The sequence below is a fragment of the Malania oleifera genome, chromosome 9, assembly GCF_029873635.1.
Source record: "Malania oleifera isolate guangnan ecotype guangnan chromosome 9, ASM2987363v1, whole genome shotgun sequence".
NCBI classification, from domain to species: Eukaryota; Viridiplantae; Streptophyta; class Magnoliopsida; order Santalales; family Ximeniaceae; genus Malania; species Malania oleifera.
Genome location: NC_080425.1, coordinates 24,133,758 through 24,277,936, shown reverse-complemented (window position 1 = coordinate 24,277,936; position 144,179 = coordinate 24,133,758). Strand labels below are relative to the sequence as shown.

Sequence of the window (144,179 nt, the reverse complement as noted above, 5' to 3'; positions counted from 1 at the left end):
TACTTTTTGGATGACTTTTTATTAAGCTAAATGCAAATATCCATTTGTGCTAAATGAATATACTCTATGCTGGATGGATATTGCTTAAATTTGATCTGATGTGAGCTGAATGCCTATGTTCATTCTTATTTAAATGACTATATTTTCTTATGAATGAATAATTTGTTTTGAAATAAATGCATATATCCATCTTTTGATTTAAGCTCAATTATATTCGATGGATAACTTATTTGTATTGAATGCCACTATCCATCGCTTGCCTGATGATTATATCTTTGTATGGATAGTTTATATTTTATTTGATATATTGATTGAACTATTTGATTGCATGATTAGTCTAGAATTCCTCATGCATAGCTGATGCAGTTGATGAGAATTGCATGCTGGTAGTGGAAATAGGTCCTCGAATGCTTAAATTGGATTATTATGTGTTGATTTCGTGAATCTATCAGATTTTAGGTACATGGAAAAAATGGGAAAATATTCAATTTATAGACGAAATGTTGCCGAAATTTTGGTAGAATTTTTTCCAAAAATGAAACCATGTATTAGGATAGATAATTCAATGCATGCTAAAATATTTTTGAAAGTATGAGTGAATCAAAAGAATTTTATTTTTCATCCTTAGTTATAGGTGCATGTTGAACTGTCCATTGGTACATATGTTTCAAATGTTATATGCTAAACTGAAGAACATGCACAGTCTTAGTGTTTATTTCCTAGGATGCTAGAAAGCTAAATAGGTTAGTACATGTAAAATCCAAACCGCTATAATATTTTGAAGATATGTACACATGTAGTTTGCGTCTTAGGATGAACTTAGTTCATAGACACCATTTGGTCAAATTCTTTAGATTATGTACTTTCACTCCGGATCCAAATGGTAGAGCATCATTCCTTTTAAATTGAACACCTCATATTTTGATGATGGCCCATTGACTAAGGAATTTGCATGACTTAGGGGGAGTTTTTCATTTTGCGTGCACTCATTGTGTTTTGAGTTGTGTCATTCTTTTTGAACCCATATTGCATTGCCTCTGAGTATAGCCTTATTTGGCTATTGTGTATTAAAACGAAATGCAATATGTCATGCTAGTATGTGCTAAATGTCTATATTTGCTGCATGCTGAAAATCTTTTGAAATGATGATTTTTTTAGGCATGTTCTTAAATGACTATCATCCTGAACTTAATGTAAGTAAGTTTGCATGCAAATATACAGGGGGAGTTTAAGCCCCGCTTTTAAGAAAAATGAACTTAATGCCTATAATCTCCTGCATTCTAAATAATATTTAAAAGGATGTACATGTGTTGAGTGTGCTTAAATGAAATCCATCTTTGAACGTTAATGTACTTTTGTATATTTGAGACTATACTGGGGAGGTTAAGCCCCATCCTTCAAAAAGGATAAGAATCACCTAACCCATGAACTCACATTATTTCTATTGTTTCTACTTTTTGAGTCCGAAGGTTTTCTAGGCTCCTTGAGCATCATATCTTGTCTTTACTGAACATCTTTTATATGGACTATTCTAAGTACGCTTGAACACCATGTTTGACTTACTGTTTGACTTTTAGCGCATGTGTGTTTAGGGACATTTTACTGGTGAAATTTATTCGTCTAACACATATCCAATAAAATCTGAAATTAATACTTATACTGCTTGGACTTTTAATGAATTTTCACAAATTATATCAGTATAAGTAGTTAAATGAATCTAAGCAGATATTCAAATTGATAGGGGGAGCACCTAGAAATTATTTTTCTATCTTGTTGTGCTCACAACATTTCTAGCTTAGATTTGGTTTTTTGAATTCATTGTGACTTGTGCTTAATTGTAATGTTTTCGTTGAATATAATAAATGAAAATATTTTGTTTGCCACAGTGTTTTAGGTTTTGCTATATGATCCCCATTCTTATATTTCTTTAATATCTTTGGATTTATATGGTTGCATTTTTCTGGTACTTCGTGATTTGTGCTTAAATGATAAACCAAGAAAATAATGCTTGCTTGAGTTTTAAATTGAAGTTTTTCAGCAAGCATAAACCCCCAATATATATATATATATATCTATGTTTATTTATATATACATTTATGAAAGCAAGAATTGAACTTATATTGAAGATATTTTATGTCTTGCTTGTGTGTTGAAATGCTTTCATGACTTATGTTTTTCTGTGTTAAAATCTTGTATCATGAAATTTCTTCTTTTAAAAGGGTGCTACATAACTAGTTCATTGACTTACTTGAAATGCATATGAACTAGTTAGATTATATTTATACTTAAACCTTCTTTTTGGTATCATATGTCATGTGTCTTTAACTCAAATTTTCCACGAGTCTTATGATATGTTTCAATTGCAGTGGTTTGTGTATATTTCTGGTCTAGCCATGTTTTACATGTCATTTTAATCTTTATATGACCAGTTAAACTGTTGTGTGTGCCTCATTGCTATAATATTTTTTAAAAAATAATTATAAAATTTTTATGCCCAACTACTATATCACATAAGGGGAGAGTTTTTCAAAAAGGAAGAGTTCTCTTTGCTAAGTTTGTTTTAAATAGTCAATCCTTTCTACTTAGCTTAGCCCTTTCGCTGATGAAAAAAAAAGGAGAATATTTTTGAGCAAAATGTTTATGATCATAGGAGCAAATATCTTGAGGGGCAAAAACATAGGGGCAAAATTTCTAAGTTTGTCCTTTAACACAAGAATTAAATGCATGATCATATGTTATGTCTTTTTTTGTGAATATGCTTGTACCGTATTGTCTATACTTTTTCCTTGTGCATATTCTTAGGGGGTGGCCTTTTCAAGCTGTACTCATTTTGTTCTGGTGCGTTTATCATCATCAAAAAGTGGGTGATTGTAGAATTTTTGAGTTCGATCCCTATTTTGATGCTGAAAAAACACATGTTTCTTATATGTGTATTTAGCATTAACAGGTCCATTTATTTAACACACACATAAGGAAATGGTGATGGAAGCTTGCAGGATTTAAAGACTATATGATCAAGCGCATTAGATGAAGTCAAAAGAGCGAAAAGATGAAGCAGACATTTTAACCCTAAGGACCAACACATCTCACCAAAAACCTTTTTCTAAATATACTAAAATCATACAAAGTTTTTAGAATAACTTTAAGGTTAAAATCGAGGCTAAAACGAAGCTTACGAGGTCGACCGACACCGGATTTTTTTGGTGTCTTCAAAAAGACGTAGAAATGACCCTAGGACACTCACTCATACATACACATGTTTGATCATTTGAAATAAGGTGACTGGAGGCTTAAATAGGATCAAAATACACAAAATGTGCACATTCGGTCGACCGAACTCCCATGTACAAAATGCCTCAGCCAACTGAACCCGGACTAGGTCAACATTTTGACCATAGTAAGGTCGACTGAGCCCAACAAAGTATATATCTCCCTGTCGACCAAACTCCATCTAAGTCAACTATTTGACCTCCTAGTCAACCGAGCACATTTTGTACACCACCAACCTGGTCGACCGAATTCCTAAGTGTGGGAACCCAACGGTCTGGTCAACCGACTGGCCTAGTTCATTTTCAGCCGGGTCGACCGAACCTCGAACATACATGTCCGGTTGACCGAGACTTTAGTTCATTTTTAACCTGGTCAACCGAACCCCAAGAATTTGGGTCGACTGAACTTGCCTTTGTCGACCGGTGCTCTCGGGTTGGAATATATTTTAAGCGTTTAAAACGCCATTAAAATTTAATTAAACTTTTCCAAAATACCGAGTGTGTCCCTCAGCAATCAAATTTGTTGAAAATCTATAAATACCCCCTCCATAACTCAGATTAGCAACTTTGATTAGCCAAATTTCTCTCTATAATCTTTTGGGCTAATTTTTATCAAAGTACCCCCAAATTAATTTTTCATTGCAAAAATATTTTCTTGGGGTAAAATGTTTTTAATCTCTTAGACTCTCTTTCACTCTCTATGTTTGAAAAAAAAATTATGAAGGAGGGCACTTATCTTGTTTTAAACTCTCCAACTCTCTTTTCATCCATTCATTTCAAATCATTTTGTAAGAGAGTATATTCATTTTGGGCAAATTATTTTTTGTATTCACATGCTATACTCCCACATGCTATTTATTTTGAAAATCATTTTTAAGAATATAGCTATGGTTTTCTCTCGAATTATTTCCTTGATAAATATATTTTGGGAGAACTTATCTATTGTACAAATATTTTATTGAGTTTAACTCCTAAATTCTCCAAGTATTTCTAACTTGTATAAATCTTTGTTGGAGAACATAATACTCATTTTTTCATATACATTCTATTTGTGCAAAAATCATTAAAAGAGCAAAATCCTAGGTTCTCCTATATCTTTATTGAAATATCTTTTTGGAGAAAATTTTTATTAGGGTTTAAATATAGTTAAGTACCCTTACTCCCCAAAGCATTATTTCATATCATTGGAGTATGTATTTCTATTGGGCTTATTATGTACATCTCAGCTTGTATTTTTAGAAGCAATTTCATGTACAAAAATGATTTTAATGTAACGGTTGGGTTCATCCTGTTAATTGAACTGGGAAGTCTCAGCCCCGTAAATGAGACCGATTCGGTTCAGCCCGGAATTGAACTGGGGATTCTCAGCCCTGTAAATGAGACCAATTTGGTTTAGCCCAGAATTGAACTGGGGAGTCTCAACCCCATAAGTGAGACTAGTTCGGCTTAGCCTAGTAATTAAGTTGGGATTTTTCTTGCCATGTAAGGAGAGGATGTAAAAGGCTTTTGCTCCCCCCGGTTAAGTGAGCAAGTATAGTGGAATCCTTGGGGGGTATGCCCAAGGCGGGGATGTAGGCTGGTTTGGCCGAACCTCGATAACAAATCTAGTGTTGCTTTTTCTATCTTATTTAAATTCCTGAACTTTAATTTCAGCATGTGTATAAATGTTTATTAATGTCAAAATTACTCTCATGCACACATTTGATTTAAATAAGATACTGCACACGTGTATGTTTGCTTTCATCGTTAAACTCGCTTTACATACACATATATAAGTTAAATGGGATATGAACTGCGGTGAATTGGTGAAACGATTAAAACTAGCTGAAAATTTTTAAATGTCCAATTCACCCCCCCCCCTCCTCTTGGGATCACACCAATTCCAATAGTCTCCATGATCCCAAACGAATGCCAGACAAGGGTCGTGGAGGGGAGACAGAGATGCAGCGGGCTAGGGATCAGAAAGAAGTGTTCAAGGACGATAGGGCAATTCGTCACGCCCCCGCTGTCCTAGGTGTAATCAGCGACATTGGGGAGAATGCCAGAGTAGGAGTTTTGTATGCTATAGATGCGGCAAACAGGGTCATATAACTCGGGAATGTCGAAAACTGCCAAATAATGCATTAACTCTGAACCAGAATCAGAACCAAAGGAACAACCCGGTGCCTCACGGCGGCAGTACCCCGGCACATGTCTATATGTTGGGTACGCCTGAGGAGGGAACACTAAGGCCAAGGTATATGTTTATATGTATGTTAAATTTTCTTTAGCTATGCATGATTCGGTGTTGTACATGTTTAGATTGGTTGAAATTTGTGAATGTGTGTAGTTAACTATTTGATTATGAAAATAGTGATTAACGAATTTCGAGGACGAAATTCTTTTAAAGAGGGGAGAATGTAATGACCTAGAAAAATTTTAAACTATTTAAAATAACAAGAAGGATAGAAGGGAAGGAAAAAAAAATTTCTAAAAGGTGACAACAAGCAATCGTCGATGAACCAACTGGTCTCGTCGACGAGCGTTCTGTCTTAGCTCATTGATGTGGGCACATGTCTCGTCAACAAGGAATTATCGAAATGGGTTTTCACATGACTAAAATTCATCGACGAGTTTGCTATTTCGTCACCGAATTGTATACTAGGACTCGTTGATGAGTCCACGTGTCTCGTCGACAAACCCCAGCTTATAAATTGCAAATTCTTTCAATTCAGCGCGAAATCTATTGCATGTATCCTCTCTCTCTCTCTCACACACAAGAATTTCTGCCCTACTACCTTCTCTCTTCAATTTCGAGCCGGATTTAGTTTGGTTTGACAATCGAAAGCTACCATGAGACTCCTGGGAAGATTCTCTGCAATATAGGTGGAGCAGATCTTCGATTTGAGAAGTTTGGGAAACATCCCAAAATCAGGGTAAGTGAAATAATTTAAGGTATTATTATAATTTTGAGGTATTTGGAGCCTAGGAAGTATTATAAGGGTGTTTTACTAAGATTTAAGGAATTTGAAATTTTTGGTATACAGGGTCTCGTTTTGTTGATTTTAGGCCAAATCCCAAGGAGCAGATAAGGGGAAATATTTTATAATAGCTTTTTAATAATTTTAAACGACTATTTTCAGGTATAATTTCTACATATCCAGGAATAAATTTTTTGAAACATGATGGTATTGAAAATACTTATTTTATATATTTATTATATCGGGAAAAATTATGTGGTTGAAACCATTCATGTTAATTAAATGATTGTGAGCATTGTGGAATGGTGAATCATTGAAATTGCGAATATTGTTGGCTGTAATTCTTGCCTGGTTGAATATACTGGTTCTCTAACGACCTGCTACTTATTTAACATTTTTTTTTCTTTCATATACACAAATATTCTCTGTCTGTAATACTACTGTTAATTTTTCAAGCTTAAAGGAGCAGAAGAAACTCTATACACCATACATATATAAATAGCGGTATACAAAAACTGGGAACTACTATATACAATACCAGATAACTACCCTGTTCTGAAATATATTTACAATACAAAAATGCCCAATGACGTTACCATAATCTAAAATCTTTCCCAAAACACTGGTATATCAAAAAAACCTACCCTTCCCTATATGGGCAGTACAAGCTAATCTCTATCTGCGAGCCTGATCTGCTCACCTAACTGGATCTTCTGAAAAACAGTAAGTCACTGGAATGAGACAACGTTCAATAAGAGGAAATATGTTGTTACTAGTGTATGGTGGCTGAGTTACACATTTGAAATACTAAAATAATATTGATACTGTAATCAGAATAATCTGATAAACTATATAATATATGGAATATAATTTAAAACATACTTGTGTATCTAAGTTTGCTATTTGAAGGTACTACTAATATAATAGTACAAACTGCTGCTTTGTGATATATTTGTACATACGAACCTCTGCAATATTATGGGATCTGTATATCATGATATATCCCCTGATGATAGGGTTGTGCAGCTCGTAGGCTGGACTTACTCTGGTTGGCCTACCAGGCAAGTCAATCTCTATCATCTGTCAATCTGTATCAATCTAGCCTATTGCAATCACTCTAGGCCATCTCTAACCTCTATCATCGTCTAACCGGCTACCTCAACCCAGCATGCTGGGGGAGAGTACAATCTCTCCTCGCACGGTTAGATGAAATCCACATACTATCTAATTCATGTGGTTGCACATGTGTGAAATAGCAACGGTACTGTGCTCTGCTATATATAGAAATCATGTTATTCTGAGAAATACTGTAAGTCTCATTCATTGCTACTAATCTGTATAGCTAAATATCTGTAATACTGTAAAATCTACATACTATATTGTAATAAACTCATGCCACACATTTGGGTAATCGAAATCTCATACTCAATTTCTGTAATTCTGTTGTGAAAATAATATTCATGTTATTCTAGAAAAATAATCTGATATGCATGCTTATAAATACTCATTCATAATCTTTTGTTATATATATTAAAAATCTCTAGCATAGCATATTTTCCTTACCTAAACTCTGGAAAACCCCTACTGTACTCTGGCAATATACCCCGCAAGGTTCCCTACTCAACATCCTGAAAACAGCATCCCCTAGAACAAAATATCAATATTTCATTGCATGCTACATTTCCTATAACTGTGGGAAAGGTAAAGACTAAATAAAATACCTTACCCTGAGATTGGGATGAATTCCAAACCAACTTCTCCAATGATCAGCTCCGGTCAACTTGCAGAGAACATCACTAGGAGCATCATGGTGGCCTCACATCTTCAATCTGGTGAGAAACGGAGCCGGGATCGAAGAGAGAAGGGGAAGGAAACATAGAGAGAGAGAGAGAGAGAGAGAGAGAGAGAGAGAGAGAGAGAGAGAGAAGGTTTCTGCGCTAAAAATTTTGTTAAAAAATATGATTTTCATCTATTTATAGAGTTGGGTTCGTCAACGAGATACGTCACCTCATCGACGAGTCCTGTAGAAAGTTCATCGATGAACCTGCACTCTCGTCAACAAATTTTAGACTTCCAAAAACCCTCTCTTGATATCTTCTCGTCAACGAGACGAGTCTTCGTTGGCGAAATCCTGAAGAACCCTCGTCGACTAAACCCTTGTGTTCGTCAACAAGGCCTGGAAGAATTTCTTGGGTTATTACACTCTCCCCTCTTTATAAAATTTCGTCCTCAAAATTTTCTATCTGTATTACCTTCTACATCTCATAAAGGCAAATGGTCTACCTATTTTATTACTTGCTCTCACTTATGGCGGAGGAATACCATTGTTACATTCCAAATTCTGGAGAATTACACATATAAAACTAATAACTACTCTTATCTAATCAATACATGTACCTACAAAATAAACATTATCTAACTATTATACTTTACCTGATTACCTCTAACCCTCTTGGAACAACTTTAGGTATTTCTATCTCATTTGCTCCTCGAGCTCCCAAGAAGCTTTCTCTATAGAATGATTCTTTTACAAAACTTTTACTAACTGGATTTCTTTATTGTGTAGTGCTTGTACCTTTCTGTCTAAAATCTATACCAGTGCATCTTCATAAGCTAATGAATCCTTAAGCTCTATTTCTGCATATTTGATTATGTGGGACGGGTTTGGGATGTATTTCCTCAACATAGCCACATGAAACACATCGTGTATTCTAGATAACACTAGCGACAAAGTTAGCCTGTAGGCAACTGGCCCTACTCTTTCTAGTATCTGAAAAGTGCTAATATACCTAGGACTCAACTTGCCTTTCTTTCCAAATCTCATAAACCCTCTCAGAGAAGCTACCTTCAAAAATACTCGGTCTCCCACGTCAAACTCTAACTCCCGGCGGCGAGTGTCTGCGTAACTTTTCTGCCAACTCTATGCAGTATTGATTCTTTCTTCAATTAGTCAAACCTTATCATACGCCTACTGTACAATCTCTGGACCCAAAACTCACCTCTCGCCTACCTCATCCAAGAAAAGAGGAGAACGACACCTCCTACCATATAATGCATTGTATGGTGTCATGCCGATACTAGCCTAATAGCTGTTATTGTAAGAAAACTAGACTAGCGGCAAAAAATGAGGCCAACTACCCCCAAAATCTAGCACACATGCCTGAAGCATATCTTCTAACGTCTGAATTGTCCTCTCAGTATGACCATCTGTCTGGGGATGAAAAGCAGTGTTAAATGCTAACTACGTACCCATAGCCTCTTGAAAACTTTTCCAAAATCATGAAGTAAACTGAGGATCTCGGTCCGAGACTATGGATACCGGTACCCCATGGACGTGAACTATCTCCTGAATATATATTTCTGTCGGTCTGTCCATGGAATAGTCGACTTTAATAGGGATGAAATTGGCGGTCTTCGTCATACGATCTACAACCACCAAAATTGCATTCAATCCCTGCCACACCAATAGTAATCCCATAACAAAATCCATGGAAACGTGATCCCACTTCCACTATGGAAAGAAAAGTGGCTGCAACTGTCCTTCTGATCTCTAATGTTCAGCCTTAACCTGCTAGCACGTCAAGCACTGTTGTAAAAACTCTGCTATCTCCCTCTTCATTCCACTCCACCAAAAATACTTTTGCAGATCCCTGTACATTTTAGTATTGCCGGGATAAACTATGTATAGTGATCTGTGAGCCACCTCCAATATAGTTCTCCTGATCTCAGTATCTTCAGGAACACATAGCCTAGTACGGAACAGTAAGGCTCCGTCATCTGATATGCTGAACTCCTCTCCCTGACCATCCTGCACTCTAGCCATTACCTCTGCCAATTTTGCATCATCACCTTGAGCTACCTTAATTTTCTCATATAGGGTAGGTTGTACAATCAGGCTGGCAACAAATGCCTGAGGACTATCCTCTACTAACTTTATGCTAAGTCTCTCCAAATCCATCAGGATCGGATGCTAAACCTTCATGGCTGCCAGTTCTGGTCCCACTGATTTCTAGCTTAGAGCATCTGCTACCATATTTGCTTTCCCTGTGTGGTAACTAATGGTGTAGTCATAATTTTTAATAAGTTCTAGCCACCTTCTCTGCCTCATATTTAGTTCTTTCTGGGTAAAGAAGTATTTCAAGTTGTTGTGATCCGTGAAGATTTCGCACTTTCCACCATGCAAATAATGTCTCCAAATCTTGAGAGCGTACATCACTGCAGCTAAATCCAAATCATGCACACGATAATTTTTCTCATATTCTTTAAGCTATTTAAAAGCATATGCAATAATCTTGCCGTGCTGCATCAATACACACCCAAAACCCTTCAGGGACGCATCATTGTATATCACAAACCCGTCCTCCCCTGATGGGATAGCCAACACTGGGGCAGTAACCAATCTCTGTTTTAATTCGTGAAAGTTCTGCTCATAGTTATCAGTCCATTCAAAGCTTACATTTGTCATCGTAAGTCGCATCAACAGACCTGATAAATTGGAGAAACCATCCACAAAACGCCGATAATAGCCTGCTAAACCCAGAAAACTCCAAACCTCTTAAACATTACCAGGTCTTACCCAATTTACCACTGCCTCTATCTTACATGGGACAACAGATACACCTGTCTCACCTAGCTCAGCCAAAATTCACATTTCTTAAATCTCGCATACAGTTTCCTCTCTCTTAATGTCTGTAATATCAGTCCCAAATGATGCTTGTGCTCCTCAAAACTCCTCGAATAGACCAGTATATCATCAATAAATACAACTATAGACTGGTCCAAATACGGATGAAACACTCGATTCATTAAATCCATAAAGACTGCTGGTGCGTTAGTCAACCCAAATTGAATTACTAAGAACTCGTAATGCCCATATCTCGTTTGAAAAGTCATTTTGGAGATGTCCTCAGCCCTCACTCTCACCTGATGATAACCTAACCGCGGATCGATTTTAGAATAGACCTGGGTCCCCTGGAGCTGATAAAAAAATTCGTCGATCCTGTAAGGAGGATACTTATTCTTAATTGTCAGTTTATTTATCTCCTTGTAATCTATACACATCCTCATGGTTCCATCTTTCTTTTTCACAAATAAAACTGGTACTCCCAAAGGTGACATGCTGGGCCTTTATCCAACAATTCTTGCAATTGATCTTTCAGTTCTTTTAACTCAGCTGAGGCCATCCGATAAGGAGTTTTAGATATTGGCACTGACCCCTGTAGAAGATTCACAGTAAACTCAACTTCATAGTCTAGTGGCAAACTGGGTAATTCCTTTGGAAATACATTTGAAAATTCTCTGACCACAGGATATCAGTTTGTTTCAATTCTTCTTTTGGCAATTCTTTAATGTAGGCAAAAAATCCTTGACAGCCTTCTTGAATCAGTTTTCTCACCTAAATAGCTGATACAAGTTGTGGCAAAGAATGTACCCGCGAACCAAGAAATCTGAATTCTTGCTCACCTGGTGGTCTGAAAATTACTTCTTTCAAATGACAATCAATACTAACATGATTATCTGCCAACTAATCCATACGCAGAATTATATCAAATACCTGCATTTCTAATATCACCAAATCGGCTGGCAATATCTTTCCCTGAATAGCTACTAGAAAACCCCCTGAGTACCCTTCTACATCTCATCACTGACCCAGTCGATGTAGCTACAGGTAACCCAACATTCAACAACTGTGCTTCATACCCCGTTAATTTAGCATACACCAAAGATACAAAAGAGTGGGTGACACCTGTATCAAATAAAACAACAGTTGTATATAAGAAAACAGTAAGGGTACCTGTAACTATGTCTTCAGCTGCATCGGTATCACCCAACGTCAACGCATACACTCTCATTGTTGTCGTATTCCACTGCTATCCTCCACAGGGCACCTGATAACCACCCTAGAACGGTCTAGGAGCTGATGCCTGAGCTAGTAATCCCTGACATGACCAAGATCTATGCCTGGGTCTCCCACAATGGTAGCAGAAGTCCTCTCCCATTCTGCATTCACGTGGATGTCTATGGCCGCATCTAGGATAGGTAGGAACAACCCGTCCACCCTAAAAGCCACCACGGCCCATCATCCGTCCCTAACCACCCCCATATCGATCTCCTCTCCATGGCCCTTGGCTAGAGCTCACCTGTAAATCCTGAGGCGCGGACCTCTTCATCTGACCCTGAGCTACAACACTCCTTTGCATACCACTCTTAGTAATAGCAGCTCTATCCTCCACTTTTGCAAACGTCTGAGCTCGAAAGCCAATAATTTGCTCAAATAAACTCTGCTTCAAACCCTCTTCAAATTTCCTGGCCTTTTTCTCTTCGTCTAGTGATAAATCCAATCCTACAACCTAAACACATGACACGTCGATAGTTTACTATGGTTTTCCTAAAATTGTCATCTCGGGAAAAATACAGAAACCACCACGAAAATCCTGTATCTATACTACATAACAAATCCTCAAATTCTTTTCCTATATTCTGGTATTGTATCCGCTGCATTCTAGAGTCTACAGAACCTAACAACCTAGGCTCTGATACCAAACTGTAATGACCTGCTACTTATTTAACATTTTTTTTTTCTTTCATATACACAAATATTCTCTAGCTGTAATACTACTGATAATTTCTCAAGCTCAAAGGAGCACTAAAGAAACTCTATACACCATACATATCTAAACAGCGGTATACAAAAATTGGGAACTACTATATACAATACCAGATAACTATCCTATTGTAAAATATATTTACAATACAAAAATGCCCAGTGACGTCACCATAATTTGAAATCTTTCCCAAAAAACTGGTATCTAAAAAATACCTACCCTTCCCTGTATGGGCAGTACAAGTTAATCTCTATCCGCAAGCCTGATCTGCTCGCCTAGCTAGATCTCTTGAAAAATAGTAAGTCATTGGGATAAGATAACGTTCAGTAAGAGGAAATATGCTATTACTAGTGTGTGGCAGCTGAGTTACACATTTGAAATACTAAAATAATACTGAAATTGTAATCAAAATAAGCTGATAAACTATACAGAATATATGGAATATAATTTAAAACATACCTGTGTATCTAAGTTTTCTATCTGAAGGTACTGCTAATATAATAGTATAAACTGTTGCTATGTGATATATCTGTACATAGGAATTTTTGCTATACCCTGAGATCTGTATATCATGATATATCCCCTCATGATAGGGTTGGGCGGCCCAAAGGCTAGACTTACTCTGGTTGGCCTACCAGGCAAGTCAATCTCTATCATCCGCCAATTTGTATCAATCTAACCCACTGCAATCACTCCGGGCCATCTCTAACCTCTATCATCGTCTAACCGACTACCTCAACCCAGCATGCTAGAGGAGACTGCAATCTCTCCTTGCACGGTTAGACGGAATCCATATACTATCTAAGTTATGTGGTTGCAAGTGTTTGAAATAGCAACGATACCGTGCTCTGCTGTATATATATTTGTATGTAATTTCCACGGGGATCTGATATTTTGTAATACTATATACATATATAAATATATAATCATCTTGTTGCTTTTAACATGATTTCAAAAACAACCATAACACTATAAATCTGAGTTGTAATATCTGAAATATCTATCTGAATTATCTGTAATATCTATTTAAAATATCTGAAATATCTGTATGTAATAACTGTGATATCTATCTGTAATATATGTCTATAATTTCTGTAATATCTATCTGAAATATATGTATATATGTCTGCAATATCTATCTAAGTGTTATGGTTTAGAAATCATGTTATTCTAAGAAATACTGTAAGTCTCATTCATTGCTAATAATCTGTATAATTGAATATCTGTAATACTGTAAAGTTTACATACTATATTGTAATAAACTCATGCCACACATTTGGGTAATCAAAATCTCATACTCAATTTCTGTAATTCTGCTGTAAAAAAAAATATTCATGCTATTCTGGAAAAATAATCTGATCTGCATGCTTATAAATACTCATTCATAATCTTCTGTTATACATATTAAAAATCTCTAGCATAGCATATTTCTCTTACCTAAACTCTGGAAAACTCCTACTGTACTATGGCACTATACCCGCAGGGTTCCTGACTCAACATCCTGAAAACAACATCCCTCATAACAAAATATCAATATTTCATTACATATTACATTTCCTATAACTGTGAGAAAGGTAAAAACTAGATAAAATACTTTATCCTAAGATTGGGATGAATTCCAAACCAACTTCTCCAACGATCAGCTCCAGCAGACTTGTAGAGAACTTCATCAGGAGCGTCGTGGTGGCCTCAAATCTTCAATCCTGTGAGAAATGGAGCCGAGATCAAAGAGATAAGGGGAGGTAAACGTAGAGAGGGAAAGAGAGAGAGAGAGAGAGAGAGAGAGAGAGAGAGAGAGAGAAGGTTTCTGTGCTACAAATTTTGTTAAAAAATCTAAGTTTCAGCTATTTATAGAGTCAAATTCGTCGACGAGACACGTCACCTCGTCGAAGAGTCCTGTAGAAAGTTCATCGACAAACCTGCACCCTCGTTGACGAATTTCAAACTTCCAAAAACCCTCTCTTGGTATCTTTTCATCGACGAGATAGGTCTTCGTCGACGAGATCCTAAAGAACCCTGGTTGACGAAACCCCTATGTTCATCAATGAGACTTGGAAGAATTTCTTGGGTTATTACAGGTTAGGTTGTGAACTTTGTTTGGTTGAAAATACTGGATGATTGTGTACACTATTGTAATTGTGTGGATGTGATTGATTGGTCAGGTTGGTTATTGATTTGTGTTGTGGTTCATGTAAATTACGATATAACGTTGGCAGTGATATGAGGAGGTCGTTATATCGTACCTGGTATAACTATCATATAACGTTGGCAGTGGTGTGAGGAGGTCGTTATATGGATGCTTATATTGGAAGGTAAACATTGGTAGTGGTATGAGGAGGTGATAGTGAAGAACAAGTACCCGTGACCTCGTATAGACGATCTGTTTGACGATCTAAAGGGCACTCAGGGTTTCTCTAAGATCAATTTGCGATACGGGTATCATCAGTTGAAGGTGAAATCAGAGTATGTATCGAAGATAGCTTTCCGAACCCGATATGGCCATTATGAATTTTTGGTTATGCCATTCAGTTTGATGAATGTGCCAATAGAATTTATGGACCTGATAAACAGGGTGTTCCACGAGTACTTAGATCAGTTCGTGGTGGTGTTTATCGATGACATCATGGTTTATTCGAAGAGTCTTGCAAAGCATGAAGCTCATATGAGGCTGGTACTTTAGTTACTCAAAGAGAAGAGGTTATTTGCTAAATTCAAGAAATGTGAGTTCTGGCTGGAACAAGTTGCATTTATGGGACATGTAGTGTTCAAGGAGGGGGTTTCTATAACGCCCTGAACCCGAAACTAGGGTCCGGATTGTTATTTGAAATATATCTTTACTACCTTCTCATGACGCCCCGAACCTGCCTAGTGGGGCCCGAGTGCCACGTGTTCCATTTACTTGAACCTAACTCTAAATTAATTACGCAACGGAAATAATAACAATTCTTCCATAATATACCAGAGTTTCTACATCTATATACATCTCAAAAACATAACCCAATATCAAGTATTAACAAACATCCATAACATCTCTAAAAACATAAATGAACCCAAATATATACACATCCAAAAGTTTATACCCTCTCTTTCTTTATCAAAAACGCTATAACAGCCCTGAGCTCTCTATGCTCAATCCCGCGAAAATCCTAAAAAGATGAAATTCAACTATCGGGTGAGACACATATTAGTAAAGATGGAATACATTAAATCAGCGTGTGACAATCATGAAGTTAAAGTACAACATATATGTATATTCATTATTTTCAAATAAAACCATAGTTAAGAAATCGTTCTCTGTTCCTACTCATACACAAACAAGGTATTTTACCAATAAGAGTTCCTAAGGATAGGGGTGATTACCCACCCATACAAGTAGCACTCCTCTGCTCTGATACCCTAAGCAACTTACGGTCACAACTGGAGCATATCAGGCCACTTACCTTACTCAGTAAGCTCTCAGGTGATTAGTTTATCTCGTACTCACACATTCACGCAAAGGTTTACTGGCACAAGTTCTCGAAAATATGGAAGATTATCCGCCCATACAAGTAGCTTCCCTCTGCCCTAACACGTTATGCAACCCATAGCTACATCTGATACCTATCAGGGCACTCGCCTTTCTTAACAAGCCCTAGGGCGAAGAGTATACCCTGTCCCAAATATAAGTAATACTGCTATATTTAATACTGATAATACCTTACTACATTACTCTTTATGTTGTTATCAATGTACCATTCATTACATTCACTTTCATATTCTATATTCATGTGTCATATATTCATCATCTCTTTCTATATTCATGTCTATTTTCACAGATTCTATTTTCATGCCATTTCCGTTTGTTGTTCTTATATCCATTGTTTCCATAACTTCTATTTCCATATCCATTGTTCTCATATTATCCATGGTTAAATTTACAATTATGCGTTTAGAACCCTTTATACCGGCGATAAATCCTAATTATGCTTCTGCCCCATGACGGGTTGTGCGGCCTGAAGGCTGTACTTAACCCTAGTTGGCCCTCCAGAGTAAATCAACCACATTCTACAGTATGTAGGTACAATTGGCTTTTCCTACACTAGTCTAGACTCCAAGGGGACACTACCCTTTCCTAGCACAATCGACCATCCTCATCTCCACACTCTAAGACGTGTGAGTGCACTAGTGCTACCATACATATCTACAACAGTACTGTAATAACCCGAAGAATAATGGTATTTAAATAATAATTAAGAGAGTGGGGAATGGAAATAGAAAAGAAAAGGGGGCACTGCAGGTTTCTTAGATGAGGGTGCATCTCGTCGACGAGAAAATACCAAAAGGATATTTGGGCAACTCTGAATTTCGTCGACGAAGGGGAGAGTTCATCGACAAATTTCCTCTTGACCTCGTCAACGAGGTGACGTGGTTCGTCCGCGAACCCCGTAGTATAAATAGCCTAAAACTTAGTTTAAACGCAGAAAAAAAATCAGAAAATCACTCACTCTCTCTCTCTCTCTCTCTCTCTCTCTCTCTCTCTCTCTCTCTTCTCTCTCTCTCTCTCTCTTCGATTTCGGCTCCTTCGTTCGCCGGATCGACTATCTGAGGCCACCACGACGCTGCTAGAGAAGTTCTCTCCAAATCTTTCGGAGCGGATCGTTGGTGGAAGCAAGTTGAAATTCATTCCTAGGTTGAGGTACGGGTTTTTATACAAAATTTGGTCTTGTAGTTATAGGAAATGATATTCACGTGAAAATACTAAAGTTTAGTTCTGAGAGTTGTTGTTTTCAGGGTGTTTAACGGGGAACTCTACTGGTGCAAGACGAGCGTTTTTAGGGGGTTTTTCTCAGTGTCAGGTAAGGGAATAAACTAAAGCAGATATTTTCCTTGCAAATTATTATTATTTATCAGCAAATTAAATTTCAGGAAAGCATGTATTATATTTGAATATTGTTGAGAAAATGCATATTTGGGAAAAATACTGCTGTTATACAAGAAATATGATTTTAGAATAAAATATATGATTTTACTCAGCACTGTGTGGCATAAATATGGTTTTACATGATAAGTATTATGTTATGGCAAATTTTACAAGTAAAGTATGTTTTCAGAAATTATGAAATAATACAGTACATTATGATTTTGAAATATATGATAATTGATTTATTTATTCAAAATGATATGTATGAGATATTTGGCACAAGGCCTTGATTGATAGTCGGCACAAGGCTGCGTTTTACGTATGATTTCGGCACAAGGTCGTATTTATGAAATGTTCGACGTAAGGCCATATTTATGAAATGTTCGGCGCAATGCCATATTTATAAAATTATAGAAAATGCTATCAATCTATTTATATTAAATGCTATACTATCATGTATTATATGTTATCGGAACTCGAAAATTTGTTTAATTTAGTTTCAGGAGCACGATACCTTAGTTATATAGATCAGATTCTATGTTCAGACTTATGCTAACCACCCCACAAAGGGGTGGGAGATGGATAGTCAATGTGGCTTTCAGTATAGAGTTGTAGATGTCCACCTGATAGTCCGAACTAGGGTGTGGTGGGCCCATCGTACTTATAGACATTTTTTGACTTGGCAGTGGTCGGCTAGCTACTGTCGGGTCCTGCCTTCGGGCTGCACAACCCATCATGGGGGGGGTAATACATGACATCAGCTAGCTATTCATCCTGGGTAGATTTTCAGTATTATCAGTTATAACAGACATCTCATTATCAATATGAACTATTAGAAATTATGAAAGTTATGTTTATTCAGATATGTTATAATGAATGTTTTCAGGTATATGAAATGTACTATATATATATAATTGCTTTAAATATTCATGTTGTCACACAGTTATATTTAGTTTATTTTCCCTTACTGAGAAGTGTCTCACCCCTGAACTTAAATAACTTTTCAGGAAACCCAGAAAGACCGGCGGATCGAGGCCGCTATTGAGCCTATTGAGTTACCCCACTAGGAGGGTAAGTTTGGACTAGGATCAAAAGTTTTTGGATGTAAGGTCCTAGAGATATTTTGTATAATTTTCGGGAGATGTATATAAACACAGTCTTTCGGTTTATAGTTAACTCTGGTATTATATATATTTCGTGGTTATCTGAATGATGATTTATATTTATTGCTGCCTAAGTTTCGCTGTGTATGACATGTGTCCCCGTTACCCATAGGTTCGGGTTGATTGTATTTTTTAAATATATTTTATTTTATGATAAGTTAAGTAGGTCGTTACAAGTACTGTGCTCTTTTCCTGGTCCACTGGAGTTCTCAAACCTTACATTGTAATTTAACATTACCAAACACATGCAAAATAATTCACATCACCTTTTAATTCTCAATACATTTCTAGTATTCCAAGCATCTCTCTCTCTCTCTCTCTCTCTCTCTCTCTCTCTCTCTCTCTCACACACACACACACACACACACACACACATATATATATATATATATATATCATAGTTTAACAAAGAAACTTCATTTACTCATGTCACACAATTTAACAACATATATTCATAAGTTCACTAAAAATAAGGCAACCCATATTCATCATTCATATACTAAAAATATACATTTAATCTCTTACACAATTAACCATAAAATCTGCCATTTAACTTTCCATTTTCACAAATAATATCTAATACAACAACCCTAGGCTCAAAAATTTACAATTTAAACGATTGGCATTTCAGAACCCACATGAAAATCATATAGATATATACATAAGATTTCCATTTTTCACCAGTTATTTCCTCAAAAAAATCCTGATTTAATATATTCCTTTTACCTAATTTCTTGAACTACGCCAACAAGAACCCCAAAATATTGCCTGTGGCGCTCACCAGAACCTTGAATCAAAAACCCTAGTTTAATCAAATAAACTCCAAATAACATACTATTTCAACACTTTCTTGACCCATAAACCTCGAATAAACGTTTAAAAACTCAAAAACTAAGAATCTGAACCCTTACCTCAACTTTGGAGCATTTCCTGAAAAGCCAAGTTTAGAAATCTACTCCATTAGATGTGTAGAGAATCTTCCTTAGAACACCGTAGCGATTTCCATTTGTTGATTCAGGCTGAATCTGGTCCAGAATCTTAAAGAGAAGGCAAAGGAAACGTTTTACAGAGAGAAATATGATTTCTTCGCAGAGAAGCTTACTCCAATCTTTTTATACACGATGTTGTCACATGGCTTCGTCGACCAGAAGATAGGATTCATCGACGAACCACAAAAGAAATCAAATGAAACCTTCATTATTTCAAACATAAACTTATACCTACCACCTTGGCTTTATCTACCTCGTCTAGGACCATCGTATAGACACGTGCTGAACCGCCTCCACCTTGAGGTACTTGTTGATTTCTCCGATTCTAGTTTGGCGCAGGTACAACAGGAAGAAGTTCTTGACAGTATCTCCTAATATGTCCCGGTTTGCCACACCTGTAACAATTAGGACCCCTAGCTCGGCATTCACCCCTATGTCTCTTATTACATTTCTGACATTTAAGGTAAGATGGATTATCTTGATAACTAGAATAACCCCGATCTGTTGTCTCCTGCCTCGATCCCACAGTATCCTTCTCTCTCATCCACAATCCCTGACTACCTTTGGTTTGAAAACTGGAAGGTGCAAGCCTCTTCCTCTATTCTATCGGCTTTGTACTGCCTTGAATGCTCTTATCCAGCATCGAAACCTTGTCTACCAAGTCTAAAAAATTCTAGACCTAGAACCCTACTACAAGCTCGTAAAGCCTTTGTCTTAGGTCTTTTTCAAATTTTTTGGCTTTCCTCGCCTAATTCAGGATCATGAATGGAGCAAAACGCGACAATTCAATGAACTTAGCCACATATTCCCCCACAGTCATATTTCCCTATGTCAGATTAGTGAATTCCTCAATCTTTTCCTCTCTAATAGATAAAGGTAAATACCTATTGAAGAATAGCTCCTTAAATCGGTCACACGTCAGAGCTATCTTTACCAACCTCTATTCCTCTAACAGTTTCACAGAAAGCCACCAGCGTTTCGCGTTCCCTACCATCTTAAATGCGACATAGCGGACCTTCTGCTCGTCCTAGTAGTTAAGTACTTCCAGTATTTCATCAATTTGCTGAACCCAATTTTCTGCAGTCACTAGATAAGGTCCTCCCTCAAAAGTAGGAGGGTTCAATCTCATAAATTCCTTGATGCTATAGCCCTTATCTACAACTAGATAGTTCTGCCCTCTAATATCCTTCCTCATTTCTGCCCTGACCTGTCAGGCTATACCCCTCAGCATCATGGAGGTATCAATTTCCTCTTCACTGAAAGTCTTCGAATCATCTCTTCCTTCAGCCTACATATCCTCACCCCTAGGATCCATTCTAAAAATAGAACAAAAAAGGGATAAGAATTCCATTATCATAACCCTATCAGCATAATCATTCATCTAAATTCTAATATACACCCAACTTCTCAATTATGACCAGTCTCACAGCTCAGAAACAAAATCATCTAAGGTTTACCATGGCTTCTTTGAGGACGTCGAGTGCTTCAGAAAAAAATTACAAGAAATTGTCGACGTATTTCCGCCTCTAGGCTACAAAACAAAATCCTATACTTTTCAACACCTAACCTACCAATTTCCTATCCTCACTATCACCTATTCTTATACTCTGGTATTAATCATCCTTGAGTCTGCGATATCCCAAAACCTATTGCTCTAATACCAAAATGTAATGCCCTGAACCCGAAACTAGGGTCCGGAGTGTTATTTGAAATATATCTTTACTACCTTTTCGTGACTCCATAAGTGAGGGTATCTAATAAACTTAGGACAGGACCGCTATGTGAGTAGCTACCAACTCTTCCGTAAGGAGGGATCACGAGTTAGGATGTGTTCAGTACCAATTAGCAAATTTCAAGGACGAAATTCTTATAAGGAGGGGAGATTGTAGAAACCCAAACCCGAAAATAAAAGAAAATAAATATAAAAGAGATAAACAAAGGAAAATAAAAGAAAAAAAGAAAGAAGTTAGTTGGTAGGGCCAAAACTATCGACGATTTCAGAGAGCATAAGAAAAATCGTCGCCGATTTTGGGTCAACTAGGCAAGTCAGCCACAAAATCGTCGACGGTTTTGTAGGTACAGGGAAAATCGTTGACGATTTTCTCGTAGGTTGCCCACCTATAAATAGAAGTGAGTTCATTTTTTTTAGAAATTTTCAAAAGCCTTTTTTTGAGCTCTACTAGGGTTTCTAGATTTCTTCACTGTAAGACTCCTATGGGTTCCCTCTTAGTCCCAGCTCACTCTCTCTTCTCTTGGCTCATAGGATCTTGTGTTTCTACAGGTTCGAAAAGCTAGGGTTTTGGGTTTTTGGTCCGTTTCGATTTCTTTCTCAAAATTAGGTAAAAGGATTAAGTTAAGTCAACTTTTAATGAATTTGAACCATTTAAAATGTTTTTAGTGTAAGTATATTTATGTTTTCAGTTGATGCTTCGAAAACAGACCGTTCAAAATAAACCTTTTTCAAACCTATGATATATGTTATGCTATTTTGAATAAAATGAACGGTGGGAAGTTTGGTTGACCTTATAAACTAAATATATTGTGTTCTTGGTTCCCTACGTGCTATGTTTAAAGAAATGAAAATTTGTATGGTAGGTGAAAGATATGTAGGTACTATTTTATAACCGAATTTGTAAATATTTGTGAAATACTAGAACTGTTTGTGGAAACACAGGGATTTGATATGACAGCCGCAAGGGGCGGGATTTGATATAGCGGTTGTGAGTCGAGTTTTATATGACGATTATAAGGGCCAGGATTATGTTTAGCGGCTGTGAGCTGAGATGTATATGATGGTCGGGGTCCGAATTTTATAATATGACAGATTTTATATGAAATGAGTTGAAATACAGTTTTTATTACTTAAATTGCATGATATGCTTTAGGAACCTTGAGGACTAGTTATGTTATAAGCACGGTACCACTGCTAGAGATTCAGTATTTGGTCATATGCGCCCACACTATTCTAGATGAAAGTGTAGGGTGATTTTAGCCGATTAACCTTGGTAGAGGGTGTACCTTCAATGGAAGTCCAGACTTTCAAGATATGGTAAGGCAATTGGAAACTCGCAAGTAAGTTATGGATGCCTGCGTAATCGAAGTTAGATGCAGACGTATGTTTTGACTTAGTCTGGTTTGATCATCCCAGGCTTAGTCTAACCTTCGGGTCGCACAACCCGTGCATAGGGAAGTAAATGGCGTTAGTCATAGGGAACGTCTTTTATGCATATCTGTAGATTTATGTAAATGATGTTACTTACTTACTGAACTGTTTATACTATGGAAACGAGACAAGTATTTTCAACTATATAAAGTGAGTACAATGTAAAGTAATTGTAACGCCCCAACCCTCTAAGTGGGCCCGGAGTGCTACTAATCCATTTTCCTATACCTGTTATTTCACTAATATTTACGCAGCGGAAACATAACTACAATCCTCAATCAATAGTACCAGAGTTTTCTACATCTATCTACAATCTAACATAATTCATACAACCACCTGTAATCATATATATACATAACTCCAAAAACATAATCCATAACTTCCAGTATTTACAACCATTCATTTCTCAGAAGACTTAAAACATAAAATATATACATCCCAAAATATCATCAAAATTATACCTTTTTTTCTCAAAAATGCTATAATAGCTCGAGCTCTCTAAACTCGATCTCGTGGAGGTCATAAAAAAGATAAGTTCATATTCGGGTGAGACACATCTTAGTAAGGGAAGAAATAATATATTAAAACAGTGTGTGGCCAACATGAGGTTTATATATAGCATATTATTCATCATTTGCAAATCATTAACAAAATTTCTGAAATCATTTTCTGATCCTATTCAAACACATGCAAGGTATTTTAACCACGAGATTACCTAAGGATAGGGGTGATTACCCGTCCATACAAGTAGCACCCCTCTGCTCTGATACATTAGGCAACCCAAGGTCATAGCTGAAGCATACTAGAGCACTCACCTTACTCAGTAAGTCCTCAAGTGATAGATTAATCTCGTACTCATACAATTCATACAAAAGTTTACCAGCGAAGGCTCCCAAGAATAGAGAAATCTACTCGCTCATACAAGTAATTTCCCTTTATCCTAGCACGTTATGTAGCATACTACTATGCCTGATATAACTAGGGTACTCGCCTTTCTTAGCAAGCCCTCGAACGAAGGTTTGTCTCGCCCAAACGTAACATGTTCTACTAGCATAAATATTGATACTACCATAATACATTATTCAATCAGTCATTATTCTGTAATTCACATCTGTTCATGTTCTCAGCTTTATCATTTCGTAGCGTTTCACTTTACGTGGCTCTTTCCCATTTTACATTGTTCAAATTTCACATTTTATTTCTATTTCATTTATTTCCATTTTCATTTCATTTCATAACATACCCAACATCTTTCAGTTGTTTTATCCAGTATCTTTCAGCTGTTTTACCCTATATCTTTCATCTGTTTTACCCAACATCTTTCAACTATTTTGCTTAACATCTTTTAGCTATTTTACATGGCTGCATTAACACTCATATGCAGCATATTTCATATAACATTTTCATACTCAATTCATTTCCTGTATATCCTACATCTCATACAAATAACATATTTCCATACAGAATTCCTATTTACTCATGTCACACTATTTAGCAGTAAAATTCATATATATATTTATATATATATATTTCCTATAAAATAATCCAACCTACATTTAACATTTATATGCTAAAAATATACCTTTCATTTCTTACATAATTATCTTGAAAATATCTTTCACTTTTATCAGTTCAATTTCACATATACATATCTAATAAAACAACCCTAGGCTTAGAAAGTATAATTTAAACGGTTGGCTTTTTAAACCCATACAAAAACATATACACATATAGTCATAACATATTTCATTTCCCAATTAATTCATAAAAATCTAGTTTAATATATATATATATATATATATATATATATATATATATTCTCCCTTACCTGGTTTCTTGAATTATGTCAACAAAGACCCCGAAAAGATACATGCGACGCTCACCCGAGCCCCAAATAAAAAATCATAATTCCATTAAATCAACCCTAAATAAAATACTATTTTAATATTTCCTAGACTCATAAATTCCTAATAAATAATTATACCCTCAAATATAAATAATTTACTTAATTCCCCAAATCTCACTCTCGCCTTTGAGTGGGGCCTAGGAAACCCAAATTGGAAATTTACTCCGGTCAAAATGACGACGATCGCAACTAAAACCTCGTAGTGGTACCTGATTGTCAATTTAGTGGCAGATTTAAGGAGAAATTGAGAAAATAGGAAAAAGTTACCTTACCCCAGGAATAGTGCGTACGCCGCTCCCACGACAAATCCACTTCGTAGAAATGTCAGTGATGGAGCTAGGAAACCAATAGTACCTTCCATTTCCCAATCAGCTGAATATCTGTTGAGAAATAAGGAGAGAGAGAGAGAGAGAGAGAGAGAGAGAGAGAGAGAGAGAGAGAGAGAGAGAAGGACGGAGACAGAGAGACGGGAGCGCAGTGGGGGGGGGCGGCCTCTGCATCTCAATCTTGAGATTTCAATCTCAGTATTGAATTGATTACCTTATATATATCTTATAAATCATTATAATATTATATTATTTAATTAATAATAATTTAATTAATTTAAATTTTTATTTTTTTTAATCACTACATGCAGTAACTATTTTCAGTTAAATGAAGAATGAATATTTTCTGTAAACACCAAATGCATGCTGACCACACAATGATATTAACTTAATCTTTCTTCCTGAAAGGTGTCTCATCCCAATATACAAATTATCTTTTCAGGACCATCTCGAGGTCAAGTTTAGCAAACTCCAGCACAAGTTGATAGCCAGTTAGATTTTTGTGAGTGTCAGTAAGAACTCTGATATATATGCATTGGGTTTGAAGCCCTAACTATGTGATATGGTTGTATAGACTGAGATAGGTTTTGTTTTGTATTCTGGATTATAGTACGGATGTTTGGAAACCTTTATGTATAAAGGAAATTTAGAACTCAGGTAATGTATGTTTGGAGAATATTTCATTATTTCTACTGCATTTATTATGATGATTATGGTATCAGGTACTCAGACGTCACTAAAGTAGCACCTCGGGCCCACGTGGCGAGTTGGGGCTTTTACAGTTTGGGCATAACACAAGCACCCAAATACTCGCAAGTGTGTATACGATGCTGGTTTCTGAAAAATAAGTTCATAAAGGGACTTATGATTGAGGTTGGATGAAGGAGTGCGATTAATTAAATAAATGACTGTGAGAATGCATTCAGCCCAAAAAGAGATGGGAAGATTAACTTGAAAACATAAACAACGAGCCACATTAAAAAGATGGCAATGTTTACGTTCAGCAACACCATTCTGTTGAGGTGTATCCACATATATGTGCTCGTGAAAAATGTCTTGTTCATGAAAAAAAGTTTGAAGTGGAGTGGAAAGAAATTCTCTACCATTATCAATGCGCACGTGCTTAATAGTGCAATTCATGGCGCAAAAATTTTTAAGGCAAGTGAAAGTATCAATGTGCATAAAATAAACCCATGTAGCACGTAAGTAGTCATCCACAATTGTTAAAAAATAATGTGCACCAAAAAGTGAAGTTGTAGGATAACCACCCCATATATCACAGTAAATCCGATTAAAAAAAAAATGTGTTCTTATTTGTATTCAAAGAAAATGGTAAATGAGTATGCTTTACGCTAGCACAAACATCACAAGGCAAATAAGAACAATAAATATTTAAAGTTTTCGAAATACATGAAATAGAAGGGTGACCAAGATGTTGATATCAAAGAGTAGTGTCAAAAACATGTTGAGAGTGGAAAACTGAGGCGAAGGGAGGTTTATAGTGCTAAAGTCCATCTCGTACTTCACCCGTTCCAATTACCCTCCTCGTTGATAGGTCCTGAAAAACACAAAAGGCACGAAAAAATATAACACAATTGAGATCGGTGGTAAGTTTGCTGATGGACAATAAATTAAATTTAAATGAAGATACATAAAGAACATTAGAAAGGGAGAAATTAGGATAAAAACGCGTAGTGCGGGTATGAGTTATAAGAACAATGTCACCATTTGGAAAATGTTAGTATACTTCCTAAGTTACCCTTGTATATTTTCTAAGTTACCCTTGTACCCTTGTATAAAACCTTGTACAGTGTTAATAAGAAAGATGGTGAGTTTCTCTTTTAACTTGGTATCAAAGCCTAGGGTTCTTTAATTTTTTTCCACTACCGCCGTCCGCTCCAGCCAGCACCAGCAGCCTCCCATGAAGTCCACAACCGCCAGACTTCTGCCACAGCACAGCCAGACCACGAGCCCTATAGCTGTTGTGAACAGCCACTGTCTCCAGCCACCCGAGCTCCTCGGCCAGCCGTGACAGCCAGCATCCGAACCACCATCTCTCCTGCAGCAATAGAACGTTGTGGTCTGTTCCTGGCTCCCTCTCGGTGTTCTCCGACGTCGTCTCAGTTCTCCACCGTCTCGAGTCTCCTTCTCCGACGTCGTCTTTGCACTCGTCGTGGTCGTGTTCTATTCATGGAATCTTGGTTCGTCGTCTCCTGCTCCGGCGTCACCTCTGTTTCTCCGGCGTCGTCTCTGCACTAGTGGTGGTCATGATCTCGTGGACTCTACTGCTGCCACTCTCCATTCTCATCCGTCTTGGTCTCGTGTCCTTCTTGATTCTCCGAAGTTCTTGATTCTCCAAAGACCTTGCTTATCGACGTCGTCTCATCAGTTTTGTCCCTCCGGCAGCAACAGCATCGGTTCCACTATTGCGCCTTCTGGTGGTCCCTCTGCACGGCCGTATGTGCTCCACTGCAAGACACCAGAGAAGCGCCCCTTCTCTCTTTACTGTGATTCCAATTTCCAATCAATTTTTTTTTTCTTTTTTAATTCCTACTCTCCAATATAAGCCCACTACTAAACACAAACATAACAAAATAAACCTGCTAAGTTCTTACTCTCTTTACTGTGCTTCAAATTTTCCACATTTGTCCTTGCATTATTTTTTTTTAATGGCGTCTTTCACCAATGTTGCTTGCCCTATCGAGATTATTTTGAATGGCTCCAACTACAATGCGTGGGCTCAACAAATGTCAGTTTTTTTGATTGGTCAGCGATTATGGCGTTTTGTCACTGGAACAAAACCGAAACCTACCAAAACTGTCACGCAATCCACAAAAGAGTTTGATGAGGCTTTTGATGAATGGGGAAGTACTCAATGTAAGATTCTTTCCTGATTTATTAATACCTTCGTTCCTACTATTCAGAGTCTTCTTCCTAAGTTTCGTAATGCCAAACTTGCTTGGGATTTTTTGGCCAAACGATACAACTGTGGCAGTGATGCTACTCTCGAGTTTCAATTAGAAATAGGCTTTATCAGATGCATTAGGCACCTGGACAGTCTATTGCCGAGTTTCATGCTCATGCTGACCCCACTTTTTCTGATGAACAGTCAATTAGGCTTTTTGTGGCATATTGGGATTGTCGTCAGTTCCTATACTTTATGATGCATATCCGGGATGAATTTGAGACTAATCAAGCTTCTTTGTTACATCAATCTCCTCTTCCTACACTTAAGGTTGCTCTTGTGGAGCTCATTTCTGAGGAGACACAACAACAGACTCGTTGGGTTCATTCTACCGATATGATCTTGACTACTACTCCATCTAACTCCTCTACTCCTGTTGTGGCTGTTGCTTCTTCTAGACCGTGACGTTTCAATGGCCAGTGCCACTATTGTAAGGAGGAAGGTCACCATATTTATGATTGTCCTAAAAAGAAGGCCAAGGATGCTAGGGATGCTCTCAAGGCTAAGGCATCTTCCTCTTCCAGGCTTGTTGCTGCTGTCTCCACCAGCTCCTCAGTTTCTGCTCCATCTTCTGCACCTCCTTTTTCGTCTCTTTCTGCAGCTGACCTTGAGGCAATTATCACCCAGGTTCTCTCCTGCACTTCTACTACCTTATCAGTCTCCATAGGTACCTCTACACCTTGGTTTATTGATTTTTCCTGTTGCAATCATATGACCTCTAATTCCTCTTTAGTGACGCACAAGCAATCTCTCACTCCTGTTCCCTTGATTTATATTGTTGATGGTTCGCATATGTCTGTTAGTCATCTTGGTTATGTTTCTACTCCTGCTTTTTTTGTCCCTAACACATATGTTGTGCCTAACTTGTCTCTCAATCTCTTTTCTATTGGTCAACTTATTGAAAGTGGTTTGATTCTAACCTTTTCTCACAAAAGTTGTGATGTGCAGGATCCGAAGACGGGCCAACTTGTTGGGACCGGGCGTAAAGTTGGTCGCCTTTTCGAGCTCACGTCTCTGCATTTGCCTCGTTCGTGTTCTCCCCCATCTCTTTCTGTTGCAGTGTCTTCCCGTGTTTGGCATTCTCATCTCGGTCATACCTCATTATCTCGTGTTCAGTCTTTAGCTTCTGGTGGTTGCTTAGGAAATGTTAAGTTTGAACCTTTTGATTGTATGTCTTGTCAACTTGGGAAACAAAAAGCTTTACCTTTTAATGAAAGTAATTCTCTGTCTTCTTCACCTTTTGATTTGGTTCATTCTGATATTTGGGAACCTGCTCTTGTCCCTACTAAGGGTGGGTCTCGTTACTTTGTTATTTTTATCGATGATTACTCTCGGTTTACATGGATTTATCTTTTACATGATCGCACTGGGTTACTTACTATTTTTCGTGACTTTAAGCAAATGATTAAAACTCAATTTAATCGCACCATTAAAGTCTTTCGGTCCAACAATGCCCTAGAATATACTTCTACTCCTTTCATTGCAGAACTTCACAAGGCCGACACCTTATCCCATCGATTCTGTCCATTCACCTCCCAACAGAATGCTCATGTTGAACGTAAGCATCGCCACATCCTTGACACTATTCGCTCTCAACTCTTCTTTGCATCCCTCCCAGAATCCTTTTCGGGAGAAGCTACTCTTATCGCTGTTTACACTATTAATCGGGTTCCAACCCCTACTCTTTCTAATAAATCCCCATATGAGGCTCTCTATGGAAAGGTACCTGATTATTCTCTTCTCAAAATATTTGGTTGTGCTTGCTTTGTTTTGCTCCCACCTCATGAACGTACAAAACTTGAACCTCGTTCTCGTCTCTATTGCTTTCTTGGTTATGGCATTGAACACAAGGATTATCGGTGCTACGACCCCATAACCAAGCGTCTTCGAGTCTCTCAACATGTTCAATTTTGGGAACACAAAATGTTCACTAGTATCTCTCCATTCTCTTCTGATTGTCCCTCATACTCTCCCATTTTCACTGACCCTGCCATCATTCTCTCTCCTGGTTTTTCCTCTAGTGTAGATCATGACAGCTCATCAGGTGATCACTCTGTGTTTGCCTCTCCCGAACCTGGCTTGTCTGATGATCATGCCATCACATCCACTTTGCCTGAGTCCTCTGATTTGGATGTCCGTCATTCTAGTCGGGTAAGGGCACCTCCTACCTATCTTAGTGATTATCACTATTTTTCTACTCTTCACACCCTTCACGAGCCTCACGATTATCGTGAAGCTTGTTCTGTTCTTGTTTGACAGCAAGCTACGTCTAAAGAACTTGACGCCCTTCACAAAACTCATACTTGGGACCTGGTTAACCTGCCTCCTAAAAAGATTGTAGTTGGGAACAAATGGGTGTATAAACGGAAAACAAACTCTGACGGTTCTGAAGTAAGATAGAAAGCTCGTTTAGTGGCAAAGGACTTTACTCAGGAGTATGGCATTGATTATGAGGAGACATTTGCTTCTGTTGCTCGTATTACCTCCGTTCGCTCACTGTTGGCTATTGCCTCTACTCGCCGATGGCCTTTATTTCAGATGGATGTTAAGAATGCCTTCTTACATGGTAATTTGGTTGAGGAGGTATATATGCAGCCCCCTCCGGATATCCTCATCCTTCTGGTAAGGTATGTTGTCTCCGTCGTGCTTTATATGGGCTTAAGCAAGCTCCCCGTGCTTGGTTTGCCAAGTTCAGCTCCACTATTACACAACTTAGGTTTGCCTCTAGCCCTTATGATTCAGCCCTTTTTACCCTTCACACAGCTACTGGCATCACTATTTTACTACTTTATGTTGATGATATGATCATTACTGGTGATGATACTTCTGGTATTCATGAGTTTAAGCAATTTCTGTGTCAGCGGCTTGAGATGAAAGACCTCGATTCTCTTCACTACTTCCTCGGCTTAGAAGTGTGTCCTACCTCTGATGGCTACTCTTTGACTCAAGCTAAATATGCTTCTAATCTTCTGACACGTGCCAGTATCACAGATTGTAAGATCACTGATAGCCCGCTGGAGCCCAACATCAAACTCCATCCTACTGATGGGGAGCTTCTTCCTTATGCCACTCGTTACCGACAACTTGTTGGGAGCTTGATTTATCTCACTATCACTAGACCAGACATTCCCTATGCAGTGCACCTTGTTAGCTAGTTTATGTCGGCTCCTCGTTCCATTCACTATACAGCTATTCTTCACATCTTACGATATGTGAAAGGAACCCTATTTAATGGGGTATGACTGATTAAGAAGTTGAATATTATCAAGAGAAGACAAATTGGAAGCCATATGATCGGAGACACCTGAATCAACAATTCATTCAGTATTAGAAAAGAAAGCAAAATGACAAGAATGAAGGTTACTAGTAAAATTGGCAGAGGTGGTGTTCGAGGACAATAAAAGATCCAAGAGTTGACGGTATTATTCGTTGGTGAGACTAGGGACAGCAATCTTAGAAAAAGTTGAAGAACTTGTGACAATATTTGTAGCCATTGAAAAACCAGACGTGATGTTGGACATAATGTCAGATCAGTACAGATGAATACCGCCGAATCGGGTCAAATCCGATCTCTGCGACTGCCAAAAAAAATATAAACCTTCGATTTGATAATCTCGCTGTAAGAACTAAAAGGCAAATTCAACAATTGTTTAATCTGAGAATGTCGGAGAACAGATATGACGCCAGAGAATGAAAACGACTGAGATCCGAGGTTCGAGACCTGCCGAAAAAGACAAAGACGACGAACACTGTGAAAATGACAATCAGAAGGAGAGAGAGACGACGCCGGAAAAATGCCGCCAAAAAATCAAGAACCTACTGAGATGACGCCAGAGATTAACCGAAACTGAGGTGAAGGTTGTTTTTTCAAGTTATATCAATTGTTTTTTACATACTTTTTAATTAAATACACTCAATTTCAACAAACCAACTTGTAGAAGCAAAACATTTTTTTTCTTTGTAGAAATTTAAAAATAAATAAATAAAAATGGGTAGACTCTGATACTTGACCTAGAGTATTTTTGAGAGTCAATTCTCAAATCTCAGCCACAATTCACTAAAACCAAATCACCTTCACATATAAGTAGTTCCATGTATATAAGAACCTCATCCTTAACCCAAACCCACCCCCTCGCATCACTATGGCCACCCTTGAGCTAGAAACACCATGCCTCACGCCGGAAGAAGCCAGCCCCGTCATCTCCTCCACCGCCTCCGGCGACGACGACGACATATCCCCCATCGAACAAGTCCGGCTAACCGTAACCAACACCGACGACCCGACCCTACCCGTGTGGACCTTCCGGATGTGGTTCCTGGGAATCCTGTCCTGCGCCCTCCTCTCCTTCCTCAACCAATTCTTCTCCTACCGCACGGAGCCTCTCATCATAACCCAGATCACCGTCCAGGTGGCCGCCCTCCCCATCGGCCACTTCTTGGCCGCCGTTCTACCCGCTTCCCAGTTTCGGATCCCGGGGCTCGGAGGCCGGAGCTTCTCCGTCAACCCGGGCCCGTTTAACATGAAGGAGCACGTCCTCATTACCATATTCGCCAACGCGGGAAGCGCTTTCGGGTCCGGGTCGGCCTACGCCGTCGGCATCGTAACCATAATCAAAGCATTTTACCGCCGGAATATTTCATTCCTGGCAGCCTGGATTCTTATTATCACTACTCAGGTACACAGGTGTTAATTAATGTGTTCATTTTTTTGGAAGCAAGAGACTGTTTTGGTTTGGAAATTGGAAGTGTTTTTGTTGCTTTTTGGAAGCAAAAATTTGAAAGCAGGAATGGGTTGCGGAGTGCAGGTGTTGGGATATGGTTGGGCCGGGCTGCTGAGGAAGTACGTGGTGGAGCCGGCCCATATGTGGTGGCCCAGCACTCTGGTTCAGGTCTCCCTTTTCCGGTACGTAGCGTCCGCCGGAAAACTCCTCTCACAGGCATTTATTAGTTGTAATTTACTTACTCATCAAGTTAATTACAAATAACTGCAAAATAATTATATAGTCCATAGTATATTTTATATTATCATAAATATATAACATTTATATTGAAATATTTAAATAATAGGGAAATTCGCTCCCCTTTTTTTATATGTAAATTATCTGGAGAAATAATCTAATTCACAATCCTTTCAAAAATAAAATATTTTATTTTATTTTTTGTATTTTTTTTTATTTATTTCATAAAAATACATAAAATTAAAAAATAGCTAATTTTTTGTAATTTTTTTTCAAAAAAAAATAGTCACAAATAAACTATTCATGTAAGCTTTTTGGTGTGAACGTCATTACTTATTTTATGAAAGAGGTTGTGGGCATTTTTAAAATATAAATAATTAAGCCTTTTGTGAGTATCGACTACCTTTTTTTTTAAATCCTTTAGAAGCATCCCCCCCACTTGATCAAGAAAGTCCACAAAAAAAAAAAAAATCCAGAATGTGGTTCAGGTGATAGTGCGGGTTGCAGAAGTACTTTTCACAAGGTCAGGTGTTCAAACCTTTTTGACTCGTTTCCGCCTCTGGACTCCTGAATTTACCCTCCCTTTGAAGTTATGGGATTAACTTCAATGGGCGCAAAATTAGTCACGTGGATCGTAAAACAGACGCGTGGATACCTGATGCGTTTTTCAAAAAAAAAAAAAAAGTTCACAAAAAAATTCAGCACGATTATAACCTATTTATTTATGAGTAGGGTTGCGTTGGAATAAAATAATAAAATAAAATCTATTAATTGAAAAGGGATGGGGACAATTTTAAATCAGTGTATTTTTTGTGATGATCATAAGAATATAATAGAATGAAGGAATTTTCAAGGCTTGGGGCTTATAATTGAAAGTTGGAGGGTAATACTTTTGGGAAGAAGGTTAGTTATTTGATATTGATTGGGGACAAATGGGCAGCCGAACTAAAGGTCAAATATAGGCGGCCATGCTTCATCTCCTGTTCCTTTGCTTTTATCTCGGGTGTAATCGATTTATTATGATTGGATTGTGGGTCAAATCGAAAATCAAATCTTGTAATTTTTAGTACTTTTAAATAGAAATCGAAACTGAACCTAATTTATTATCCCCGAGAAGCCAAACATTCAACCATTTGGTTATGATTTTTTTAATTTTTAATCGATTTTATCAATATTCAACAATTACTTTTCACAAGAATTGTTAAAAATCTATTTGGCATTTTGATTTCTAAATATTAAATAGATCAATCATGTATTAACATACTAATTAAGTAATTATATTAATTTTTATATATAATTTAAATTTAAATCAATTTTTTCGATTTTCGATTCGGTTATATTTTGAAAACCGAATACCAAAAAAATCGCACCGCTTGTGATTTCGGTCCGATTTTTAATTTTTTCGGTTATTTTTGTACGCCTAGGAGTTTATGGTTCCATATTAATTATGCCACATTTACTTTATCAAGGCTCCATTTAAATCAAGCATATATTCGGGGGAAATTTTACAATTTTTATTTTTATCTATATCATGCTATTAAAACTAAAATTTTATTTAAGTGTAATTAATAATTAAAAATCTAAAGTTAATGGAGAATAAAATTGAATTTGTTTATTAATTTTTTATGTTTTTATTTTTAAAAAAAAAATTCTTGATAACTAAATATGGAAAAGCAGATTCCTTCATATTTTCTTATTTTTTTCTTAATATTTTTCAACTTTTAAAAGAATTGTAAATGATACAAGGTAGGAATGAAATAAAATGAATATTTAATTTAAAAATATGAATCTATTAACTGATAAATTTGTTTTCAGTCTATTTTTATGTATCAAGCGTGTAATTAGAATAATTACATATTTATAAAATAAAATAAAATAAATACCCTAGTAAATTTTCATAATAATAATAATAATAATAATAGAATCTTACAGATCAACTGGTATCTATTGATTTAATTCATACTACATATAAAAGTACAAATAGTGTAAATCATTTTGTAGATAAGAAGATGCTTCCCTTTTGAGTGAGATTGAAAACTCTTAATTATATAGACTCAACATTTATGGAAAAATAAATAAATAAATTTCTATATTATATATAAAAGTATGGATGGTGTAAATCATTTTATTAAGAAAAATATCCTTATTTTTTTAAACAATTCTTTTAAAACTTTTATTTTTAATTAAAATGTACTATTTATCATATTTCCCCAACAATTATGATAATTCATAGTGATTTAGAGATTAAGCATTGTAGATTTAAAAAGTTTGCTAATTAAATTATAAAAATAGATAAAATATAGATTAATAATTAATTAAAAATACTACTTTGGTAAAGGCTAGAATATCATCCAACACGACATGAGAGATCATAAATTGTCATCTTCTTATATATGTCCTAGTTATTTTTTAAATACACTTAATTCAATATATTTTTATTTTGAATGCTCGAGTATTATAAAAATAATTGCTTAGAAGAATTTAAAGTATCCTCACGATGGGTCTCATGAATCTTACACAAAAGGAATGTTCTCATTAGTATTTTTTCCTAAAACAAAACTTTCTAAGAAAAATCTAAAATGACAGCAGGAAACAAAGAGGGGATGTAAATGTATGAAGCAAATGCGTAGTTCATTTTGGAAGGATGAATATTACAACTCACCATAGGAGTGAAATCAGTAATGTTTGAAAGCATAAATTTTGAATTGTAATTTTGAATATGTGAATCTTAATATATATATATATATATATATATATATATATATATATATAAATAAAGTTGGAGAATGGTGAGCCCCAACCCAACCCATAAATATAAAGTCAAGTGTAGATGGCCCAGCTTCGTCTGCTGTCCCTCCATTACTAGCGGGAAACCGATCGGAGGTAAAAGCAAAACAGGCTCACACCATTCAATATAGGATTAATTATTGCATTCAATATAGGATTGATGTGTATACAAAGGTAGCTAACTAGCTAGCGACCTTTGGGTGGGGAATTAGTCATATATATATATATATATATATATATATATATATATATATATTATGGAAGTGGTGAAAAGTCAACGACACATGCATGATGTAGTCATATATATATATTATGGAAGTGGTGAAAAGTCAAGGACACATGCATGATGTAGTCATATAGAATGAGAACTCATATGGTGGATAAGGTAATCATTCTATTCCTGCCCTTTAGCTAGTATTTTTTCTCTCTTTCTTTTTTTGGGATTATTTTCCTAAACATATATATATATGATCACCCAAAATTTGTATATGAGGAAATCCTTAGGATTCGCTCAGACAATACCAAACCAAGAGAGGAAGACATAACAACTAGCTCATTGACATACTCCTGATAATTCATCGAGCAAATTACAAGTGGGGAATCGAACTTGAAATCTTGGGATTGCTAAAACCCAATTTTGTCCTTACCATTTGAGCAAACTCGAGTGGACTGTTTTAGAACATATATTATTGATGATTTTTTTTTGAAAAGGTAACTTTATTAAAGGGGAAGAAACAAGCAAGCGGCTTGAATCTTTCGAAAAGAAATACAAGAAAGAGAAAGGAGGAGCGCAGACAAGAATCACCCTCTCAACTAAGAGAAAATACAAGACTTCCCAATCTAAATTATTTTTTTTAGAATTTAGAAATTTATGAATATTTTAACTTTGATTTTATATTTTAAATTTAGATGGCCTTTTGTTTTAATTTTTGTTAAAATTATTTATAAAATAAATAATTTAATCCACCAAAGTTAAGGATCCATTTAGTTAGGGACAATATTTTTTATTTTCTAATTTTTAGTGTTGCAAAGAATTATAAAAATTTTAATTTCTTATTAATTTTCTAAGATTCATATTAAAAAATAAAAATAAAGAATTTCGCTAAATGTTCAAAGCAAATTTTCACTTTTCTTTTCTAGATTTAAAAAAAAAATCACTAAAAAGACAACTTGTTTTTCAAAATTTATATAAAATAATATTTAGAATCAAGAATTTTGGAACTTGAATTTAAATTTGTATAAATTTAAAAGAAATTTTATACATAATCCATATAAAATAAAGTTTACAATTTGAATTCTACGCTCACATATGTAAAGTAAGGGTTATTAAAAAAAAATTTAAGATATTTTCTAACTTCTCTAAATGAAAAAATAAGCTGACATTTTTGTAATTATTTAAAAATTGAAAATAAAAAATATAAATATTTTCACAAAAAAAATAATGTCAAAACTATTTATCGTTATTCATTTATTTCATACAAAAGTTCTAAAAATGAAAAATTAGCTAAGATTTTTGTAATTTTTGAGAAATAAAAAGGAAGATAAAAAACGTTTTCCACAAACTTTAAGGGACCTAAAGTAATTTGGGAACAGTTACTAAAACAGACAAAAATCATAAAGTTTAATTTTTAGTTTTAAGGAATAAAAACAATTAGTAAGAAAAAAAAGGGAGAGAGGAGGCAAGCAAGAGTGTGAGTCTTAAAAGAGAAAAAACTTTAGTCCTATGAGAGAATTAGTGTGGTCCTCTTATATAACTCACTCAAAATTAAGTCTCCAAAAAGTAAAAGTTGTCTAGACGAGAATATTTAAATGGATGAGTGGTATAATATTGAAAGATAAATTAAAGAATGAATATATTCGCGATAAGTTAGGTATAACTCCTATAGAAAATAAGATAAGAGAGGGACAACCCAAATGATCTGGACACTTGCAATGTAGGCCACATAGTGCGTCAGTGAGGAAGAGTTAGTTAATGAGGAGAAGTTGGAGTAGGGGCACATCTAAAATAACTTGAAATAAGATAGTGAATAAAGATTTAATAGCCCTAAATCTATCCAAAAAAAAACTTTAATCCTCCTATTAAAATTTTGTTAAAAAATAATAATAATTTAAAAATTAAAAAATCCACCAAATATTTTACTTTACAGTTCAACTTATCCACTTCCTTCCGTCTTTCGGAAGGTGAGAATATATATATATATATATATATATATATATATATATATATATATATGTGTGTGTGTGTGTGTGTGTGTGTGAAGTAGATAACAATAAATATAGAAGGGCAGAGGAAAAAAAAACAAACAATAAAGTTTCTGAATTTTCACACATTGTATATATATATATATACTTGCAGCCCATGCTAATTCACATATAAGCTAATAAGAACTATTTCCCGAGCTTTAATCCTTTGTAATTCTTCTCCACAAGTCTTCAAACTTGCATACATTAATCTTCAGCAGGCAGGTAATATTTCGATACTTGTTCTTTGTAATAATACCAGAGCCAAAGAAAAAAATGATTTCTACTTTCCTCTGAACATTGACAAAGGCGACAGATCAAAGAATGAGAACACCCCATTTGTCAACCTTGTCAAGAGCACTTAGTAATCTATTCCAAAGAGCCAGCCAAGAGAAGAGATGGCCTCTCCTGGAATACATTCTAGAAAAAAATGATTTCTACTTTCCTCTGAACATTGACAAAGGCGACAGATCAAAGAATGAGAACACCCCATTTGTCAACCTTGTCAAGAGCACTTAGTAATCTATTCCAAAGAGCCAGCCAAGAGAAGAGATGGCCTCTCCTGGAATACATTCCTTGAATCAGACTACTTTATGCCAAGTGAACAGGATTTCTCTTCCTCAACAAATCCTAGGCTGATCAATAGTAAAGGCTTCAAGAGATGAAGCAGCCCAAACAACACTGCCTTCTTTCTGAGGATCAGGACAGAAAGCAATACTCCTTTTTTATTTCAGCACCTGCCCTTGAAATTCTTCAGTAACAGACAATTGTTTAGCATTTTGTGTTGAATGAAAATCTCCATGAATAGCATCTCCATATTTTATTTTATTTTTTTTCCCATAGAGAACTCTGAGGCAGTGTGCCAGTCATCAAAGAAATGTATGTGTTTTCTCCATTACCAACAATATTCTTTAAGTAACGATATGCCTAGATTCTAATCTTCAAAATCTTTTCCCACCTGCTATTTGATGGGGGAATAATTGACCAAACACTTCTGCTCTTCAACTCAAAGATATGAATCCATTTAGCGCAAATGAAACAGTCAGAAATGCAAACAATCCAAAGTAGTTTTGCTGCAAAAGCCAAACTCGAACCCCCCAGGCTTTGCAAGTCCAAATCACCTTCAGAATAAGGCCTGCAAAGTTCCTCGTCTAACTTTGCAGCCTCTCGAGTGTAGGTCATCCCCTTTCCAAAGAAATGCTTTTAATTTTTTATCTCCCCCCCCCCCCCCAAACAGTAATTCTGAATTTTCAGCAGAACAAACTTCAACAATTGTAGCCTCCCACTCTCCCAGCATGAGACACAAATTTATTGGTCCAACTGTTGATTTTGCTAGAGACTTTTTCAACCAAACCAAAACAATCAATCTTGCTTATCGTTTTGGTCCGTAAAGGTAAACCCAAGTATTTTATAAGGAGAGACCCTTCAACAACCCCTAGAACCTGAATAACATCATTCTTACTTTGAATAATAGTTAAAATGGAGGATTTAAAGGATTTGCTCTGAGACCCATCAATAAGTAAAAGTGTGTACTCTTTGCAAAAGCAAAATAAAGGTTTCTTATATTCAACTTCTTAGAGTTCTATGAAAACTTAGTTCACCAATTTTCGCAGCATTTCCCAAAATCTGTCAAGGTTTCCATAACCATTACAAAAAGATAAGGGGGAAGTGGTTTCCCTTGTCCCACCCTTTTCTTCCCCTCAAAGAATCCTTCAATTGACCCATTCATAAATGAGAAAAGCAAAGAGTGGTTATACACTCTTTGACCCAATTTATGAACACTGTAGGAGTGCAAATAGCTACAAAAATCTAAAGTGAAAAATCCCAGCTTATTGAGACAATCTTTTGTCAGATCAACTTTTATAGCAAACCTTTAAGGGCCATTATTTGCATGGTAGTTGTGAAGTTAACCTTGAGCATGAAAGATCATCATGAATAGTTCTTCCTTTCACAAAAGTAGTTTGGTTGGAACTAACGAAATCTCCCAAACAACCCTAGCCTATTAACTATGATTTTCTGTAATTGTTTTGTACATAATCAATGTGCAACTGCACTAAAATCAGCGGGAGAAGAAGGAACTCTTTTTCAATTTGACATAAAAAAATAATTAAGCATCCAAATATGTCGAGTTTGCATATTTTTTAGTAACTAAATCAATTGTATTGTCTTAATTATTAATAGTCCTCTTATATGATTTTTTTTTTTAGATTATAGCCTTCAAATGACATTACAATTATTTTTTGAACTCATTCCAATATCCAACTAAAATATTTTTTGTTTTCTTTTGCAAGCATAACTTATAGTAAAAAATCATATTGATTGCTATAATATTGTACTTCAAAAAATTTATCAAATAAAAACTCATAGATTTTTCTTATATTTTTGCGCAATAAACTTTGGCAGAATTTTGATTAATTTTGACTGTGCGTGTACATGCATGTGTTACGTTAATTCTATAACTAAATACACTTTAAAAAGTACTTCCATCAAATGAAAACTTAGATTTTAAGTAAATATGAATTTTCATACTCTTTTGGCAGCATTTTTTGAGGAAAATTTCTTGAAATATAAGTTAATATTATTTATATTTAAGAGGAATACTTTTATAAATTCAAAATATCTCATTTCTCCTATTTGAAAATTAATCAATATTTTCAAAATTAATTATTTAAACTCATCATAAATATTATAGTGATTATTGATAAATTAAAATGACAAGAAAATTGACCCGTGGTAAAATAAGTTTACATGGTATGTTAATTTTTTTTTTTTTTTTTTTTTTCGTATTGAATTGAAGCCTCTGGTTTCAATTGTTTTAAAAAAAAAAAAAGATTTGGTTGATTTTTATGATTTAACTCATAATATTTGATGGAATGATTGAGTCAGTTAAATAGTTAATGAATCTTTTTTATTGAGTTGACCAATTTGTGTAATGCCTCAACCTGGGTCTGTCAGGGAGCACTGCGTCTCTCCTCCTCCACCTGGACCAGATAACAGAGGGGCGAGCCTTATCGAACTAATAACTAGTATCACAGACCAACACATGTTCTTTTCAGTATATTTTGTCCTCACTCGCACACTTCCTGAGAAAACTTCCTAGAAGGTCACTCATCCCAAGATTACTTCAAGTCAAGTACGCTTAACTGTAGAGTTCTTATGGAAAGGTTCCTGAAAAGAAAGGTGTACCTTATTGATATGGGTAGTAACATCAAATCCTTTTCAAGTCTTTCTTCCATGGAGTATTACATTCTCCCCCACTTACATAACGCAACGTCCTCGTTGCGAACCCACATTTCCAAACTCAGGCAATGTGAATCTCATCACAATTCCGACTGGGTAATTGCTCCAATACCATTTGTAACGCCCCAACCTGAATTTGCCAGGGAGCACTACATCTCTCCTCCTCCACCTGGACCAGACAACAGAGGAGGCGGGCCTTATCGAACTAATAACTGGTCCTACAGACTAACACATGTCCTCTTCAGTATATTTTGTCCTCACTCACACACTCCCTGAGAAAACTTCTTAGAAGGTCACCCATCCCAAGATTACTCCAAGCCAAACACACTTAACCGTAGAGTTCCTATGGGAAGGTTCCTGAAAAGAAATATGCATCTTGTTGATATGGATAGTAACATCAAATCCTTTTCAAGTCTTTCTTCCACGGGGTATCACATTCTCCCTCACTTACATAACGCAACGTCCTCGCTGCGAACCCACATTTTCAAACTCAGGCGATGTGAATCTCATCACACTTCCGACTGGGTAATTACTCTAATACCATTTGTAACGCCCCAACCTAGGTCTACCAGGGAGCACTGCGTCTCTCCTCCTCCACCTGGACCAGACAATAAGGGGCGGGCTTTATCAAACTAATGACTGGCCCCATAGACCAACACATGTCATTTTCAGTGTGTTTTGTCCTCACTCGCACACTTCCTGAGAAAACTTCCCAAAAGGTCACCCATCTCAAGATTACTCCAAGCCAAACACGCTTAACCATGAAGTTCTTATGAAAAAACTCCCGAAAAGAAAAGTACACCTTATTGATATAGGTGGTAACATCAAATCATTTTCAAGCCTTTTTTCCACGAGATATCACAATTTGTAACTAACAAAAAGTTGATAGATTTAAAAAATTTTGACACTTACACAAAAAATAATAATAATAAATAAATAAATCATGCCCAACTACCACTAAGAGATTGTTTCCTTGAACTCGAACATGTGACCAACTAGTCGCAAAGAGAAACCTTAATGTTTATCCAAGGTTTGCCCTCACATTATTATTATTATTATTATTATTATTATTATTATTATTATTATTTCACACAGGTAAGAAGAATATTATTAGCACCAACAAATAGATTGGAAGATACAAGAAACTTTAAAAGCCACAAGGCAAAAAGCAAAAAAAAATCTAAATAAAGCAAACAGCAGCCCACATAAGCTAGAACAACTTCAATTTGAGTTTCGAAGCAATTTTGCCCACAATCTCTTCAGTCGTAGGATGTACTTGAGCATAAAGAGGGGAGTTTGTGGCTCTCCAAACATGGTATATAGCAAAAGACCAAATTAACCTGCTTATATCACCTTCCTCTCCTTTTGGTAAAGATGAAACTCACCCAATCTCTTCCTTCCAAGAATTGAAGCTTCTGAGTCTATTTTGTTGCTAATAATATTCTTCTTACCTTATGCATAGTAATAATAATAATAATAAATTATTTGTGACATGGGAGTTTATGCACAGCTAGATCATCAAGCCTCTGGTATGGGAACATGCACACAATCTTACCTCCATGCTCAGGAAACTGTTTAGCAAATTGAGCCTCCACCTTCAACACCCTTACCCTGAGACCCAGCCTCATCAGCAGCAACTGCCAAAACTTTTTCCCACAATAGAATCAAAATAAACTCTAAGCACCCTAATTACTTCTATTTAATTTCTTCTCCACATACACACACTTTAAAGCTACAAACCTCGCACTTTAAAGCTATAGCATATACATGTACAAAAGTTTTGGGAGGGGAGTCTGGTGAACACCAATACCACTGAGATTAATAGAAGTGGGATCTAAACGCTACATCAAATTGAGATGGTTCAATCTCCAAAGCATTTGACCGGACACCTACCATCAGGAAAAATAGATCTCAACCACCTAATTTAATTCATTATTTGAACCATGAATTATTTCTTTTTCTTTTAGTGTCAAGCCTTAAAATGATGAATGACCTCATTTTAAGCAAGCATTAGTAATCAATATTTTCGTACTTTTTCCCTAGCATGTTCATCCATTTGTGCTGTCCAAACACACCCAATGCACTTTTATTTAAATACTAAAACAGAAATTCTAACACACATTTGTAAGCTTCCCTTATAGACTTCAAAGGCAATAAAGTGATACTGTAGTTAAGACCTCTATCTTACAAACCTAATATTTAGAGCTACACAAGTGTTGCAAACATAATATTTATCATATGTAATCATATATATCTATTTATTGCCATGTAGCAGTGACATTGTTCTTCCTATCCTTAGCTGATTTTATGCCAAAAAAAAAAAACAGCATTTTCCTTTGAAGCTATAATATTTATATTACTCTTTCTTATCAGCTAAAAAATTAATTAAAATTCTTTAAAAAGGGAGCTGTACATCCAGGTGGCAGAATTACTCCATCACAAAACTAACCCTACCCAAAAGAAAGCTGGTACAGATGGCGCCCGAAGAAAACATAGAAACAATCACACAAAAACAGACAGACCAGAGAAGGGCCAATTGTTAAATGCACCAAGAGTAAGCCACTTGTTAAATGCACCAAGATTAAGGATAAACCATAAGAGATGACTTGAAACTGCTCTGCTTGACATTGCTTCCCACTAACAACAAACATGGCACACTGCAGAACAAACATTAGGCTTTCAGTAAAAGTCCCCTACCCAAAAGTTGCAAGAAACTAAAGGGTTTGAAACTGTTCAAAATAATTGAGAGTTGAGACTGCCTCCAGTTATGATGAACTGATTCAATGCAACAAGAGAGTCCTGCCAATTTGATGCAATAAGGAAATAGTACTGGATTATGAAAAGAACTTCCAAAATCTTTGCATTGCAGAAAAACTTCTGATTCTCTGCACCCCTGGAACTCTTAAAGCACTCAAAAATTGAACTAACTGTGTCTTTCACAATCTGATGCATAAAGACTAACCAAGCTGGATTATGTAGAGAACTCCCAAAAGCCTTCACATTTCATTCTGTTGGTTAAAGTTCAGTAGCCATAAAGCCATAAGAACTTTTCAAAGAGAAACTCACTGCTAGCACAAAACAACAACAACAAGCCTTAAGTCCCTCTAAATGGGGTTGGCTACATGAATCTTTTTTTCCAAAGTCACCCAATCGAGAGCATTTTTCTGTACTAAACTAAGAGCTATTAAATCCTTTCTCACTACCTCATTCCAAGTTATTTTAAGCCTACTAACCCAGTCCTCTTCATAGGTGTATTACTTAGCCGGCATTTAAAATGCCCAAACCATCTAATTCACCCCTCCTTTATCTTATCTTCAACTAGTGCTATGCCTAGATTATTGCATATATGCTCCTTCCTTAATCTATAATTCAATGTTATTCCACTCATCTACCTTAACGTTTGCATTTTGGCAACTTTAACTTTTTGTACATATTGTTTCTTAATCGCCCAATATTTTGGACCATATAGTATAGTTGGTCTTATAGCCGCCTTATAGACCTTTTCCTCTTAATTTTAAGGGTAATCTACAATCACACAACATGCCTGACATACTCCTCCATTTTACCTAACCTACTTTAATTTTATGTACTACATCCTTTACAATTTCTCCTTCCTCTTGTATAATAGATCCAAGTTAGCAAAATCAATAAGTGTTATTAATTTCTTGATTATCAAGTTTAATCGTCCCTCCACTACTCCTTGCATTACTGAAATTACATTTTATATATTTTGTCTTATTCCTACTTATCCTAAAACATTTAGACCTTAAAGTGATTCTCCAAAGTTCTAACTCAGATTCCACTCTACTTCTACTTTCATCAATTAAGACAATATCATCTACAAACAACATATACCAAGGGATCTCGTTTGGATATTCTTAGTAAGTTCGTCAACCACTAAAGTAAAAAGATAAGGACTCAAAGTAGAACCTTGATGTAAACCAATTATGATTGGAAAATCCCTAGATTCCCCTCCGACAGTCCTAACACTAGTTATTACTCCATCATACGTATCCTTAATGATTTCAGTATATCTACTACATACCCCTTTCTTTTCGGTATATCTATTACCTTTCTTTCTAGTATATCATATGCTTTTTCAAGGTCAATAAAAACCATATGCAAACCCTCTTCTTTTCTCTGAACTTTTCCATTAATCTTCTTAAAAGATAAATAACTTCTGTTATTGATCTCGTATGAATCAAATCATATTGATTCATTGAAACTCTCATTCCTAGTCTTATTCTTTGTTGAATTACCCTTTCCCAAAGTTTCATTGTATGACTCATAATTTTAATTTCACGATAGTTATTACAATTTTGAATATCGTCTTTGCTTTTGTATAAAGGTATTAATGTACTTTTCCTCCACTCCTCCAACGTTTTCTTGGTTCTTAGAATAATGTTGAATAGGTTAGTTAACCATATACTTGCTTTATCCCCTAAATATTTCCAAACTTCGGTTGGTATTTTACCTAGTTCTACTGATTTCCCATTTTTCATCTTTTTCAAAGCTATCTTAACTTCAACAACTCTAATTTGCGAATAAATCTCCTATTTCTAAATTTTTCCTCATTTATCACTTCCAAGTTCAATCTTTCGTTTTGGTTTTCATTAAATAATTATCAAAATATCTTTGTCACCTCTCTTTTACGTCTTCTTCTCTAGTTAAGAAATTATCATTCTCGTCCTTTATACATTTTAGATTATTTAAATCTTTACATTTATTTTTCTCTAGCTCTAGCAAGTTTATAAATGTCTCTTTCTCCTTCTTTCTAGTTTATTATATAAAGTATCATAAGCTCTATGTTTAGCTTTACTAATGGTTTTATTTGCATTTTTTCTTGCCTTTTTATACTTTTCAAGGTTCTCTATATTTCTACAACTTTGCAATATTTTATACCAGTTTCTTTTTGTCTTAAAGACTTTTTAGACTTCTTGATCTCACCACCAACTTTCTTTACTACTTAAGTATCTTCCTTGGACTCACCTAAAATCTCTTTTGTTATTTTTATGATAAAATTAGCCATCTTATTCTTAACAGTACTCACATCTACCTTACCTACTATTGTCCAATCACACTCTTTGATGTTATCTTTGAATTTTACTATATTTTCTCCCTTCAACCTCCGCTACCTAGTCCTCTTTTGTTGATTTACTATACTTTTTCCCTTCCATTTTTTTAGTATATATATCTAATACTAAGACTCTATGTTGTGTAGCCAAATTTTCACCGTGACTAACTTTACAATCTTTACAAGATAGACGATCCCCCTCCCTATTTTAAGAAGAAACCTATTTGGCTTTTATTTTGCCCACTCTTAAAATTTATTAAGTGTTCTCTTTTTATAAAGCAAACATTCAATATAACTTAATAGTAAGAAATTGCAACATCTAAAATTTTATCACTAGCCTCATTTTTATCTCCATATCCATGTCTTCCATGTATCTTCTCATAACCTATATTATCCTTTCCAATGCTTCCATTCAAATCAACTCCTATGAATGTCTTTTCAGATGTTGGTATCTCTTGTAAAATACTATCCATATCCTCCCAAAATTGTCTTCCAAGATTTTCTGCTAAGCCTTTTTGTAGAGGATACGCTCTAATAACATTTACCATCTCTAGGCCTAAAGCTATCTTGATTTTAATGATCCTATCCTTTGTTCTTTTAACATTCTATTACATTATCCTTCAAGTCTTTGCCTACAATAATTCCCACTCCGTTTTTATGTTTCTTTTTTCCTGTGTACCAAAGTTTAAATCTTAATTTTTCAATTTCTCCACCTTTTTCCCCTATCCATTTCATTTCTTGAAAGCAACAACAATAACAAAACCAAGCCTTAAGTCCAACTAGGTGAGGTCGACTATATGATTTTTTTTCCCGCCAATTTATGCGATCATGGACCATTTCTTTTTGACAATTCAGGGCTATTAAATCCTTACTCACTATCTCCTTCCATGTTATTTTAGGTCTACCTCTATCCCTTCTACTACCCCCCACAATAACTTACTCACTCTTTCTCACTACGCACTATTTGGCCTACGTTGCAATTGTCCATACCATCTAATTAGTCCCTCCCTTATCTTATCTTGTATAGGAGCTACACCTAACTTACCACAAATATACTCATTCCTTAATTTATCTTTCAATATTATACCACTCATCCATCTAAACATTCTTATCTCGACAACTTTTACTTTTTGGATATTTTGTTTCTTCCTCGCCCAACATTCAAATTCATATGGCATAACTAGTCTTATAGCCATTCTATAAAACTTCCCTTTTAATTTTAAGGGTATTCTACGATTACAAAGCACACTTGAAGCACTTCTCCATTTTACCCAACTCGCTTTAATTCTATGCATTACATCATGTTCAATTTCTCCTTCAGTTTGCATAATAGATCCAAGGTATCGAAATCTACAAGTGTTATTTCTTTCTTCATCATCAAGTTTAACTTTGTCTCCAATATTCCTCCTACCATTACTGATATTACATTTCATATATTCTGTCTTATTTCTACTTATCCTAAATCCTCTAGATTCCAAAGCTTCTCTCTATAATTCTAACTCAGTCTCTACTCCGCCCCTAGTTTCATCAATTAATACAATATCATCTGCAAACAACATACACCATAGAACCTCATTTTGAACACTCTTAGTCAGTTGGTCCATCACTAAAGCAAAAAGATAGGGTCTCAAAGCAAATCCTTGATGTGCACCTATGGTGATTGGAAATTCTCTAGTTTCTCCATCTATAGTCCTTACACTAGTCATTCCTCTTTCGTACATATCCTTAATGACATCAGTATGCCTACTACATACACCTTTATTTTTTCTAAAACCCACCATAAAACTTCCCAAAGTATCCTATCATATGCTTTCTCTAGGTCAATAAAGACCATATGCAAGTCCTTCTTTTCCCTAAACTTTTCCATTAATATTCTTAAAAGATATAGAGCTTCTATGGTAGATCTGCCAAGCATAAAACCAAATTGATTTTTCGAGACCTTTATTTCTAACCTTAATCTTTGTTCAACTACCCTTTCTCGTAAGACTCATAAGTTTAATTCCACAATAGTTATTACAATTTTGAATATCTCCTTTATTTTTGTATATAGGTATTAATGTGTTTTTCCTCCATTCATCTAACATTTTCTTATTTTTTATAATTGTATCAAATAAATTAGTTAACCATATAATTCCGTTATCACCCAAGCATTTCCAAACTTTAATTGGGATGTTATCTAGTCCTAGCTTTCCCATTTTTCATCTTTTTCAATACAAACTTAACTTTGTTAACTCTAATTTTGCAAATAAATCTCATGTTTTTTGTTTTTTCCTCATTTGTCGAATCTAAGTTTAAGTCTTCCATTTGGTTTTCATTAAACAACTTACTAATTAACTTCATCATCTTTCTTTAATGTCTTCGTCCATAACCAAGACAACATCATCCTCACTTTTTATACATTTTACATTTCCCAAGTCCTTACTCTTCGTTTCTCTAACTTTAACAAGTTTAAATATATCTCTTTCCCCTTCTTTTGTATCTAATCTATCATAAAAACTATTAAATGATCCGTATTTAGCTTCACTAACGGCCTTTTTTGCATCTTTTTTCACATCCCTATACTTTTCAAAGTTATCCATGTTTCTACATTTTTGATATGTTTTATACCAAATTTTTTGTCTTTATGGCTTTTTGGACATTTTTATCCCTGCTATTCGAGAATCTTCCCCTTGATTCACCTAAAACCTCTTTTGTTATCTTTTTAATAGAGCTAACTAATCTACTCCAAATAGTATTTGTATCTATCTCATCCTCTATAGTCCAATCCCCAATCTTTGATCATTTTATCTTTAAATTTTATTATATTTTCTCCCTTTCGGTTTCACCACCTAGTTCTCTTATACTAGTTTATTTTATCCTTTTTCTTCCATTTTTTAATACATATACCTAACGCTAAGACTCTATGTTGTGTGCTTAAGCATTCACCTGGAACAACTTTACAATCCTTGCATGATAAACGATCTACCCTCCTAGTTAAAAAAAATCTATTTGACTTCTATTTTGTCCACTTTTATTAAGTGTTCTTCCCTCTTCTTAAAGCAACTATTCATTATACTAAAAGCATATGACATATCGAAGTCTAAGATCATATCCTCAGGTTCATTTTTGTCTCCATATCCATATCTTTTATGTATCCTCTCATAACTTTTATTATCCCTTTCAACGTATCCATTCAAATCTCCTCTTATAATTATTTTCTCAGTCCCTAATATGTTTTATATAATTCTATCTATATCTTTCCAAAATTGTCTCTTAAGATTTTCTGCTAAGCCGACTTAAGGAGCATAAGCACTAATGATATTTAGTATCTCTTGGCCTAATACCATCTTGATTTTTATAATTTTACTCCTATTCTATTTACATCAACAATGCTATCTTTTAAATTTTTGTCTACAATAATTTCTACTTCATGCTTATGTTTTTCTTTTCCAGTGTACCAAAGTTGAAATCCTAATTTATCAATTTTTTTTAGCTTTCTCCCCCACCCACTTAGTTTCTTAAAGGCAAATTATATTAATTCTTCTTCTAATCATTGTGTCCACAATTTTCATGTTTTTACCCGTAAGTGTCCCTATATTCCAAGTTGCTAATCTAATCCTAGTTTCCTAAACTAACTTCTTTACCTACCTGCGTCCAAAATAATGCAAGAACCCTCGCATATTTGACACCGTACCTGGGCGCCAACACGGTGTGTCACTTCAAGGTGATGACCTAGCCCACCCTCCCTACTTTTTGCTACACCCGAGTGGTACAAGTGCAACGCGTCGCTCGTAGGAGACGCTCCAGCAAATATTCGGTATGGATTTATATCATAGTAATCTGACAATTTTACACAAGCTGTCAACTACCTAACGGAACCCTCCTCCTTTACTCGGGCTTGGGACCAACTGTATGTGAAAAAATTAGGATATTAAGTGCATCACAGGCAGAGTTCATCTCTTGAAGGCAAATTAAGTTAATTTTCTTTCTAAATATTGTTTCCACTATTTCCATGTTTTTGCCCGTAAGTGTTCCTATATTCCAAGTTGCTAATCTAATCTTAGTTTCTAATGCTAACTTCTTAACCTTTCCCTTATATATGGGCCTAGTATATCCCCTTGACCCATGTGGATTTGGTAAAGATTCATGATATATAGATTTGACAATTTTTACACTAGCTATAAGCTACCTAACGTAACCCTACTCTTTTATCTGAGTTTGGGACCAACTTTGTGTACAAAGATAATTTGTGTTACACAAGTGAAGTGCAAGTTCGAGGGTTTTTTTTTTTTTTTTTTAAATTGACACAAACTTATTTCACATAGGCAATACAGCAAGAACTAAAAACCCACACCACCTACCCTGAGCAATCTAAACATAAATAAAATTAATCTACACTAAAGAAGTACTTTTGGTTCTCTGACTCCAAATGGTTGGTCTTTATAAGCAATAAACCAAGCCCAGACGAACGTGTCTACAAGTGCAAATTCAATGAAGACAACATTGTGAACATGATAGAGACTACTAGTACAAAGAAGAGTGAAAAAAATATATATAGCTTGGAGAAACCAAGATAACACCACCAGCGGCAATAAGCGCCTCAAGTAAGTAAAACATAAGAGCTCAAACAAGAGCAAATGGCTGAACTGAGAGAAAACGCAAAGAGAACAAGTATAATGAGAAAAGGCAACGAAGTCTAAAGGAACTAAAAGGGATGAAAAGGACAGAAGAGTGGGTACAAGGATCACTGAAAAACATCTAGTTTAACAGAATGGGAAAGGGCAGAAAGCAACAAAACAAACACAAACAAGAACTGCCACAAAAGGGGAAGAGAAAAAATGGAGAAGTGAGAAGAATATTAATTATTTTAAAGGGTACTAACTCACCCAATTAGAGAGACACCAAAAAACTCCCCTTCACAACTACTGAAACACACCTCCAAAACACTCACTCATCATCCACATAAATTTACCTCATTATTCTTTCAGTACAAAAAAGACTAACCTCCCTTGAAGTTTGACAAAAAGATAAGACTTCTCGTCCCTTGAAGTTGACAAAAAGACATAGACCTCCCTTGCAGTTTCAAAAATTCCGTAGACCTTCCTTGACATTTGATTTTTGAGACACTTATAACCCTCGGGATTGTATTTTTGCTAAATATCAAAGGAGGCTGCATCATTTTGGCAAACAGGATGTCCACGAAACTTTTGAAACCTCAAGGGCTAGAAAGCACCGATACTTACATGAAACATGGATACGACATGATATTGACATAATGATACGCAATTTTGAAAAAAATAAGTATTACACTATATGGATAAATGTATTAATTAATATAAACACGCACACACATATATATGTATATATATTAGGCATGTTTTTCCTTTGGATGACAAAGATTGTGATAATATTGATTTAAAATGAAATACGAGCACCATTATGCAAAATTATAAAATACACATTTTACAAATTACACTCATGAAATCATCTACAATATTGGTCCAACAACAAAAGGAAAAAAACCAAGGGCATGGCTCGTCAAAGTTGGGAGGGTGGGGGGGAGTGGCAAGCTGGTGATGGCTTTAAAGGGAGATTTTAGGGGATGGGAGGTCCGATAGTGCGAAGGATAGGGCAGTAGTGCTAGGGCTTCAAAGTTCAACCACTCGCGTCATGTTTATGGAATGGTATGGGATAGGAAAGAAATTCTATGAAATTTTGAATGGAGAGCATACTAAATCAAGTGGTAAATTCAATTCCATTCCCTTCGATTCCATTCCATTCCTATGTACCATACGTGCCATCAACGTGAAGACCACCTTGACTCTTAGTCTCTATACTTGTCCCTTTTTCTAGGAGGATTTTGTTAAGGGGACAACAAAACGAAGATTTTAGTGCAAGAAGTGTCTTAGAAGTATCCTCGCTGTTGTGAGAAAGTGTCAAGAAGGTTCTCAGCTATGTCCAAAAATAAAAATAAATTAATCAATTTCCAACATGTGTTGGATACATGTCAGGAAGTATCGGGCAGGTGTCAATATCCAATATGTCTCGAATACTACAAAGTTCCAAAAGTGTTTGTGTTTCCTAGCTCAAAGAAGGTCTACGTCTTTTTACCAATTCTCAAGGGAGGATCCTAAGATTTTTGAAACCTCATGGTAGGTTCGCATATTTTCACCAAACCTTACTCTTCTTTTTAATTACACTTTCTACACATTGTTTATGATTTTTCCCCCAAAGATTGTGATGTTGGACAGGTGGCAACTATTTGGACTGTTTCAAGCCTATTTAGGATTTGAAGAAGCAAAACTGAGCTAAGCGCATAGGATTTTAATCAGTGTTTTAAATATAATCAGTATATTAATGAGTAAGTTATTAAATCTAAAAGGATTTCTCCATAAAGGTTTAGGCTTAAAAGCAGAAAGAGAAAATGATACAAAAAAGAAGAACAAGAAATCCTCTAACAAAAGAAAATAGACAAAACACTGTCATCTTAATAGAGCAATCCAAATTTTCGTGATATAGGCATAATTTTCATATACTACGTTTTCCATAAATTTTCATGACTTGCTAAACAAAAAACCAAGCCTTAAGTCCCACTCGATTGGGTCGACTAAATGAATGCTTCTCGGCTGATTTACGTGATCATAGGCAATTTCCTACGAAAAATTTAAAGCTATTAAATCCTTACTTGCTATCTCACTCCATAAATTCTCATGAATTACTCTGGTTGGGTAGATTAGAAGATTAATTTAATTTGTGAGTTGTGTTTTCATTTTTATTTTTATTTTTTTACCAAATCCCCTCTCTTCTCTTCCCCTTTTGCTTCTTTCGTATTGGCCAAACCACATGAAGCTGTTTATTAGTTCCCATTTACTCTCTTGTTAGAATTTGAGAAAATATTTTTCTTTTTTTTCTTTTTTTGTTGACCTAAGAGTTACTGTAATCAATGGTAAGTCTTATTGGAGTGTTGGCTGCTATAAATGAAAAATCTCACCCTATAGACTGAGTTTAAACACGATCAATTTTTGCTATTGCACTCCATCTTACAAACAACATTTTTAGTCTAGTCAAAGGCCAATACCTCTCCTTTTCCATATGCTTCCCATTCCTAGCTCCTTAAGCTAGAATCTTGAGGTCCTTGAAAATGACCAAACCCACCTCAATGAACTTCATATCATTATATCACCAACTTATAACTTCATAAAGCACATTTATTTCCAATTATCATCATCTTAACTCTACCATCAACATATACATTCCCATATTAAAGATGCTGGACTACCACAAGCTACTATTTCTTTTCAAGGGTCATTGTTCAGCACTGCAAAGTATAATGTGCAACAAATAATAAGTTTTATGATTTTTTTTTTTCTAATTTTAGCTAATGCAGAGATACTCCTGGATCTTAATTTTGCAGGGCATTGCATGAGAAAGATAAGCAACGCATGTCAAGGGCAAAGTTCTTTGTAATTGTTCTAATCTGTAGCTTTTCCTGGTATTTGTTCCCTGGGTACCTGTTCCCAACACTTACAAACATATCATGGGTCTGCTGGGCATTCTCCAAGTCAGTCACTGCCCAGCAAATTGGTTCAGGTATGAAGGGCCTTGGAGTTGGAGCCTTAACGCTCGACTGGTCTGCTGTGGCATCTTTCTTGTTCAGTCCCCTCATCTGCCCTTTCTTTTCCATTGTCAATGTCTTTGTGGGCTATGCTTTGATAATCTATGTTGCAATCCCCACAGCCTACTGGGGGCTAGACCTGTATGGTGCACAAAAATTTCCCATATTCTCATCACACTTATTCACAGCCCAAGGTCAAAACTATAACATATCAGCTATTGTGAATGACAAGTTTGAGATGGACTTGATGAAGTATAATGAGCAAGGGCGGATTCATCTAAGCACATTTTTTGCTTTAACCTATGGGTTCGGTTTTGCCACTATTGCATCCACCCTCACTCACGTAGCTTTCTTCTATGGAAGGTGATGTAATCATTCTTAAATGCTTATGACATTTTTGTCCCAATTAAAATTATATTCAGGCAGAGAGAGAACTATTTTGCCTAAAAATATGTTAATAAAACAAGTTTTCTCATAGACACAATGATGAATAATTCTAGTATTAAGTTTTCCTAATCAAAAGTTTTTTCCCCTTTAAATTCAGTTAAAAAGTAACGTAATTTTTCATTCATTGAGGATAATTCTTAAAAAAAATTATTAAGAACATTGTCTTCCCAATTAGTAACAGCATTGTCGTACAAAAATAAATACCTCTCCAAAATTTTATTATTTTCTCCTACTAGAACTTCTAGATGTCAAGATAATTTTCAATGCTTTCAGTCAACTGCATTTTGCTTGGTTACCCCTTAGCATTATGACATGCTTTTATATGGAAATATAAATTTTCAACACTGAATAAAAGTTTAGATAAACAATATATTAAGGGAAAAAAATCCATCATCAAAACCCCACTTCTTTCATTCTTTAAATTTCTTTCCAAAGTGCACTCACATTATGTTGAAATTTAAACAGAGAAATCTACGAGAGATTTCGTGCTTCTTACAAAGGCAAGGAAGATATTCATACCAGATTGATGAGGAAATACAAGGATATACCTTCTTGGTGGTTTTATATCTTGCTTGGGGTGACACTTGCAGTCTCTCTTGTGCTCTGCATTTTTATGAAAGATCAGGTTCAGATGCCATGGTGGGGGCTCCTCTTTGCTTGTGCCATGGCCTTTATTTTCACACTTCCAATCAGCATCATTACTGCCACAACAAACCAGGTAATGAGTCAAGACTTTCACCCAAATCCCTTCTCTTAATCTGCTGGACGAGAATTAGATCTTGGGGCCTAGTTCTAGTTTCATGCTTGACAAGACCAATTATGTTCCACCAAATTTGAATACTAAATAAATTCAGGAAAGAACACAAAACTACTGACCAGTGTTTATGAAATTACATCTAATGAAGCAACAAAATAAGAATTAAAAATTAAAACAGCTGTTGTAAATGGAGTTATGGCTTAATAAGATGACATTTCTTAACTTTGCAATTGTTGCAAGGTAGTATTATGGTGTCCCTAATCAAGCATATCAAGTCTAAAGGCAGCAATTCCTGTATTGTTATTTATGTAAATATGCAATTCTGTCATTGATGCTTTAATGCTATATGCAGACACCAGGGCTCAACATAATCACAGAATACGTCATGGGAGTTATATTACCAGGAAAACCAATAGCAAATGTATGCTTCAAAACCTATGGATATATGAGCATGGCTCAGGCGGTTTCCTTCCTTAATGATTTTAAGCTGGGGCACTACATGAAGATCCCCCCAAGGTCAATGTTCTTAGTGCAGGTACATTTTGTTTTGTTCTCTCAATCAAGATGACATCTACTAAAAATTAAAATCATGTTTGGTATTATCTTTTCTCTTCAAAAGAAGATATATTGAGAGAGAGAGAGAGAGAGAGAGAGAGAGAGAGAGAGATGCCAGCATGCAAGATGTTTGGTATTATCTTTTCTCTTCAAAAGAAGATATATTGAGAGAGAGAGAGAGAGAGAGAGAGAGAGAGAGAGAGAGAGAGAGAGAGAGAGAGAGAGCAAGTACAAACAGAATAGGGCAAAAAATCCTTAAAAAAGAAAGCTAATAACAAAGAATAAAAGACAACCCAAAACAGAATTGCCTACCGCATCCAAAAAACCTAACTAGCACAACCGAAGAAAACCCCATTTCAGTCCCTTTCCATCTTAGTCAATAGAGCGCTGCAAATTTGCCAATTCCCTTTGTCCCTTCTTAGAGTTACCTTAACCACCATCCAAAGAGACTTCCTTTCCCACCAAATTACCTAATCGCAAACCCATATTTATCCAGCAAATGTTGAAAGCAAGCACCAGGAACAAGCTCAGTCTGCTCAATCTTCTCTCTTTCCTCACCTATTCAAGCATTCTCCAGACCAGAGTCTCTAAGACCTCCAACAGAGATGGAAGCTTAAAGCAAAAATCGCTCAAAATATCAGAAGAATGTGGTTCAAACCTGAGTTGTTAATGACCTCCATCTATACGTAGCTCTCCGTCATAATCCAAAATTGCTACCCACCTCACCCTCCTCGTTCGAAACAACACCCCATTTCTTCTTCTCATTGCTCAATAGAACTTTCCTCACTAACCCTTCTGTGCTAAATCTATTTTCGACCCAATTTAAGGCTCCATGATATAAAAACCGCCATCACTAGGTCATTTCAACAACTCTACTTTCCTTGTGTATGCACTGAAATGTCTCTCGATTGAGGGGCGTCCTTTTTTTTTCCATGCTCTTCTTAAAAGAACCCTTAAGACCCCAACGAATTGAAATTGGACCAAATCTCCACTAAAAGCCTCTCGCTTAACTGGGCCCATATGTGGTATCAAGAATTCCTTGCCCAACAAATTTGAAGCCCACTACTGTCTGGTGCACTCGCAACCATCCCTTTCTTGTATCACTGCCGCCACCACTCCAACACATGGAGTTTTTCTCAGTTTATTCTTTTTTTAAAAAATTATATTAAATAATACCCTATTCGGGGAGTATTTTTCAGGATGACTCTAACGTAGATTAATCTCATTATTCCAAGTAGTGAGATTTGACACATGACACGCTCAAGATAAACATAGACAAATCTTGTTACTGGAGTAGCGATATTTGCTTGCCACATGTCTAAACCAGATTGGGGACGCCATTTAAATCTCACGACTTCATGTAGCGAGATTTGTTTAAATCTCGCCACTTCAAGTAGCGAGATTTATAGTGCATAAGAAATTTTTGGTTTTACCTTTTTTTTTTTTATTTATTATAATAATGATTAATTAAATTATTGGAAGGTTATTAATTTAAATTTTCACATAGAATAAATTATATTTTTGTAATTTAATTAAAAATATTATTTTAATCATAAATTAATATAACAATCATATATTATAAATATAGACTAATTATATTTAATTAAATAGGGAAATTTTCTATTATTTTATTGAGTATGAAATATTTAAATATTAATTTAAATAATTATTTTTGAAATTGTTAATCAATTAGAGAGACTAATTAATTGATAACAGCAACTTGAGTTTAGACCCTATTTAGAAAATGAAAAATGGGGGGGAAAAGTAAAATAAATATAAGAGAATTTAATTTTTCATATTTCATATCAAGAAAATTGAGGAAAAAAAGGTATAGCAAAACAATGCATAAAAATATAATTTTAGAAATGATCAACATTTGGGTTTTCTAAATTATTAATCATATAAAATAAGTTATCATTTTCTAATCATATATGATGTAAAGAAAAAAAAAACAAATGAACATACTATTTCTTAAAAAAAAAAATTTCTGTGATTTCCTTTTCTTTTTTAATAAAAAATATTTCATTGAAATGAATCTTAAAACATACCCTTGTAGACACTAGAGAGCCTTTTGAAATGCTCCTTCAGCAATCTCCTAGGATGGAATCTTCTTACAAGTCATTTCACCACCTTTTTCCACCAAAAAAATAAACCCACCAAGAAATGAACCCCAATACACACTGTTTCGCATTACGGAACAGGTCTACTGAGTTCCCCAAAATAATAAAAACAAAAATAGCAGAGCCAATGCAGACACCGAGCATAACAGAAATCAGAACCACAAAACCCTTCCAACACAACGAAAAAGCAAAGATTGAAGCTCGAGAGAAATCGGCAAATGAAGAAATGAAATTACCGACAAAAGAGAGAGAGTGGAAAGTGATGCAGGGGCCTTCAGGGAGAGATTGGGAAGTGAGATTGAATTCAAGAATAGAGAAGATGGGCTTGTTTGTTGCCCTATTCATAGGTGGGCTTTGTTAGTGTTATGGGGAGGGTACCTATCCCAAACGTCTTTGGTAGAGTTCGATCTATGACCATGGTTGCGGCCTCGTGTTCTTTGTTCTTCAAAAAATGCCCAAAAGGTTTCGGCATTCTATCTGAATTCAAGTTCTATTGAATCACTTTATTCTCGTACGCCATGGAAATGGCTTCTAGTCCACAAACTGTAGAAGAGATCTTCAAGGATTACAGCGGTAGACAAGCTGGTCTTGTTCATGCCTTAACCTATGATGTTGATGTTTGTTATGGCCTCTGTGATCTAGATAAGGAGAACCTGTGTCTGTATGTATAGCCAAATGAAACTTGGGAAGTTACTCTTCCGGTAGAGGAAGTTTCACTTCTTAAACCTATGTCTGTTTAGGGATGGGGTTAGCAAGTCTCAGTTCAACCAGGTTTTGAACATTGAGTTGGATCAAATTATAGAGGTGTTTGTGCTTATCCAAGTCCTTTTTTTACACTTGTTACCCACACTATTTCCTTGGATTAATTTGAAATAGATATGTGATCAAAAAAAATTTTAACAATGTTTCATATGTCTAGCCATGTTGGGTAATAAAGATAGTCTTCTGGTTTGAAATTTGACTTCGTTTGGTACATGCTTGAGCATGCATGTTGAATTTAGTTGGGGGGGGGGCGATATAGGGTTCAAATTTTAGGAACAAAGTTCAGCCCTCTAATTCTTGTCAACTTTCATGTATGCAATTGCACTGGTATGCTATGCTCATTTGGCAGCAACTTTCATTCACAATTCATGAAGTTTGACATCATCTTTTTTTTTCTTTTGTGATAAGTATGCAGTTCTTGACCAGGCATGAATTGTTTTCACATAAACCATGGTATATGTCGAATGAGTTAGTGTATATTTATAACGTATGACTGTTATATTGAGTTCTTTAGTTGTTGTTGACTCAATATTCTATAATATAAATAATAGTAATCTGAGTATTGGAACTCAAATTTTGATAAACAGTTAGCATAGTGTGGGCGTCCAGTATGTTCACAACGTTACATTCACCAGTTTCATACACATCCAACATATCAAATTACTATAAAAATTTCGGTAGAGTTCCCTTTAAAAATTGACCATATCCATCCATGCACATGTTCAAAAAAAAATATTTATCCAACACAATTGATACCAATATGTTCACAACGTTACATTCACCATTTTCATACACATCCAACATATCAAATTACTATAAAAAATTCAACAGAGTCCCCTTTAAAAATTGAGCATATCCATCCATGCACCTATTCAAAGAAAACATTTATCCAACACAATTGATACTAGTATGTTCACAACATTACATTCACCACTTTCATACACATCCAACGTATCAAATTATAAAAAATTTGGCAGAGTCCCCTTTAAAAATTTAGCATATCCATCCATGCAAATATTCAAAGAAAATATTTATCCAACACAATTGATACCAGTATGTTCACAATGTTACATTCACCACTTTTATACACATCCAACGTATCAAATTACTATAAAAAATTCGGCAGAGTCCCCTTTAAAAATTGAGCAAATCCATCCATGCACATGTTCAAAGAAAACATTTATCCAACACAATTGATATCAGTATGTTCACAACGTTACATTCACCAGTTTCATACACATCCAAAATATCAAATTACTATAAAAAATTCGGGAGAGTCCCCTTTAAAAATTGAGCATATCCATCCATGCACATGTTCAAAGAAAATATTTATCCAACACAATTGATACCAGTATGTTCAAAATCTCGTCGATGTGCTCCATGTCCATCATCTTCGCCAATCGGTACTACATCATCTACATCCATGTGAAGCTGATGGGGAGCTAACTCGTATGAAGTCTCTTGACGAGTCTGAGGTGGCAAGAGGGTGCATCTACCTCCTCCGCATTAAGAGGGTCATCTAGTAGTTATAATATCGACGGGGTCGTGGCAGAGTCAGACAGGGCGTCCGCCTATCTACTAGATGAGCCTGCAATATCGGCGACTATCGCTAGGGCATACAATGTGATCGAATTCAAATGCCAACGGTCACCTGCTCCATCAACGGCAACTTGCTAGCCTCTGTCGTCCTCCTCCTACCAGAAGCCTACACTCTGCAACGTCTGTTCACGAGTGAAGAGAAGGAGAAAGATCTGCTTGAATAGTCAAGGCAAATCTCACTAGACGAAATAGCGATATTTTTCACGTGTAAAACAGCGAACAACTGTTTTATTTCCCAGCCATCTGACTACTTCGTCTAGCAAGATTTGCCTTGACATGCGTCAACACTCGAGTGCCTAGCCCTTTTAAATCTCGCTACTCCAAGTAGCAAAATTACGTCAAAATCATTATGGGAAATACTTCCCAAAATAGGATATTTTTTAATACATTTTTTATATAAAAAAAAGGATAAACCGAGAAAAAACTCCTAGCAAATGCCATTTGGGAACCCCCAAAATTCCCGCATTGCCCATCCACCCTTCACTACCTCTGAACAACCGACCTCCTTTTGGTGATCATGAGTCCCTGAAGGTTGAGCCACGACTTTACTCATCTTCTCCAGACCCATAATAGTTTGCAACTTTTGTAGAAACCTCTGCCAATCCTCCCCTTTCTAACGTCCACGGATGAAGATTGAATAACTCTTGCCATTCAATTATAGACCTAACTCCATAAAATTGCCCTTTGCAACCTACTTGTCTTATGTTTTTAAGCTTGCTAGCATGCTTTTCCCATCTACCATTCCTAAAAATTCATTTCCTGATATGCCCGTTGCTTTGGTCACAATTACTAAGAATGCATTCTATCTTTATTGGGTCCCTTGGACTTTCAATCCTTTCTACTTTCTCTACTAAGCTTTCAATAGGACCATGCCTTGGATTTCAATCCACCCAAAATTTGACCTCGCCGAACTTCGTCTAACAAGTGACCTTCTCCAAGTTTGGACAAGCATAATGTCACAAGCTAAGCTTGTTCAGGGCATTATGCTTGCCTGTGACCGCTTGCCTCATGTGTTTGGGATGGGTTTCCATCATGTAAATACTAGTATAGTGTTATTTTCCAGTATTTGTTTCATTGTATGCCAAATAAGACAGTATGACTCCTCGGTCACTTTGATGTTTTCTAGTGCCAAAGTGAGAATAGCCTAGAAAGCTCTTTAAGGGAGGGTGAGTGTTCATCAGTCATTGTAAAACTCACTAGCTTTTTTCAACGTGTTTAGCCTACTTGCCTCCCTCGCTAAGCACACAATGTCAACGGAGGTGTTGTTAATGAATTATGTTTGCTTCAATGTTTTACTGCTTGCTTGCCACGGCTTTCATGAATTGATTATTGTTTCCACTGCTATTTGAATGAATGCTAATAAAAGTGTTTTGTGGATGAATTTTGGTAAATGATAGGTTGACTAGTTAAGCAAGAGTGCTTTATCTAGCCCTTCACAAGGGTGTGAAAATAGTTGGACCATGACACTTGGTATTAGAGCCAAGACTCAGTTGCTACGAGAATTCAGTTACCTTCGTTGTGGGACTTGGAAAGCTTTGGTGAATGACCATGGCACAAAACAATGCTGAGAGGATCAGCACGCTAGAAGCGCAGGTTGAAGAAACAACCAACAATATGACCAACGAAATGGCCCAACTGAGGGGACTTGTTGATGAAGTGATGGGATCACACCAGCATCAAGCAAGATTGATAAGTGAAATGTTAGAGGACTTTCACCACACTGTGGAAACTTTGTAGGTCGGATGGCTGATCTAGATGCAAAGGTGAATTTGATGATTCTTACTATGGGGAACTCCAACACTCTGGGAGTTAGCAAGACCAAGGTACCAGAACCCAGGACATATGGGGGTCCCCGTGATGCCAAGGAGTTAGAGAACTTCTTGTTTGATATGGAATAGTATTTTCGTGCTGTGAGGATGGCCTCAAAACAGGTGAAAGTGGATACTGCAACCATGTACTTGGTTGGTGATGCCAAACTGTGGTGGCGTGCTAAGTACGATGACATTGAAAATGGAAGTTATGTAATTGATAGTTGGGTAGACTTAAAGAAAGAGCTCAAGGTCCAATTCTTTCCTGAGAATGTTAAGTATAATGCAAGGAAAAAGCTGAGAGACCTCAAGCATACTAGGTCACTCAGGGAATACGTGAAACAATTTTTTGCTTTAATGTTGGATATCAGGGATATGTCGGAGAAGGACAAGTTATTCTTTTTCTATAGGGGATGAAACCATGGGCAATAATTGAACTTCATAGACAAAGAGTTCAATACTTGTCTACTGCTCAAGCTGCTGCAGAACGCTTGACTGACTATGTTGGGGAGAATATCGCTTCGTCCAAAGGGTATGGCAGAGAAGGAAACAATGGAAGTCTTTCAAGAAAGGCAAACCTAGAGTGGGGGAGCTGATTATAAAGCATCAACCTCAAAGGAAGCTTCGTCGTCTCGAGGGTTCAACACACCCAAAGGAAAGGGTAAACTTGAGAGTTACTTGTGTCGAGGTTCAAAGATTTTTTGAGTGCCCTCACAAAGTAACACTTAATGTTTTATAGGCTTCTATTGCATAATAGGCAGTGGAAGATGATGTGGAAGAGGATGATATCCCAAGGATGGGTGCAATGCGGCAGGTGAGCGCATTGGAAAATCTGCCTAAAGCCCCAAATGTTACACGAGCCAGAGGGCTAATGTTTGTAGACTTGAGAATCAATGGGAACAGTACCCGTGCTACAGTGGATACCAGGGCTACCCATAACTTTGTTTCGCAACTGGAAGCTTGGAGACTCAACTTATCCTTAGAGAAGGATACATGATGCATGAAAGCAGTTAATTCTGTTGCCCAACCTATTCTAGGAGTAGTCAAGCAAGTTACTATGAAGATTGGGCAGTGGGAAGTTCATGTGAATTTCATAGCGGTGTCATTAGATGACTTTCCAGTCATTTTGGGAATGGAGTTCCTAAGGGGGATGAAGGCAATGTTGATGCCTTTTGCTGGTTCCCTATGTCTGATGGGAGATCACTCGTGTAACGACCCAAAATTACATCATTTTTTTAATATAATTTACTCTGATACCCCTGTAATACCTATTATAACATCTCAAGTCCCAGATGGGCACTGAGGTATCCCTATATAAAAATTGACATACCTATGCAGCGAAAAACATATAGTCATACACCCATATTTACAATACCAGAATTCAATGTTTCCAAACTATACATACATATTTACACATCACCCTAGTATCATTTACTCAAAAATACAATCTCATGTATATACTTACCCTATAAACAGGGCAATACACAACATCTCTCTATCTGTGAGCCCGATCTATTCGCCTAGTTGGATCACCTGAAAAAAAATGTTAAATTACTAGGATAAGACAATGTTCAGTAAGAGGAAATATGCTATTACTAGTGTGTGGCAACTGAGTTTTGTAAATACTATACTGACAATATCTAAAATTGTAAAGGTTGGTAAATCAATATACAGTATATATTTGCATCTATCATAGTTTAAAGTAAAACTGTAATATCTGAGTTTTTTACTTTTTCATACTTCTAGTATCATATTATATCTGCTGATATTCTATAAATTTGTATACATATACATAACTGAGGTGTTTGACTCACTCAAAAAATGAGTAGCTCGAAAGCTATCCCAAGTATAGGAGTTACGTCGTGTAATATTCAGCCCAAGGGCTAGATCGTCTCCTCAAGGAATGCATTTTAATCTCAAGTTTTACGTTCTCCCAATCGAAAAATAAAAGTTACTGAACTCAGTTCAGATTTAGGATTTTCAAGATTGGTTGAGATTTCCTTCTACAAATTAAATGAACATGCAAATTAAAACCCTAATCCTAGCATGCACTGAACTAAAGACGATAACTTTAAACACGTAATTAAAACACGCAATAATGAAGCTCACACAAACATAAACGCAGACGATAAAAAAATCAAACCTTTAATAAGAATCAAGAACTTGAACTAAAATTAAACCATTAACGACTTAAATGATAACAGAACACAATAAAAACATGAGCTTTAATAAAAACGGCCCTAACTAAATCGAGTTTCAACAAAAAAAATTAAATCTTGCAAAAAAAAAAAAAAACAATCGGACTTAATTTAAATGATTAACTTGAATCTACCGCTAATTAAGAGCAAATAAATAAATAAATAATTTTAATGAAACTTAAATACCGTGCAATGTTCAATAATTAAAATTACAAATAAACTAAAAAAAAAAAACTAGACTTAATCATTATCTAGCTAGCTAACAAACAAATAAAAAAAAAACCAATTTGAAAACTACTTTTTTCAATGTTCACTAACAAACTAATAAAAGAAAGAAAAGATGAGAGAGAGAGAGAGAGAGAGAGAGAGAGAGAGAGACGGTCCCTGGTTTGTTGTGGTTGCAGGCGGCTTCCGAGGGTCTTCGGTGGCTGTGTGTGGCTGCAACAGTTGGGGTGAAGCTATGGAGTGGTGTTGATGCTCACGAGTCTATTACAGTAGAGGATCTTCGGGGCTAGGTGGCTGGAGGTCTGAAGCTGGTCTGTGTTGTGCATGGCTGCATTAGTTGGAGGTCTGTTGGTGAATTCTCGATTGTTTGCTATGTTGGTCGAGGGGAACAAAGGGAGAGAGCTAAGACCGAGGGAGAGGGAATTGAGCAAGAGAGAGGCCCGAGAGATAGGGAAGGAGGGAGAGAGCAGGGGAACTGAGAAACAGAGAAGAAGAGAGATTGAAAAAAAAAAAAAAGAGGGAGAGAGTTCAGAGAGAATAAGAGAGTAGAAGAAGAGAGGGAGTATGGAAAAGGGTGGTGCGCGGGGGCACACCCGAATAAGGAGAAGAAGGAAGAATAAATAGAGATAGGGGAGGGGGGGGGGGGAGAAAACCTAGACCCGGCGCCGAGGAGATCCAATCAGCTAACCTGACCCGGCCTACATGGTCGGGTCACATCAAAAGTATTATATATTTTTTTCATTTTTTCTCTCTGCGAACACGACCCATTTTGACTCTCTTGGAGCCCGTTGCTCTCAAAGTTCAAAACATAGAAGTTGTAGATAATCTTCTTGTATTTCTCCAAAAACTTGAATCGTCTTGATCGGAGCTCGTATGGGAACGTTATGCATGAATTACGAACTGATGCCGGTTTTGGCTCCTGAGAATTTTCTTGCAATAAAAAAATGCCAAAAATTCATATATTGCTCAATAAAACTCAAAAATTATAAATGGGGCATTTTTTTAAAATATTGAGAGTAATTAGCCATTTAATTAAAAATATAAGCCCTAATGACCAGATTAAAATGCCTAATTATGCCATTTAAGCGCGTAATCAGTGTTTACCCTAGAAAACTGTACGTCATGATTTAACCCCTCATGACAGGGTTGTGCGGCCCGTAGGGGACTTAATCCTGGTTGGCCCACTAGGTAAGTCAACTGTACTCTGCCAATCCTCAGTTCGACCAAACTACAACCTCTCCTAGGCTCGGAACTGGTTACTACCTCGTCAAATCGGCCACCTCAACCCAGCCTTCTAGGGAGTCTGCAATCCCTCCAGGCACGGTTAACGGAAACCATCCACACACTATCTAAGATGTGTGGTTGCACTCTGATCTTTACTAGCAATGGTATCGTGCTCTGCTAACTAAACATAACTTGATTCATCAGGGTTTGATACTGTATATATTATTTCTATAAATATTCTACTTTTTTTATCGTGATTCCAAAATAACCATAACACTATAAATATGATTTGAAAATACTATAATATCTAACTAGAATAACTGTAATATCTGACTGAAATATCTGTAATATCTAATAGAATAATCTGTAAAGTCTGAGTGTTTTGGTTTTGGAAATCATGGCAATCTGTAAATACTGTAAAATATTTGTCTGTATAATATTTGTAAAATGTATGTCTGTATATACACTATAATTCATAATTCTATATAATCTAGTGAAAAATGTTTCTATGCAAAAACACTGTAAATCATGATATTCTGAAAAACTATATAAATTCTGTACTAAACAAATATCTACTCAGGTCACACAATTAATTAAACTCATGTTTTGGTATTTGTAAAACTGCATAATTTATACTTTATATCTTAATAAACAAATACAATAATTTACTGGTAAAGTCTATGAAATTCCTAACATAACATATTTCTCTTACCTAACTGGCTGGGAGGCTCGCCTCCAATTCTATTTTCATGCTCACGGCGTACTATCCCCAAAATCCTGCAATAATACATTTATACAAATTCCTTAGTAAATCACTAAATTTTCCCAGAAAATTATTTCACTCATATTCCTGAACCTGCCTATTCACAATTTCTTAAATTATAATATGCCTGAACTCCTGTAAAATATCCGCCAAGGTCCTCAACCCATGTCTGTAGAGTCCCAAAACACCCTAACCCTGAAAATTTAATACCCTAATTTTATTCCACAAAACTCTAGTAGATTATTGTATAATACATAATTTGGACTCAAATAAGTCTGCTAATAGAGAAAACACCTAAATAATCTTCTTATCCTGATTTTGGGATGGTGCCCAAGTTGGCCTAACCAACAATCTATTCTAGCTGACTTATAGAGAATCTCCCCAGGATCAACATGGCGGTTTTTGATCGTCGAAACGGGGAGAAACAGGGCGAGAATCGTAGAGAGAAGTAGAGAGAACTGAGTTAGAGAGAGAAGGAAAAGAGAAAAAATAAATTTCTCTCGCTGAAACTCGATTTTCTTCTATTTATAGACCTTTGGACACATGGCCTTGTCAATGAGCCACGTCATCTCGTCGACAAAGGCAAGAAGGGAGTTCTTCGACGAGCACCTAACCCTCGTCGATGAGTTTCAGGTCCCGAAATCAGCCGCTTGGTAAACTCTTGTTAACAAGACACACGTCCACGTCGACGTTGTCGACGAGCCCAAGAAGACTGTTCATCAACGAACGTGCCCTGCTACATCCCCCTTAAATTTTTTTTCCTCTCTTTTCTTTATTATTTAATTCCCCATAATTATTCGGGTTACTACATTCTCCCCTCCTTATAAAATTTCGTCCCCAAAATTTATTATCTATACTATACACCATCCACTGAAGAACAATTGGCTACTTATTTTATTACTTATCCTCACTTATGGCGGAGAAATACCATGGTCACAAAAGGTCCTGAGAGATTACAACCATTGAAACAAAATTCTTCCCAAAACCATTAAAATCTAAACACTACTTAACCCACACTATACAAATTAAATTACATACTTTAACTCTAATTTTTGCCGAACAGGTGCGAATATCTCTGGCGTATCTGCTCCTCTAACTCCCAAGAAGCATCCTCCACTACATGTTTGTGCCACAGAACTTTTACCAATGGTATACTTTTTGTACACAGCTCCTGTTCTTTCCAATCAAAAATCTGCACTGACGCTTCTTCATAAGACAAAGTATTACTAAGCTCCAGTGCCTCATATCTGATCACATGGGAGGGGTTCAACATGTATTTTCTCAACATCAAAACATGAAATACATCATGAATTCTAGACAAAGTAGGTGGTAAGGCCAATCTGTAAGCGACTCACTCTAAAAATGAGTAGTTCGAAAGCTATCCCAAGTATATGAGTTATGTCATGTAATATTTAGCCCAAAGGCCAAATCGTCTCCTCAGGGAATGCGGTTAAATTCCAAATTTTACATATTTCTAATTGAAAATAAAAAGTTATTGAACACAGTTCAGATTCGGGTTTTTCAAGATGGTTGAGATTTCTTTTGATTATTAAACGAACATGCAATTTAAATCCTAATTCCTAACATGCACTGAATTAAATAACGTGAAACAAAAATCCTATAATTAACTAGAGAAAAATTGAAATATGCATTGAACTTCAGAACAAAAATTAAAGACGCTCTACGTAAATTAAAACAAGCAATTCTAAAAATCTCAATCGAATGCAAACTCAAGAACCAAAGATTTTATGCAATTAAGAACTAACCAAAAATTAAAACTTTAACAATAACACTAAACGAAAACACGATAAAAATCTAGACTTAAATTAAATGAACTTAATTCAAATCAAACCCAACAAAATTTTAACTTCTAAAGAAAGACAACCAATTTAAATGAATAGGAAGGTATTTTTTTTCTTTGGTATTTATTCTTTTTTTTTTACTTTCAAGAAATTAAACCAAACTTTAATAAAATAAAAGTTAACTCAAGCAAAAACTGAATCTAATACTAGTAATTAAGAGAAGGAAAAAAAAAATAAACTTAATCAACAGTAACTCAACAAGATTCAAAAGTTTAAAACTTTAACTCAAATTCAACTAAAAAAATAACAATATTCATCATGCTATTTAATTGTAAGAATAAAAGGATAAAGAAAGAAAGATAGAGAAAGGAGGATGGCTGGCCAGTAGAGAGATAGCTAGAGATGCAACCGTGTGTGGAAGCTCTTGGGTTGGTGAAGATCTAATCATTGCAACTGGTTGTCGTGTTCGTGGGCTGGTAGTGGTGACACACAACAGCTCAGCAAGAATAAAAGGCACCTCGGGTTCTTGTGTTGGTGGCACACAGCAACGAGTGCGGTAGCTGGCTTGGTTCTTAGTGGCTTCAGCAACTACAACAGTAGTAATTGGCTTGCCCTCTCCAGCATAATAGCAGCAGTGGCCAAGAGCAGCAACACTGGGGAGCCGACAGAGCAGAGGAGCTGGCAATAGAACGAGTAGCAACTAGGAGAGTCTTTGTGTCCCTGGAGTAGTAGTAGGCAAGGGAAGAGATGGAGGGAGGAGGAGTAGTAGAAGAAGAAGGAAGAAGAAGAAGAAGAAGAAGAAGAAGAAAATGGTAGCAGGTTTGGCTAGTTCAGCAACAGCCGAGAGAGAGAGAGAGCTAGAGGAAATGGGAGAAGAGAAGGAGATAGGGAAAGAGAAAGAGAGCTGAGGTTGTGCAGTTATGGAAGAGAGGAGAGAGAGCGTTTGAGAGTGGGAGAGAAGAGAGAAGAAAGGAAGAAGAAGGAGAAGGAGAAGAGGAAGGGAAGGAGGAAGAAGGAGAAGGAGGCCTGAGGGCGCTAGCTACCAAGAAGAAGAGAAGAAATAAATAGGGGAGGGGGAGAGAGACCCTACACCCACAGATGGGGGATCCGGACCTAGCTGCATGGCTGGGTCATATCAAGGTAAAATTTTTATATATATATTTCTTTCCTTATTTTTGTTTCCCGGCAAAAAAGGGTGATTTTGACCCTCCTAGAGCTCGTTTCTCTCAAAGCTCAAAACACGGAAGTTGTAGATAATCTTCTCTTCTTTCTCCAAAATTTTGAATCATCTTTATTGGAGCTTGGATAGGAAAATTATGTCAAATTACGAACTAATACCAGTTTTAGCTCCTAATAATTTTTCCTCTATAAAAAATGCCAAAAATTCATAAATGACTCAATAAAATCCAAATATTATAAATAGGATATCGTGTTAAAATATTGAGAGTAATTAGGTATTTAATTAAAAATATAAGCCCCAATGCATGAATTAAATCACCTAATTACGTAGTTTAAGCGCGTAATCAATAAGCAACCGGATCCACTCTCTCTAGAAACTCAAATGGCCCAATATATCTAGGGCTCAGTTTACCATTCCTCCCAAATCTCATAACACCTTTCAGTGCTACCACTTTGAAGAACACATGATCCCCTGTGCCAAATTCTTACTCTCGACGGCGAGAATCAGCATAACTCTTCTGTCAGCTCTGCGTTGCACTGATTCTATCTCTGATGAGTCTAACCTTTTCCTGAGTCTGTTGTATCAGTTCTGGTCCCAATATCTGTCTCTCACCAATATCATCCCAATATAACAGGGATCGACACCTCATGTCATATAATGCCTCAAATTGTGCCATCCCTATACTAGTATGATAACTGTTATTATATATGCAAACTCGACCAATGGCATAAACTGTATCCAACTGCCTCCAAAGTCCAGCACGCACGCACGTAGCATATCCTCCAATATATGTATCATTCTCTCCGTCTTTCCATCTGTCTGAGGATGAAATGCAGTGCTAAATGACAACTGAGAACCCATGGCCTCTTGCAAACTTCTCCAGAAATGAGATATGAATCGTGGGTCTTGGTCTGAAACTATGGACATAGGCATGCCATGCATTCTCACTATCTTTTGTATATATATATATATATATATATATATATATATATATATATATATATCTCTGCCAATCTATTTAAGGAGTAGTTAACTCTGATAGGCAGGAATTGGGCAGTCTTCGTAAGTCGATCCACCACTATAAGGCATCCTGTCCATGAAGCGCCGGCGATAACCCAGTGACAAAATCCATCACTATATGCTCCCACTTCCACTCAGGAATATACTACGGCTACAATGACCTCGCCGGTCTCTGATGCCCAGTTTTCACCTACTGGCATGTCAAACATTGTGCTACAAACTCGGCAATTTCTCTTTTCATCCCACTCCACCAAAACAAATCTTGAAGATCCCTGTACATTTTAGTGCTACCAAGATGTACCATATACAAGGATCGGTGTGCTTCTTCCAAAATCACTTTCTTAATCTCAGGATTGGTAGGTACACATAACCTGGAATGGAACCTCAAGGCCCCATCATCTAAGATACTAAAATCTTCCTCCAAACCATCATGTACTTTCTCTATCAGCTCTACCAATTTTGTATCACTCCTCTATGCTGCTTTGATTCTTTCCTATAGTGTCAGTTGCAACACTAGATTGGCAATAAATACCCAATGGTCACCCTCCACGAGTTCTATCCTCAGTCTCTCCACATCCATCTAAATAGGGTGCTGAATCTTCATTGCTGACACCATTCCTCCTACCGTTTTCTTGCTTAATGCATCAACCACCACGTTTGCTTTCCCTGGATGGTAGCTAATAGTACAATCATAGTCCTTCATGAGCTCCAACCATCTTCTATGCCGCATATTCAAATATTTCTGGGTGAAGAAATACTTTAAACATTTATGATCAATGAAAATCTCACATTTCCCACCATAAAGATAATGCCTCCAGATCTTTAGTGCATACACCACTACTGCTAATTCTATATCGTGCACCAGATAGTTCTTTTCATATTCTTTAAGCTGTCTAGATGTGTAGGCGATGACTCTTCCATGCTGTATTAACACACATCTGAGTCCCTTTAAAGATGCATCACTGTATACTACAAATCCATCCTCCCCTGATGGAATAGCCAGTATCGGTGCTAAGACCAACCGCCACTTTAACTCCTGGAAGCTTCGCTCACAATCATCGGTCCAATCAAACTTCACATTTTTTTCTCGTGAGTTGTGTTAGTGGACCTGACAATCTGGAGAAACCATCTACAAAGCGTCAGTAGTAGCCTGCTAAACCTAGAAAACTCCTGACCTTCTATACATTTCCTGGTCTCACCCAACTCACCACTACCTCTATCTTACTCGGGTCAACTGATATACCATCGTTGGAGATCACATGCCCAAGGAAAGTAACATGTTTTAACCAGAATTTACATTTCTTGAATTTTGCGTACAACTTTCTCTCTCTTAATATCTGCAACTCAGTCTCAGATGATGCTCGTGCTCCTTAAACTCCTCGAGTAGACCAATATATCATCAATGAAAACCACAACAAATTGGTCTAGGTACAAATGGAACACCCGATTCATTAAATCCATAAATATTGTTGGTGCATTAGTCAACCCAAACGGCATCACCAAAAATTCGTAATGCCCATATCTAGTTCGGAATGCTATTTTTGAAATGTCTGTAGCTCTAACTTTTACCTAATGGTAACTCAGCCGCAGGTCAATTTTGGAGTATACCTGGGTCCCCTAGAGCTGATCAAATAAGTCGTCAATCCTGGGAAGAGGATATTTATTCTTGACCGTCAATTTGTTTATCTCCCTATAATCTATGCACATCCTCATGGTCCCATCTTTCTTTTTCATGAACAAGACTGGGGGCCCCACGGCGACACACTGGGTCTGATAAATCCTTTATCCAGCAACTGATATTTCAATTCCTTCAATTCGGCTGGAGTCATATGGTATGGTGCTTTAGATACTGGTGCCGACCTTGGTATAGATCCATGGTAAATTCACTCTCTCGGTCTAGTGGTGAGCCAGTCAATTTCTTCTGAAAAAACATCTGGAAATTCTCTAACTATTGAAATACCAGCTTGTTTTAGTTCTTCTTTTGGCAATTCCTTTATGTAAGCAACATACTCCTGGCAACCGCCTATAATAGTCTCCTTACCTGAATAGCTGACACTAGCTGTGGCAAGGCATGCACACGTGAACCCATAAATCTGTATTCTTGCTCACCCGAGGGTCTGAAAATCACTTCTTTTTTCTTCCAATCTATGCTGGCGCGATTAGCTGCCAGCCAATCCATACCTAATATTACATCAAACCCCTACATATCTAGTACCTCGAGATCAGCTGGTAGTACTTTCTCCTGAATGCTTACTAGAAAATTATGAAGTACCTTCCTACACCTTACCATAGATCCCGTCAGCGTGACTACAGATAACTCAACATCTAATAAATGTGTCTCTACCCTAGTTACTTTAACATACCCCGCCGATACAAAGGAATGGGTGGCACCTGTGTCAAATAAAACAACAACTTTATATGGTAAAACAGTAAGTATACCTGTAAAAACATCTCCAGCAGCCTTGGCATCTCTTGATGTCAAAGCATACACCGTCGCCGGTGCTGTGTTCCTCTGCTGACCTCCACGGGGCGCCTGGTAACCACCTCGAAATGGTCTGGGAGCTGGTGCATAGCTTAATGGTCCCCGACAAGATCGAGCCATATGGCCAGGTCTCCCACATCGATAACAAACATTCTCACCCAATTGGCACTCGCCCGGATGTCTCTAACCACACCTGGGGCAGGTGGGATAAGTTTGCCCACCCCGATACCCACTGTGTCCTATCGTTTGCCTTTGACCCTCACCAGCTCTGCCTCCTCTCCATAGACCTCGACTAGGCCTGGTCTGAAAACTTGGAGGCGTGGGCCTCTTCCTCTGGCTCAATACTCCCACATCTGCCTGCTCACTCTCCTTTGCTACCAGACCCTATCTACTAACTCTAAGAAGTCCTGTATCTTAAAAATTGTCACCTGTTTATAAAAATCCCACCTCAAATTCCTCTCAAACATCCTGGCCTTCTTAGCTTCATCCGAGATAATATAACGGCAGAAGCGTGACAACTCGATGAATTTCGCCGCGTACTGCTGGACTGTAATCGATCCCTAGGACAAGCTTAGAAATTCTTGTACTTTAGCTTCTCTAACCTAGGTAGGATAGTATTTGTCAAAGAATATGTCCCTAAATCGGGCCTAGGTCATCGGTACTGGAATGGATCTCTGCTCCTCCAATAATCTAGTGGTCGTCCACCCTCTCTCGGCCTCCCCTGTCAGCTTATACATGGCATTGAGGACCCTCTACTCATCGGTGCAGTGAAGCACCGTCAAAATCTTCTCTATCTCCTGCATCTAGTTCTCCGCAATTGCAGGATCAGCCGCTCCTAAAAATGTCGGTGGGTTCATCTTTGTAAATTTTTCTATCGTGCATCTCTAAGCTGTAGATGGACCTCTCTATACCCTAGAGCTCCGAGCAATCTCAATCATGACTTGCTCAGCCACACTGCGTAACACAACATCTGAATCCCGCCTGCACCAGAAGGCCCTGCTCCATTGTCACCACTAGCATGAGTGCTACTACCTTCTAGGAAATAGAATTCGATGATAGTTTACTATGGTTTTCCTAAAATCGTTACCCCAGGAAAATCACAGAAACCACCCCGAAATTCTACCTCCAGACCATAGAACAGAACCTAAATTCTAATTCCCCAACATTAATTCACTAATACTTTGTTCTATCTTTCTCCAAACTCTATTTCTATATTCTGGTATTATTTTTTGCTACACTCTAGAGTTTATAGAACCTAGCAACCTAGGCTCTGATAGCAAAATGTAATGACCCAAAATTACATCATTTTTTTTATATAGTTTACTCTGATACCCCTGTAATACCTGCTATAACATCTCAGGTCCCAGATGGGCGTTGAGGTATCCCTATATATAAATTGATACACCTATGCAGCGGAAAACATATAGTCATACACCCATATTTACAATACCAGAATTCTATGTTTCCAAACCATACACACATATATACACATATCCCAGTATCATTTACTCAAAAATACAATCCTTTGTATACACTTACCCTATAAACAGGGCAGTGCACAACATCTCTCTATCTGTGAGCCTTATCTGCTCACCTAGCTAGATCACTTGAAAAAAAATTGTTAAATTACTAGGATGAGACAATGCTCAGTAAGAAGAAATATGCTATTACTAGTATGTGACAACTGAGTTTCGTAAATATTATACTAGCAATATTTGAAACTATAAAGGCTGGTAAATCAATATACAGTATAATTTGCATCTATCATAGTTTAAAGTATAACTGTTATATCTGAGTTTTCTACTTTTTCATACTTCTAGTATCATACTATATCTGCTGATATTTTGTAAAACTGTATACATATACATAACTAAGGTGTTTACCCTAAAAAACTCTATGTCCTGATTTAACCCTTCATGACAAGGTTGTGCAGCTCGTAGGCGAGACTTAATCCTGGTTGGCCCACCAGGTAAGTCAACTGTACTCTGCCAATCCTCAGTCCGGCCAAACTACAACCTCTCTTAGGCTTGGAACTCGTTACTACCTCATCAAACCGACCACCTCAACCCAGTCTTCTGGGGAGTCTAGAATCCCTCCAGGCACGGTTGACGAAAACCATCCACACACTATCTAAGATGTGTGGTTGCACTCTTATCTATACTAGCAACGGTACCATGCTTTACTAACTGAACATAATTTAATTCATCAGGGTCTGATACTGTATATATTATTTTTATAGATATCCTATTATTTTCATTATGATTTAAAAATAACCATAACACTATAAATATGATCTAAAAATACTATAATATTTGACTAGAATAACTATAATATTTGACTAAAATATCTGTAATATCTGATAAAATAATTTGTAAAGTCTGAGTGTTATGGTTTTGGAAATCATGACAATCTGTAAATATTGTAAAATATTTGTCTGTATAATATTTGTAAAATATCTGTCTGTATATACACTGTAATTCATAATTCTGTATAATCTAGTGAAACATGTTTCTATGCAAAAACACTGTAAATCATGATATTCTAAAAAATTATATAAATTTTGTACTAAACAAATATCTATTAAGGACACGCAATTAATTAAACTCATGTTTTGGAATCTATAAAACTACATAATTTATACCATGTATCTTAATAAACAAATACTATAATTTATTGGTAAAATTTATGAAATTCCTAGCATAGCATATTTCCCTTACCTAACTGGCTAGGAGGATCGCTTCCAATTCTATTCTCACGCTCACGGCGTACTATCCCCAAAATCCTGCAATAATACATTTATAAAAATTCCTTAGTAAATCACTGAATTTTCCAAAAAAATCATTTCACTCATATTCCTGATCCTGCCTATCACAATTTCCTAAATTATAATATACACGAGCTCTTCATCCCATGTCTGCAGGGTCCCAAAACACCCTAACCCTGAAAATATAATACCCTAATTTTATTCCATAAAATTTTAGTAGATTCTCTTGTAATACACAATCTGGACTCAAATAAGTCTGCTAATACTGAAAACACCTAAATAATCTACTTACCCTGATTTTGGGATGGTGCCCAAGTTAGCTTGACCAACAATCTGTTCTGGCAGACTTGTAGAGAATCTCCCTAGGATCAACGTGGCTGCTTCTGATCATCGAAACAGGGAGAAACGGGGCGAGAATCATAGAGAGAAGTAGAGAGAATTGAGTTAGAGAGAGAAGGAAAAGAGAAAAAATAAATTTCTCTCGCTGAAACCCGATTTTCTTCTATTTATAGACCTTTGGACACGTGGCCTCGTCTACGAGCCACATCATCTCGTCGACGAAGGCAAGAAGAGAGTTCGTCGACGAGTTTCAGGCCTCGAAATTAGTCCCTCAGTAAACTCTCATCGACAAGACACGCCTCCACATCGACGAGCCCAAGAAGACTGTTCGTCGACAAACCCCTTAAATTTTTTTTTTTCCTCTCTTTTCTTTATTATGTAATTCCCCATATTTATCTGGGTTACTACAACCCGTGCATGGTGCAAACTATTGCAACGAAAGGAGACGATGGGAAGTTCCTTTCAGCCATGCAACTCAAGAAGGGTTTGAGAAAGGGAGAGCAGACATATCTAGCCACGGTGGTGGTAGATGAAGAAGTAGGCCAAGAGCTAGTGTCTACGACAATCCAAGCGGTGTTGGATGAGTACAAGGAGGTGATGCCAGATTAGTTGCCTCATAAATTACCTCCACTACGGGGTGTGGAGCACAAGATCGAGCTGTTTCCAGGAGTGAAACCACTTGCAAAAGGGCATTATCGGATGACGCCTCCAGAGCTAGTAGAATTGAGGAAGAAACTTGATGAGTTATTGGAAGCGAGATATGTTCACCCTTCCAAAGCACCATTCGGAGCACCAGTGTTGTTTAAAAAAAACATGATGGGAGCCTACGAATGTGTGTAGACTACCGCGCGCTCAATAAGGTGACAGTGCGCAACAAGTATCATATTCCATTGATTGTTGATTTATTGGATCACTTGAGTCATGCCAAGTACTTCACTGACTTGAGGTCAGGCTACTATCAGGTGAGGATTGCTGATGGGGATGAGCCGAAGACTACTTATGTGACACGGTATGGGGCATATGAATTCTTGGTGATGCCATTCGGGTTGACAAATGCACCTGCAACATTCTATACCTTGATGAACCAGGTTTTTCGTGAGTACCTTGACAAGTTTGTCGTGGTGTACTTGGACGATATTGTTGTCTACACTTCCACTTTGGAGGAACATAAAGAGCATCTATAGAAGGTGTTCGACAGGCTAAAAGGGAATAGTTTGTATGTGAAGAAAGAGAAGTGCTCTTTCACTCAGCAGAGCATCAAATTCCTTGGTTATGTGATTGAACAAGGTCATATCAGGATGGATATGGAGAAGGTAAGGGCAACTCAAGAATGGAAGATCCTAACAACAGTGAAGGAGTTGCGTTCCTTTCTTGGCCTTGCCAACTACTACAAGAAGTTCGTAGAGGGGTATTCACGGAGAACTACTCCTATTATAGAACTATTGAAGAAGAGTCATGGGTGGAATTAGACAAAGAAGTGCCAAGGAACCTTTGATGACTTGAAGGATGCCATGATGAGAGATCGGGTTCTTGCTCTTCTGGATGTCATGAAACCCTTTGAGGTACAAACAGATGCATCAGACTTCACTTTTGGAGGAATCTTGTTACAGGAGGTACATCTTGTTGCGTACGAAAGCCGTAAGCTTAATGAAGTAGAATGGAAGTACACAACTCACGAGAAGGAGATGCTAGTGGTGATACATTGTCTCCGTGTGTGGAGGCATTTCTTACTTGGGTCAAGGTTTGTGGTGAAAACAGATAACTCGGGTGTTAGCCATTTCTTCACACTTCCAAAGTTGTGCAGAATTTGATTTTTCCTTTGAGCACAAGGCGAGGCAATTGAACCAAGTCGCGGATGCACTGAGTAGGAAGGCCAAGCTGGTGGCCTTAAAAATGGTAGTACATTTGACTTTGAGTATTGTTACCACCATGATGCGAGAGCGCATCAAGGAGAACTTAGCTAAAGATCTAGTTGCGTAGAACTTAATGAAGCTTACCGAAGAAGGGAAGGCATAACAGTTCTGGATGGAAGATGGATTGCGGATGACCCATTGTAACCGACTCTTTATGCCATGAGATGGTGATCTAAGGAAGACATCATTGGAGGAATGTCATGATACCATGTGAGCCGATCATCCAGGATGGCAGCGCACTTTGGCCTTACTGGAGCAGGGGTACTATTGGCCACACATGCGTGATGATGTAGTTGATTATACCTGAACTTGTCTCACTTGCCAATAAGACAACGTAGAGTGGAGGAAAATTGCAGGGTTGTTGGAGCCCCTACCAGTACCGTCCAAACAGTAGGAAAGGGTCTCATTGGAATTCATCACCAACCTTCCCAAAGTGGGAGATGCAGAGTGTAAACTTGTTATTATAGATAGGTTTTCAAAGTATGGTACATTTATAGCCACACTAAAGTAATGTTCGGCAGAGGAGACAGCACAGTTGTTTTTCAAGAATATTATGAAATATTGGGGTGTTCCCTAAGACATTGTTAGTTGTCAGGATCAAGTGCTACCGGTTCTTCTAAAACCAATTGGTGGTAGAAGGGGTGCAACCTTTTCCTTTAAACGGCAGCGCAGAGCCCCGCACTAAGCTTCGGGTGGACATGAGGGGCTGCACCAATTCTAAGCAGGGGTGTAGACGGTTTGGCACGCCAAGCACTGTCGAGCTGGGGCCCACTGCTACGATCCCTCACAACAGGGTTGACTGCTGACTTCCCATAAAGCCAACAATCACCCCCACCAGCAGCTACCCTGGGAGCGCTCGAACCCGTGACCTCGCTCTGATACCACTTGTCAGGATCAAGCGCTACCGGTTCTTCTAAAACCAATTGGTGGTAGAAGGGGCGCAACCTTTTCCTTTAAACGGCAACACAGAGCCCCGCACTAAGCGTCGGGTGGACATGAGGGGCTGCACCAATTCTAAGCAGGGGTGTCGACGGGCTGGCACGCCAAGCACTGTCGAGCTGGGGCCCACTGCTACGATCTCTCGCAACAGGGTTGATTGCTGACTTCCCATAAAGCCAACATTAGTGACCGAGCCTCAAGATTCACCGGCAACTTCTAGACATAACTTTTCAAAATCCTCAGTTCACAACTTGAAATCTCTTTGAGTTATCACCCATAGACAGATGGACAGACGAAGAGATTCAATGGGCTATTGGAAGAGTACTTGCACACTTTCGTTAACGCCAACCTGAAGAATTGGGTGCAACTACTTTATGTGGCTCAGTTATGTTTCAATGCCCAAAAGAGCTCAACAACCAACAAGAGCCCTTTTTAGCTTGTTACAGGCCAATAGTCATTGTTACCTCACATAGTGGATGAGTCGTACAGAGGAAAGAGTCCCAGGATGTACATCTTCACTAGAGAATGGAGACAGAATGCTGAGATTGCCTGAGCCTACTTGGAGAAAGCTACTAAGCGGATAAAGAAGTGGGTAGATCAGGGGAGAAGATCGTAGCACTTCAACGTAGGTGACTTGGTGCTTGTTAAGCTCAATCCTGAATAGGTCAGGTCACTATAAGGACAAGATAGGAGACTACTTCATAAATATGAAGGACCAGTCCCCATCTTGGCCAAATTTGAGAATGTCTCCAACAAAATTGACCCTCCGACTTGGACGAAAGTGCATCCTGTATTTCACGTCAGCTACCTCAAGCCGTACAATGCCAACACCGACAATCTGAGTAGAAATCAGTCAACTAGAGCAAAAGTGAGTACAGTTCAACCTAACAAACGTGAAGTTGAAGTTATCCTTGCAGACAAAGAGTTCATATCCTCAAGGAAGAAGTAGTAGGAGTTCTTAGTGAAGTGGAAAAGCCTTGGTGATGAAGAAATTAACTGGGTTTCTGTGAAGATATGCAACCGTTCATGGACAAAGTTGAAGTGTACCAGGCATCAAAGTCTACGAGGATGTTGACTGCGTAAGTGAGGGGGACAATGTCACAAGCTAAGCTTGTTCAGGGCATTATGCTTGCCTGTGGCTGCTTGCGTCGTGTGTTTGGGATGGGTTTCCATCATGTAAATACTAGTGTAGGGTTATTTTCCAGTATTTATTTCATTGTATGCCAAATGAGGCAGTATGACTCCTCGATCACTTTGATGTTTCCTAGTGCTAGGGTGAGAATAGCCTAGAAAGCTCTTTAGGGGAGGGTGAGTGTTCATCAGTCATTGTAAAACTTACTAGCTTTTGTCAATGTGTTTAGCCTACTTGCCTCCCTCGCTAAGCACACAATGTCAACGGAGGTGTTGTTAATGAATTACGTTTGCTTCAATGTTTACTGCTTGCTTGCCATGATTTTAATGAATTGATTATTGTTTCCACTACTATTTGAATGAATGCTAATGAAAGTGTTTCATGGATGAATGTTGGTAAACAATAGGCTGGCTAGTTAAGCAAGAGTGCTTTAACTAGTGCCGCATGGCCCTTCACAAGGGTGTGAAAATAGTCGGACCGTGACACATAGGCAAACACTTGAATACATATCTAGAAACATAATCCACCAATTGCGATTTTGAGTTTTTTCTTCCAAATGAAAAATGCCCTCTACCTCAACCTTTTGTAGCTACAAATCAAAGGTTTCAGGAATCACACTTTGCAAGAACTTCATGTCTACAATAGGGATAGACATAATATAGGGTCTTAATGATTTATGAATACCTAGGGTCTTTATGATATATGGTTTAATGACTCAAATATTTGAAAACTATTTTTTTATCTAATTTTTAAGGATTTGATATTATGTTTCAACTAGGCCTTGATATTAGATTCAAGACAACTTAAATATTGACAATTTTTGCCATTGCTGGTGCTCACGATAAGTAAGCAAAATAATTGAGTGCATATGTCTTCAAGTGCCTGCAATTGATTAGGTGTAATTAGGCATGTGTCACAATGAAAGCTACTTTTTTTTTTTCCCTTTTTTTTTTTTTTTTTCTATTTTCTAATTTGGCAATAGAGAAATGTAAAGAGGAAAAATAGGTAAATTTATCCTACGATTACCAATTAAATTGAGTACAAATCACAATTTTCAAAGTTGGAACTCGTATCTTTCTCAAGAATCAAGTCTACCAATTGAATGTCTATCCCGTTGCATATGAATAGGCTAACGGCCACAACAGTTCAATGTGTTAGCTTGAAATGGGCAATGAGTTTGTACTATCTTTTTTTTCTATTCTCTTTTAGTTTCATGTTTATTTTCCTATTGTTTGCTCCACCTCTCATATCTATTGGTCCTACATCCATATGATATTAGAGTCTCATCTCCAACCCCATCACAACTTCACCACAGCCACCTGTTAGAAATAACTTTAATCCATAAAACCTAATAACCCAAGATCATCAGGTTATTCAATTAAAAAAACTAAATGCAGAGTAAATACCTGGATCCATAGATTTGTCTCATTTGATTGTCCAACAACCTTTAGCGGAGAGTTTTGATCTTCCACAGTAAAATTCTTAAGTGTCTCACTTGTGATCTTCTCTTTAGAGAGGGAAAAGAAAGAACGTGAAAATGTTTCTGATTTGACTTGGGGACCATAGCCCTATTAGGTTTTTCTTATATACTATGTTATTTTAGAAGCTCATTAGTCCTAAATTAACTTAGTATTGGGTTTCTACACATTGCAAAGCTCATACTCAATAGATGTTAAAATAACCCAATAACATAATTGCTTTTAAATATGTGAGCCCACAATAGGAATTTATAATTTCCTAACATAATTGCTTTTAAATATGTGAGCCCACAATAGGAAATTAAAATTTCCATAAAATCTCCCACTTGGGCAACATAAATATCGGAAACAATTATATTACCCAAACCTTAAGTGTACACAATATGGCTATTATCCTTATAACATCTCCTTAATTCAATATTGTTCATCTCATATACTAGCATGGCATCAAAGCGGAATTCGTTACACTCATATTCGTAACTAAACCCATCAATGGTCACCACATTAATACACTCAATGGCATAGATTGAGTATGGATGTGTAGCATTGTTATATGCATGCTCCTTAACCTTAACATGCATATCCCAACTGGTCCTACCCCATTCCTTATAAGATCAACCTTAGTCCTTAATTCTTAACTCTTCCAAAAGGAAGATAACATTTAGAGTCACAAATACATAAAAATGCATTCCTTTATTACTTTATTTTTGCAAAAAATAAAACCAAATACAAACTCCCACTAAACCGCAACATCGTCAAACAAGACGACACCCATACAAGTAGTGTGCTTATAAAACACCTTGGGCAGTAAACCCTTGGTGAGTGGATTTGCAACCATGGAGTTTATCCCAATATGTTCTATTGACACTTGACGACTCTGAACCCTTTCCTTAACCACCATAAATTTGATGTCAATATTCTTTAACTTGGTGGAACTTATGTTGTTGTTTGAATACAACGCCACAGACTTATTGTCACAATATATCTTGAGTGGTTTTTCAACCCTGTCTAAGATATGCAGCCCCATGACAAAATTTCGTAACCAAATTCCTTGATTAGATGCCTCGTAGCATGCTATAAATTCTGCTACCATGGTCGAAGGAGCTATGAGAGTCTACTTAACACTCTTATAGGAAATAACACCTCTAGCCAGCAGATAGATATAGCTCGAAGTGGATCTCTTGTTGTTTTGGCATCCAGCGAAATCACTATCAGAATACCCAATGATCTCAAGTTTATCTAATTTCCTATAGGTGAGTATGTAGTCTTTTGTTCTCTGAAGATACCTCATAACCCTCTTGGCTTCCTTCCAATGATCTAATCTTGGGTTACTCAAATATTTGCCTAAAATTATAACTATGTATGCCAAATTCAGACGCGTACATACCTGAGCATAGTAAAGACTCCCTACAGCTGATGCATAAGGAATCTTCTGCATTTCCTTCTTTTCAACCTCAATCTTGGGGCATTGACTGAGACTGAACCTTTCTCCCTTGGCTATGGGCGTATCTCCTGGGTGACAGTCTTTTATGCCAAATCTAGCAAGTACCCTTTCGATATAGCTCTTTTGGGATAACCCAAGTATACCTTGAGAGCAATCTTGACGTATCTGAATTCCTAATACAAAAGAGGCGTCCCCAAGATATTTCATCTCAAAATTTTTGGTCAGAAATCTCTTAGTTTCGTGCAATAAGCCTATATCACTACTCGTCAGCAATATATCATCAACATACAAAATCAGGACTATAACCTTACTCCCACTGACCTTATGGTGTACATAATCATCAATCGAATTTATCTTAAAATCATACAATATGACTACTTGATGAAACTTGTGATACCATTAATGGGAAGTCTGCTTGAGTCCATAGATGGATTTCTTTAATTTGCAGACTATATTTTATGGATTTCCAAAAATAAAATTTTCAGGTTGTACCATATAAATCATTTCATCAATGTCACCATTGAGAAACTCTATCTTTACATCCATCTAATGAAGCTCTAAGTCCAAATGAGCAACCAGTGCCATTATAATCCTAAAAGAGTCTTTCGATGAAACTGGAGAGAAAGTCACTTTATAATCAATGCCTTCCTTCTGAGTGAATCCCTTAGCAACTAGACGTGTCCTATATCTCTCAATATTACCCCTTGAATCCCTCTTGATCTTAAATATCCATTCGCAACCAATGGGCTTCACGCCTTCGGGTAATTTAATGAGATCCTAAACGTCATTTGCTTTAATGGAATTCATATCATCATTCATGGCATCAATCCACTTTTGAGAATTAGAATTTTGTTTGACTTAATGGAAGTTGATTAGATCATCTTCCACCACACCTATGTCAAACTCATGTTCTTGGAGAAAGACAATATAATCATCCGAAATCGCACTTGTCCTTTCTCTAGTAGATCTCCTTCATGGCATCAATTCTTGAGGTTGTTGAGTTAGCTGTTCTAGAGCAATATCCTCATTTTATGTAGGGAGTACAATGATATTGTCTTGTATTGTTTCTTGAACAAGTTTAACAGAAATACTAGGAAGAGAAATAAATTCCTCCTCAAAGACAATATCCCTAACCTTATCTCCCCCCACAAACTCAACTTCCTCAAGAAACCTAGCGTTTCCCATCTTAAAGAAGGTCCTTGTTGAGAAATCATAAAATTTATAACCCTTTGACCTTTCAAAGTACCCAACATAGTAGCAGCTAATTTTCCTTAGGTCCAGTGTCTTTTCATTAGACCTATAAGGCCTAGCCTCAACCGGATAACCCCAAATGTGTAAATGTATAATACTTGGCTTTTTGTTAGTCCAAAGTTCATAAAAAGTTTTAGCTACTTCCTTGCTTGGCACCCTATTCAGTATATATACTACAGTATTTAGTGATTCTCCCCAGAGAGATTCTGGTAAAGAAGAATGACTAATCATACTTCTTACCATGTCCTTAAGCGTCATGTTTCATCTCTCAACAACACCATTCATGCTAGGTTTCCCTAGCATGGTGTACTATGGGACAATACCGCATTCCTCTAGGAATTTAGTGAAGTGTCCTGGGCGTTGTTCTCCTAATCATTCATATCTACCATAGTATTCACCACCACAGTCAGATTTGACAGCCTTAATTTTCTTGCCTAGTTGGTTCTCAACTTTGGCTTTGAAAGCCTTCAACACGTCCAGAAATTGTGACTTCTCATGTATCAAATAAAGGTACCCATAGCGCGAGTAATCGTTTATGAACATGATAAAATACTGTTGTCCATTCCAAAAAACCATAGGGAATGGACCACATATATCAGTATGTATCAGTTCTAAGATACCCGAGGCTCTATTGGCACCTAAATTTCTTTTGTTTGTCAGCTTCCCCTTGATACATTCCACACAAACTATAAAGTCTGTTAAGTTAAGGGGTCCTAGGATTCCGTCTGACACAAGCCTTTCCATTCTCTATTTAGAGATATGTCCTAACCGCTTGTGCCATAAGGTGGTGGAATCGTACTCAGTTAATTTGCATTTAGTACCTCGTGAACTAATATGCAAGGACTCATTATTAGAGGCAATAGTATTTAACATATATAAATTGTCAACCAAAGATCCTGTTGCAACCATGTTTGAATATTGAAAAATACAAAATTTATTATTTTCGAAAGAACAAGAATAACCAAATTTGTCCAATATAGAAATTGGAATTAAATTCCATCTAAAAGACGGTACCATATATGTCTCTTCCAAATCCAAAATACAACCGAATTTAAATAACAATATAAATGTCTCAATTGCCTCAAACTCAACTTTATTATTGTCGCCTACGTAGATGAATCTTTCAACATCAACCGGCTTTCGGCTTCTTAGGCAGCCCTGCATTGACACACTAATGTGAGTAGTAGGACCCAAATCTACCCACCGAGTATGTAAAGGTACTATTGTAGAGACCTGGGAAATTTTAAATAATAAGAAAAATAAGAAAAATAAGAAAAGGAGGAAATTCGGTTTGAGAAGCCAAACCGTCGATGGTTTTGTGAGAGCCACAGAAAATCGTCGATGGTTTTCTTTTTACCGCGGGCTGGTAATAGGTAAAATAGTGAAAAAGGGTGGGTTAAAGCCCAAATCGTCAACGGTTTTGTGAATAGTGTAGAAAACCATTGACGATTTTCTCTGCTGTGGGCATGATAAGAAGATCTCGCGAGCCTAATTTTTCATTAACAGAAATTACACACACACACACACACACTCTCTCTCTCTCTCTCTCTCTCTCCCAAACCCACGACTCTCTCTCCCTTCTCCCTACGATTCTGCTTCGATTGTAGTCCAAATCAACGATCCAAACCACCACGAGGTTCCTGAGAAGATTCTCTGCAACTTAGGCGGAGTAGATTTTCAGTTTGTGGTTCTGGGGCACCACTCCAAATCGGAGGTAAGGGTATTAAATGTTAGTTTTGATTGTTAAATTGGAGTGTTTGGGGCCTAGGGAATATTAAATGTTAATGTTCTAGGAGTTAAGCTAAATAATTTAGGGAAAAATGAATTTCAGGCTTTCTAGCTTTGAACGCTAAGGAGTGTATGATTTAGGGTGATAATGGTCCTCTCAGTAAGCCAGGTAAGGGGAATAAATTATAATAGTATTTGTTGAGAATTATTGACTGAGAAATTATGTGAAAACGAAATATGATATTTTGCCTGAAATTATTATGATATGACTATCAGATAAAAATTGTGTCGCATGTAAGTTATACTAAAAACATGTTTGAATTGGGTTGTGTGATCTGCTTGAAGAAAATAAGAATTTGATATAAATATATATATGTACTAAAAGGTTTTGTGCAGAGATGATTTAAAAGAAACCCAGTGCTATGTATAAACTGAGCTGAAACAAAATGAGAATTGTTTTATTAAGAAACAATGAAAATAATATATGTATATGTATATTGAAGAGTTTTTTGAGAAATGACGAAAAGAGACACATGGATATGTATATTGGAAATATAATGAAATGCTTTATTGAGAAATGTTGAAATGTGTGAAACGATATATATATATATATATATATATATATATATATAATATGAAATGTGAAAATTAAAAATGGGAATATTACAATGTAAATTCTACAACATGAATATTAAAATGTGGAAATTGTAACGTGATTTCTGAAATGATAATACTGAAATGAGAATGATGATTGTAAATTCTAGGAAATGTGAACATTGCAAAGTGCGAAAGCTGCAATGGGTCATTGAAATGTAAATGATGAAATGTCAATGCCGCATAATGATTGCGAGTATGTGGTAATGATAACCTTGATGGATGTTTATGGAAACCCTAATGATGAGTTATGATATTAAGCACAATACCATTGCTAGTGGTGATAGTGTAACCACACGAACTCTTGGAGCATGTGGCATGGCAGTCGACTGAGTCATTTAGTAAAGTTGTTGTACCCCCTGAGTCCAGATCGAGGCTATAGGCTGGTCAGTCGTATTACAAACGCGAGATATGTGGTATGATATTTTGATCTAACCGGGTTGGCCAACAGCGGTTAGATCCAACCTTCGGGCCGCATAACCCTAACCATGGGGGGAAGCATGGCGTGGAAGAGAGATCCTTAGGGCACCCATGACTTATAGACTCGATATTGGTATTAGGAACCAAGGATACTCATGTGCTGGATAGTAAAAGGGATATGTGTGAGTTAATAACATAAATAACTAAGGCAAAGCAAAACTCTCTGCCTGAGGGCTTACTGTGTAAGGTGAGTGCCCTGATGAGTATCAGTTGTAGTCGAACCCGAGTTAATCGAGTAAGGTTACAAACGATATCAGAGTAAAGGGGAGCTGCATGTATAGACGTGCAATCTGCCCTATCCTTAGAAACTTCACTAGTAAATATGAGTTGTATATGAATGAATTGGAGAAATGGTTTTAAAGCTTATAAAAGCTGGTGTTTTATATCTATATGATTATGAGCATATATGTTAGTGTATTTTCTCAAAAGAATTGATGATTTGAAGTAAAACATGTTAAAATTGAACTCATATTGCCACATACTGTAAATAATTTATTCCAACTTACTGAGATGTGTCTCACCCAAATTATCTAAACTTTTCAGAAAAAAAAAAAAAAAAAGATAGACCAGGTGATAGAACTCCAAGATAGTAGGGACCTGGGACCTTGATATACAGGGTGGGTTTTTGGATTAGGGAGGTGTGATTCCCCTAGGGTTGTATTATTTTTGGGTATGAGATAGAAATGTATGTATGTGGATATTGTTACTCTGGGTATTGTGTTCTAGATGGTATGTACATTATATCTTCCACTACTAGATTAATATAAGCAAAATTTTTATTTATTCAGTACCCAATGCGGGTCGGGTCAGGTGAGTGGTATCAGAGTTATTGATATGGCCGATGATTGTTGAATATTTACTATTTATGAAAAAAAAATATGGTATGAAATTCGGGGGGTCACAGTTTGGTATCAGAGCCAAGGTTACTAGGTTATGCAGACCTTAGTAAACAGCGAAATATAATACCAGAGCATAGGAATGGATTTTGAAGAAAATATGAGAGAGGTAGATTGAAATGTGAGTCAGTCATTGTGGAGGAAGAGGTGAGAATTTAGGGTTCTATCTTGCGGCCTAGAGGCAAGAGTACTAGGGTTATTTCTGTGTTTTTCCTGGGGTGATGATTTCAAGAAAACCATGGATACTATTGTTGGGTCTTGTTTCTGAGTGGTAGGACTGAATCTTAAATGGGGATTAAGGATGTGGAGATAAATGGTAGTAGAAAAGTAACTTAGGAGTTATAGCAGTGTATTGGTTGTGTAATAGTAATTGTATGCTGAGACTAGTTGTTTCCTTTACAAGATGGATCCGGGGAACAGTAACACGAGTGCGGGAGGTGATGGAGCAAGACCTTCCAGTATGGGTGGCTGAGACCTTGACGCAGTATTGCGTAGCGTCACCCAGCAAGTGATGGTTGAGATGGCTAGGAGCTCGAGGGAGTGGAGTTGCACGATTAAGCAGTTCACGCTTATGAGACCCCCATTATTTGCTGGAGGAGCAGACCCTATAGTAGTAGAGTACTGGGTCCAGGACATAGAGGACATACTGGCAGTCCTCTCGTGTACAGTCGAGCGAAGGGTATTATTTGTCACATTTAAATTGACTGGGGAAGCAAAGTGCTGGTGGAGGTCGGTGAGATTATTGGAGGAGTAGAGGCCTGACTCTGTCGCGGTGACATGGAGCCACTTTAGGGTGATCTTCTTTGAGAGGTACTTTCCCGCTACTGTTAGGAGTGCGAAGGCATCATAGTTTCTGCATCTGACATAGGGACCTTTGACGATGCAGCAGTATGCTGCTAGATTCATTGAGTTATCCCGGTTTGCTCCATATTTGGTGCCAGATGACGAAAGGAAGGTGAGGAAGTTTAAGAAGGGTCTGAGACAAAATTTATATGAGCAGGTGGTAGGCTTTCAGGCTCAGACCTTCTCAAAGATAGTTGACAAAGCTACGGTGATTGAGAGTGGTTTGTAGAGAGGCGCTGCAGCATAAAGTCAAGGAAAGAGGCTCGTGCCTTCAAAGTTTCAGGTAGGGTCCAGTCGAGGGCTATGGAGGAGACATGATAGAAGAGGGGGACGACGACAGTGAGGAGGAGAACGAGCAATACAGATTCCCCCTTCTTGCCCCATATGTTTTAGGAGACACCCGGGAGAGTGCCAAGTAAAGGAGGTTGTCTGTTATCAGTGTTATCAACCTGGACATATGACGAGAAACTGCCAAGCACCACCAGCGATAGCGGCTTCTCCTCGACCATATAAAGGAGTTTATCGGGTAGCTCATAGCAGACAGTAGAAGAATGCTGCTCCGGCGCGAGTTTACGCACTAACGCCGGGAGATGCTGAGGCTGCAGGAGATGTGGTGATAGGTACTGTTTCAATACTGTCATTTAAAGCTACCACTTTGTTCGATTTCGGGGTGACTTATTCTTTAATCGTCCCAAATATGTTAAGTTGTGTGGGTTTGAATCTCAGCAGTTAGCTGTTAGCTTGTCTATTGCTACGCCAACTGGGATTGTAGGGATACGCAAAAAGGTACTCAGGGACTGTCCAATAGGTATTCAGGGGAAGTCTTTGTCAGTTAATCTGGTAGTTTTAGAGATGCATGGGTTTGAGGTAATCTTAGGAATGGACTAGCAAGCTACCCACTATGCCAGCATTGACTTCCATCGGAGAAAGGTAGTGTTCAAACCTCTAGAGGGACAGGAGTACAGATTCATGGGATTATCTATGGCACCCCACCTCAGTTACTATCCGTCATTCAGGTGAGGAGATTGTTGCTAGAAGGTTGTTAGGGATTTTTGGCCTATGTGAAGGCGGTATCAGAAAAAGAGTTGAGGATAAAGGATATCCTAGTAGTGAGGGATTTTCCTAATGTGTTCCTCAAGGATTTGTCGGTACTACCTCCTGGTCGCTAGGTAGAGTTTGTTTTTGATCTAGTTCCGGGGATAACACCGATTTCGAAGGTGCCGTACAGAATGGCACCGGTAGAGCTGAAAGAATTGAAGGAACAGTTGTAGGAACTGTTAGATAAGGGGTTTACTCAGCCTAGTGTGTTGCCCTGAGGAGCGCCAGTATTTTTTGTGAGAAAGAAGGATGAGTCGATGAGGATGTGCATCGATTACAGGGAGATAAATAAAGTGACTAACAAGAATAAATACCTACTTCCTCTTATCGATGATTTGTTTGATCAGTTGTAGGGGACAAAAATATTCTCAAAGATAGACTTACACTTTGGGTACTATTAGGTGAAAGTCGGGGCGGAAGATGTTCCAAAGACGACATTTAGAACATGGTATAACCACTATGAATTTCTGGTTATGCCTTTTGGTTTGACAAATGCTCCTGTAGTATTTATGAATTTGATGAACAAGGTCTTCCACCAGTATTTGGACCAGTTTGTGGAAGTATTTATTGATGATATACTGGATTATTCAAAGAACCTAGAGGAGCATGAGGAACATCTGAGGATAGTGCTTCAGGTGCTTAGAGAAAGGAAATTGTATGTGAAACTCAAGAATTGCGAGTTTTGGCTAGAACATGTTACCTTCCTTGGACACGTTATATCCAAGGATGGTATTTCTATTGATGCGAGTAAGATTGAGGCTGTAGAAGACCGGGTATGACTGAAGAATGTGCAGGAAATCAGACGTTTCTTCGAATTGGCTGGATACTACCGCAGGTTTGTTGAAGGCTTCTCTAAACTATTAGGGCCACTGACTAGGTTGACTAAGAAAGGCGTGAAATTTAAGTGGTCTAATGGGTGTGAACGAAGCTTTCAGGAGTTGAAACAGTGACTCATCACTGCATCAATGTTGATGATTTCATCAGGAGAAAAGGGTTTCGTAATTTATAGTGATGCATTGCATAAAGGGTTTGGTTGTGTTCTGATGCAGCAGGGGAGAGTAATAGCGTATGTCTCTCGACAGTTGAAAGAATATGAGAAGAATTACCCTACCCATGATCTGGAGTTAGCAGCGGTGGTTTACGCATTGAAAATTTGGAGACATTATCTTTATGGGGGTAGGTGTGAAATTTTCACTGATCATAAGAGTTTAAAATACTTTTTCACGTAGAAATAATTGAACATGAGGCAGAGAAGATGGTTAGAGTTGATTAAAGACTACGATTGTACCATCAGTTACCACCTGCGAAAGGCTAATGTGGTAGTTGATGCCTTGAGCCGAAAATTAGTGGGTGCATCAATATCTGCAGTGGCGATACAACATCCAGTCCAGATGGATTTTGAGAGACTTAAGATAGAACTCGTAAAGGGTGATCACCAAGCATTTATTACTAATCTAGTTTTGCAACCAACTCTACAGAAGAGAATTAAAGCAGCTTAGAGGAATGAAGCAGAATTAGTAGAGCTTATGGAGAAAGTACAGGAGGGTCAGGAGACAGATTTTAGTATCTTAGATGATGGAGCCTTGAGGTTTCATACCAAGCTGTGTGTACCTTCTAACCTTGAGATTAAGAAAGTGATTCTGTAGGAAGCGCACCAGTGCCTATATACTGTACATCCAGGTAGCACTAAAATGTATAGGGATCTTTGAGAGTCTTTCTGGTGGGGCAACATTAAGAGGGAGAGAGCCCAGTATATGGATCAGTGTTTGACATGCCAGTAGGTGAAAACTAAGTATCAGATACCAACAGGATCCTTGCAACCACTCCACGTTCCTGAGTGAAAGTGGAAGCATATAGCGATGGATTTCATCACAGGATTACTGCCGTAATTGCATGGACTGGACGCTATTTGGGTAATTGTGGATTGACTAACGAAGACTGACCACTTTTTGCGTATCAGAGTTAACTACTCCGTGGACAGATTAACTGAGTTATATGTCTAAGAGATAGTTAGACTCTATGGCGTCCCAGTGTCCATAGTTTCAAACAAAGACCCACAGTTCACATCTCATTTTTTTAGGACTTTGCAGGGGGCCATGGGTTCTCAGTTGTTATTCAGCACAACTTTTCATCCTTAGACAGATGAGCAGACAGAGAGGATGATACAGATTTTGGAGGATATGCTACGAGCATATGTACTGGACTTTGGAGGTCATTGGATGCAATATTTTCCATTGGTCAAATTTGCGTATAACAATAGCTACCAGGCCAGCATTGGGATGACACTGTATGAGACACTATATGACAGGAGGTGCTGATCCCTGTTATATTGGGATGAGATTGGTAAGAGATAGATTTTGGAGCCATAGCTGATACAGCAGACTCAGGATAAAGTCAGACTTATCAAAGACAAGATCAGAACAGAATAGAGCTAACAAAAGAGTTATGCAGATACTCGCCAATGAGAACTGGAGTTTAACGCAGAAGATTATATATTCTTCAGGGTGGCGCTGCTGAAAGGGGTTTTGAGGTTAGGGAAGAAGGGTAAGCTGAGCTTAGGTATATTGGACCATTCGAGATTCTTGAAAGAGTGGGTCCAGTTGCCTATAGGTTGGCATTACCATCGATCCTATCTAGGATTCATGACGTATTCCATGTTTCTATATTGAGGAAATATGTCCCAAACCCCTCCCATGTGATCAACTATGAAGCACTGGAACTGGGTGATACCTTGACTTATGAAGAAGTGCCAATGCAGATTCTGTATTGGAAAGAGCAAGAGTTACACACAAAAGGCATACCACTGGTAAAAGTTATGTGGCACAACCTTGCAGTAGAGGAAGCTTCTTGGGAATTAAAGGAGCAGATGCACCAAAGATACCCACATCTATTTAGTGGGGATCAGAGTTGTGTTATGTGATTTGATTTAAATAATATAGAATAGGATAGGTAGTGTTAGATTTTTTTTATGAAGGTTTTGGGGGAGTTTGTTTGGGTTGTTGTAATCTCCCAGAATTGTAAATGTAACCACGGTATTCCTCCGCCATAAGTAAGGGTAATTAATAAAATGGTGGTGTTTTTCTTTTAGAATGAGAATGTGATAAATGGCAAATTTCGATGACCAAATTTTATAAAGAAGGGAGAATGTAGAGCAGCAAAAAATTTTAAATAATAAGAAAAATAAGAAAATGAGGAAATTCGGTTTGGGAAGCCAAACAGTTGACGATTTCGTGACATCTACAGAAAACTGTCTACGATTTTCTTTTTGCCATGGGTTGATAACAGGTAAAATGGTGAAAAAGGGCGGGTTAAAGTCCAAACCGACGGTTTTGTGAACAGTGTAGAAAATCGTTGACGGTTTTCTCTGCACTGGGCGTGATAAGAAGAACCCGCGAACCTCATTTTCCATTAAATAGAAATTACACACACACACACACACACACACACTCTCTCTCTCTCTCTCTCTCTCTCTCTCTCTCTCTCTCTCTCTCTCTCTCTCTCCCAAACCCACGACTCTCTCTCCCTTCTCTCTATGATTCCTCTCCGATCGTAGTCCGAATCAATGATCCAGAACTACCACGAGGTTCCTAGGAAGATTCTTTGCAACTTGGATGAAGTAGATTTTCAGTTTGGGATTCCGGGGCACCACTCCAAATTGGAGGTAAGAGTATTAAGTGTTAGTTTTAATTGTTAAATTGGAGTGCTTGGGGCCTAGGGAATATTAAATGTTAATGTTCTGGGAGTTTAGCTGAATAATTTGGGAAAAAAATGAATTTCAGGCTTTTGAGCTGCGAACGCTGAGGAGTGTATGATTTAGGGTGATAGTGGACCTCTCAGTAAGTCAGGTAAGGGGAATAAATTATAACAGTATTTGTTGAGAATTATTGACTGAGAAGTTATGCAAAAACGAAATATGATAATTTGCCTGAAATTATTGTGATATTATTATCAGATAAAAATTGTGTGGCATGAGTTATATTGAAAACATATTTGAATTGGGTTGTGTGATCTTCTTGTAGAAAATGGGAATTTGATATAAATATATATACTGAAAGGTTTTGTGCAGAGATGATTTAAAAGAAACTCAGTGCTATATATATACTGAGCTAAAATGAAATGAGAATTGTTTTATTAAGAAACAATGAAAATAATATATGTATATGTATATTGAAGAGTTTTCTGAGAAATGACGAAAAGAGAAACATGGAATGTATATTGGAAATATAATGAAATGCTTTATTGAGAAATGTTGAGCTGTGTGAAATGATATATATATATATATATATATCAGTATGAGATGAAATGTGAAAATTAAAAATGGGAATATTGTAATGTAAATTTTGCAACATGAATATTGAAATATGGAAATTGATACGTGATTTCTGAAATGTGAATATTGAACTGGGAATGATGATTGTAAATTTTGGGAAATGTGAACATTGTAAAATGCGAAAGTTGCAATGGGATCATTGAAATGTAAATGATGATATGCCAATACCGCATAATGATTACGGGTATGTGGTAATGATAACCCTGACAGATGTTTACGGAAACCCTAATAATGGATTGTGATATTGAGCGTGGTACCGTTGCTAGTGGTGATAGTGCAACCACACGGACTCTTGGAGCGTATGACATGGCAATCGACTGAGCTGTTTAGTAGAGTTGTTGTGCCCCCTATGTCCGAATCAGGGCTATAGGCCGGTCAGTTTTACTATAGACGCGGGGTATGTGATATGATATTTTGATCTAACCAGGTCGGCCAACCGCAGTTAGATCCAGCCTTTAGGCCGCACAACCCTGACCATAGGGGGAAGCATGGCATGGAAGAGAGATCCTCAGGGCAGCCATGACTTACAGACTAGATATTGGTATTGGGAACCAAGGATACTCATGTGCTGGATAGTAAAAGGGATATGTGTGAGTTAATAACATAAATAACTAAGGCGGAGTAAAACTCTTTGTCTGAGGGCTTACTATGTAAGGTGAGTGCCCTGATGAGTATCAGTTGTAGTCGAGCCCGAGTTAATCAGGTAAGGTTACAAATGATGTCAGAGCAAAGGGGAGCTGCATGTATGGGCGTGCAATCTCCCTTATCCTCAAAAACTTCAATGGTAAATATGGGTTGTATATGAATGAACTGGAGAAATAGTTTTAAAGCTTATAAAAGTTGCTGTTTTATATCTATATGATTATGAACATATATGTCAGTGTATTTTTTTAGATGAATTGATGATTTGAAAAGTAAAACATGTTAAACTGAACTTATATTGCCACATACAGTAAATAATTTATTCTGACTTACTGAGATGTGTCTCATCCAAATTATCTAAACTTTTCAGGAAAAAAAGATAGACTAGGTGATAGAGCTCTAATATAGTAGGGAGCTGGGACCCTAATATACAGGGTGAGTTTTTGGACTTGAGAGGTGTGATTCCCCTAGGGTTGTAATGTTTTTGGGTATGAGATAGAAATGTATGTATGTGGATATTCTTACTTAAGGTATTGTGTTTTGGATGGTATGTACATTATGTCTTCCGCTACTAGATTAATATAAAAAAAATGTCTGTTTACCCGGTACCCAATGCGGGTCGAGTTAGGTGAGTGGTATCAGAGTTGGAGTTGTTGACGTGGCCGCTGATTGTTGAATATTTGCTATTTATGAAAAAAAAAATATGGTATGAAAATCGGTGCGTCACAACTATAGCCAAATTAGCTTCATAACAAACTAAAGTTAGAAGCGTACCCTTCTTTTCCCACCAAGTGGCTTAATTGGGACAGTCCCTCTTGAGGTGTCCTCCCTTATTGGAAAAGTAGTAGCCAAATTCTTGGTCTGGTTTCTTTTGCTCTTGAGGTGTCCTCCCTTCCTGCAAAAGTAGCATCCAAATTCTTGGTCTGGTTTCTTCCTTTTCTTGCACCCAATGAGCAATTAGCTCATTCAAAGTCCATTTATCTTTTTGAGTGTTATAACTCATAGTGAACTGACTGTATTGTGTAGGAAGGGAAATCAAAACTAAGTTCATGAGCAAGTCATCAGACAACTCTAACTTAAGTGCCTTTAGCTTTGAAGCAATGTTAGACATTTCCATAATGTATTCCCTAATATTACCTTTTCCTTTATATATCATTCAAACAAGACTAGTCAAAAGGTTGCTTGTTTCAGCCTTTTTGTTTTTTGAAAAACGTTTCTGTAGTTCCTCAAGGAGTGCCTTAGCATCATCCTCATCGGACATTGCGCCCCTTCTGGAACAGAGTGTTTCATGATCATTAGGCTCATGCCTTTTTGTTTTTTGCAAAATGTTTTTGTAGTTCCTCAAGGAGTGCCTTAGCATCATCCTCATCGGACATTGCTCCCCTTTTGGAACAGAACGTTTCATTATCATTAGGCTCATGTGATTAGAACGCTCCCACCTCTCCAAGTCTCTCTTCATATCAGAGGTACTTGTATCCGTAAAGGCGGGAGGTCATTCTGTTCGTAGCGCAAGATTCATATCCATATAGCCTAGAACAATCATGACGTTCTTCTTCCAATTCTTAAAGTTGAAGCTGTTAAGCACCGAAATGGAATTTATGTTGGTAGAAATCGTAGTAGTAGATGCAGTAACTAAATGAATAACAAAACCAAACAACATGCTCTGTCATAATATACAAGTCATATTATATTCCTAAATCAGTTCCATATATACATGATAGGTATATTAGCAAATAAAAGTGAGCCCCATATGAAGATACCTAGTAAAACATTAATATTCTTTGGACAAAAATATTAACTTGTTAGTGATATCCTTCATACAGTAATCAAATACTTACAATAAGTCCTATCAAACAACAAGTCTTTCTTTGGACCGACTTATTATTCACATGGATAACCTAACAATTGTAACGTATTTATCACCGTAAGTATGCAAGTTGTTTGGCCTAGCAATGACCTTCCTTTGGGTTGATCATTACTCGCACAAACAACATACATATGTCTCTAATGTTTCAATATAAATGCATCTACATAATAGAGGTTACTGCAACTTATTGTTTCAATATACTCATACTAAAACACTAAACATATACAAATTACCTTAGAAAGAAAAAAAAAATTATTTTCTTCTTCTTCTTCATAGCTGGCGGGCCATGAAGAATTTCCTAAAAAAAAAAAAAACATTACAGACGCTAAACTGATGCACCTACCTTTTTTTTTTTTTTTTTTTCTTGTTTTAATTGGAATTACTCCAAATCGATCCCAAACCTTAAAAATCCCAAATCAGGGCCATAAAACATGATTTTAAGCATGGCAAATAAAATTCCTTTAATCCTAAAACATGTTGATCGATAAAATCATGCAACGACAAATCAAATCTAGGTTTTCTTTAAACTTTATCATGCAAAACCTAGATCTAGGGTTTTAATACAATCAATATCATTACTAGATCAGATTATGCACGGATTCTTAATCAACAATTAGGCTCTGATACCACTTTAATCCATAAACCCTAATAACCCAAGATCATCATGATATTCAATTAAGAAAACTAAGCGCGGAATAAATACCTAAATACATAGATGTGGCTGATTTGATTGTCCAACAACCTTTAGCGGAGAGTTTTGATCTTCCACAGACAAATCCTTAAGTGCCTCACTTGTGTTCTTCTCTTTAGATGGGGAAAACAAAGAATGTGAAACTGTTTCTAATTTGACTTGGGGATCATAACCCTATTAGGTTTTCCTTATATACTAGGTTATTTTAGAAGTCCATCAGTCCTAAATTAACTCAGTATTGGGTTTCCACACATTGCAAAGCTCATACCCAATAGATGTTAAAATAGCCCAATAGCATAATTGCTTTTAAATATGTGAGCCCATAATAGGAAATTAAAATATCCTAACACTACCAAGTCACGGTCACCAGCCACCCTCCACCTTCCATAACCATACCCCTATTGCCGTCATTATCCTCAACCATTAATGCATATCTTCTCAAACTATCACCGCCCCAGCACCTGCAACTTGAAACCCTTTCCATCTATCATTCATAAATTCCTACCCCACCATTTGTTTGGTTTGGTTTGCAGAATGAAATTGAATTAGGAAAGGAATCGAAGGAGGAATGGAATCAAAGCAGGAATGGAATTGCTTTTGAAATGCAATTCCTGCATTTGGTTAGTAATATAGAGTGACGGTAAGAAGCTAGTTTCATTTTTTTTTTTTTCAACATTTAATATTCTTCAATTAATTCTACAATGGAATGAAAAATAGTTATTTTTTATTAAAAAACCTGAATGCATATATTTAATTTTGTATTATTTTTTTATAATAGTGATTTTTATTAGTTTTAATATTATTTTTTATTGTTGTTATTATTATTTTGATAGAAATAAATATTATTATTAGTTGTTATTATTGTTATTGTAATTATTATTAGTTACTATAATAATAAAAAATTATTATTATTATTTTTATTTGTTGTTGCTTTTATTATTATTTTACAATAATTAATATTATTTTCATTGTAGTTATTCTTTAATATTATTTTTATAAAAAATATTATTATTAGTTGTTATTATTGTTATTGTAGCCTGTAGGTATTATTAGTTGTAATTTTTTTTATAATAATAACAGAAATTATTATTATTATTATTATTAGTTGCTTTTGTTTGATGATTAGTTTTTCTATTATTTTCAAAATAATGATTATTACTAGTATAATTATTTTTTTATTTTTTTATTACTTTACTATTTTTATAATTATTATTATCCTTAAAATCGTAATACTAATTATTTTTGCCAGCTATCATTAGTTGTTATTATTTTTATTATAATAGTAGTAATAATTAGTATTATTAGCAATTATTGTTTTTTCTAGAATTTTTTTTATTATAAAATAAATCTGATTCCATGGAATGAAGATCAAATTCTAGCTTATCCGGACTAGAATCGTTATTCCCCCATTCACAGAGTCGGGATAAGATTTTGTCCTTAATTCTGCAAACCAAACGCAGGAATGCAATTCCATATTGAGATTTGATTCCATTATAGGTCTAATTCCGCAAACCAAATGGGGGGCCAGAGATTGTATTAAACTCGAATAGATTGTTAACTTAATCAGCATTAGGAGAAAACATACAAAAAAGGCTTGATACCTAACCATGAAGGTCAATTTGGAATATTGAGCATTCAGCCCTGATTGAGTTCTATACTTCTATGCTCATTTTTTATTTCTCTTTTAGTGTCCTGTTTATTTTCCTATTATTTTCTCTAATTTTCCTGCATCTCTCTCTTTTGTCTATTGGTACTGCATCAGGAGGATCTCTTCCGATTCGCACCCATTTATCAAAGTTCACATCCATACATTTTTGGTATTGATCGGCATATACATATTTACATATTGAAGGATTTTCTTTTCGATTGTGGGAGTTCTCATCCATACCTTGTTTTATATTTGCCAACAGATACATATTAATTGAAGGGGCAATCTAAAATCATAAATAAAAATAGTAACATATCTTTTTAATAAACAAGATGGACTCGAAAAACAGCCTCTCCCACTCAAGATCTAAAATGGTACCATTAACGACACTACTGCATAACAAACACATGGTGCAGAGGCAAATCATCCAAGACTTTTTTCAACAAACACTTGCATGTATTCCACTATAACTTTGTGCCTTGTGGCCTTGATTATAATTTAGATATCACAAAATAATCTTAAAAGGTCACTCCTTGAAACAACTGCTCAATGCATTGGTATTTTGCAAGTTGCTGATGCAACCTACACCTATGTTGACTCAAATGTTTACAATGCAGTTCATAGGAACAGTTATTGCTGGAACAATTAACCTTTCGGTGGCATGGTGGCTGCTGAACTCTATCGAGAACATGTGCCAGGATGACCTCCTTCCAGCAGATAGTCCTTGGACATGCCCTGGTGATCGGGTATTCTTCGATGCATCAGTTATATGGGGTCTGGCAGGACCCAAAAGGATATTTGGAGCTCTTGGAAACTATCAGGCCATGAATTGGTTCTTCCTTGGTGGTGCATTGGGGCCAGTTGTAGTTTGGCTATTGCACAAGGCATTCCCCAAGCAGACTTGGATTCCCCTTATTAACCTTCCAGTCCTTCTGGGAGCGACAAGTATGATGCCACCAGCAACATCACTAAACTACAACTCCTGGATCATAGTTGGAACAATATTCAACTTTTTCATCTTCCGTTACCAAAAGCAATGGTGGCAGAGATACAATTACATTCTGTCAGCTGCTCTAGATGCCGGAGTGGCTTTCATGGCAGTGCTGTTGTACTTCTCGCTGAGCATGGAGAACAAAGGTTTGGCTTGGTGGGGTACAAATGGTGAACACTGTGAATTAGCAGCTTGTCCAATAGCCAAGGGCATAGTGGTAGACGGGTGTCCAGTGAACTAATAGTGCTTGTATTCCTCTTTCACACATGCTTCACTCTAAGAAGCTGCACAGCATAGAATAAACAAATATGGTTGTGGCACAGGTAGATGAGTAGATCGAGGAGATAGTTGTGTTGTATGCTTCTTAATATTTATACAGAATTTACTTTCACATGTAAAATCAATACCATTGTCGAATCTAAAATGTTTAGACTAAAGAATGACACATAAGTCAAATTGTAAAGTAGCCAAAGCACTCTTGAGTTTCAAACTGAACTGAATGGGGTGAGCCATCATTCCCACTGAACATAACTACTTGGGCCTCATGAGCAGGTTGAAGATACCACGGAGGGGATGAAGATGGCAGGAGCACATTTTTTAGGGTGAAAATGGCACAACGTGGTTAATAAAAAGGCACACAAAATCTGTTAAATCCTACCAACTTTATTACAAAACAAGGGCTGCTACTTATGTGACTCTGGTTTAACAACCCATTTTCTGATTTGCCTTTTACTTCCAAGAGCATTTTGTTCACCATATATTTCTGATTTCTTGCTGTATTGAGGTTATGTGTTGGTACGGTGACATCAAAGCCCAACTGTGTGTTTCCCTTGTCAGGTACTTGTTCAGGTGAACAGCATCTCAAAGGAAGAGTATTCAAGTTTCTTACAATATCATGCAACCCAGCAAACATCTCCGTAAATTGTATCTTTTCCTCAAAAGGGTAATCCCACAATTTGTATGTCATCTGGTGTCTCTCCCACCAATCTTTGGGTTATCAACTCTACCGCCACTAACCATATGACAAGTGTAACCAACTTCTTTTTGCCCACCAGTATCTTAAAAGTCTATCCCACTAACCATATAACAGATGTAACCAACATCTTTTTGGCCCACCAATATCCTAAAAATCTATCTCAAGTTACCAGTGCTAACAGGTTCACCACTATAATTAGGGAGAAAGGAACAATAAATCCTACTTCCTCCATGTCTCTTTCTTCTATTTTGTACATTCCTAAGCCCCTTTTTATCCCATGTCATTTAGTAAGCTTACAAAGTCACTAAATTGTTATGCAACCTTTACTAATTCTCTAATTATTCAAGATTTGGAGACAAGGAAGACAATTGGCACAGGACATGAGGCCCAAGGACTTTACTACTTTGAGTTGCTCTCCCCTCCTATTGCCTACACAGTCATTGCAACACCACTTCAAATCCATGTCGGGTTGGTAATTCGTCCTCAGACAAGTTGAAGTAGCTAGTTCTGACCTTGAGTTATGTGTTTAATCTTGAGCATTTCTTGTCAGTCGGAAAATATCATCGTGTTCCTTTTGCTTCTCAGGTCAACAAACAGCTGGTTAACTCTTTTATGCTAGTGCATTCCGATGTTTGGGGTCCTAGTTGTGTCACATCAAAATTAAGATTTTGGTACTTCGTTACATTTGTCAATGACCATTAATGAAAGATAATTCTAAGTAGTTTAATGTCTTTTGTGCCTTATATTTTCAAATGAAGACTCAATTTGATACACCAATCAAAATACTTCATAGTGATAATTCTTGGAGTAACAATACCCAATCCGTACTACTTGTAATGACCTGCCTAGTTTACCATAATTTTTTTTTTCTGTACCACTGAATAACATAATAAACCTGAACCCATGGGTACCAAGGATATACCTGAAAAACAACACTGATACCTAAGCAGTGGGAAACATAAAAACATATACATATTCCATCATCTAACCAACACAATACCAGAGTTTTACTACAACTGTCATATACATACACACATCCCAAAATATCCAAAAAGTGGCCTAGGGTCACCACCCAAAAATCTATCAGACCCTAGCAAAATGACTTACCCTTCAAACAGGGTAGAACAGCTAAACTCTAATGTTGTGGAGCTCTATCTGCTCTTCTATCTAGGGCTCCTGAAATGTTTATATAGCTGGGGTGAGATATCTCTCAGTAAGGGAAATAGACTAATATCAGTGTGTGGTAATATGAGTACTTTCGTGTTATACGTATAACAGTACATAAATCATATTTAATAAAACTGTTTGTATCATATATAGGAAAAACATAATTTATCATAACATGGTATAACATACTGAATTTTTTTACATATAAACCATCTCATATAATTGTACATGAAAAATAGATGGATAGCTAATTGGTGTCATGTCTTACCCCCACATGACTGGATTGTGCGGCCCAAAGGCGGGGCCTAGCAATGGCTGCCCGATCACACTAGATCAACATAAGTCTATAAGCACGACGGGTCTGCCTCTTGTGGTCCAGACACCAAAGGGACGCCTGCACTACCATAAAACCACATCGACTGCCGTTCTCCTACCGCCCCTTACGACAAGTGGTAGCACTAACATATACATGATCATGATCATATAGCTATGGTACCATGCTTCGTGAAAGTCTAAACCAAGCCAACTAGGTTCCGATAACATATAACATATTTTCAAATAATGATACATGGTTATTTCATAATAATAACTGTCATGTTAATATTTTCATAAAACCTTGCATAACATATCATATAAAATTTACAGCCCTTACGCTGGCATAGCATATCATAAAAACCTTCAGCTCTTACGTCGGTATATCATATAAAACCTCAACCCTTACATCGGCATATCATATAAAATCCTTGGCCCTTACGCTGGCATATCATATAAAATCTTTAGGCCTTACGCCGACATATCATATAAAATCCTTAGTTTGAAAATCTCTGTATCATTTTAATATTTTCCTAAAAGCAGTAATAACATGCTTATGTAGAAAACATAATATTTCATCATCATAATTTCCATGATAAATGTTACTCATGCCACATAAAAGGGATAATATTCAGATTTTAAAACCTGTTCTAAAATCACATTTCTGATATTATAAGTGAAAACCATATTTTTGATCAACAACATAATTTCCAACATAATTCTACAATATACATATTTACCTAAAATTAAATGTTGTAAAATAGTGAATACATTTTCATAAGAAACCTGACTTAGTTTATCCCCTTACCTGACTTCCAAGGAAGCCCACAAAATATCCAAAATCAACCCCGTGCGTTCCCCAACTCAAAAACCCTGAAATTGATATTTTCCTAATATAACTTTAGTATTAACTTCCCTAACATATTCTCCTCAGTCCAAAAACACCAAAAACCCAATAAAACCAAAATTAACTAACTTACCCAAATTTTGGGATGGTTCCCAAGTTAGCCTAATCAACGATCTACTCTAACAGATGTGAAGAGAATCTTCCCAGGAGTAGCGTGGCTGCTTCGGATCGTTGATCCAGCAAAAACTTGAGCCATAAAGTTAGAGAGAAGGTAGAGGGGACGAAAATCTAGAGAGAGAAGGGTTGAATGCGAAATTTATGCACTAAAATCCGAATTTGGCATATTTATACATTGGCCTTCGTCGACGAGACACGTCATTTCGTCGACAAGGTCAAGAAGGGAGTTCGTCGATGAACTCATAACTTTTGTTGACGAATTTTAGACCCTCAAATAGCCCTCTCGGTAATTACTCATCGTTGACGAGGACCTGTTGAGACCCCCCTTAAAATTTCCTTTTTCTTCCTCTTTTCTTTATTATTTAAATACCATAATTCTTCGGGTCTCTACATTCTCCCCTCCTTATAAAAATTTCATCCTTGAAATGTACTATTTAAGCAATTCACCATCCCTTAAAGAAAATGAGCTACTTATTTTATTACTTACCCTCACTTGTGGCGGAGAAATATCGTGATTACATTTAGGGTTCTGGGAGATTACAATACACATAAAATAAAAATTCTCCCACAACCAAAATACTATCTACTACCAGAAATTATTAAACCTAACTAACCAGCACAAAAGAAATTTTACATATTCATCAGTAACTTTCCCTGATTACTACTGATCCCCGCTGAAGAGATACGAGTACTTTTGTCGTATTTGCTCCTTGAGTTCCCATGAAGCCTCCTCTATTGCATGATTTTTCCACAAGACTTTTACTAAAGGAATCTTCTTATTGGGTAATTCATGTTTTTTCCTGTCCAGAATCTGCACTGGTATCTCCTCATATGCCAAAGTATCCTTGAGCTCTATCTTGCCATAACTAATGGGAGGGGTCTGAGATGTATTTCCTCAATATGGAAACATGGAATACGTCATATATTCTAGAAAAAATGGGTGGTAAGGCTAGCTGGTAGGCAACTGACCCCACTCTCTCAAGGATCTCAAACGGGCCAATAAACCTAGGGCTAAGCTTACCCTTCCTTCCAAATCTCATAATTCCCTTTAATGGAGCTATTTTTAAAAACACGTGATCTCTAACATCAAACTCCAATTTTCTGCGGCGAGTATCAGCATAACTCCTCTGTTGGCTCTGAGCTGCACTGATCCTATCTCTGATGAACCGAACTTTATCATATGCTTGCTACACTTACTCTGACCTCACAACTCGCCGCTCCCCTAAATCATCCCAGTATAGAGGAGAACAGCATCTCCTACCATAAAGCGTTCATAAGGTGCCATGCCAATACTGGCATGATAGCTGTTATTGTATGCAAACTCCACTGGCGACATAAACTGAGTCTAACTACCCTCAAAATCCAACACGCACCCCCGCGGCATATCTTCCAATATCTGAATCACCCTCTCAGTCTGGCCGTCCATCTAAGGATGAAACGTCGTGCTGAAAGATAACTAACCCCCAGAGCCTCCTGCAAGCTCCTCCAAAACCATGACCTGAACGTGAGTCTTGGTCTGATACTATAGACACCGGCACACCATAAGAACGAACTATCTCCTGAACATAGATTTCTGCCAGTCTGTCCATGGAGTAATGGACTTTAATAGGGATAAAGTGAGCAGTCTTCGTTAATCTATCAACAACCACCCAAATAGTGTTCTTACCATGCGGTGCCGGTGCCAAACCCGTCACAAAGTCCATAGATACATGATCCCATTTCCACTCTGGAATGTAAAGTGGTTGCAACTGGCCCGCTGGCCTCTAGTGCTCAGCTTTTACCTGCTGGCACATGAAACACTGTTGTACGAACTCGACAATTTCCCTCTTCATGCCGCTCCACCAGTAAGACTCTTATAGATCCCTATACATTTTAGTACTACCAGGATGAGCCATACACAAGGACCTGTGAGCCTCTTCTAAAATTTTCCTTCTAATATTAGCATCTGCAGGCATGCACAACTTGAAACGAAATCTCAAGGCCCCATCATCAGAAATATTGAATTCATTTCTCTGTCCATCCTGCACCTTAGCTATCAGCTCCGCTAATTCCGTGTCATCTCTCTGAGCTGTATTAATCCTTTACTGTAGAGTAGCCTGCACTATTAGGCTGGTAATAAGTATCTGAGGATCACTCTCTACCAATACCGAGTCTCTCCAGATCCATATGAATCGGATGCTGAACCTCCATAGCTACCAGTGCTGATCCTACTGATTTCCTGCTCAGAGCATCAACTACCATGTTTTCTTTCCCTAGGTGGTAACTGATTGTGCAGTCATAATCTTTAATGAGTTCTAACCACCTTCTCTATCTCATGTTCAGCTCTTTTTGAGTGAAAAATTTTTTCAAACTTTTGTGATTGGAGAATATCTCGCCTCTCTCACCATACAAATAATGTCTTTAAGTCTTTAATGTGTGCACCATTGTAGCCAATTCTAGATCGTGGGTAGGGTAGTTCTTTTCATACTCTTTCAACTATCGGGAGGCATAAGCTACAACCCTACCATGCTGCATCAATACACAATTGAGCCCTTTCAAAGACGCATCACATTAAATTACGTAACCATCACCCCCTCACGGAATGATCAACACTGGTGTAGTGACAAGCCTCTATTTCAGTTTCTGCAAGCTCTGCTTGCAATCCTCGTCCCATTCAAACCTAACATTCTTTCTAGTTAGCCGCGTGAGAGGTCCTGATAAAGCTGAAAACCCCTCAACAAACTGACGGTAATAACCCACTAGTCCCAAGAAACTCCTAATTTCTGAAACACTCTTCGGCCTTTCCCAATTTAACACTGTCTCAATTTTGCTACGATCCACTGAAATACCATCACTTGAAATGATATGCCCCAGAAATGACACTTACTCTGTAACGACCTCGACCCGTCACGTGCCCGGAGTTCTACTTTAGTGACGTCAGTGTACTTGATACCTTATTCATCAAATATAAAACATACATACGCAGCGGAAATAAAATATAAAATCCTCGAATTATATTACTAGAGTTCTAACTATCTTTATACACGAATATATCCATTTTCACATAATTACATCCCATAAAACTAAACAAAATAAAATCTCTATCTACACACTACCTACATAAAATTTACACCTCTAGCCCAGCTCCTCTAGCCTACTAGACCCGATCTCTAGGATTCCCTGAAAAGACAGTTTGTAAAGTAGGGGTGAAGCACAGCTCAGTAAGGGAAAAACTAAGTTAATGTTAGTGTGTGGCCAACATGCATTTAGTGTACAGAAAATAAACAGTTCACTAAATAGATAAAAAAAATTTAGAAAACATTCTTATTTTACACTCACACACACAATTAGCCGATGATAGGGAAGATTACCCACCTATACAAGTAGCTTCCCTCTGCTCTGATACCATTACTGCTACCAAGGCACTCACCTTTCTCAATAAGCCCTCGAAATTATCTTATTAATTAACCGTATTCACATAAATTAACAGATATGCATATAAGACACTCTCTGTGACAAACACGTCATTTACTTCCCATGACACGGGTTGTGCAGCTCGAAGGCTGGACTAAGCCTGGGTGATCAGCCCAAACAAAGTCAAAAACAACATCCCCTGCAAACACATCTGCAGGCATCCACAGCAAAGCTGTAGGTCCGACGCCCTTACTTCAACCTCACGCAGGCAGTCGGACCTTAGTGAGCATGGAAGAAATTTCTTCACCATCATTTAATTTAAATATTTCATATTCTCTAACTAGCATGCATATTTTTGATTGTTCATTTTGTGATGTGTTTCCATAGATGTTTTCAAGTACGTCCCACATTTCTTTTGCGATTTGACATTCACAAATAAGACTATGTACATCATCATTTAAACCACAAAAAATAATATGCTTTGCTTTAAAACTTAACCCAACTAACCTTTTTTTTTTCTCTTGGTGATTGTTCGAATAAAGTCTTCGGAATATCCTCATTTTTCTTTTTGATTGAGAAGTCTCATTTGGAGATGATCTCCCACAAATCCAAGTCATATGCTTGAATGAATACGAACATTTGATTTTTCCATGCGTGGTAGTTTGAACCGTTGAACATTGGTGGTTGATAAATGGATCGTCCATATGAAGAGGTGCTCACCGAATACTCCATTTGATCTTTTACGCCCTAGATTTTACTTCAAAAATACAAGTTCCTCTCTCTGATACCACTTGTTTTGTGTGTGTGGTACGCCCCTTTCTTGCTCTTAGTATTGAGTTTCACTCTATGTACAAGATATTTATAAGATGGTATCTCTTCTTATTTACACACTCATTTTTCAGATGACTTTGTATATTTGTGTATCGTCCATGAATGCATTGAGAGACTTGTGCTTTTGGTCATGGCATGAGTTGCTTTGACCGTTTGTTGGTTCAGATGTCATTCTGTATACTTGAAAACATGTCTTAGAGAAACGTTAGTGACCTTAAGAGCAGCTAATGGGTTGTTAGCATCAAAACACAGTAGGAATGAAAGACCTTTAACTATTTGGTCTAACATTCTCTCCCTTTTTTATGATGGCAATCCTTTAGTGTCTCTTAAAAAAATAAACGCTCCCCCTTACTAAATGGAATGGTTTAGAGTTTAAATAAAATTCTCCCCCTTAATGTTTGCATTTTATGAAAGAGTAGTTTATTTAAATTTTGGCAGCATGTTGTTTATAAGTAGGATATTTTCCATTTACTCCTGCATAAACCATGATAGTCCAGTATATCAATCATTCAAGTGCATATATAGAGTATTTATTAAAAAAAGTGCAATGCTTGCTAATGTTTCATTACTGAATATGGGTTTTCAAACGTGTTTTATTAATTAAAATATCTTATATTCAAAAGTAAACTCATTTGGACAAGTTTTAATCTTCATTAGACTTAATATATTTCATATAATTTTGTCCAATAATTTTTTGAGTCATTAAAACATTTTTTGACAAGGAAAAACAAAGTAATCATCACTATCGTAGTGCAGTCTTGAGTCTTGAACATCTTGTGGTATTTTGAGCATAACTTTTTCTAAAAAAGTCCAAATGGGATGATCTTGGTGTCCCTGGAAAGCTAAGACAAAATGTCACAACTTTTATCTTGATGACTTTTTCTGATTCAGGGACTTCATAGACGAAATTCAGATTTCGTCGACGAATTCAACGGGCAGAAGAGCTCCAACGGGCGGAAAACGGCTAGTTTGCCAAATAAAATATTTTTTCTTCCCTCCAATGGCTAGTTAACGGCTCCTAAGGTTCTTGGGCTATAAATAAAAGCTTTTAGACTTGTATTAACATGGTTTTGAGCATTTTTTATCATATTTGTAAAAAATATCATTTTATCCAAAACCTAAGCACTTTGCAATTTGCATTTTAGTTATTCTTCACAAGTGCTCAATCCTCTCTTGCTCACTTATCTTGTAAGATTCATTCCTTAAGAGAATAGAGTGAGGATTTGGTTGTGTTTCATATTGGCTCATTTAAGGAGCGTTAATTTGTATTTCCAATCTCTTGTAAGGTTCTTTGTGAACCATTGTTGTAAGGTTCTTTGTGAACCGAAGCGAAGGCTCTTGGTGAGCGCGGTAGGGGTTTGTTCCCAAGTGTAGGGATATGTTCTCGAGTTGTAAGGCTTCTCCTCCGATGAAGGAGTATCTTCAGTGAATTGTGGAATCCTTGGCTTGGTGCTAAGGCATGGACATAGGCTTGGTGCTGAACCACATAAAAATACCAGTGTTGTTCTTTCTCTCCCTTACACTCTTTATTTTATATCTTGTGCATGATTTATATTTATATTGCGATATAATTTCTTGTATCTTGCCAAGAGTTTTTATTTTGTAGAAAAATACGTATTCTATGAAAAAAATCTATTCACCCCCCCCTCTAAACTATATACTCCGGGTTGGGACTTCCAATAGATGCTCGTGCTCCTCAAAATTCTTCGAGTAGACCAATATATCATCAATGAATACAACCAAAAACTAGTCCAAGTACTGATGGAACACTAGATTCATTAAATCCATAAATACTGCTGGTGCATTAGTCAACCCAAATGACATCACTAGGAACTCGTAATGTCCATATCTCGTTCAAAATGCCGTCTTTGAAACATCTTCTACCCTAACTTTCACTTGATGATAACCTGACCGAAGATCAATTTTAGAATAGACCTGGGTCCCGTGAAACTAATCAAACAAGTCATCGATCCTGGGAAGAGGATATTTATTCTTAACTGTCTGTTTATTTATTTCTCTATAATCAATACACATCCTCATGGTCTCATCTTTCTTCTTCACAAATATAACTGGTGCTCCCCAGGGCGATACACTGGGCTTGATAAATCCTTTATCCAGCAATTCCTGCAATTGATCTTTTAGTTCTTTTAACTCAGCTGGAGCCATTCAGTAAGGTGTTTTAGATACTGGTGCTGACCCCGGTAGATGATCCACTATAAATTCAACTTCATGGTTTGGTGGTAAACCAGGTAATTCTTCTGGAAATACGTTTGAAAATTCTCTAACCACAGGAATACCAGCTTGTTTCAGTTCTTCTTTTGGCAATTCCTTTATGTAGACAATAAATCCCTAGCCGCCTTCTTGAATCAGTTTCTTCACCTGAATCGCTAACGCAAGTTGTGGTGAAGAACGTACACGTGAACCAAGAAATCTTTATTCTTGCTGAAAGTTTGAAAATCACTTCTTTTAAATGACAATCAATTCTAGCATGATTAACTGCCAACCAATTCATACCCAGAATTATATCAAACCCCTACATATCTAATATCACAAGATCAACTAGAAATACTTTTCCCTGAATAGTCACAGGAAAGTCCCTGAGTATTCTCCTACATCTTACCACTAATCCAGTCGGCATAACTACAGCCAACCCAACATCCAACAGTCGTGCCTCATATCCCGTCAACTTAGCATACACCGATGAAATAAAAGAAATGGTAGCACCTGTATTAAATAAAATAACAGCTTTATATGAAAAAGCAATAAGGGTAGCTGTAACTACGTCTCCAGCTGCCTCGGCATCACCCGGCATCAACGTATAGACTCTCTCCAGTGCAGTGTTCCTCTGCTGACCTCCACGGATCACCTGATAACCACCCCGAAATGGTCTGGGAGCTGGTGCCAGAGCCGACAATCCCTGACACGACCATGACCTGTTCCTAGGTCTCCCACAGTGGTAACATATGTCCTCTCCCATTCTACATTCACCTGAATGTCTCCGGCCACATCTAGGACAGGTAGGAATAGCCCGTCCACCCTGAGGACCACCACGCCTCATCATCAGTCCCTAACCACCTCCATATCGATCTCCTCTCCATGGCCCTCGACTAGAACTCGCTTGATAATCCTGAGGCGCGAACCTCTTCCTTTGACTCTGAGCTGTGACACCTCTCTGCATGCCACTCTTGGTAACAGCAACTCTATCCACCACCTCCGCTAATGTCCGAGCCCAAAAACTGATAACTTGCTCAAATAAATTCTGCCTCAGGCTTTCCTCAAACTTCATTGCTTTCTTCTCCTCATCTAGTGCCAAGTGTGAGGAAAAACGAGACAACTCAATAAACCATGTGGCATATTGTGACACTATCATTAGCCCTTGAACTAAATTTAGGAATTATGCTGCCTTCGCGCTCCAAACGAGAGTAGGGAAATATCGCTTGAAGAACAGTTCCTTGAACCGACTCCATGTCACTAGCACTGGATCAGGCCTCTATTCATTAATCAATTGCAATGATCTCCACTAGTGTTTTGCCTCTCCTGTCAATTTAAATGTCGCAAATAACACCTTCTGCTCGTCTGTACATGCAAGCATTGCCAAAATCTCCTTAACGTTCTGAACCTAGTTTTTAACTACAATCGGGTCAGGTCCTCCAGCAAAAATGGAGGCTTCATTCGTGTAAACTGCTCAATCATGCAGCCACACTCCCTCCCACTCCTAGCCATATCAGCCATCACCTACTGGGTGACGCTACGCAACATTGCATCTATATTGCCACCTCCTATACAAGAGGGTCCTAGTCTATCACTTCCAGCATTCGTACCACTGCTACCTGGATCCATCTTGAAAATACAAAGAATACTATTTCAGAATCCTATCTCTTGTACAGATCTAATTTATTATATTCAACTAAAACTTCAAATTCTCTATTAACAATCCCCCCTGTTCCTAACCCAAAATTCAATCCTACAACCTAAACACATGACTCATCAATAGTTTACTATGGCTTTCCTGAAATCGACACCCCAGGAAAAACACAAAAACCACCACGAAAATCCTGTATCCAGACCATAGAAAACGCCCCAACCTGGGTCTACCAGGTAGCACTATGTCTCTCCTCTTCCACCTAGACCAGACAACAGGGGGCGGGCCTTATCAGACTAATGACTAGCCCCATAAACCAACATGTGTCATTTTCAGTGTTTTTGTCCTCACTCACACACTTCCTGAGAAAACTTCTCAGGTGGTCACCCATCCCAAGATTGCTCCAAGCCAAGCACGCTTAACTATAAAGTTCTTATGGGATGTGATATCCCATGAATGAAAGACTTAAAAATATTAGATGTTACTACCCATATCAATAAGGTGCACATTTTTTTTCGGGAGCTTTCCCATAAGAACTCCACGGTTAAGCATGCTTGCCTTGGAGCAATATTGGGATGGGTGACATACTGGAAAGTTTTTTCAAGAAGTGTGTGAGTGAAGACAAAACACACTAAAAAGGACACGTGTTGATTTGTGGGGCCAGTCATTAGTCCAATAAGGGCCGCCCCCCTGTTGTCTGGTCCAGGTGGAAGAAGAGAGACGCAGTGCTCCCTGGCAGACCCAGGTTAAGGTGTTACAAATGGTATTAGAGCCAACACCCAGTCGGAAATGTGATGAGATTCACATCGCCTAGGTTTGGAAATGTGGGTTCACAACGAGGACGTTGCGTTCTATAAGTGGGGGAGAATTTGATACCTCATGAATGAAAGACTTAAAAAGATTAGATGTTACTACCCATATCAACAAGGTGCACCTTTCTTTTCGGGAGCTTTCCTATAAGAACTCCACGGTTAAGCGTGCTTGCCTTGGAGCAATATTGGGATGGGTGACCTCTTGGGAAGTTTTCTCAGGAAGTGTGTGAGTGAGGACAAAACACACTAAAAAGGACACGTGTTGATCTGTGGGGCCAGTCATTAGTCCAATAAGGCCCGCCACCTGTTGTTTGGTCCAGGTGGAGGAAGAGAGACGCAGTGCTCCCTAGCAGACCCAGGTTGGAGCGTTACAACAAAACCTCATATCCTTCTCCTATATTCTGGTATTGTTTCCGCTACATTCTAGAGTCTACAGAACCTAACAACCTAAGCTCTGATACCAAACTGTAACGACCTACTACTTATATCATTTTTTTCCTTATATAACATAAAGCCAATCTGCCTATAATACTTTTGAAAACATCTCATGCCCAAAAGAGCACTGAGGAACTCTATACTCCATACATTCCTAAGTAGCGGTGTACAAGAAGCCATAAACATCTACATACAATACCCGAAAACTATGATTCCCAAAATATATATATACCACAAAATACCTAGTGACATCATCAAAAACCTGGGATCTACCCCGAACTATTGGTACCATAGAACACCTACCCTCCCAGTAAGGGCAGCGTAAGCCGTCCTCTACCCGTGAGCCTGATACGCTCACCTAGCTGGATCTCCTAAAAAATAGTAAGTTACTGGGATGAAACAACACTCAGTAAGAGGAAATATGTTATTACTAGTGTGTGGTGGCTAAGTTACACATTTAATATACAAATATAATACTGATACTGTAAAACAGGTAGGCTGATATACTGTACAAATCACATATATTATAATTTAAAATACAACTGTATATCTGAGTTTTATAATCATACATACTTCTAATAATATTATATAACCGCCGTTGTATGATATATCTGTACATAGGGACTTATGTGATAATACCTTGGGATCTGTATGTCATGATTTAACCCCTCATGACAGGGTTGTGCGACCCGTAGGCAGGACTTACTCTGGTTGGCCTACAAGGCAAGTCAATCTATATCTCTATCAATCGACAATCTAGCCCACTGCACTCTCTCCGGGCAATCTCCAAGTTTATCTCATCTAATCAACCACCTCAACCCAGCTAGCTGGGGAGACTGCAATCTCTCTTGGCGTGGATAGACGGAATCCACATACTATCTGAGTTATGTGGTTGCACTCTATCTGAATTAGCAACGGTACCATGCTCTGCTATCTGAATCTGTCTGAAATTCCTTAGGGATCTGATACTGTGTAATAATATATATATATATATATATATGTATGTATGTATGTATGTATGTATACTTGTCTTGCTATTTTAACATGATTTCAAAATGACCATAACACTAATATCTGAGCTGAAATATCTAAAACATTTGACTGAAATATCTATAATATCTATCTGAAATATCTGTAATATCTGTTTGAAATATCTGTAATATTTGTCTGAAATATCTATAATACCTGTCTAAAATATCTGTAATAACTTTCTGAAATGTCTGTAATTTCTGTCTGAGTGTTATGGTTTTAGAAACCATGTCATTCTGAAAAATACTATAAATCATACTTTCTGCTTATATATTGTATAACTGGATATCTGTAAAATTGTATAATCATCATACTAAACTGTAATAAACTCATGCCACACAATTGAGTAATTAAAATCTCATGCTCAATTTCTGTAATTTCACTGTAATAATAGTAATCATAATTTTCTAGAGAACTGATCAATAGGCTAATATATATATATATATATAATCATAACATTTTGATATACATTCTAAAATCCCTAGCATAGCATATTTCTCTTGTCTAACTACTGGGAAGCCCCTAGTATGACTGGTCCTACATCCGCAGGGTTCCCCATTAAACACCCTAAAACAACATTTCCCAGAACAAAACTTCAGTATTTCTTTATGTACTACATTTCTTATAACAATGGTAAAGCCAAATATTGAATAAAAGGACTTACCTTGAATTTGGGTTGAAATCCAAGGTAATCCCAACCATGATCTACTCTAGCAAACTTGAAGAGAACTTCCCCAGGAGTGTCATGGTGGCCTCGGATCGCCGAACCGGAAAGAATCAGGCCCAAAAACTTAGAAAGAAGGTGGGAGAGATGAATAGGATAGAGAGAGAGAGAGAGAGAGAGAGAGAGAGAGAGAGAGAGAGAGAGAGGATTTTGTGCGTGATTTTCAGCTAGAAAAATGAGATTTAGGCTATTTATACACTGACCTTCATCAACGAGCCACGTCACTTCGTCGACGAGGTCAAAAAGTAAATTCGTTGACGAATGCTTATCCTCATCGACAAAATTTAGAACTGAAATATATCCTTTCGATATCTTCTCATGTGTGCTCGTCGACGAATCCCCTATGTTCGTCGACGAGACCCTATTTAATTTTTCAACTTTTAATTCCTTTTCTCTCCTTCTCCTATTATTAAATTATGAAAATTATTCGGGTCTCTACAAACATAATAAACCTGATAAAACATTATCCACTTGGACCCATAGGTACTAGGGATATAACTTAAATACAACACTGATACCTAAGCAGCGGGAAACGTAAAAATATATACATATCCAATCATCTAAACAACACAATATCGAAGTTTTACTACAGTTGTCATATACATACACACATCCCAAAATATCCAAAAAGTGGCCTAGAGTCACCACCCAAAAAATCTGTCAAACCTTAGCAAAATGACTTACCCTTCAAACAGGGTAGAACAGTTGAACTCTAATGCTGCACAGCTCTATCTGCTCTTCTATCTAGGGCTCTTGAAATGTTTATATAACTAGAGTGAGACACCTCTCGGTAAGGAAAATAAACTAATATCAGTGTGTGGCAGCATAAGTATTTTCGTGTTATACGTATAACAGTACATAAATCATATTTAATAAAACTGTCCATATCATATCTAAGAAAAACATAATTTATCATAACATGGTATAACATACTGAATTTCTATACATATAAACCATCTCATATAACTGTACATGAAAAATGGCCTAGATGGATAGTTGGCTGGTGTCATATCTTACCCCCACATGACTGGGTTGTGCGGCCCGAAGGCAGGACCTAGCAATGGCTGGCCGACCACGCTAGATCAACATAAGTCTGTAAGTATGACGGGTCTGCCCCTCCTAGTCTGGACACCAGAGGGATGTCCGCACTACCATAAAATCACATCGACTGTTGTTCTCCCACTGCCCCTTACGACAAGTGGTAGTACTAACATATACATGATTGTGATCATATAGTCACGGTACCATGCTTCATGAAAGCCTAAATCAAGCCAACCAGGTTCTGATAACATATAATATATTTTCAAATAATGATACATGGCTATTTCATAATAATAATTGTCATGTTAATATTTTCATAAAACCTTGCAAACATATCATATAAAATTTACAGCCCTTACGTCGGCATAACATATCATAAAAACCTTCGGCCCTTACGTCGGTATATCATATGAAATCTCGGCCCTTACACCGGCATATCATATAAAATCCTCGACCCTTACACCGGCATATCATATAAAATCCTCGGCCCTTACGCCGGCATATCATATAAAATCCTCTGCCCTTACGTCGGCATATCATATAAAATCCTTAGTTTGAAAATCTCTATATCATTTTAATATTTTCCTGAAAACAGTAATAACATGCTTATGTAGAAAACAAAATATTTCTTCATCATAATTTTCATGATAAATGTTACTCATGCCACACAAAAGGGGTAATACTCATATCATAAAACCGGTTCTAAAATCATATTTCTGATATTATACGTGAAAACCATATTTTTGATCAACAGCATAATTTCCAACATAATTTTACAATATACATATGTACCTAAAATTAAATGCTGTAAAATAGTGAATATATTTTCATAAGAAACCTGACTTAGCTTATCCCCTTACATAACTTCCAAGGAAGCCCACAAAATATCCAAAATCACCCCCGTGCGTTCCCTAGCTCAAAAACCCTGAAATTGATATTTTTCCTAATATAACTTTAGTATTAACTTCCCTAACATATTCTCCTCAGTCCGGAAACACCAAAAAACAAATAAAACCGAAATTAACTAATTTACCCAAATTTTTGGATGGTTCCCAAGTTAGCCTAATCAACGATCTACTCCAGCAGATGTGAAGAGAATCTTCTCAGGAGTAGCGTGGCGACTTCGGATCGTCGCTTTTGCGAAAACCCAAGCCAGAAAGTTAGAGAGAAGGTAGAAGGGACAAAAATATAGAGAGAGAGAAGGGTTGCATGCGAAATTTCTGTGCTGAAATTCGAATTTGGCATACTTAAACACTTACCTTTGTCGACAAGACATGTTACTTCGTTGACGAGGTCAAGAAGGGAGTTCATCGACGAACTCATAACCTTCATCGATGAATTTCAGACCCTCAAATAGCCCTCTCGGTAATCACTCATTGACAATAGCGTTCGTCGACAAGGACTTGCTAAGACCCCCCTTAAAATTTCCTTTTTCTCCCTCTTTTCTTTATTATTTAAATACCACAATTCTTCAGGTCTCTACAGACACACAAATGATTACAGGACACATCCTTGCCTGTACAAACTTGGTCTGGCACATCAAATTGTAGAGGAACACAAGGTGTAAGATTTAACACATGAACAACAGTGCTCAATGCTCCCCCCCCCCCCCCCAAAAAAAGGATTTTGGCAATTGGGCTTGTGAAAACAAATATCTCACTCTCCAAACTAGTGTTATACCTATATGACCAATTAAGGTATGATCAATTAGTCATCTTGTGCCCACACTCCACAACAAAATGGAGTTGCAAAGTGAAAAAATAGACATATTCTAAAAGTCACTCAAACTCTATTGAATCAAATGAATGTCCCCAAAGTATTTTGGAGTAATGTCGTGCTCATTGCCAGCTCTTTCATCAATAAAATGTCATCCTCTATCCTTGGTTGTAAAATCTCATATTCAATTATTTTCCCTAAGACTCCTTTGTTCTCCCTTCCTCATCGCATATTTGGTTGTGTCCTTTGTCCATCAATCAAATCTAGGAACGAATAAGTTGGAACCCTGTGCTATCAAATGTATTTTTCTTAGAATCCTTATACTCAAAAGTTAAACCAATGTTATAAACCAACTTTACATTAATTCTTTGTCTCGACTGATGTCACCTATTTTGTGCCTATGCCATACTACTCAAATTCCTTGAGTTCTGTTGACCTTGATGAGTCCCTTCCTCTATCTTGCTTTTTAGATCCTAACCTATTATTTGTGCCCAATCCTCCTATCTTCATCTAGTTTAAGTCCTTCTCATTGCTTGGATCATCCCAATTTGAAAGTATACATGGCAACTCAAGGGAGGAGAGCCTCCTCCAACTTCTACTTTTGCACCTCTAATTCCCTCGCTAGATGATCCTATTTCCCATGATGTTGATCCTCCTATAGCTATTTAGAAGTTTAAATGCACTTGTACCTAGCATCCAATCTCTAATTTTTTTTTTTTTTTGTTATGATTTTTTGTCACCCTCATATTACTACTTTGTTAGTAATCTACCTTCTACCTTATTAGTACTCATACATATAGACCCTCCCTCTATTCTACCTTCTTTCTAAGAGGCTTGACAGTAGGAAGGGGGTACTTTTTTCCTTTGGGGATAGAATTACCATTATTCAGGCATGTTTGTCTTCCCATTATATTATTTATCTATTTTTAAGATTCTTGGGACTGCAAATAGGATTGAGAACATAATGAGGTATTTCTTATTTTCAGGAGTTAAGGGTTTTCAAGATCCTTTAGTAATCTGCAAGTATAAAATGGAGGGAGGACTAGATCTTGGAAATTTAGCGTCTAAAAACATCACTCTCCTAGCTAAATGGTTATGACATTTTCCCTAGAAGATCATTCCCTTTGGCATAAAGTAATTAGAAGTAAACATGGGTTGGGTGAGAATGGATTGTACACCAATGTTAGTTTGCAATGTTCATCTGAGAGTTTGTGGAAATCTATTTCTCATATTTATCCCTCATTCACTCCTCACATTGATTTTGTAGTGGGCAGGAGTTCTCAAGTTCATTTCTAGAAAGATTCGTTGTTGGGGAATGATGTTCTATCCACATCTTTTCCTAATCTCTTTTAATTGAGCTCAGGGCAAAATAGTATGATTTCTTTCATTGCGTTTGATTTGGTTAGCCCTCTGATATGTTGGAACTTCATTTCAAAAGATATTTAAATCAATGGCGGGGCATAAGCCTTAAGGCATTGGGCCGTAAGCCTTTTGAGAAATTTTTTTTTTTAAATTAAAAATATGTCAACAAATTATACATATTTTAAAAATAAAGAAAAAAAATTTAAAAATCACAAATATTATGTAAAAAAAAATCAAATATAATTTGCAAACTACTTGTTGGTCATTCAAAAATTGCTAACTTGAATTAATTACATAAATCAGGGCAAGAGATAGCAATAACATTACAAAATTCAAATTATTTTCAAGACCTAAGATGCAACTCAACTACTTTGGCAAGGTTGAGGTTCGAGTGTTTTAGAAACCAACTCATATTATGACATTCATTTTATATAAACACAAAATTAAAATTTTCTAACCAAATCTTACTTAAAAATCACACACTCAAAATGCGTAAGCCTCAAGTAAACAGGCGCAAAAGGTGTGCCTTTTGTATAAATGTGTTACCCTTTTTGGGATTTAATATTTTAGAGTGAGCTTTAAGGCATTGTAGGCATGCCTTGCGTTGAGGCGAGCCTCAATTAAGCCTTTTAAAACATTGCTTTAAATGATAACAGAGTTAATGGGACTTTTCCTCCTTGTTGCTATTGAACACTTGTCATCTTCCTTCATTTAAGGATACTTGGTCTTCGGCTCAAACACTTGTTTTCCTTTATATTCATCTATTGGAAGGCCAGAGATTCCCCAAAGATTGAGGCTTTCGTTTAGTTCACTATGCTTAAAAGAATTAATACTAATAATCTATTGCAAATCAGGAGACTTTGAACACCTTATCTCCAAATGTTTGTGTGCATTGTTAATCGAATGCTGAAGTCTAAAATGGCATCTCACCTGTTCTTACACTGATTTTTCTTGGAACATCCGAAGTAAATTGTTTGACGTGTTGAGAGGAACTTGGGTTCGCCCTGCATCGATGGAAGGAACTGTCTTTGAGCGTTTTGGAAGAAGGATGGAGCTGCTCTTTGGAAGTGCAGTATATTTGCAATGTTGTGGGGACTATGGTTGGTGCAGAATGCCCAAATTTATACAGGGAAAAATATTGAATTGGCAGTTGGTTTAGGAGAAGATTCTATATTTGGCCTCTTTATGGTACGTTAGTTGTGGATGCTTTAAGGGAGTTAGCACTTGCGAGAATGGAGGATTCTTTTCCTTTGATATTTCATAGTATTTATTTGTTTTTTTTCTGTTCCTTCTTTTTCTTTTTCTTCTTTTGGTTTTTTTTTTTTTTCAAAATTTTGATGTCATATTCTCCTCTTTGTAAACTCTTTTCTTATTAATGAAATCTCTTCTTTTACTATAAAAATTAAAAAAAAAAAAATAGATTGTTTCATTTTAAAATTCACCAAATATTTTATAAACAATACCTGTTGCCCCATTAACCATAAAGGGTTGGCATTGCTGAAACCAATTAGAAACAGGCGCTGTTCACCTAGAGCAACCCACTAAAAAACCAGTCCAGCAGTCCCCACACATGGATATTTACTCACTTCTTTTTTTTTTTTATTAAAAAAAATTCTCATTGACCCTCCTTTTTCAAAATATTGAGACAACCCTATTTTTTTTTATTATTTTTTTTCAAAAACTTGGATTTTTCTCGTCAGAAACTCTAAAAAAAAATTAAAATTAAAAATAATAATAATAATAATTAAACAGACAAACAAACAAAGCCCAAGGTTCCACTACGTGCAATCAGCTACATGACTCCTTTTGCCAATTTACATTATTTAGTTTCCTCCAATAATTTAAGACTATTAAATTCTTACCATCTCATTCCAATTTATTTGAGGTCTATCCTATCCTATCCTATCCTACTCCTGCTATCACTATCAATAACTAGTTTGCTTCTCACTAGTGCGCTATTTGACTTATGTAAACATACCCTTCCCTTATCTTCTCCGAGAGTCATGTCTAACTAATCGCGAATATGTTCATTCCTTAAACAAAAAACAAAATTCTTAATCCCAAGAAATATTTTTTTCATGGAGCGTTTTAACAAGTAATTAAAACCTTAGAAACTCAATAGTTATCCAAGTAGAACAGACACTAGGTAATGGAGCCATGTCCATGTCAAAAACAGCATTATTTTGGCATGCTTGGAAACACCCAACATAATTAAATGTGTAGAAGTTTTAAATACATCTTTTGAGCTCATGCTTCTCAGTTCTGGCCAATAATCCACCAATATAACTCAGCACGTTGCCTGACACACTGGAGCATAACTGTTTTTTTTTTTTTTTTTTTAATACACAAAGTAAATAATTGGAATTTTTTTTTAAAAGAGAAAGCAATGATATATATGTAAACAAAACATTTAGTGACCCATTATTAGAGGAGGACAGCATAATAACATGGATTGCACTTTTAACAGTAGAAGGTATAGAAATTGAAGGAATAATGGGAATTGCCCAAAAGCATCCGCTTTACTTATCTTAGAACAAAAATTCATAGGGGAGATTGGAGGGATCATTGCCTATAAAAAGGAGCAAAGTACTGAAGTGAAGATGCGCTTATCAAGTGTGTGTAATGCTTCAATAACCATAGTGTGCAGAGGAGCAAAGTGTGAAAGAAAAAGGTGGAAGACCAAAACTAACTAGGGCTGAGGCAGTGGGGGAAGACATTATGAAATTATGGCCCTAAAAATGGCGAAGTATTTGTGCAGTCACAGCAGGGTAATCATAATTTATGGCTTTTTCTGGGCAATGACCATGTCCTGTTGGCTCAATAATTCACCGCATGTCCTTGTCCAAGTTGCGTACCAGTTTGATACTCCACGCAAGACAGATGCTAGTGCACATGCACGCTGCAATCAAAAGTCATATCTTTGAGCTTCAGCCGTTTCAAATTATACAAGTAAACATGCTATAAAAAAGTTCTCTACTTTATTCCCATGTTGTACATAAAAAGAAGGAAATTTACACCAGTTCACGCATAATGTATTGAACCAATGAAAAGAAAATAATTGGTTTTTTCCATGTAGTGTTGCTTGTACCAGGTGTTGAACAAGATGTATGTTCAAGACTAACAGGCACACTAACAGTATCTTTCGATAAATTAGTCACCCACCATATGGAAACATCTCAGAGAATTTCACTACGCTAACAAACCTAACCAGGTCGAACTATTAGAGGGAGCGATGTACGCTATTTTATTATTGTTAAACCTTGATATACATTTTCGACCCACAATCTAACAACTTAAGCTTTTAGGTAAAGAACAATGGTCACAGTGCAAGTAAAGGACACAATCAAGATATGGAGGTAAGGCTGCATACAGCTTTATCCTCCCCGAACGCCCAATATAGCATTGGAGTCTTTTACACCAGATATACTGAACTTACACAAAACAAGAAACAACCACTAACTGGAAAAGGCGGTTTTTCACTCCTGCCCTCCGCCACTTTTGTTTGTGCACATGGTTGGGGGGCAACCTCTAATCACCATGCATACATCCACCCGTACATCCATCCATACGTCCATATGCACATAGTACTCATTTACAACAGAGCAGTCATCCTTCAGGGAAAGGATACATCCTTTTCAATCTAGGTTGTATATAAAGTTGCAATCACACCATGAATTGGTGTTATCAAATGGAGAGCTTAAATCAGTTTAGGTAAAGGATGCATCCTTACCTTTACCTTTACCTTTAAGGGAAATACTTTGGGCAACATGCTCTAGATGTTAAACGGACCCTAATATAATTCCCAATTTTGGATCTCTTGCTCTTTGCTCGTTACTCGATTCAATACCCTACTGACTGAACCTAAGCACTGTGCTTAATAACTGCCAAGAGAGGCGATGGGGAATAAGGGCAGGAAAACAATACTATGCAAACATCCATGCATATAAGTTATATGCTAAATAAGCACAAAGAAAGTAGAAATGCACAACAAAATTTGTTTTCAGTCGCTCTTCAGGGAAAGGACACATCTTTTGATCAAGGTTGTCTATAAATTCATAATCACCAAAGCTAGGATAGGTCCATTTAAGGTGAAGACAACCTCCTTTCCCTTTAGGAAAAGGAATCACTTTGCAAAACATGCTTCAGAGAAGTAATAGACCCTAATATAGTTCCCGATTTTGGATCTTGGATCTATGTTCTTGATACTCAATTCAAGACTTTACCAGCTGAACCTAAGCATATGCTTACTAGTAAGGGTTGAAATGGCTCCATTCAGTTTCAAGGGAAATTTGGAACTGAAACAAACTATTTTGGTTCCCTAAAATGGAACCAGAACCTACCCAACCTACCCTCATAACCAAATCAAACTTAACCATAGAAGTTCACTGGTCTGGTTTGGTTGCAGGTGAAGAGAACTCCCTGTTTATAAAAATTATCAGTTGAAAATTATACACTCAACAACAAAGATGGCCAGAAATAATCAACCAATCAGGAGAGATATGGAGACAGACTGGAATCTGGCAAAGAATTATATATATATAAAAGGCTGTATACACTCAATAGTTGATAAGGTTCATTGATTTGGTTCATACAAAAAGAAAAAAGAAAAACCTGGGGGATGGAGGAGACCTTTGTATCAGGCCACAGCAAGACAACGGATAGTGGTGCATGGCATTAAACAACATAGGTAATGTATTTTTGAAGGCTCCGACACCATTACAGGCTGCTAATGTGGCGAGCTCAAAGTACACGGCCGTAACGGCAGTTACGGAGCCATAACGGCCACACACTGTTACGCCCTGCCCACACCTTATCTCCTGGAATCTGCTTCATTTCTTTTGCTTTTCTTTGCGTTTTGCTGCTTTTCCCCCTCTCCTATCCTTCGTCCAGCTTAGATATATTGATCTGAAGCTTAAAAACAGCCAAACCAGCTTCAATTTGTCGTTTGAAGTGCTGCTCTGAAGGTCAGCTGACTTGGCTCTTAGGTCTTTGCAAATTTTCACAAATTTTCAGAAAACTTACTGTTATTTGGAAAAGTTTAGGGTAGATTCTACAAAGAAATTGTGAAATTCTTCATAAACAAGAAGAAATTTGAGGATTTTGAGCTCCATCCAGCCAGTCTTCACTGTCCATTGAGTATGCTTCTTTCTTCCAGTTTCTTCCTCCTTTTTCTTAAAAAAAAAAAAAAAAAAATTCTAAGCAAGAATGAGTAGAGTAGGTAGTAGAGGCTACAGTAGCACTGCTACTACACTAAGCAATTTAGGACAATTTAAAAATTTTATGTTTGTATTTTTATTTTATTTTATGTATGTAAATAATTGATTATATAAGTAAAATTTATTAATTAATATAAAAAAGTGGTGCAAAGTACAGAATCAATAGATCTACATATTTAATATTAGATTGTGAGGCTACACTTAGAAAGCTAGTATATTACCAAATTACTAATAACTTTTTCATATTTTATTTTATGTGTAACAACTAACAGTGTATGTAATTAATTATATAAGTAAAAAATTATTAATTAATATTAAAATTACTACAAATTATAAATCTACATATTTATTTTTTTAAATACCTTGACAATTAATATTAGGTCTTCAATTTATAATATATTCTAATTTCTACACAAGTACACTACCTTTTAAGTTATAAGATCTATGATTCTATATTTATTTTGTTAAATTGTAAATTGTAATATAAATAATTACATTATATATATATAAATCAACTAAAATTTATATAATTTGACAAAATATCATAATAGATAATAACTTATTAGTATTAAATTAATCAATTCCTAATTCCTATTTTGGTAGTTATTAAGTATTACCTTATTAGTTAATAACTTAATAGTTAATAATACTCAATAGTTAGCACCATCTTAAATTTAATCCATCATTTATATGATATTTTTATGTAATTAACTATTTTGTACCATTTTATTCTTAATTTCTTGTAAAATGACCATAACTTTTTTTTTTATGTGTAGAAATCATCGAATCAAGTATCAAGATGCCACATGATAAAAAAGGAAGTGAAGAGCTACCTATGAAGACATTAGTTGGCATTTTGCTACTTCAGTGGAAGGTAGTAGACATGTTGTCTGATGTAAATTGTGTGGCAAGACAAGCAAAGTAGGAATTACACGGTTGAAACAACACTTGACACATAAAAAAGGTCAGGTGTCTAGGTGTCCAAATGTGACCACGCAAGTTAGAGAACAAATGATGAAACATCTTTAACAATATGCCGAGAAGAAGAAAGATAAACAAAAAAGGAAAGAAGAACTGGAAGCACAAATCAGAGGAGATCTTGAAATTTTAAGTGATGAAAAAGATCAGATGAGGAAAGAATGAGATTTGCTCGGCAAGAAAGATACGAGCACAGTAAGAATGGGAATAAAAGCAAAGATTTAGGGCAAGAGCTAATGGAAGTGGTAATTATTATAAACAAGGGGGTGGCTCTAGTAGTGGCAAAGTTAATGGTTTTGGTAGAGATCAGTCAGAGTATTCAAGAAGCTAGAGGTAGTGGACAGCAATTGATCAAACCCCTGTGCCCTTGAAGTTAGACTAGGGGCAATGGATCCTTCATTATAAAAAAATTAGGAGTAACAAGCAACCAAAATAAACATCAAACTTCTCAAGGGTTTAAGTAGTAAATTAGGAAAAGCAATGAGAAAATTCCTAATTTATAATTAAATTCCAATGAATGTAGCTGACTCTCCATTTATGTAGTCGATGCTTAATGTTAGTACAGAGATTGGAAAGGAGGTGAAGGGCGCATCACCCTATGAGATCTCTAGAATTTATATGGAGCAAAAGTATTAGGAAATGAAAGGGTATATATCTTCTTTTGTTGGCATTTGGAAAGAGAGAGGTGCAACCATTATGTGTGATGGTCAGTTAGGGCCAACTTAAAAACACATAATAAACTTTTAAGTTTATTGCAATAGAGGCATCGTGTTCCACATGTCAATTGATGTCTCTACTGTGTCGAGCCAAATAGCTAAATATTTTATTTCAGGCAATTTTCTAATTTTGATTGTCTATGTAAATAGTTTTACATATTTGTATATTTTCAATTAAGTAGTAAAAATTATTAAATCTGTAATTTCATTTCAGATTAATGGACGAGGTGGTTGAATAGATTGGAGAGAAAAAGACCTAATCTCTACTGGACAACATGTGTAACTCATTACATAGATCTTATTATTGAAGACATGGGTAAGAAAAGTAATGTGAAGGTCTTAAAAGATGCAAAAACAATAACCTCCTTTATTTACAATCACACATGGATAGTGAATTTCATGAAGAAAAATGTTCATATATGATGCTTGGAAAAAATAAAAGTTTGAAATGACAAAATCAAACCCAACATATGACGCAAAGAAGATTATCTTAGGGAAATAATTTTGGCAAAAGGCCCCTAATATATTTGAAGTGCAGGAACCATTAGTGAGAGCTATTAAATTAGTTGATAGTGATGGAAAAACCAACCACGGGTTTCATATATGTGGCAATTGATAGGGCAAAGTCCACTAGTCAGAAAGATTGCCGGTTCTACAAAGATTATTGGAAAATAATTGATAACCGGTGGAGCTTTCAATTGCATCAAGACTTGCACGCAGCTAGTAAGTATATATAAAATGTAAAAATATATTTTCTTTTATTTTAACTTTTAAATTATGCAAAATATTATATTGTTACATTCTTGCATAGTTTCATACTTGTATTAAAACACTATTATTGATTAATGTGCTTATGAATTTAATTTTAGGACATTTTTTGAACCCCCAATTCCTTTATGGTGCCCCATTCTCTCTCCTTAAGTTGCTAGAGAAGTCATGGATGGGGTTAATGAAGTGATAACCAAATTGGTACCCAATATAGATACTCAAGTTCGGGCTATTAATCAAGTAAATATTGGTTCTATTTCGTAATAATTTCTACAATATATATCTAATTAATTAATTATACTTCACAATCATCATTCTCTAGTTATTGCTATATCAGAATAGACAAGAGACATTTGGAACCCATTTGCTCAAAGGGCAGCGAAACAAACAAATCCTGGTAAATGTAGCTAAGTAATGGATGAATGGATCTATTCTGTCATTTTTATGTTCAATTTTGAATTTTCAAAATACACTATATTGACATGTATTTTTCTTCAATTACTCGATGCAGCCAAATGGTGGATCCACTATGACATGTGTGCTTCTGAGCTGCAGAAAATAGCAATAAGATTTCTTTAGTCAAACCACATTAGCTTCGAAATGTGAGCGTAATTGGAGCACCTTTAACCTCATCCATACAAAAATAAGGTATAGATTGAAGTACATTAGACTACAAAGACTTGTGCATTACAGCATGAGGATAAAATTAAGGCATACAATGAGGGGAAGCCAACAAGAAATTGAAGATAGCTTCAACCCCATCAATTTGGACTATATTTTTGAAGAAAATGATCCTTTAAGTCCATAGTTAGAGAAAAGAGAGGCACCATTACTTGACGGTCAGGACAACTCAAATTGGTTAGATAAAGAGGTTGGTGGTACTGCAGAAGGAAGTGATCAACCACCAATAAAAGCACATGATTCGAGTTCGAGTCCTAAACGTACACAAAGTGATGAAAACCTTGGTTTCAACCCCCCAAGTGATGATAATGGTCATAGTGGTGGGGGTGATGGTGTTAGTGGTGGTGGTGCTGCTGCTGCTACTGGTGGTGCAGAATATGATTATGGTATGAGATAAGGACATCATTTGTAAGGGGCACATATCCTCCTAGTCGTTATAAATTACACGATATACCTGAAAATTATAATTTGAGTATTCCTCCTGAGTACTAATATTCACAACCTAGCAGGAGGAGTGCTACGATTGGTGGCCCTAGTGGGAGTCATGAAGCACAGACTAGAAGAAGTCATGGGCGTCGAGATCGTGACTATACTGAAGATTCATGGTATGATTTGTAGTTTTCATGACTTTGGTTTAGATGATTCATCATCACAATCATATGAATCTCATGATACAAGTTATCGTCCAGTGTATCCACCACCTCAAGACTATAATTCATATCATGCATATCATCCTTATCCTAGTGGGTCAAGGTCTAGTGAGTCTTCTTCTACTCAATACCCAAAGCCAGCCCCAGCCCCAACTTATGGATATGATTCAGGACATGGTTGAGGAAATTATGCACCTCCTATATCTGTTGGCTTTTCGCCACCGATAGATTTTCAAGAGCAACAACAAAATGACGTGAACATAGGTCTCAATTATGTGTTTCCGCAAGGTTGGGAAAATAATTCTCAATCCCAATCTCAAAATAGAGATGGAGATTATGAAGAGCCTCCACGTTAATTTTATGGTTACATATACAAATTATATTACCCATATGCTAATACAAAATTCACAAGCAAAGGTGGTTTCACATTAAGATTTGGCCCCTTAGGCCAGGATTGAAGTCTAAACTTCACCACCCTTCATATTTACTTTAAATTTCAAAACTACTCATCCCAGCTCATTCAAATTGATCAAGTTTGGACAAGTTTGGGCAAAAATAATGGTTTGGATAAAATTGGTTCCATAATTGGTTCAGTTCCGTAGAATTAATGGTTCAACTCAGTTTAAATTATTGGCAGAAGCAAACAAACTCATACAGTTTCAAGCCTGAAACCTACCCAACCGGTTTGGTTCAATTCAGTACTTCAGTTTACTAAGTTCCACGGTACAGCCCTCTTAATAACTGCTATCTTAAACAAGTTTATGATAGTCATAAACAACACACAAAAGAAAAAGGAAAATATTCAATCCAAAACATAAGAACACAAAAAAACACACCTAAACAGCACCAACTGAATACAAACCTTAATTGAAGCTAATTAATGTGCTTGGGCTTGATATAACCTCCTCCCCTGGGAAGATGCAATAAAGATACCATTAGACCATAAGAGCTTGCCCATCAGAAATATTCAAAGTAAAAACTCAAGAAGAAAAAAAAATTACTTTGTAAATTACGAAGAGAGGTTGTCCGCAACAAGGAGATGTGAAAGCAAAGATGTCAAAGAAAAAGTAGCATCTAGAAAGAAATGTTCAATAAAAAATAGTTTGGTAATGAGAATTGTCTCTTTGCAACCACATAAAACGATAGCTTTCATACCTAAATGTTCATGACGAACGCCACTGATTAAATTCATCCATCCTTATCATAAAGGAGCTTGAACTCATGGAGCCACCTCCACCATATGCCTTCATTTAGTGATGCAAAGAAAATTTATATTTTATCTCAGATGACAGCAGAAAGTAAATAACTCATCATCGCTTCAAAAAAGTGTAAACCTTTGCCACTTCAGAGGTATCAGTAGCACTATCAGTACTCCTCAAGCACATTTTCAGATTATTGCGCTGCATGAAAATAACAGCTCCTATGGGCCTGACATCATCCATGAATTTGCTCCAAAATGAGATAACATGCACACCTTGTGCTACAACTTCAAAACAATTAATGTTGCTTTTCTTCTGTAAGAACAGCTTTGATAGGCTCACCCAAAAAAAAAAAACAGCTCCGATAGTATTTAATGGTGGATGGGAAGTAACTCTCTAACAGCATTGACAAAATATAAAATGGAAAAAATAAAAAATGAAGTATATTAGAGGTTATAACTATGACAGTTGATTGAGCATTTTGAATGGGCACATCCATGTCAGTGAAAACGTTCATGTGGAAAGGCTCTCAACTAGTAGTGCACATAGAACGGGGTGAGGATATTTCAGAACCAGCCTTCAATTTATCATCAATCAAAAGTTGGCCCAAACATTCAGATGGCTAACAGGCTGCAGCAGCTAGAAGAAACTGACAACCCAGATTTCCCTACCTCAAACCAGCTGCAGCACTCTTTTCACTCAGTTGCTTGCCTATTTCATTGCTTAAGTTGGAATTCCCTTCAACCCTAACACCCTACAAACCACAGAAATGGAAACAACAAGATTATAAGAATTCCCATGAAAGAAAACATTGAGACTAAGACAAAAAACACTGCATCGCTTTTATCAATTGAAACACGATCCAGCATAAAGGCACAAAAAACAAAACTAATGTAAAGCTAAAGGTAAAGTAAAGCCCATGATAAGGGTAAACAAGAGACAATGGGCTGAAACAAATAGAAGTAGAACAATCAGTTGAAGCATAGCAATTTATACCAGACACACTCCATAAAATCCTCTGCCCAATCGAACTTTGAAAACCTTATCCAGCAACTTCTTTGAAGCACTCATTCGAGAAGAAATATAAGAATTTCCTTTGGAAATTAAATCCACGGAACTTATCTCCAGCAACTGTCAACATAATTGATTTGGACAAAGTTAAAAACAGATTTCAGTATTGAAACAGACAAGTAAAAACTTTCTAATCAAGGAAAAAGGGAAAGGCGATTTTTCCAGTTTGGTAGGAGGTTTTGCTCAACATAGGATTTACATAAGCATATCAGCCTTCACAGGGTAATTTTTAGCATGGACTTTCCATAAACTGAGATAAACAAAAGAACATAGGGTCACTTACTACACAAAATTTATACATAGGGCCGCTTACTACACAAAAATTATGATTTAATACATATCGTAGAAAAGGAAAAGAAGTTGCAGCTGATCATTTTCTTCCCTTTTGATAAATAACCAATGCATTTGAGAGTTGCTCTGTCCAAGGGATATCTTGCATTGCTTTGAATTTGAATCCAGGTTTCATTCTCTAACTAGGAGCAATATATATTAAAACATTGAAGAATCACACTAATGAAAAGGTTGTCATAGAGGTGGTCTTCAAAAGAAAAATGTAAACTTGCATGAATATCTTAGCAAAGGCGGTTTCTTTTCCTTTTTAAAATTGTCAAAGAATAAATACAAAATTTTGAGCTAGGACCAGAAATTTCTTCAGAAGCAATATATGTGATAAAATCCAGCTAGTAAAGAAAATCTATAAGAGCTGATTAAGCGATGGAGCATCTTTTATAGAGGTACTGAAGCACACTTGAAGTAGAAAAATATTTCATACTGATTATCATCTGCCGGAGGCTTTAGGTAATATCCAATATGACTAACAATCATAATTCCCAATTGAGAATGACCTTTTTGGGACAAGGGTTCAAGCCTTAATTTAATCCATCTTAAGGGTTCCAACCTCAATAAGTCTCATCTCTCTGCACAATAATTTTAAGTTCCATAAATGACTTCAACAACCCACTATGTAATGCCTTTCTGCACAGGTTTTTAAGTATTTTAGATGGGTTCAACCAGAAGCACCCCCCATTCAACATCAAACAAATCATGCCCATCTCGTTCAGGTTTCATCCAAAAAGCTTATACAACCACCCACTAAGCTCATTAATATCTGTATGCTACCTTTCTGCACAGGTTTTTAAGTATTTTAGATAGGTTCAACCAGAAGCCCCCATACAACAATCAAACAAATCATGCCCATCTCCTCAGGTTTCATCCGAAAAGCTTATTCAACCTACCACTAAGCTCATTAATCTCTCAGATATCCCCTCATTTGCTCTCATATTTTCTCACACTTTAAGACAGTCCAAAAAGCTTCAATTGTCATATTACTAATGCAGTTAATCTAAGAAATCAAAGCATCTAGCTTCAGAACTTAATGGAGTTATCAAACAGCCTCAAAGAGCTGTTTGCCTCAATCCTTCACAGAACTTCCTAAAACATTTTTGCCCAACACTAACAATAAATGGAATAACATATCAAATTAAATGCATGCACAATTATCCATTGAATAAATTATTGCTCAACAGTGGAAGAAATGCTAAAAAAAATGTCTTCAAGATTCACTGTGTCAGACAACTTGGAGTAAGTCAGCAGGAGCATTCAGTCCCAGAATAAAGGCCAAATAGTAGTATTTCACGTTCACATCCCAGTAGCAGGCACTGTTCACACTGCTGTAACTGGTCACATTAGGGGCTTTTATGTCTATTGTCTTTTATTTCAGTTACTCAGTCCTAGCCTTTAGGTAATCACATGACTGAACTTTTAAATAAATGGAAAAAAGAGATTAAAAGGTTCAAAAGAGACAGAGGGTCTGGATTGCAGGGTTTCCAGCACTTCATTATAAGACAGCCGGGTTCAATAAATCCAGCTTGATCTAAGTGATAGTAACGAGCAACAAACAGCTCATTACCTTGCATGATTGAATTAATTCAATAGAGATGAAATGGAAGTGGCTCATTTATTCAGCCTAGGAGATGCTCGACACTATGCCATAGTGGCTGAAAGGCAAGTATAGCACTACATGCAAGGTGGCTTTTGTTAGGAAGAAGTGAAGATGCAGAACAGAGGAATTCAGGCTCTGTTTGGGGTGTCTAAGATGAACAAAAAAGATGAATTTAGGCTCTGCAAAGATCCAAAATGCGCCAGGAAGCTGTTTTGCTGTTTTATCTGACCAAATGTGTCATGGGCATGTTGCTACTATTGATCAAGAGAAAAAAGAAAAGATTAAAAAGAAAAAACTGGCGAGATATTGCACACAAAACACCTCGGTTTAAACTACCTGAGAACGGACAGCAAGTCACAGTTGTGCTGCCTTTCTTCTGGAGACGAAGAACAAAACCCCTTGCTTGTCCACAATAAGGGATGAACCTAGTTGAGTTTGAGAAAGATGTGCAGGAGATATTAAAACTTATTAAAGGTTACAGCAATGAGAATGGGAAGTAAATGCTTATCTAGTTCAAGAGGAATCCTTAGTGGTCTGAAGGGTAATAAGTTAATAATGACAACAAAGGATGAAGACGAAGTAAGTGTCCTGAACATTGTGAATGCATATGGTTAAGAATGTGTTATTTTTACCAAGTATGAATTAACAGGGCACCCCCTACAGAATAAGGGTACAAACCTAAGCTTAAAAATTCTAATATCAAAAAATTCATCAAGGAAAAGAGATATGGGCTAAAATTTCCAGGGTCCCAATAATAACAGGGGTGCAAAAGAAAGAATCCTTCAATATCTGTACAAGCATTTCCTGCCCATCAAAATCCCTTCCATTCCTCTCCCTCCAGATGTACCAGAGCAGATGAAGGTGAGCCAAGTCCCACACCTTTTTCTGCTATTTCTGCTCTCAATTGCCCAGACACTGCATCAAGGATTTCACTGTATACTTCAATATCTGAAGATGTTGATGGTCACTGTAGAACCATATCACAAACCAAACGGCAGCCCAATGTACAAAGGTCCCATGTATGCAGGGTCTGGGGAAGGGGTGGACCACAATGGGTCTATAGTACGCAACCTTACCTTGCTTTTTGCAAGAAGCTGTTTCCACGCCTCAAACTTGTGACCTCCAGGTCACACGGAGACAACCTTACTGTTGCACCTAAGCTCCCCTTCAACCATATCACACACTAGACTTCAAAAAAATAATAGTTGCAAGCATGGCAATCAAGGTTTGTTGAGGTATTAGTAAGTTCATTTTGTGATGGACAACCTATGGGCATGAGAAAAAACAAGAAGAAAATAACAAATAGTAAAGAGAAAATAAGTGAAATTAAAAAAAAAATAAAGTGAATAAAAGAGAAAAGGGTCAATTAAGAAAAAAGACAAAATTTAATTAGGGTTTTAATTCTCAATCATGCGAAGCATCCCAAAACTGAAAAATACGCCTAGACCAATTGTAAAGACGGATATCTTATGGAATGTAATCCTCGTCATTTAACCCCAGTGTGGCAAAAATTCATCGCTAGCAAACGGATGTGCTCCTCCAAGATGTTTGGTCAAGGCGACACAACTCATCCTCAATAACCCAAGAGGAGTCGGAAGTAGGGATTGTTCCACTTCACAATAACCACCATGTGTGTACACAACATGCTCGACATCTAAAATGCTCAACATGATCAGTGTGTCTACATGCATAGAGAGGTGCTCAAGCGTGCCTTGAAAAAGTGTTGAGTCCTTAAATTGAAAATGGGAATAATGCTGATATCAGATTGCAGTTCAAGAACAATAGATTATAGCCAAGACGACAAATAACGAGAAAGCATCAAATGCACTGGCATGCAATTTCTTAAAAGAATGCTCCAGGTAACGCTTAGGGTGTATGCATACCATCATATAATCAGTCGAACTAAATTTGACATGCCTACAGTGAGCTAACACTGGCTCATATTATCCAGTATGTGTAGCCATCTTTCAACTAGTATCTGCATGAAGGTCACAAATGTATGAGCAAAAGACTCAGCCAGAACAAGATAGCATGTGGCAACTTGGCAACAAGTTAAGGCACACAAACCATTGAGAGGAAAATCATGGAGGATCTCAAAATGACTCTTTCCAGTAGATCAAATCACTGAATTATTTTATGCAAACTCTGCAGTAGGCAACAACAAAACCCATGTTCCAAGATTTATCTCCCACTATGCACCTAGTAACCTGAACTGCAGTTAACCATCACAGTTTGGCCATCAATCTAAGCCTCTAAGGATGTAAACTAGCTAAAAACTTTAGCTAGGTGCCAAATAATTTGCACATAAAAATCCAAAAACAACATACTTCAACTGCGTAATCATGGAATCTAACAACTTCAAGAAATAATTAGCTACATGTGAAGCATCATTGGATTCACTGCACAAAATGAAATGGCCTAATTTTTAGCACCTATAATTCACAATAAAAATGGAATCATGGTTGTGGCAGTTCCAGGCAACCAAAGGATGAAATCTATACTAAGGTAACATTTAGTTCACATTTGAAATCGGAATTGGAATTCACTGGAATCATAAACGTAATGTCATATTCCTCTCTCATGATTGGTTCGGCAAGGAATCGGAATCAAAATTGTATTATAGTGTTTGGTATATATAAACATAGGAATCAAAAATGAATCTAATTTATTAATTATGTCATTATAGTATAAAAATTTATTTAATTAATTTAACATGAAATAATAACATTATAAATATGTAATTATTACCTACTATTATTTTATTAATAAAGCTATATCATAATTATATTTTTATAATAAAATCATTTTGATAATTATGTACTTGATTATACTTTGCATATTATATTTTGTCATATTTTTATTTTTTTTAACTCTGTATCATTAATATTATACTCTACTCATACTTTATAAGTATTATTTTTTAATATGTAATTTATTAAACATAAATAAGAATTTCATATATTATAACATTTAACATAATTTATTATTTACTATAAAAATAATAATATAATAAAACAACCACCATACCATTATATTTTATTGCACAATAGTATTTATTCTTTTTTTTATATATTATATCATTATTAAAATTTGTTATTATATGTTTTTATTAATGATATCAATAATTAGCATTTTATTTTATTCTAAGATTATACATAATAATAACCACAATTATATCATAGTATTCTACAATTTAATTCTATTCTATTACTTTTTATGGGTTATAATATTATTATATATAATATAAATATTAATAATAATGATTAAAATATTTTATATTTATGTGATATATTATATTATATTATTTATATTTATGTAATATATATCTTATTATATTATATATAATATTACATTATACTATTTATGTGCCTGCGTACGTGTAATACACAATTGTATTATATATTTCTTGATACTATATCATTGTTAAATTTTACAATTATATATTTGTTCTAATTTTTATATTCTATAACATTATCATATATAATAAAAATAATATTACTAATAATGATTTAATATTTATATTAAAATATATTACAAATATTTTAAATATTAATAATGATATCATAATATTAATATTATTTTTAAAATTTATGTAATATATACTATATTACAATAATATTAATTATCATATTATAATAAATATTGTGTTCCCATGAATCAGACTTTGATTCCAGAGTAAAAGTCATGAATCAAAATGTAGGCAAAAGGAGGAATCCCATTCTACATGGAATGGGAATCAAAGTGAGATTACTATAAAACAAACCTTAGGAATGGAAATCAACCATGATTCCAATTCCTAAAGTTGATTCCCAATTACCAAACACCACCTAAGATCCTTCCAAGGTGTGTGTGGGGGTGGATGTGGAGAATGTAGGCTAGTGTATTGCTTCTTACCATTGGCTAATTAGCAAGTTCAACATTAAGATACAACCAAAGAAACATCTTTCTTCAATGGGGACCAAAAGAACATGTAGTCCACGACAAGAGTGGTCTCTCCCAAAATGGCCAGCAAGGCCTCCAACATACAGCTCCCAAACCAAGAAGCTATGAAAGGAGGTGCAAGGAATGCAATCTTCCTCTAAACAAGTAGCCATACACACCTTTCTAAAAATGATAATAAAGTTTTGGCATGAAGGGTACCAATCCTTTATATAGTCAAACCCCACATCATGAACGCTCATATAGAATGTACAAGTACTACAAGTCGACTAAAAGTGTTACCAAACTTATTCTCAAAACCCGCTCAACGTTTAAGTTAAATTAATTGAGGGTTGAGATTAAAATCTTTTACAAGCGACTAGGGGATTAGACTGTAGGGCTTTTTACTACAAAACCCTCTTATGGAGGCTCCTGCTCCTGTTTCCTCAAGAGTTATTTCAGTAAAAAAGTTCAGATTGAGTTCTCTATTGCAGCTACATGCCCTAGAAAACTCATTTATCCTTATTCCCTCTTTGACTCCACGGAATTCTTACTCTATTTCTTCATTTTATTGCAACTAGAATCCTTTATTCAATTGCCAGATTGCAGTTTTTACCACACAGTTCAGCATGACAACTGAAGTGTAAAGAAACAACCTCTAGAAGTTTTGCCTCCCGTGGCTTTCCATTTCACTAACCGTCCACTTGGTTTCGCATGATTTTCATTTTCTAAAAATTAGGAAATGTGACCCAACCAAGCTAACAAATCAAACTACACTATAAATAAACAAACATATATATATATATATATATATATATATACAGAAATATTCTAGCAGCACTAGCTTTTACAATTTTGCATGTTCTTTAATACCACAAAAGTTAATTAAAAAAATTGAGGTCTAATTCCTGATTTATATTCTTTCCCAATATTATCTCCACTATTTAATGTGGAAAAACGTTACTGTTGCCACCCTTTAAGGAAACTCCAATCAATAACTTAGCACTTGAATCATAATGAGAATAAAAAGAATCTACATCCATCCCCTCCCCCCCCCCCTCCCACCCTAAGCCAAATTTCGGCAAAAAAAAAAAAAACAAATAAAAAAATTTGAATTACCAAACCTGCTCATACATGTATGGATTAGTAATGCAGTTCAACTTTGAGCGCCATTCACCAAGTCCAATGTTAAATGCTCTTATGTCTGGTAAGTTCCATTGGCGCAGGTCCACATCCGCCAGGTACTTGAGAACCATTTCCACGCGATGTTGGTCTTTTGGCCTTATTAAGCTCACAACTTCTCCCTGTTTGAATAAATAAGACATAGTTCTCTTGATAGACACTCACTGCCAAAATTAGTAGGTGGAAATAAAGCACAAACGGCATTAAGCTTTCTACTTACATCAGGAGATTTTAAATCTGCAAGGCCAGCAGAAAAATATTCATAGACAGCGGTTGAGCTACTCTTCTCAATATCAACAAAGCATGTAACGTTCTCAATACAATCTTCCGGGGAAGGAACCTTTGAATGTGCTGACTTTCGGTGATCGAAGCCTATAACACTGTTTAAATAGACAATTAATAAATAAACTTCAAATTCCAAATCCCCAAAATGGCAAAAACTGGGAGATACAGAGCAAACAGCTGACAAATTGAAAATCTGATATTAGCTTACTGGCATGATGATTGCCGCGACAACTCAATCGCAAATCCTTTCGGCCCAAGAAAATCGAGAAAGTAGCACTTCTCAAGCCCTTCCACAAAGAAATCCTCAGCCCTATGGAACGGGAAAAATGAAAAAGAATTTTCTCGCATTTCCAGATAATGCACCAACTAGTAAAAAATAAAGTAATTTCCAGCTATTAGAAGCGAAAAACAACATAGATTTTGTGCTTTTGCAAGCAAACGAACACTTCAAAGGAAAAATTAGGGTACATAAAGTCGATAAATCGAGAAACCTAACAAGAAAACCCAAAGAAGCTGGCACAAACACAGAGTAGGACCTGAATGGCTCGACGGAAGAGAAAGGCAAGATGAGGCAGGGATGGTTGAGATGGGAATGGAAGAGGCGAGCGAAGAGAGCAGAGAAGGCTCCAGAGAAGGACGGGTAGTTGTAGAGCACGATGTTTGGGACTCTTTCCTCTGAAGCCTTGGTTAGGGCTTCCAGTGCCGCCTTCGATCGAAAGCTTCGAGCTTGCAACAATGGTGATGAAGAGAGCCTCTTCCATTCCCGGATGAGCCAACGAGTCATTCCCGAGTTCAACCATTCGAGGAGTAGGCTAAAAATTGCGATTGTCATTTAAAATAAATATTTTTATAAAAAAAGTAATATTTGACGTAAATTTTGACAAACACTTATGAATACTTTTTTAAAATTATATTTTTAATAATTATTTGAATGAATTTTGAGAAATAATTCAAGCTAATATTTTTTTCACTTATAAGTGGCTCTCTTAATAAATAAGATTAATTTTATAAATATTATTTATTTTAAAAACAATCAAACACTACTTACTCTCAGGATGGTTTATAAAATGAAATTTAAGTCAAGTTACCAATGCAATTACCCCATTTGGTTGGTAACATAAAATGACTGGTAAGAATTCAGTTTCAATTTCTTTTCAACATTTTGTATTACTTAATGACTCTATAATGAAATGAAAAATAAGTTTTTTTTATAAAAATATCTTAAATATAATTATTTAATTTTATATTATTTTTTTTTATTTTGTAATAGTAATTATTATTATTATTATTCTTTTTTTTGTTATTATTGTTTTTATAAAAAAAAATATTATTGTCATCGTAATTGTTATTAATTATTATTATTATTTTTTTTGTAATAATTATCGTCCTTAAAGTAATTTATATTTTTTGCATTTTTATTATTTAACTAATTGCTATTATTTTAACAAAAACAAAAATTATTATTAGTTGTTATCATAATTATTATTAGTTGTTATTATTTTTATAATAATAATAACAGCAGTTAGTATTATTATTATTTGTTATTGTTTTTGTTTGATTATTATTTTTTATTATTTTAATAATAGTTATTATTATTCCAAAATGACTTATTTGTTACAGGATATCATCCTCCATGAGAATGAGAAATAATTTATCTGCAACACAAAGATAATGAAATTCAAGGTCTCCCACCCTTGACAGCCTACAATGCAACAACATGTACAAATTATGGTTAGATAAAACAACTATATAAATGAATACTTATCTACACTAGGAGATTAGGTAGATAGAATAGAGAGTTAAAAGATTGAAAAATTAGACAAAATAAATAGACAAAAAAAAAATAGAAAAAGACCATAGAACAACAAGTTTATTTGCCACAAACTTTTCCACCAAGTCAAAAGAAAAAGGAGAAAAAAGAAAAACTAGGAGCATGAATCAAATTTCCTAATCCATCATACATAAAAGTATTTTTTGATATTAATATATGTCCAGTCTCACATCGTCTATGTGAGCAATTTCAAAAAGACAGAATAAGATCTTCTTAGCTCTCTCTCCTTAACACCTAGGTTTTGAGGATGAGTTCTCTAACATAATATTAGGTTGGACCTTAGCCTACTTAGCTCCTCCGTGGATTGGACTTCTCGTCGCCTCATTTCCCCCCATGGGCTCTCGTCACCTCATTTCCCCCATGGGCTCGGGAGGGGAGTATTAATGTCCGTCCAGTCCCACATCGTCACTATGAGTAGTTCCAAAGTCAGTATAAGATTCTCTTAACTTTCTCTCCTTAACACCTAAGTTTTGAGGATGAGTTTTTTAACATTTGACAAAGAAGAAATTTTAAACTAGGTAAACAAAAAACTTTTGAAAATCCCCTCTTCCTCTAAAAATATACAAGCACCTTATTAAAATATCAGTGAAGAATCAAATCAAGGAGATTATCAAAATGAATATCAAATTGATATCTCTGAAATTGAAACAATATTTGAAAAACATGTCCTAAATCCTGTAGGACTGAAAAATAGAGTCACTGACAATTATATTATACCAGTCTCTCAAACAAAAAATTATTATCATAAACCCATAACCCTGAATTTACAGTATGAAGAAAGTCTGTCATTTAAAGCCTATTATAGAAATACATACATGTTACCAATGAGTTTTCGATGGCCTTTCCAAAAATCAAATCTATGTTTTAACCAAACAAATGTTCATAATAGGACAAATTTATATTCAAAAGCAAAACAAACCATTCCGAAAGCTACTAAAGCCTTGATAATGGGTTTTGAGGGACAACTCCATACCTAGAGGGAGAATTACCTTACAAAGGACCAAAGACAAACTATAATTTTTTTGGTAAAAAGATGATAAGATGGTGAGCTACTAAAGATAGAAACTAGAAACATGATATATACATGAAGGAGTAACTACTTTATGTATGATAATTATGCAACGTTTTATAGGAAGCCCTAACTTTCCAAGTGAAAGACAATTTGAGCTTATACAAATTTTTTTTAAGGAGTTTGCCTCAATTTGGTATTGCTCTCATGATCCATACCAAAACAATGCTTTACCCCTAGATGTCGAATCAATTGAGTGTCTCAATGCCTTTCAGGGGGAACCAACTAGCTTTGGGTTTGAGTGGCATTTCACCCCTAACCACAACTTATCCACTGATTCTTCAACATCAATTGGTTCAGAATTCCACTTAGCTTCACCCAAGCTTCATCCTGGTCATAGATTTATCACTAGGGTTTGGGTCCATAAGCAATGGCAATTGCCTTATGATGACTTGTTTTCGCTACGATTCTAGTGGGTTCCCTTTACCAAGCCACTGCCTATGAATCATTGACTCATTCTTCAATAGGCAGGCGGTCAGAGCCCAAGGCTCCACCCACTACTTGGGAACTTATGTTTTCGTGTTCTATTTCACTCCTCGATGGAGGTTCTTTTTACCCTTCCCTTGTGGTACTGCTTCGCTATCGGTCTCCTAGGAGTATTTAGCCTTGCAAGGTGGTCCTTGCTAATTCACATGGGATTCCACTTGCCCCATGCTACTCAGGTTAGAGAGTAAGACAGTGTACTTTCGGCTACTAGACTTTCGCCATTTAGAGTGTAGCACTCCACCGCTTTGCCTAGCAGCACAACGCTTGGATTGCTCTTCCACAACCCCGTTTTGGTTTAGGATACTCCTATTTCGCTCGTTGCTACTGTGGGAATCGCTTTTACTTTCTTATCATCAAGATTCTAAGATGTTTCAATTTGTCAGGTTGTCTATTGCCTACATATGGATTCAACGATAGTTCGAAAGGTTAACCTATTCGAGAATCTCTAGATCTATGCTTATTTTCAACTTTCCAAAGCATTTCATCGCCTACTATGCCCTTTATTGTCTTTGAGTGCTTAGGTATCCATTGTAAGTCTTTCCTTGTTTGAACCTCACTTTAAATTTTTACTTTAAGGCTATGTTATACCCTCATAAGGTACTACTAAATGGAAGGATCTTATCAACATCCATGAATGACAACTCATATTTCAAATCCAGTTGGAAAATTTGGGCGCTATCGTATCATATAGCTTTGTATCAGCTAATTTCTTGAGTTGGAGATGAGCGAACTCAAACCATTGACACCCGCCACAACATAAACCACTGCCTCTTCAGTCCCCAATTAATTATACTGTAGAGGCTAACAATAGGCAATAGCTCCACCCAAACACAAGTTACAACTTTCATCAATTGTTATTATTATAATTAGTATTTTTATTATTATTATTATTATTATTATCATTCTTATTATTTCTATTTTATTATTACTTTACTATAATTATTGTTATTATTTTTACTATTTCTATTCATTATTATCATTATTATTAGTATTATCATTATTTTTAATATTATTATTATTACATTACTATTATTATTATTAATACATTATTATTATTATTATTATTATTTTTCTTTTAGGGTTTGTGGACAAAGCCTATAAAAAGGCTCACAAGGCTCACGCACACAGCAGGGGGGGCAGCAAGACACTAAAGAAAAAAAGCCCTCCTTGCTTGGATCCCGGCAAGCTCCTGAACCCCGCTGCTCTCTCTCCCACTCTCTCCTCTCCACTCTCTCTCACTCTCTCTCTCAGTTTCAGGACCAACGACCATCACCCATCCTCACCAACTCCGTCTCACTCTCCTCGTATCCCCTCTTGGCTTGATCGAGAACCCTCACAATAGTCAGTGACCAAAAGCCCTCAGCAACCCCACCACCGTTTGCCGCTGTCGTACCCATCTCCACGCCCAGCCACCTCTCCATTAACAGAGACAACCACCCTCTTCGCAGGACCAGTACCGCCACAACCCCCTGCTCCATTCGCAACTCTGCAGATCCTGCCACACCGGCATCCTCATCTTTGGCATTTCCTTCGCCGGCAAACACCGTCGTCCATCCTCGTCGTCGTCACGACTAGCAGCAGCAGCGGCAGCACCCACTGCCTCACGACCGTCGTCACCTCCTGCGGCTCCGACCCCCGCTCACGCCATCACCACCGTCTCGCAGAAGTCGAGCAGCTCACTTGCAGCACCGACACCCAACAGCCATCGCCGACGCCGTCTTCCCGAGCCTCTGCGACTCCGGTAGCCAAGCTTGCAGTAGTTGCCGCCGCCGCTCCCTACTCCCTGTGACGACTTCCTTGCTTAGCTCCCAACCGCCACAGCAGCTGCCGACGTCGCTCCCTGCTCCATCCTTCCTGTAACCCAGCAAACACACACCTTTACACATGTTTTAACACACACCAGAACACACATAAAACCGCACAACAAAACCACAAACACACACACCCCATGCATGCTAACACGCCCACACACACTGCGTGTATGTATATAGTTTAATATTTTATTTGGGTTTTAATATTTAAAGTTTAAGTTTTTATTGTATATGTATATTATTTTTATTATTTCATATTTATTGTTTATTTATTTAGGGCTATGTTGTATTAATTTTCAATTTATTTTGTTTAATGTCCACATATTATTATGGTAGTTGTATTATTTAAGTCATATTTAATTAGGGTGTTCTTATTATCATGTTTATTGTTTACATGTTATTTAGGGTTTTTAATTTATTTAGCATATTTATCATGTTTATGGTTTATATTGTATGTAGGGTTTTAGTTATTTTATATGTTATTTTAGGACTTAAATGGTATGTTTTGGATTTTAATTGTACATTTAGGGCTTTGATTATCACATGATTTATTTAGTATTTGATTGGTTTTTCACAATATTGCTATTAATGGTAAGACTTTAGTTGTTTACATAGTTATTATTTGTACGTAAAGTATATTTATATAGGGTTCGAATTGTTTCTATATTATCATTTTTATGGATTAATTGTTTTTATATGTATTGTACGTTAACTTTAAGGTTTGACTATTTCCATGACTTTATTATTATATTATGATATGATAGGATATTATTATTATACATGTATAGTATATTATCATTATTACTATTATTATTATAGAGTATTATTAATGTATGTTCTATGTTATTATAGTAAGGATGTTATTGCTTTAATTATAAGTGTATTATTATGATTTGTGACTTATTATTATAGTAAGAGGTGTTAACCTATATATACATATGTATATCAAGGTAAGTATTATTATCATAGAAGGTATGTCTTATTATTATATATATAGTAAGTTGTGTGTCATTATTATTATTAACATAGAATGTGCTATTATTATGTACATATATGAAGATATTTATTACTATTACGTATTTCTAAAATTTTAGCATAGTATAGCACGTTATGGTGCTGTTTGGTAATTTTAGTATTTAATTGTATTATATGTTTATACTTTATATTATGAATTGTTGCCTTTATTTTCTTTAAGTAATTTTGTATATATTATTATGTCTTTTGTGTGTATCCCTATGATTTAAAAAAGGGGTACGAGCTTTCGGGTTTCACGTACCTTTAGTTTCGAGGGAATATATATTATATACATTTTTGCGATTAATTTCTTTACTCGTATATTTTGTAAATTTACTAAAGGAGTAATTTTAAAGACTCTTTAAATTTACTTTGGGATAATTTCAAAATTAATTAGGTACCGTTCGTAAAAATAGGCGCGTAGGGGGTGTTCGTACCTTCCCTTCGTGTAACTGAACTCTCAATCCC

General features: G+C 36.5%; 2 protein-coding genes and 1 long non-coding RNA gene across 8 annotated transcripts; 1 reads left to right on the top strand and 2 right to left on the bottom strand.

Annotated features, from left to right (window-relative positions):
• Positions 1–32,361: 32,361 nt before the first annotated feature.
• On the top strand, positions 32,362–100,676 carry LOC131164588 (oligopeptide transporter 4-like). Its single transcript, XM_058121886.1, has 6 exons — positions 32,362–32,922; positions 33,052–33,149; positions 53,940–54,503; positions 55,053–55,305; positions 55,697–55,879; positions 99,837–100,676. The coding sequence occupies exons 1-6, from the start codon at positions 32,389–32,391 to the stop codon at positions 100,449–100,451; spliced, it is 2,247 nt and encodes a 748-aa protein (XP_057977869.1). The 5' UTR covers positions 32,362–32,388; the 3' UTR covers positions 100,452–100,676.
• LOC131164589 (uncharacterized) lies at positions 54,978–56,926 on the bottom strand. Its single transcript, XR_009139287.1, has 2 exons — positions 56,212–56,926; positions 54,978–55,288 (listed from the first exon to the last, which is right to left on the bottom strand). It is a non-coding gene; the product is annotated as an uncharacterized LOC131164589 (long non-coding RNA).
• Positions 100,677–121,346: 20,670 nt separating the features above from the next.
• Positions 121,347–138,315, bottom strand: LOC131164599 (uncharacterized). 6 transcript variants are annotated; one of them, XR_009139289.1, is made up of 11 exons: positions 138,037–138,314; positions 137,709–137,810; positions 137,436–137,595; positions 137,158–137,337; positions 130,099–130,233; positions 129,774–129,856; positions 129,238–129,331; positions 129,059–129,147; positions 128,905–128,977; positions 128,766–128,813; positions 121,347–121,793 (listed from the first exon to the last, which is right to left on the bottom strand). XR_009139289.1 is itself a non-coding variant. In XM_058121902.1 (9 exons), exons 1-8 carry the CDS (start codon positions 138,282–138,284, stop codon positions 129,067–129,069), a joined length of 1,083 nt encoding a protein of 360 aa, XP_057977885.1. In that variant the 5' UTR covers positions 138,285–138,314; the 3' UTR covers positions 121,347–121,819; positions 129,038–129,066. The 6 variants fall into 6 exon arrangements, 1 of the variants encoding a protein (XP_057977885.1); XR_009139292.1 differs by lacking the exon at positions 128,905–128,977 and adding an exon at positions 123,506–123,823 and having other exon boundaries at positions 128,767–128,813; XR_009139293.1 differs by lacking the exon at positions 128,905–128,977 and adding an exon at positions 123,524–123,823 and having other exon boundaries at positions 128,767–128,813.
• Positions 138,316–144,179: the final 5,864 nt, after the last annotated feature.

What these genes read in the sequence shown, in the direction of transcription:
- LOC131164588 (XM_058121886.1), top strand. Translation starts at nt 32,389, where the DNA reads ATGGCCACCCTTGAGCTAGAAACACCATGCCTCACGCCGGAAGAAGCC. An exon ending in TTCTTATTATCACTACTCAG is followed by an intron (nt 32,923 to 33,051) that starts GTACACAGGTGT and finishes TGCGGAGTGCAG; the next exon opens with GTGTTGGGATATGGTTGGGC. An exon ending in GGTCAATGTTCTTAGTGCAG is followed by an intron (nt 55,880 to 99,836) that starts GTACATTTTGTT and finishes TTTACAATGCAG; the next exon opens with TTCATAGGAACAGTTATTGC.
- LOC131164599 (XM_058121902.1), bottom strand. Translation starts at nt 138,284, where the DNA reads ATGACTCGTTGGCTCATCCGGGAATGGAAGAGGCTCTCTTCATCACCA. An exon ending in CAGATTTAAAATCTCCTGAT is followed by an intron (nt 137,338 to 137,435) that starts GTAAGTAGAAAG and finishes TTATTCAAACAG; the next exon opens with GGAGAAGTTGTGAGCTTAAT. An exon ending in AGTGCTGCAGCTGGTTTGAG is followed by an intron (nt 129,332 to 129,773) that starts GTAGGGAAATCT and finishes GGATGATGTCAG; the next exon opens with GCCCATAGGAGCTGTTATTT.